Source organism: Antechinus flavipes, chromosome 3 (genome assembly GCF_016432865.1).
Source record: "Antechinus flavipes isolate AdamAnt ecotype Samford, QLD, Australia chromosome 3, AdamAnt_v2, whole genome shotgun sequence".
NCBI lineage: Eukaryota > Metazoa > Chordata > Mammalia > Dasyuromorphia > Dasyuridae > Antechinus > Antechinus flavipes.
In genome coordinates this window covers 244,945,825-245,090,003 of record NC_067400.1, presented here as the reverse complement: position 1 = coordinate 245,090,003, position 144,179 = coordinate 244,945,825, and the positions used below count along the sequence as shown (strand labels likewise).

At 33.2% G+C, this 144,179-nt stretch overlaps 3 protein-coding genes across 9 annotated transcripts in view; 2 read left to right on the top strand and 1 right to left on the bottom strand.

The window, feature by feature from the left end:
• Positions 1-45,105, top strand: part of PDE9A (phosphodiesterase 9A) — a 162,958-nt gene extending 117,853 nt beyond the window's left edge. For all 3 annotated transcript variants that reach the window (XM_051984810.1, XM_051984811.1, XM_051984813.1), the window contains 11 exons: positions 2,329-2,410; positions 6,759-6,833; positions 14,250-14,336; positions 15,574-15,678; positions 19,970-20,052; positions 21,801-21,957; positions 23,064-23,177; positions 25,095-25,199; positions 32,912-33,040; positions 33,746-33,841; positions 36,110-45,105. In XM_051984810.1, coding sequence (XP_051840770.1) covers positions 2,329-2,410; positions 6,759-6,833; positions 14,250-14,336; positions 15,574-15,678; positions 19,970-20,052; positions 21,801-21,957; positions 23,064-23,177; positions 25,095-25,199; positions 32,912-33,040; positions 33,746-33,841; positions 36,110-36,130 — 1,054 coding nt within the window. In that variant the 3' untranslated portion in view covers positions 36,131-45,105. The remainder of the gene's footprint in view (positions 1-2,328; positions 2,411-6,758; positions 6,834-14,249; positions 14,337-15,573; positions 15,679-19,969; positions 20,053-21,800; positions 21,958-23,063; positions 23,178-25,094; positions 25,200-32,911; positions 33,041-33,745; positions 33,842-36,109) is intronic.
• Positions 45,106-50,691: 5,586 nt separating this feature from the next.
• Positions 50,692-106,842, bottom strand: WDR4 (WD repeat domain 4). 2 transcript variants are annotated; one of them, XM_051984808.1, is made up of 11 exons: positions 106,734-106,842; positions 102,784-102,849; positions 101,896-102,039; positions 99,394-99,550; positions 83,644-83,756; positions 74,065-74,125; positions 69,808-69,906; positions 63,525-63,589; positions 60,310-60,493; positions 59,917-59,989; positions 50,692-51,868 (listed from the first exon to the last, which is right to left on the bottom strand). In XM_051984808.1, exons 1-11 carry the CDS (start codon positions 106,820-106,822, stop codon positions 51,735-51,737), a joined length of 1,185 nt encoding a protein of 394 aa, XP_051840768.1. In that variant the 5' UTR covers positions 106,823-106,842; the 3' UTR covers positions 50,692-51,734. The 2 variants fall into 2 exon arrangements, with proteins under 2 accessions (XP_051840768.1, XP_051840769.1); XM_051984809.1 differs by having other exon boundaries at positions 59,920-59,989.
• Positions 106,843-124,915: 18,073 nt separating this feature from the next.
• Positions 124,916-141,070, top strand: LOC127557855 (uncharacterized). 4 transcript variants are annotated; one of them, XM_051991141.1, is made up of 4 exons: positions 124,916-125,480; positions 126,445-126,565; positions 136,461-137,405; positions 140,939-141,070. In XM_051991141.1, the coding sequence occupies exons 1-3, from the start codon at positions 125,433-125,435 to the stop codon at positions 136,979-136,981; spliced, it is 690 nt and encodes a 229-aa protein (XP_051847101.1). In that variant the 5' UTR covers positions 124,916-125,432; the 3' UTR covers positions 136,982-137,405; positions 140,939-141,070. The 4 variants fall into 4 exon arrangements, 3 of the variants coding, with proteins under 3 accessions (XP_051847101.1, XP_051847100.1, XP_051847102.1); XM_051991140.1 differs by having other exon boundaries at positions 140,819-141,070; XM_051991142.1 differs by lacking the exon at positions 124,916-125,480 and adding an exon at positions 125,489-125,588 and having other exon boundaries at positions 140,819-141,070.
• The last annotated feature ends 3,109 nt before the right edge of the window (positions 141,071-144,179 follow it).

Here is a 144,179-nt window from a genome sequence, read left to right as displayed (position 1 = left end):
CTACCATTTTATCTCAGATTTAAAATTCTTTTTAGGCCTATGGAAACATAATACATATTCCTCTGTGTGATGACAGCAATAATTGATATTTGTATAGCATTTTAAGCTTTTAAAATTACTTTTCTTTACAATAGCTCTAGACTGAGAAAAAAATTACACATTTATACATTTGACTTTTAGTAAGACTTATCACTGAAGCTAGAGTTTACTTCAATTATCTACAGCACAGGGCAAAAATAGCAGATTATAATAAAAAACCTAAGGTAATGAAATTTCTATTTAAAATATTTACATATGTTGTAGACTATGCCTTGGCTGCATAATCTTTTAGGGATGTACTCCTCCTTATGTAGAACCCTATAGACAAAAATCCATTCTTACAGAAGATAAATTAAGTGATTTTCCATGTTTAAAAAATGATATGCATGTTATAAAAAATCATTGCAGTTATTTCATAATAGCTGATAATAATAGCTAATAGCTGTATATATATATATACATATATATATATGTATACATATAGTTTAATATAACCTGTGCAGTATAATACTAGACTTTTTAGCTATATTTGATTATAATAAAGCAATTTTAAAATCCCTTAAAGTTTCCTTTGAAAAAACTTCTGGATCATGTGACCAAAAAGAGGGAGTCCAAGTCCTACTAACTATAAAAAAACCCTCTCTAAATTATTAATTATGCTTTAAAGGTAGAGCAATCCAGCCTTTTCCATAGAATTATAAAATAAGAGGCTCAACAGAAGTCCAATCTTTAATATATATACTCAACATGTCTTACCAAAACTATTATCCCTGATCCATCACAGCACGAAAACCCATCCATAACTTAGTGTTTTTGGGTGTCTGATAGTGCTTCCAACCCTTATCTTTTCCTTAGCTTTTTTTTTTTACCCCAGAGAGAAAAATCTTAGTCTCTGACCAGCCATCAGTATAAGAGGAGAGATACAGGTGGGGAGCAACCATGCTTTACTTGATTTGGCCCTTAGTTTAGGACTGCAGAAACTTTCCTTAGAATACTTTGTCTCAGACCTGCCAAAAAGGACAAACAATGACTCAGCCCAGTCAGAGACCTAGAGAACAGAGAAAGACTTGGGAAAGGTCCAGTATAGATTTTTGAAAGAACTATGACTGATAACCAGCTATCCCTTTCTCCCCAAAAGCGAACTGATTTCCATGAAATGTTAATTTCCCAATGTAGGAGAAGTTGAAACAGCTTTGAGATCCAGTCCCAGAGGTAATGCACCCTCTATTTCTGTAATTTAGTCCCACAAAATATTTTGATTCACTAGTAGAGATTATTTGAGGTTTTAGATCATGGTGTTTCAGGCCTATTTATCCTCTTATTTTTCCCATTTCTCTAAATTCTGCTTTCATTTTTATCTTTTTATACTTTAAGAAAACAATTCCTTGATGGTCCCAGTTTTGTAATTTCTTGTTTTTTTAAATAGACATTTCCTTTTTTTAATTCCTTTCTTTAGATAATCTCTAAAAATGGAGAAATTTATTTTGTGCTCTCCTGGATAGCTGTACTTATTTAACTTTCTTGTATTTCTGTTATTTGCAAGTCAAATAATTTGCTCCTTTTTTTTTCAGGAATGCTTCAAATATCTTTCTTTTCATGAATATCCATTCTTTTTATTGGTAATTAGGCTTAGATTTACAAGATATGCCAATTGGTTGCATATTAAGCCCCTTTACTTTTCAGAATATATTTTTTTCCAAATCCTATTCTGGTTTCTGGTGGATGATGAATAGTCTTGATTTATTTGAATTTCCTTTCCTTTTCTTGCAGAATTCATTGTTTGTCTTTGGAATTGTTGAATTTCTCCACTACGTGTCTTGGAGTTTGAAGCATATTATTTTTTAGAGGTGATCTGTGAAATCTCCTTTCCCTTCTGCTTTCCACTGCTAGAATCTTAATCAAATTAATACTGCCATTGCCACTTGAAAAAGTGCATCACTCTACTCTTTGGCTCCTCTTTTCATCCCTTTAACTTTCTCCTTTTTTCCCTATAATTTTGTAAATTATGATAACAAACTCTGGGCTCTACTTCCTCATTTGTATTATATCCTATGAGCTCCTTGTGGGCAGGGACTGTCTTTAATTTTGTTTTTGTATTTCAGAGCTCAGCACAATACTTGGCACATAATTTAATAATGCTTTTAAAATTTATTCATTCTTGTTTAGGTATGGATTGGATTAGATAATATCTAAGGTCTTGTTCAACACTAAGATTTTACAAGTAGATTCAATAAACTTATGAATAAAAATCTGCAGAAAGAATAATAAGACATATTTTCCTATTTTTAGGACAACCTGTCCCTGTAAGTATGGTTTGTTGGATAACAACAGGAAGTTGATACCACAGAGAGATATCCCAGCCTATCCAAAGGTAAGACATAAAACTCTAGCCAAGGAAAGAATCAGCAAGTCTATTTTCATGTGGTCCTCAAGCATTCTAATGCCTTGTCATGATATAAAAGTGACCTTGTCTTCTTGAAAATTATATCAGTGGATCATAACTTCTGCCAGTTCTGCCAGGCTGTTAATTATCAAAACAATAAGCTACATTAGCTTTCTGAGGACAAGTCTAGCTATATATGGAGAGATACAGCACATGTAGGTCATGAATTCTTTGTCCACAGAAATGTGTGAAAAGAAGAAAAACACAAAATGTTCTTCAAGCACTTTGTTTCCCTTTGGTTTCTCCAGTCACATTGAAAGAATAAGAGAAAAAAAAGAGCAAAATATCCTTGCTGAAAGGTAGTTTTTTCTCCCATTTATATCCATTCATCCAACCTAATAAATGATACTCTAAATGTAAAATTCTTATTTACTGATCAATGACTGGATATACTATTAGATGAACAAAGGAATGCTCAGCACCATTTTTTTTACAATGCATGTAATGCATGGTGCATTCATAAAACTCATTTGCTGTAAACACATTAATGCATGCAACCAAATTTTATTGACTATTGAAAAATATAGACATTAACACTTCTAGGAACAAACCACGAACTTGATTCCTGTCATATGTGTCTTATACTCATGCTCAGGATGTTTCTCAGCAGGAAGCTCTATGTCTCTGAAATAGCATTCTGGCAAGTCTATCAATCGTACTACATAATTCTTAAATAAAATCAAGCTATTCAAAGCTCTAAGAGAAGTGATCACAAGATTCTGACTCCCTAGAAATGAACTGATGTTTGGAACCTCTGGTAGTTTTTTATTGTTCTGGCTCACAACCTGATATCTTCAACTCCTCATATCTCACCCCACATATTCAATTTTTTTCCAAGACCTGTCAACTTCACCTTTGTAAAATTTCTCAAATATGCTCCTTTTCTGCTCTGATATTGTCACCACTGTGTAGATTCCTTAAGCCTAAACTACTGCAACAGCCTTCTGGTTGGTCTATCTGCCACAAGTTTCTCTCCACTCCAATACATCCTCCATTCAGCTCCCAAAGTGATTCTTTTCAAGTACAGATCCACCATGTCACCCTCCTACTCAATAAACTCCAGTGGCTCCCAATATTTGTAAAATGTTCAGCACAGTATTTGATATATAATAAGTGCTACATAAATAATAATTTATCACCATCAGGATAAAATTCAAAATCCTCTATTTAGCCTTCAGTGCCTTTCATGACCTATTCCTCTCTCTTTCCTACCTTTTCAATTGGTCTGAAAACATTTTATACTTCCTACCTACACATACATTTCAATCCATTGACACCAGCTTTCTGGTTATTCCATGAATAAGATACTCCAACTCTCTGCTCTATGCATTTTCTCTGGCCCATTCCTCATACCTGAGAGATATCTTTCCTTCCTCATCTCTGCCTCATAGCTTCCTTCAAATCATGTGTGGGTATATATTGGGCAAACAATGCCGAATAGTAAATAAACTGAGTCCAAAATTCTGTCAGAGATTAAATATAAATTGAGTTACATTTGAAAACATGCTTAGGTGCTTTTAATGTGCATTTTTTTTAGCATCAGTTTTTACTACCAATATTTCTCCAAGGAGAGTAAACATGATGCAATGGATAAAGAACTTGCCTTAGAATCACAAAGATCTATGTTTATTTTCTATACTTTGAATACATATTGATTATGTAACTATGAGAAAATTACTTAACTCTTAGTATCCTCAAGCAAATCTTCCAAACTATCCACTGAAGAGAAGGTACCAATCTGAATCAGTCAAGGAAGTTTTCTCATTGAAAATTCCCTATATCTGTGAAATCACAAAACTAGTTTCCATGCATAAAATTTTCAGTCTCACCATGAAGCTCTAAAACAGTGGTCCTCAAAGTGTAGTCCAAAGAATTGTTGGGGTCTCTGAAACCCTTTCAGAGGGTCTACAAATTCAAAATTATTTTTTTTCTAATATAGTAAATAGCTATAAATATAATCCATGTGACAAAAACTCTTTGAACAGATCCTCGATAGTTTTTTAACATGAAGATACTGAGAACAAAAGTTTGAGAACCACTGCTCTAAAACATGAAATTAAAAGAATTAAATGAAGAATTAAAGTTTCAAGTAACTAAAAGGCAAATGGCAGGCTTGAATGGGACATAGTATTTTACCAATGAAGAATTCCACAGAAAAAAATAAAGTAAAATATATTATTAAAGAAATGTAGCCCTGAAAAATGAAATGGACTAGTCATATAGCCCACTGGTATCAATTTAGTAGCAAGCAATCTAGAGGAAGATCCCCCCAAAATTGAAAATATCTTATATGGAGAATTTCTAGGAGTAACCATATATAGGCACATAAACATGTGTGTATGTGTGTGTGTGTGTATGTGTATAAAAAAATTGCACAGGATGGTAAGATTGCATCATTATGACATGCACTCTTATTAGTGTGAGACCCTGTGCAAGTCACTTAACACTATTTGCCTCAGTTTCCTCCTCTCTAAAATGAGTTGGAAAAGGAAATGGCAAACCACTCCAATAACTTTGCCAAGAAACCCCCAAATAGGGTCACAGAGTCAGACACAACTGAAAAATGTCTGAACCAAACAGAAGAGGACACTGAGTTACAGGGAGAATAAGTGACGCATTTTTAGTCACACTGAGAGAGCCTATATCTTGGTCTTCCGATTCAATATATTTTCCAGTATGCTATACATTATATAATGGACTGGATATTCAAATCAAATCTCTCCTATCATTTTTTACATTACATTGCACTGTCATCATGTGTGATACAGAGAAAGAATAGAGGACTAACTTTCAGTCAGAAGACCTAGGTGTTAATCCTGGCTCTTCCATTTACTGATTGTGTGACTAAGAACAAATAGCTTAATTTCTCTGTGACTTGTTGTCCTCATCTATAAAGAAAATTTCAAAATCAGATCTCTGCTTTAAAAAATAACTTTGAAACCTCTGTGGAGGATGAATTAGGGTAAGGGGAGAGTTAGTACATGGAGACCAATTAGTAAGCAATTGTAATGATTTGTGTAGGAAGGAGGTAATGAGGGCCTGAACTAGGAGCTTGTGGTTATGTGAAGAAAGAGAAGGTGTCAGAGCAAGAAATATGGTACAGGTCACAATAGCAAGATTTATTAATTAATTCGATTTTGTAGGATGAAGATGAATAAGAATCAAGGTATACCTTGGTATACCAAGGTAATAAACCTGGTTTACTAATTTAATGATAGTACCTTTAACAAAAACAAAGAAGTTTGGAAGAGTGATAGGTATGGGAGAAAAAATAATAAGTTCTGAGTTCTGTTTTAGACGTGTTGAGTTTGAGACATCTATGGGATTGTTTAAAATGTTTGATAGAAAGTTAGTGATGGTGGGTACATCCACTTACCTAAAAAACTATATGCATGTGCATATATGTGTGTGTACATATATACATATATATATACACAATATATGGTTATATATGTATATATTTGTATGCATATGTACATATATACTTATACATATATTCACACATATATATTTGAATGTGTTTTGTGAGTCATATGATAATTAAAATCATAAGGGTTGACAAGGTCACTAAAAGTGAAAAAACACTCCAACTTGATGTAATCAAACATTACCTTTTTTTATTATTATTTTCTCCTCTATGATCATCTCTCTGCCTTGTTTGGTTATGAACTCTCTCACTGTCATATGTGTGCTAGTTCTTTTCTTAGTTTTTGTGGTATGAATTTAATATTCTGATTGCATATTGATGTAGAACATTTTTTGGTAAGATGTTGGCTAAAGCCTAATTTCTGTCAAACTGGTTTCCAATTTTCCCAATAGTTCTTATCGAATAGGGATCATTTCCAAGATTATATATGTTCTCGTGTTTATAAAAAACTGTTTTGTTAAACTGGCTTTGATTCATCCTTACCTAGTCTGTTCCACTAATCAAATATCTATTTCTTGATCATTACATAATAGTTTTGTACTACTGCTTTGTAATATAATTTGACATCTGGAAGTATTATTTCTCCTTTATTCTTTTTCCCTTGAGATTCTAGATCTTTTCCTAAGTACCTCTTTGCTTTTTGAATTACATAGCAATTAATATATAAATTTATTTAAGCAGTATTGTCATTTTTACTATATTAATATGTATGACCCAAGCAAGAACATAACAGTCTCTACAGTTACTTTATCAATTCTTTATTCTTCTAAAGTGTATTGTAATTAACTCTATATGGCTTGAATGGGAGTGCAATCACAAATAATACTGAATCTTCTTCTTCTTCTTCAGTACATGCTTTCTCAAGAGACTATAGAAGCTCTCAAGAAGCCTACATTTGATGTCTGGCTCTGGGAGCCCAATGAGGTGAGTGGACAATCAATGTACTTAATATCTTCAATTAGTCACTTGAAAACAATCCTAAGCAAAACTTATTTCCTCATCTAATCCTATGGCTCTAATGAAGATTACAAAAGAGATAGTTCTATTTAAGGTTAAGTTTAACTCGACCTTCCTCAGCCTCCTCTTTTATTTTTAATATCCAGGCTGCTAGTTTAAATTATATATTTCATAGCTAAGTGATAGTGAATCAAAGATAAGCATATATAATCTTATGCAGTCCAAAAAAGGATTTGTATAGCATCATCAGGCAGCTATGTGGTATAATTGATAGTGTTGGGCCTGGAATCAGAAAGATTCATCTCCCTGAGTTCAAATCTGTCTTTGGATCCTAAGTAGCTGTGTGGCAAGCCACTTAACCCTATTTGCTTCAATTTCGTCATCTGTAAAATGAGCTAGAAAAAAAAAAAGGGCAAACCACTCCAATGTCTTTGCCAAGAAAACCCCAAATGGAGTCCTGGGGAGTAGAACATGACTAAAAATGACTGGACAAAGACAACATAGCATCATTACTTTAATCACGCAAAAAGTAGGACCTTGAAACTAAGGAATTTAGTAATAATGCTAGCACTACACAATACCTTTCCCCCCAACTTTTCTTATATATAATTTGTGTATAATTATATATGTATATGTTATATCTGCCAATAAAATATAAGCTAGTTGAAAGCAGGGCCTTTCATCTGTCTTTCTATCTCTATCTCTTCTGTGCAGAGGTTGGGGCTAAGAAGAACCACAGGAGGATCAATGTTAGAATAGAAAATTATGTCAATCATCTATTTATTACATATTTATGTATTTATATGTAAATACATGTATGTATGCATGTGCATGCATACTCACAGATGTACATACATGACAGAATCAGTAGTGACATCAAATTTTTATTTATGTATGTGTGCATGTATATATATATATATATATATATATATATATATATATATATATACACATACACATGTGTCGATGTGCAAATGTATAAGCAATTTACTATCACTCCTGGTCCAAACTGAGATTAGATTTGTTGGCAAAAATAAGCCAAGTTAAAAAAAAAAAAAAAGAATTTGCATATGAAACCTCTTGCTTCAAGGAAAACTTGCTTTAAATACTCTACATTCTTTTCAAGTTAAAGGGAGCTTATACCCAAAATACGAGCTCTAGCATCCAACCCTGTTCCTATATGCCACTGCTGTCATCAGGATTATTGGTGGGACATCCTTAAAAGGAAATATACTTCCTACCAACTTCCCTATGTATTCCTTACATAGGGAAGCCTCTTAATGCAGTATTACATTTTTATAGTGATTATCGTATGTTTTATTGATATTTTTCTAGTTATTTAATGACTATGATTTTCCCCCTGCAAACAAAAATCACCTAAAAATGAAAACTAAGTACAGTTTTTCTTCTTTTCTTAACTATATGAAATCCCAAGAAAAATTTGATCAAGTATAAATTAGGAGTTGAGCCAGTAGGTAATATATGTCTAGCTCATGAAAATGTAAGAAAATTGCTACAAATTCGTAAGTACCTGATCAAAACTCTTTCTTATTGGACAGTTCCAAAGTTGGTGGCAATGATATTGAAAGATAAGTAGAGGGCAAGTCTAAAAAGGAAATTTCAAGATCTTCAGTTCTTGATCACCTTCTATTTTCTGTTTTTTTTTTCCTGATGACAAATCAGAAACCAGATTTATCTAAGAATGTACTTGCTATATCCCAGACATGAGAGTAGTCAAGACATTAAAAAGAATCCCCAAAGAAACACATGGCAGAACTAGATATGTTCACACATGACCTGCTTGTAGATATCCCTGCTTTCACAAGGACTGAAGGGAGATACATGAAAATTGGGTTTTTTCAGCTCTCAGAAGCACTTTTTGGGTAATCTCAAAATCAAGAGTTACCCAATCTAATAATTCCTGAATTCAAGTGTTTGGGCACTGACGGTCTTGAGAGCTAGCCTTTATGAACTTTTCATGGAAAGAGAAGAAAAGTCTACAAAGCCCAGAGGGAAATAATATGAAGAATTCAATTTCATGAGCAAAGCTAGTAAGTTACTTAGATGATATAGGTCTGAGTTAAAGAAAGGTCTCCAATAGCCCAAATAGGTTTACTTCTCAAGTAGAGTTTAATGGATTTTAATTTTATATATTTGATCATAGATTGCTATGAGTCCTTAGCACTTTATCAGTTTTCCATGGTAACAAAAATAAACAGTGTCTTTGAGGAAGACAGGATCTTGTTACCCACATTTGGAGAAACTGACCAATGCTTATTTTATTTTAGAGATTTATGGAATAGAAACAATAGAGTGTCAGGAAACTGAAACTCTAAACCTAGGATCAAATCCCTAGCAACATCAATTAAACATAAGGATGCTTGAACCAAAAGTCTTTGGGGAAACCACGAACCATAAGTTATAATGGAAATGAAACAAAGAAAAATAAAAGAGAACTAAGTCCTTAAAGACCAATTTTGTGCTTCAACAATGATAATGATAGTGGCAGAATGGAAGTCAAAGTGCTAAAAATAAACACTTATTTAATTGCTAAATGTCAGATCTTTATCACACTTTGTTAACTCATATCCCAGTGCTTATAATGAATATTTGTTCAAGGATTCCAAGAAATTAATTGCAATTTTTATTCTAACTACTCTTACAAAGGATATGGCAATAGAGAAATTCTATAAAGAGTAAGAAAATAACTTCAAAATTAAATCAGTTTAATATTCAGTAATTTCAATGAAAAGGTTGGTGGAGAATTACTAGAAAAAAAAATGCCAGATAAATTTGCCTCAGGAGTAAAGTACAAAGATATATGCACTACATAGAAACCTAACACCTATATTTTATAAATTCTTTCTTTAAAAAAAAGAGTAGGACACTAGACCCAGGATCAGATAGAAGTATGGTTATATAAGGGAGGAGGGAAAAACATAAAAACAATCATGCTGCATTATGGAACAACAGTTTACATATATTTTTCATAAAATTCATAATATCAAGGACATGGGAAACTTTCCCTCTATCTCTAGCTTTAACTCCAGCTCAGGTCAGTATTTGAAAACTAAACAGTTATTTCCCTCATTAATATACAAAGATCACAGAAAAATCAAATCACTCTTTGGCAATAAAGACCACTAACCACCAAATTTAGAAAATAATCAGGGTACAACGTGAAAGACAAAAGGCATTAAGGTTTCTAAAAGACAAAAGCCATTCCTCATAAACTCTCAAGATAGGATATTATCAAAATTATTTAACAGATTATATACAATATAATTTATATAATTCTTAAACTTATAGGAGCTTCCCTTATTCAATGGGCTTCAGTAGATGACTACTATCAATGTAAATCTATGTAGATCCAACAAAGACAAGGCAAGGCAGGATTCTTCATTATTCATTTTTTTTTCTGCTGGAGGGAAAACTTCTCGTTTCATAAATCCAATCCTTTGCCTGAATTCTAAAGAAATCATAAAAAAGGGGAAAGTATCCTATATATGCAAAAATGTAGAACTCCCATTTGTAGTGGCAAGGAACTGGAACTTAAATGGATGCCCATCAATTGGAGAATGGCTGAATAAGTTATGTTATATGAATGCTATGGAATATTATTGTTCTTTAAGAAATGATCAGCAGGAGGAGTTCAGAAAGGCATGGAGAGACTTACATGAATTGATGTTAAGTGAAGTGAGTAGAAACAGGAGATCATTGTACACAGCAATAACAAGATTATGTAATGATCAATTTTGATGGACTGAGCTCTTTTCAACAATGGGGTGATTCAGGCCAATTCCAAATAGAATTGTAATGGAGAGAGCTATCTGTACCCAGAGAAATGACTGTGGGATCACAACATAACATTTTCACCTTTTTTGTTGTTGTTTGCTTGCTTTTTGTTTTTTTTCTCATTTTTCCCCTTATTGATCTGATTTTTCTTGTGTAGCATAATAAATGTTTCCACATTTATATGTATATGTATACATATACATATTTATATGCTTATGTATAGAAAAATTGAATATACTTAACATATATTGGATTAATTGCTTCTAAGAGAGTAGGTAGAGTGAAGGGAAGAAGAAAAAATTTGGAACACAAGATTTTTGCAAAATTGAATGTTGAAAACTACCTATGCATATATTTTGAAAATAAAAAGCTAAAAAAAAACCCAATCCTTCCCAGCTGTTTTGAACATAAATTAAGTTCAGAGAGAGTCTCCTAGTACAACTTGAAAATTAGAAATTAGTAAAAATTAGAAAGCCCAAGGTCAACACAGCTGATGAATCTGAAGATAATTATCATACCTCTCCATTTTAAAATATGCAAATTCAATGCATAATATTTCTGTGGTTCCCTTCAGGGTATAATTATTGATGAAACTGAAGATAAACATAGTTTTGAAATACTAGTTACTGAAAGGTCAGACAGTTTATTGTCCCTCAGGGATTATGGGACAAACCTTACGTAAAAGGCCACTCTACATTGGAACTACCAGAAGAATCATCAAAGCACAGAGGTCACCTAAGGCTCATTCTAAAAACTGTCAATTGTTATCACATGCCATGGACCGAGTCTAACTCAGGCTAGTCCTCCTGTATTTTGGGTCTGAAATTAGAATGAAAAGAGAAACTCATAATTCAACTAACAAATTAACAAAGAAAGTTTTGCTTAGTCCTTCAGAGGAAGGATATTCAGAGCAGGGACTAGATATTCAATCAGGATATAGTTTTGATTCAGCTGAGCTAATCTTCTAAATCAGCATTAAATTATCCTGCTAGTCTTCAGTTAGAAACCTAACAGAAAAGGAATAGCCCCTTAAATCCTGGCTATGTAAGACCAGAAAGCTATTTCTAATTTTACCAAGGCCCTATCATTTTTCTAATCTTCCAGGTTCATAATCTCAATTTTATCCTTGACTTCTCACTCTCCCTTATCCCACATAATCAATCAATTAACAAATCTTACCATTTCTAGATATACACATGTATGCACATATAGATATACATTTTACCCATTCCTCTTGCATGTGAATCCTTACCTCACCTAATCTTACCTTACCTCTTACCTTAGTTTAAGTTATCCTCACTTCGTGTCTAGAGGAACTCTTAATTGGTCTCCTTGACTCAAGGTTCTCTCCATTCCAGTCCATCCTACAGATTGCTGTCAAAGTGATTTTCTTTAAACAATTTTCTTCAAATCAAGTGATTCCCCTATTCAATTAATTACAGTAACTCCTTGCTCCATCTGTATCAAATATAAATTCCTTAATTTAGCTTTTTTTTTCTTTTTTTGGCTAGATAATTGGAATTAAATGACTTGCTCAGAGGCATGAAGCTAGTAAGTGTTTAATATCTGAAATCAAATTTGAACTCAAGTTCTCTTGACTCCAGGGCCAGAGTTTTAGCCATTGTGCTATCTAGCTGTCCCCATTTAGCTTTTTTAAAGCTCTTCTCAATCTGAACTCAACCTTCTTTATGACCTCTTAGCACTCACCTTTTTGTCTTCTGCAATCCAGCCATACTTGCCTTCTCTCTACTTTTCACACACAACATTCCATCCTCTACCTTCATGACATTTCACTAGCCATCCCAAGTGGCTGGATTATACTCTCTCCTTACTCACTAAGTCCCTTTCTTCCTTTAGGAAACGTCTTCCTTTTCTGATCTATTGCTCTCCCTACCAAATTATCTTATATTTAATTACTTTGGCAGTTAGAGATGCAGTGAATAAGAGTTCTAGGACTGGAACTAGTAAAACTTGTCTTCCTGAATTCAAATCTGGCCCCAGATTTGTCTATTACTAGTCATTACATTATTTGTCATTATTAGTTAGGTAACCCTAGGCAAGTCACTTAACTCTATTTGTATAAGTTTCCTTATCTGTAAAACAAGCTGGAAAAAGAGCAAACTACTGCAATATCTTTGCCAAGAAAAAAAATCCCAAATGGGATCAAGAAGAATGAGACATTACTGAAGTTAACAAAGTTTATTTTTATTTACTTTATATTTATGCTTTATATATTTATGTGTACCTTTAATACCTTCTGAATTATACCTTTTATAAGAGAAACGAACTTGGATTTTGTTTTCAATATTTTTATACTGGAGTCTTGAGCTAGCTTTTTAGTTAAAGAGATGGTTTTTCTTTCTTTTTAAAAATTTCTCAGTTACATGTAAAAACACTTTTTTTTTTAACATTTATTCTTGGAGTTAGTAATCTTAACCGTGAATGTGAATGGAATGAACTCTCCTATGAAACAGAAGCAGATAGCAGAGTGGATTAAAAGCATTTGTTTTTAAACTTCTGAATTCCATGTTTTTCTCTTCCTCCCTCCCTACCCATTCACATTGAGAATACAAGCAATTCAAAATAGGCTTTACATGTGTAATGATGCAATTTTTTAAAATAATAGTCATGCTACAAAAGAAAACATAGACCATAAAAAGAGAAAGAAAGAAAGAAATCCTTCAAAAAAAAAGTAAAAAAAAAAGTATGCATTGATGTGCATTCAAAATACCATCAGTTCTTTCTGTGGGTATGGATACCATTTTTCACCTTAAGTCCTTCCATTGTCTTTGATCATTGTATTGCTAAGAACAGTTATGCCATTCACAGTTGATCATCTTATGATATTGTTACCTTTTACCCAATACATATCCCTTTGCATCAGCTCATAAAGTCTTTCCAGATTTTTCCTGAGAGCACCTAGCTCATCATTTCTTATAGCATAATAGAATTCCATCATAATCACATATCACAATTTATTCAGCCATTCCCTAATGAGATATTTTTCTAAATACCCAGAAAAAATAAACGTAAGCTTGAGATGGCCATTTGCCATCCCATCTCCATTTTTCCCATTTGTTTACCCCTCCTCCTTTCATAGAATTCCTCTTGACTTCTGAAATAAAGAATTCTTTATGCTGTCACCAGATTTATATTAGTAAGGCTTTAAACTACCCATCTCTTTGACACCTTAAATACGTAGACAATGCAAGGGAAATTTATACCAAATTCAAAGCAGGAGGCTGTTGAAGAAATTAGTACACAAATGTTTGAAATATTGCCAAGAAAGAGGGTTTAGACTTTTCCTGTTTAGTCTCAGAAGGTAGAACTAAGCTAGATGAAAGTTTTAGAGCCAGATTTTGCCTTGATGTCAGGAAAAACTTGCTAACAATTAGAACTACCCAAAAGTGAAATGAGAAGTTTCAGGTAGAAGCAAGATGACCACTTTCAGTGATTTGTAGCACGGATATTTGGTCAGGAACAATTGTTCTGGAAGTCTTAGATATCCTCTAAGGTCCCTCTCCAATCTTGGATTCTATAATGAGTCAGTATGTTTTAGTAACAATTCCTTTCTCAATTTCCTTACAGATGCTAAGCTGTTTAGAACACATGTACCATGATCTTGGTCTAGTCAAAGATTTTAATATCAACCCTATCACGCTGAAGAAGTGGCTGGTAACTATTAAGCATATAATTTGTCTCTTGTTTGGAATTACAAATGTTTTGATTGCCCAGATACTTCTCCTACAAAACTGGGCTTCCTAAAATTGAAGGGTGGTCTCAGGAGCTCTGTTAGAAACTTGATTTCCTGTTAAAAGATTTTTAACTCTCTACCAACCTGAAATAACATATATAAGCTATTATTAATCATATTATATGAAATGGCAAGTTATTCATATTTTATGAAGTATATTCATATTATATGAAACAAGAAAAATTAGATGAAATTATATATAAGCATATTATATGAAATAGCTTATAGTATATAATGAGAATAAAAATTGATATAGTTGCAAATCCAACTTGAAAATTTTTTTCTGATGTGATGGCCTGAAAAATTCAAGATCTAAGGAAAATGTTAGCAACCAGAAGCTCAAGAAAAGTCTTGGGTCCATAGAGATGAGACAAGTATGTGTGTGTGTGTGTGTGTGTGTGTGTGTGTGTGTGTGTGTGTGTGTGATGTTTCTAATTCTGAGTTGGTTAAAAAAATGAATTACTTTATAGCTTCTATTCAAGACCACTTCTGAGACTACAAATTTCAAAGAATGGTTGGTCATCATTGGTACAATGAGTTTCCTCATCAGGAATTCTCTTCTTCACTGAAATTACAGTTTTAGACAAAAAATAAAAACAAAGGACAACTGAATTGATTGGTGGCACAACTCCTAAAGCCTGTTTTTACTATAAATAAACAATATACCTTGCATCTTAAACTCTATCTTTGAAGAGTTTGAAGAAAATGAGAATCAAAGAAAAAATGTAGAAACTAACATAAGTAAAGGGATATGATGTGTTTTAATGGGTCTTGCTTAGAAGATCCAAGTTCTATTCTCTGCTTTATTGCTGATTTCATACATGTCTCATGGAAGCAATTTCACTTTATGGGAACCAACTTTCTCATGTGTTACAAAGGTAATCTTAATTGCTTCAGGTGGAATCTATCAAGTCATTTCAGTATCTTCAGAGATAGGCACCTGATACTAATAAAAAACCATTGTTATTACTTTAAAAAGATTTGATTGAGGGAAGATGGGAAGGAAAAAGAACAACAAAGTCTGAAGTTAGTGTCAGAAATGGAGAGGGAAGATGGATAGTCTTCCTTAAGTTAGAAAAGCATAAGTGTCAGAAATTCAGCTCGTGTGTGTGTGTGTGTGTGTGTGTATTTTTATTTTATTTTATTTTATTTTGGCAGCTTTGCATCCATGATAACTATAGAAACAACCCTTTTCATAACTTTCGACACTGCTTCTGTGTGACCCAGATGATGTATTGCATGATATCTCTCTGCTTTCTCCAGGTGGGTCCTTGTTCTGCCTCCTCTAGGAATATAAATCTTCCTTTCAGTCTGCGCTCTCATCACAGTTTCATAATGCTGAAAAAGGAATAAAAACAAGATCCAGATTTTATCTGGGAAAAAAGGTGTCCTTTCTTGGGCAGAAGAAAAGGGGAATACTTTATTAGCAGCCTTTGGTTGACAGACATCTACCTCCAAATTTGCCCCAGCCTAAAATTAAAATTAAGAGTTTCCAAAAAAAAAAAAAAGAGTTTCCAAGCCATTAATGTTATATTCTGTTGTTTTCTTGTCCTCCTATACATTGACTGTCAGTGGAATATACAAGACCCTCCCATGTCTACTATTCATATCTAAATCATTATGTCCCAGAGAGCCCTGGCACAGCAGTATCACAATTCCTAGTCCCTGAAAATAAGATCTACCCATTCATCTCACTGTAGCTTGCAGATTCTGTTGGCTATGGTCCTTGCTATAGAACCTGCACAGGAGACAAGCTCCCCCTATTTGCCCTCTGTCATCATATCACCAGTTTCCTAGCTTCCTTCAGGGCCACCTTCAAAGCAGAACTTAATCGGGGACCACAAAACCAGGGCTAGGTGGTTTCTATGGCCTCCTAGATATCCTACAGCTTTAGAAAAAGAGCTCTTCTTTCATTTACACACACACACACACACACACACACACACACACACACACACACACACACACACACAAGTACCACTGCATCCTGAATCTTTCCTACTGGATTGTAGCTTTCCTGTGGCCTCACTGCATTTAGCATCACCACCTGCTGCAAGGTTCACCTCAAGGAAGGACTTCAAATAGTTTTTATGTCCTGTCTCCTTCAAGGCAGGACTTTTCTCTCACAAAATTCACTCTCGCTGGACAAACTTCTCAATATTTAGCACATTCCAGCTTCCCATCTCAGGAATTCAGAATGCTCACCTACTGATGTACAAACATCAGTCTCTAAAACCAGCTGTCCACTTCCTTACTCCCATTTATCTTAATCCTACTCATTAACGTTCCACTTTTGATCTGGCTGCCCACTTTGTCCTCTGATATATCTGCTCCAAAATGAACAAACTTCTTTTAATCTTAAACTTTTTCCTTTGTCATTCCTTCCATTTTTTTTCAAATTTAACTCTTTGGTGAATTAGCCCAACACTACACTATTTTTTAACCTTATATCCTTTGCTCTCTTCTCCTATTGCAAATAATGCTTTACTAAACTCTAACCCTAAATTATTTCCATAATCTGCCTCTTTCTCCATTATTCACATCCTTCTAAACAAAGAAGCCAGGAATTTAATATCAAATTGATGGGAACGGGATGGCAAAGTGGTTTGTCCCAGTCCCCTCTTGGCAGAAAAACAGTAAGAGTTGTATTCTCTGAATGGTCCACAGTCCTAGTGAGAAGGTGATTGATTTTTCCCAGTCTGGAATCCCTAAGGAAGAAGCAGGAAGTGGTTTGTCCTTATCTGAAAACCTAATGAAGAAAAGTTTGTACCAGTTTCTCCTTATTAACTTCAAACAGTGTCTGCCCATGTTGTGAGGTTCACAAGACTGGTATAAAATGGGAAGTACACCAAGTATGTAGCTACATAGTAGCTACACCAGGCCTGGAATCAGGAAGACCTGAGTTCAAATGTGGCCTCAGACACTTATTAGATATGTGATTCACCTTTTTTGCCTCAGTGTCCTCATCTGTAAAATGAAAATAATAGTAGCACATCTCTCTGGGTTGTTGTGAGAATCAAATAAGATAATAATTATAAAATACTTGACATATAGTAATAGCTATTTAATTATTATGATTATCCTTATTACTTTCCATTAACAATCAATTTAGTAGACATAGTATTAGCTGTTAGCAAAAACATTTACTAATAATTACAAAATATTCCCACTTCACCTCCACCATAACACTTCCCTGCTACCCTTACCATAACTCTGAGGGTACATTCTCTTGAAAGTACATACAGCATCCATGGAAAGAATAAGCATAAACTTGTACAATGATAATGAGACACACATAGAGAGAACACAGTTGGCTAAGGTTATTTCCTTGTTTAGTTCTTCCAGGTGTCAAAGTCATATCTTTCTTGGGCTGATCTCTCAATATTTGGGCCTACCTTTCTCATGAACCCAAAGTGAGTGTTTTTAATAGATTGACCTTTGTCCCCATGTTGCCCTTTCCGACTTAGAAATAAATGTTAATATTTCATAAATAAACAAATGTCAGAGCCTTTTTACTGCATCAATACTTCATCACATGATAAATTCTGATGGATGTGGCTCTTCTCAACAATGAGATGATTCAGGCCAATTCCAATGATTTTATGACAATGAGAGCTATCTACACCCAGAGAGAGGACTGTGGTTACTGAGTATGGATCACAACATAGCATTTTCACTTCTTGTGTTGTTTGCTTTGAATTTTATTTTCTTTCTCATTTTTCTTCCTTTTTGATCAGTTTTTCTTGTGCAGCAAGATAATTGTATAAATATGTATACTTATTAAAAATATAATATTTTATCACATGTGACTGTATTCCATAAATCAATTATATCACTAAATCAAATCTACTTTCTCCAAAGCAAACATAAAAATAAAACAAACCTCAAAGGTCATTTGCCAAGAAACTCCCTTTTTTCTTACTCTGCTCATTTCATATCACTCAAATGTCTTCCTCCCACCCTAAACTCTTCTTTTCAGTTTCAGATGGAAAAAAAAAAAAAAAAAAGGTGATTCTTCTCCTTGTCAGGGTCAAACCCAGTGAATGGCCTCAATTGTTCTGGTGAACTATGAGGCAAAGTCCTCAGCAGAGAGGGTAGTAGGAAGCAAAATTATAGGAAGTTTGATAAGAGAGAGGAAGATTTGTAACAGATGCTTATGAGTCTGTTAGAGAATCTATTAGGAGATATACACTGGGGAAATGCAGTATGTATACATAATCAAGATTACAGAAGGTCTGAGGGCCATCATACACCCTTGTTGGCCATTTCTAAAGTCTGCTACTTAACTTATTCCTATATTTAATATCACTCTGAATTCTAAAGTAATCTAGGGGAATGTTTGGAACTTTGTTAATTAATAAAAGTTATAATTTCTTTCTCATTAATTGTTACCTCTAATTTTCACCCCAGTTCATTAGAGGTCACTTTTGGGCTCCACATAATTTCACAATTCAGTTTACATAATGACTAAAATCTTTTTAAAAAAAAAACTTCTTTTATTATTCTTATTTTTAAATTGTATTTATTTTAATACATATTGCTTTATGAATCATGTTGGAGAGAAAATCAGAACAAAATGGAAAAACTATGTGAGAGAATAAAAAAATAAAACAGAAAAAAGAAGGAACATAACGTGTTTATTTACATTCAAGCTCCATAGTTCTTTTTCTGTATGCAGATGGCAATTTCTATCCCAAATCTACTGGGGTTGCCTTGGGTCACTAAACCCCTGAGAAGAAAAAAGTAAAACACACATCCCTTTAAAAAGCCTCTTCTCAAAGGAGTGAGAGTGATGGTAGGGGGGGAAGTTTGTGGAAGGTAGTAGTCAGAAACAAACACTTTTAAGGAGGCTGACAAAAGTCTTTTAAGATTCCCATTTACACTTTTCCTCAAGATGAGAGTTAAATTCATTTTCTCAGGGAAAAAGGCTAGTTATGATAGCCTTTCAAATTTGTCCTTTCTTCAGCCATTACAGGAAGCAGTCTTTCAGAAGATACTGTAAACTGCCCGTTCTTCATATACTTCTCCATATATAGCAGTTAAAAGTTTTCACAAGGGATAAGTTTCATCTCATTTCCTTTCTATTTTTTCCACAGTTCATGTAATAAACTTCAAAGTTAAAGTACATACCATTTCTGAATCCATGGGATGGAATGTATCATAATAAGAAATAATAAATTCACTCCCATCTGCTAGCACAAACTACCTTTTCTGCTACATTCTGTTTGGCTCTTAAAGATTCAGTAACAGTATACAGTCTCTGTAAGGGAGAGTGTTAAAAGAGGTGTGATATATAAGTAAATACAAAGAACAACCAAAACAATTTCAAGAGACAAAGAATCCTGTTGATTGTGGGCATAGGAGAAGCATTTAGAAAGTTCTTCTGCAAATAGTACTTCCTAAGTATCCCTTTGAAGGAAGTTCTAAGAAGTCAAAGTAAGAAAGGAATGTATTCTAACTATGTGAGATTGATCGTTCACTTTTATCAAATTCTTCTGTAAAGTGAGAGTAAAAAGCTGAATCACTACAATGTTGCATTTTTTTTCTATTGAAGGAAAAGTTTTCTCAAATGGATATCTTAGTTCTAATGACTGCAGCTATCTGCCATGATCTGGATCACCCAGGATACAATAATACGTATGTTCACAATTGTTTTTGTCATCTTTATTTTAAAGGATAAACTTACAAGCAAAGGAGAAGTGATTCATTGTATCAAACAATCATCTGATATTCATAACAATTCAAAGTTGTAGCTGTAAGATTAGACTTTCTCTTTTTTTTATATTTGACATAGACTTTTAATGAAAGAGTTCATGTCTCTCCCTATATATATCTTATCATCTATAATATGATTTTCCAGTATGGCAGATTTGAAAAAATAAAAGTTAAGTTCTCCTTTCTTCTAAGAAGAAGTAATGGTATTTTGGGAAGGTCATGATTTCATTTATGAGGATACTCTTTTCTTACCCTCATTTTATCCATTATAATCATGGTTTCTCACAAATAGAGAATGTACTTACTTCCTTAGAGGAAATTATAAGATTTATGTCCTTTCTTTGCAACATATGTTCTAACATAAATATAAAGCAGTCTGACAAGATAAAAACATCACTGACTATAGACTAAGAAGACCTGGGTTCAAATTTCAGCTCTGATAAGCTGTGTGAATTTAATTAAATCACCAATATTTCCTCAGTTTCTCTGATGCTCCTGAGTTCTAATTTTTATTTAATTGGTCATGCAAAGAAATTGAGAGGATTGTGCTAAACGGCTTTTAAAATTTCTTTTAGGTTGATGATCCTATGAAATAGGAAATAAATTAAAAACTGTTTGACTTGAAAATATATTTTGATTTTATTTAGTAAGTAATTGCTTTTAATTTGTTGAAAAATGTTAACATTTTTGTAAGACCTTGTAATGGAATCCATTTTTCTCAAAATTCAGTATCAAAAAATCTATGAACAATCCCTAACTACACACACACACACACACACACACACACACACACACACAATTTGTCACAGACATATTTATACATGTGTAGATGGGGGAGAGGTAGATACATTGTGAAAGCTAAAGCAAGTTCATAAATATATAATAACATAAAGTAATGAAATTAGTTTCAGAAACCACTCATAGCCATAAATTTCTTAGCTTTATGATCAAACTTGACACATACAATTGGTCTCTAATTTTTCCCCCTATTAGATTTAAGTTCTTCAAGAGTAACTATATGGTTTTCATCTTTGTATTGTCATTGCCTAGTACAGTGCTTTGTATGTAGAAGGTGTTAGAAAAAAGTTTGTAATATACTGGATTTAACATATATTTCTACCATGTTTAATATATATTGGACTATTTGCCATCTAGAGGAGGGCATGAGGGAAGGGGAGCAAATTGGATCACAAGGTTTTGCAAGGGCTAATATTTAAGAATTGCCCATGCATATGTTTTGAAAAATAAGAAAACTTTAATAAAAAAGTAACACTTTAAAAAAAACTTTGCTAAATTAAATTGAATTGAATGTGTAAAAAATTCTACTCCAAAGAAAATAATTACAAGGCTTCAGTGTTTTATATATTGAAATTCTTACCTTACATGTGGGATATAGTCCAAAATACAATCTATTTAGTCAATAGGTCTGAATTTGAGTTACATCTCTCCCATGTAATACTCATGACTTTCTCTGAGTTATAATATCTTCGTTTCTAGAATAAGGATAGTAAAATAGGGAAACTATTTACTTAACAGTGTTGTTATATGGGTAAAATAAAATTAAATAATACATATATATTTAAGATAGCATAGATTTTTATCACAATATATATAGCATCTGTATAAAATGTATGTGGTACTTACATTTCTCACTCTCTTCTTGATATCAGTTACCAGATTAATGCACGCACAGAGCTTGCAATACGTTACAATGATATTTCACCTCTGGAGAACCATCACTGTGCAGTGGCTTTCCAGATCATTTCCCAGCCTGAATGCAATATTTTCTCCAATGTAACACCAGAAGATTTCAAAAAGATAAGGCAGGTTTGTAAATAGGGACCAAATAGCTACTATGTCTAGCTGTGGGAGCAGAGGATACTTTTCTGTGACATTTTCTTTTTGTTATTGCAGTTAATTTTTATAACTTTATTTTTTCTTTTTATATTTCATTTTTCTTTCATTTCTCTTTCCAATTTTTCCTCTACTTACCTTACTTGATTTTTAAATTTTATTATTATTATTATTGCTGAGGCAATTGGGGTAAATGACTTGCCCAGAGTCACACAGCTAAGAAGTATTAAGTGTCTGAGACCAGATTTGAATTGAGGTCCTCCTGACTTTAGGGCTGGTGTTCTATCCACTGTACCACCTAGCTGCCCCCATTACTTGATTGAAAAAAATTGAGCTCTTCCACAGCTTCAGACCAATTCGTATTTTTATTTAAAGTTCAGAATGTAGCAGTTTTGATTTTGTTGTCTTCTGAGTTTGTATTCTGAGCTTCCCTGTCACTATAATAGTTTTCTATAGTCAGGAACATTTTTTAGTCTACTTGACTATTAGAGCTCTGCTAAAGTGGGGCTCTGCTTCTGAAGTAGAAGGGGCACTGTCCCAAGCTTTAGGGGTTTTGTGCAGATATAATTCTGGAGACCTGTAAATTTTCAGTTCTTCCAAAGTGGTATGATCTAGGAAGAGGGATGTTTCTACTCTTCTGGCCTATGCATTGGTCTGTGTGTACAAGCACTTTTCTGCCCTGAAATCACAACCAGAATCCCAGATCCCTTGTTGCAACAAGCTCTAATGTACTAAGATTCCTCCTAATCCTGGGACTAAGACCCAGGAATATAACCCAGATCCAAAAAGAGACAATACAAAAGAATTCTGCCCCTGGTACCAATAAAGGGACCCATGTAGTCTCTTTCTGACCAATTGTTTGATCCCATTAATGTCTGTGAACTGAGAGATCCAGAAACCAACTCTGCCACTACTGATTCAATACTTTGCCCTCCTCCCAAATCCTACTGCTGGTTGACTGTAAGATATAATCCCAGAGAAAATGTTTAATGGGAATATAAATATTTTATATTTATAAATGTACTTATAAATATTTTGATAGATTATTTGATTCATGCATTTTCATTTCAATTGTTTAGGGGATAATTACATTAATCCTGGCCACTGACATGGCAAGACATGCAGAAATTTTGGATTCTTTTAAGGAAAAAATGGAAAATTTTGACTATACAAATGAGGAACATATGATTTATGTAAGTAGGCTTCTGGTATTTCATTCTTCCAGTTACCACAATCCAATAAGGTCTTTTGTTTATATTATCATATTTATGTGCAGGATGCAATGCTTACCACCTTGCAAAGTCATAATTTTCCTTGTGAACTTATAACTGTTAAGTGGATATCAGAATTTTGTTCATTGTCAATTCTGTGAAATGCCCTTTGTGCCCCAAATATGACAGAATCCATAACAAATATACATTGATAAAATAAAAGATGAAAAATCACAGAATTAAAGTGTCCTGCTATTAATATATCACCGTGTACCTACCTCCCAAGAAAACTAACCTAGAAGACAATAATGTAAAATTTGCTTTTGAAAGATTATGTGACTATTAGTAAACAATACTGATTTATGAAATCCCAGTTGATTTCTAAGCACTGAGATTGTCCTATTACTGAGCAGCCTTGAAATATAATACATTCTCCAGTTTCTATTATGTGATCTGTTTTGGAAATGGAGGAAATTAATTAATTTTGTTCTGCATTCTTGTTACTATAATGAACTCTCTACATCTGGCACTTTATTAGATTGAAATTTATTTAAAACAGGAACATTTGCACATGCACAGTAAAGAGAAAAAACTCTTCAAGACTGCAAGAACTTCAAATAGATCATCAGAAAAAGATTAATCTATGTTCCTAAACTCTTTGATTTGAAATGGGTTATGAGCTATATAATTCAAATAGATTAGGATTCAGAAAAAACTAAGCTCATGTCCTGGCTTTGCCAGTAATATAAACTGCATGGTTTTGTGCAAGTCAATTAATTTCTCTGTCAGTTTTTTAATTTATAAAGTGGACATCATAATATGAATACACCTAGTTCATAGGATTAATGCAAAGTACCCCTAGAACAATGAAAGGCACATATAATAGACTTGCTCCAAGAATGTGACCATAGAATATTCATTATACTGAAATCATCTTTTTAATACAAATGTATACTTGGCAATATGATTTGGTTGTGAATCTTGGATTTCCATCATCTCCAAGGAATCTAAGCTATTTGGATTACCACAATCTTCCAAAGGACATAAGTTACAGGAGACATAAAAGAGATGGAGAAATCCATGGTGGATATAAACTGCAATATTTTCTCAGTAATGACCCATGTGTGAGGAGTGATGTAAAGAATATTCAAAAGGAAATTGATGATTTAGAAAAGAAAATGTACTGATCCTATGGTACTAGCAAGGAATAACAACTGGACCGACCAAGTTTTCCACTATTACCCATAAAGTAAAAATATCTAAAGATGATCTTCAATGTGTGGATTCTTTACAAAGGATATATGGAAGAATATTAAAAAGATCATAAAAAATAAGAAGCCTATAGATGGACTGTGGTATGTACTGATGGAGAGAGAACTTTCATTGATAAGATTTCAGGTCCACTGAAGTATTTGAATGGACTTATAAATAATGAAACTAAGGATGAGTAGTTATGACTTACATAAAGGAACACAATCAAAACACATTCTCTCTTGACTTCAAGTTGAGTATTATTTCCAGTAAACCATAGCAAAGACTAATGGATAAGAAGATAAACTCTCCTAATCAGTCAATCCACTTGCTATTATCTGCTTTCTAGAAAATAAAAAGTATGTAAAAAGTCTACCAATCAACCAGTGAAAAAGAGAAGACAAAAAGGAATGGGAAATAAATATTTTATTTCATTGGTGTAAGGAACTCTTGGGTAAGAAAACTATACAACAAGACAAGGTTAACACTTTTTCTGAAATTTAGTCTTCAATAAGTTGCCTAGATCATTGAGAGATTAAGTGACTTACCTGGAAATTCTAATTATTGTAAATGTCAGAAATTAACTTGTAAATCCACATGTCTATGGACATTTATCAAAACTCTTGATAATAAAATATCTTCTTTCAGCTAAAGATGATATTGATAAAATGCTGTGATATATCCAATGAAGTCAGACCAATGGAAGTAGCAGAACCCTGGGTTGACTGTTTATTAGAAGAATATTTTATGCAGGTAAGAATGTTGCAAAGTTAAACTTTATATCATGGCATTTAGTCATGTTTTTTTCAATGGTCAGTAGTTGAAAGATATATATAAGGTGTAATGAAACATTACATATCTCCACAGATGAAAAGAAGCAAATTTGATAAAACTAGGGGTGATTGTTGCTTGCCTATATTAAATAAAATTGGGACAATTTTTGAAATCAAAGACAATGACAACCCACAAATGCTAATATAGTTGGATCACTACACTACCAATGAATGCTCCCCTGATCTAATTGGTAAAAAAAAAAAAAAAAACAACTGCATGGGAGTCAAAATACAATGTCAAAAATGTTTAAAATGCTTAAAGCTCCTACTGTGTGCTAAGCCCTGTGCTAAGCATTGGGGAAATTTTTTTAAAAAATAGAATCTTGGAAAGAGTTAAGGAAGATTATGCATGCATTCACACGCACCCACATATACATTATGTAGATACTGATAGCTAAATAGGTAGACAGACAAACATCAGATAGCTGGATGGATGGATGAACAAAATAAATGCCAAATAACAGGGGAGAAGACACTAGTATCTGCAGTTATCCCTTCAAGGAAACTAGGGATTCTATAAGGCTGAGGGGAAAAGGAATTCCTCTTGGAGATACGAAATAGCCAATGGGAAGACATAATATCAGAAGACACTGTGTCATATATTGAAAAAAAAATAAGAAGGCTAATTTAACTGGAGAATAAATAGATGAAATAATATGAAATAGATGACAAATAGAAGAATTTGCAATAACTGGATAGTGAGTTCCTTGGAAAAAGGGTCTTTCTTCTTTTATTTTTATTGCTTAGTATAATATTTGGCAATGTTTGGTAAGTGTAGGCAGGTTGAGTCCACATTCTGAAAAGTTTCACATGCTAAGCAGAAGAATTAATATTTGATCTAAGACGTAATAAAAAGTCACTGGGAGGCTACTGAGTAAAGAAGTCATCTGGTTAGGATCATCTCTTAGGAAAATCATATTGGTGGCTCTAAAGAGAAAGAGTTGGAGCAGAAAGAGACTTGAAGCAGGGTGGCCCATTAAGAAGCAATTATAACAGTCGAGATGAAAATTGCTAAATACCTCAACTATGATGGTGTGAGTAGAGAGAAGAGAAAGAATGAGAGAGAAGTTATGAAAGTAGAAATAACAAAATGTAGCAACTGATTGAACATGTGGATTGAGTGAAAAGTGAGTATTCAAAGATGACATCAATGTTGCAAACCTTTGATTAAAAGTACATCTTTGATAGTAATAAGAAAGTTCGAGAGATATATGGATTTGAATCAAAAATAATTAAATTTTAGACCTGTTAAGTTAGAAATGAATGAATGAATGAAATGAATGAAAAAAAAGAGATTTATTAAGTGCTTTCTGGGTGCAAAGGATTGTGTTAAATACTGAGGATGAAAACAGAAAAGCAAAACAGTCCCTCCTCTCAAGGAACGTATGCTCTAATGGTAAAATAACAAATATGGAAGGTTTGAGAAAGCAAAATGGAAAGTTTTTATGATCCTTGTTTTTCAGTCATTTCAGTCACATCCAATTGTTCATGATTACATTTGGAGTTTTCTTGGCAAAGATACTGGAGTGATTTGTCACTTCCTTCTTCAGTGGTCCTTAAGATGCAAAGATAAAGCACATAGTTATGCAATTTTAATATAATTTCCACTGATGAAATCATGTAAGCTTCTGATTTTGGAACAATTTATATGGAACTCAGCTCAATAGAAAGTAGAGCTGGCTACATAGATCTGAAAGTCATCTGTACAGAGATAATAATTGAACCTATGGGAGCTGATAAGATGACTGAGAAGCGTAGAGAAAGAAGAGTTGAGTATCTGGAACAAAAACATATTAAAAGTGATATCTTCATAGCTACTCTCTCTTGCTTCCTTTTCTTATCTAACAACTCTTTCTTAGTACCCTTTCCTGGCACTTTATCCAAATCATGTCCATTAGCTGTGGATGTCCAACAAAGCTCTATTCTGGTTTCTATTGTCTTTTTCATTCATAGCATTTTACTTAGTGCTCTAATCAACTCTCTATAGTGGTGATGCTAATTTTTCTCCTGACCTCCAATTTTGCATCTCAAACTGCCTATTGGATATCTAAAATCAGATGTTATGCAGACATTTTTAACTAAACATGTTGAAAATTGAATTCACTATTTTTCCCCAAAAACTTCTCCTAAATTCCCATTTTTATTGAGAGTGCCACCATCCAGTCACCCAGGCTTACACACTAGATGTCACTCTCAAGTCTTCACTCTTTGTCATCACTATCCCTATATCCAACCTATTGACAAGTCCTATTGATTTTCCCTTTGTGACATCCCTCACATATGTTCTTTTTTTTCTTCTGATACTCCCACTACTCTGGTACAGATCCTCATGACCTCATACCTGGACAATTGAAAAGTCTACTATGTGGTTTCCGTGCCTCAAATCTTTCTGCACTACATTTCATTCTCTTCTCAGCTGTCAAATTAATCTTCCTAACCCACAAATTTGACCATGTCACCCTCACACCTTCCACTCAGTAATGCCCTATAACCTCCAGATTCAAATTAAATCTTCTCTTTGGTATTTAAAGTCATTCATAACCTAACCTTCCCCTACTTCTTCTGTCTTCTTATGTCTTACATCTTTCTCATATAACGTACTCTGTGATCCAATGACAATGGCTTCCTTGATATTCCTTGCACAAAGATACTCCATTATATGGGCATTTTTATTGGCTATTTCCCATTCCTGGACTAGTCTTCCACATCTCTACACCCTGATTTCTCTGGCTTCCTTCAATCCTAGCTAAAAATCCTACATTCTACATTCTACAAGATTCTGTGGTTGATTCTATGGTCTTCTATTCTCTTCTAATTCTATGGCTTTTACTCTGTTAATTATCTCCAACTTATCCTAAATATAGCTTTTTTGTACATAGTGATTTGCATGTTGCCTTCCTGATTAGACTATGAACTCCATGAAATTGTTTTTTGCTTTTCTTTGTATCTTCAGCTCTTAGTGTGCTATCTGACACATAGAAGGTACTTATTAAATGTTTTTGAGTGACTGCATAGTAGAGGAATTGGATTGGTACTATGTTCTCTCCAGAAAGGAGTAATGTTTTATACACACACACACACACACACACACACACACACACACACACACACACATACACACACACACACACATACAACAGAGAGAGTGTACAAGAGGTGGTCAAAAACGTCAGATAATACAAAGATAGATTAAGAAGGAAGATTGAGAAAACCCACTAGATTTGTGCCCTAGGAGATAATTCTGGATAGAGGAGTTTCAGCTGAGCAATGAAGTGGAAAGAGAACAGGTACCAAGTTTATCAAGTATCCCATCCATTACCATCTCCATTTGAGAAATGAGGAAGGTGATACCAAATCACTTGTTCAAAATCACAGTTATCTAGTTAAGAAACAATCTTATTTTTCTAGGACTTTAACTAAGAAAGAGAGAAGAGATAAAGGATAATAGTTTGAGGCAAAGGTGGATATAGTGGAGGATTTTTTTAGAATGGAGGAAACTCGAGAAGCATAAAAAGGTAAACAAGAAAGAGCAATCACAAGAGATCCAATAAGGTTAAATTATGTATATTCCTACCTGAAAAGACAATACATATAACTCATAAGAACTTTCTCATTATTAGGGCATTTACAAGGAGTATATATAGAGACACAGAGTGACTTGAATATGATGGAATATCTAAAAAAATAAATTTAATGAGTGAGAAAGAAAAATGAACTGGGAGAAAGAGAAAGGTAGAGGTAGGATGGGGAGGAGGTGGGGAATGCTTGAACCTTCTCTCCTTGGAATTGATTCAGAGAAGGAATAACATACACACTCAGTAGGGTATAGAAATCTATCTTACACTGCAGGAAAGTAGGAGAGAAAGGGGAAGAGAGAAGGGAGTACTCACAGAAGGGAGGATAGAATGGGGAAAAGAAGCAAAATACTTTTGAGAAGGGATAGGTTAAAAGGAGAGAAAAATAGAATAAACAGGGGAAATAGTATGGAAGGAAATACAGTTAGCAATCATTACCATGGAAAAAAAATTTGAAGCAAGTTTCTCTGATAAAGACCTCATTTCTAAAATACATAGAGAACTGAGTCAAATTTATAAAAATAAGAGCCATTCCTCAAATGACAAATGATCAAAAGAATGAATCATTTTCTGGTGAAGAATATGAAACATCTGTAGCTCTAAATAACTATTGATTGGAAAATACAATTAAAATAATTCTGAGGTATTACCTTACACCTATTAAAGTGGCTAATAAAACAGAAAGGAAAATAACAAATACTAGAGGGGATGTGGGAAAACTAAGACATTCGTGCACTATTACTAAAGTTGCAAACTGATTCAACCATTTTGTAAAGTGATTTGAAACTATGCCCAAATATATATAGCAGCTCTTTTCTGGAGGCAAATAATTGGACATTGAGGGAATGCCCATAAACTAAGGAATGGCTAGACAATTTGTGGTATATGATTATGATAGAATACGGTTGTACTGTAAGAAATGATGAGTTACATGCTTTCAGAAAAACCTGGAGACACTGGAGGATACTGGTTATGAGTATTCTTTACACAATTCCACAACTGTATCAAATAACTCAGTTTTTATGTAGCTTTGGTAGTTAGAAATCTTATAACAAACATTTAGGCTTTATAGACATGGAAGGTCTAGGGAACCCTTTAATTGTATCAATGAAGAATGAAAGCATCTTTGATAACATCCTAATTCCTGGGAACATGCTAACTTACAAATCTTCTTTATTCAAAATTCATTATGTATAAAATCACATAAAATTTAATTTGTCTTCAATCCCATTCATTATCATCTTTATTTGAGAAATGAGGAAGATGATACCAAAAGAGATTAAATCACTTGTTCAAAATCACAGCTATTTGGTTAAGAAACAATCTTATTGATTCTTTTTTCTGGTACTCTTTCCACCTTACAACCAAGAGATTTACAAACAGTACCTATTAAAACATAATCTATCAAATGGAGATGTTAATAGCAATATATAAACTTTTTTTATTTAGGGAGAGTAATTTGTTTTTAAACAAGAAATAACAATTTATGTTGATGAAGTTTATTATAATCTATTTGACTAGGTAAACTTTAGGAAGTTTTTAGGTGATTGTTCAGATGGTTAAATTGCAAGATATATAAAAATCAGTGACACATTTATTCATGACTATGTGTTAATAGTCCTGTATGGGAGAAAAAAAGATCTGCATGGGAAAAAAAAACAGTTTCCTTTTGTTAATCAAAGTACAGTTGCAATTAGAATATAAGTTTAAGAATTATAGTATGTTCTATAGAGCACCAGCCCTGAAGTCAGGAGGACCTGAGTTCAAATCCGACCTCAGACATTTAATACTTCCTAGCTGTGTGACCCTGGGTAAGTCACTTAATCCCAATTGCCTCAGCAAAAAAAAAAAAAAAAAAAGAATTATAGTATGTAAGAACTCAAAACAGCATATTGTCCTCAAGAATATTCATAGTTCAGCTACCTAGAAAATAAAGCATTTCAGAATTGTTAAAAAAAAAAAAAAACTGGAGATTTACAAGAACTGACGCAAGATGAAATGAATAGGACCAGGAGAACATTGTATACAGTAACAGCAATATTGTAAGATGATCAGCTGTGAATGACTTAGCTATTCTCAACATTACAATGATCAAAAACAACTGAAGATTTATGGTGAAAAATGTTATCCAACTCTAGAGAAAGAACTGATGGAGTCTGAATCTGTATACAAGCATATTCTTTAAAAAAAAATGTTAAACATGTCAAATTCTTTTAAACATATCTCATATTTGTCATGTTGTACAAGAAGTTAGACCAAAAGGAAAAATACCATGAGAAAGAAAAAGCAAATAAACAAACAAAAAGAGGTGAAAATACCATGATTCAATCCACATTCAGTCTCCACAGTTCTCTCTCTGGATGCAGAAGGCAAGTTTATCCCAAGTCTATTGAAATCATCTTGAATCAGCCAAGCATATTCTTTATTTTATTTTCTTGGGTTTTTATTGCAGTCTGTGTTTTTTAATAGTATTATTTATATGGAAATATGTTTTGCATGACTACCCCCATATCAAATTGCTTCTCAATAAGGGTGGGAAAGAATTTGGAACTCAATTTTTTAAAAAGAATGTTGGAAATTGTTTTTTCATGTAATTGGGAAAATAAAATACTATATTAAAAAATAATGAACTAGATGGAGATATGTTTGTAGGCAACAGAGAATGAACTAGTAGATAGAAGAAGGCATTATTAGGAAGAGAAGGGAAAAATTGAAGAGACAATCTATAAGAAAAGATTCAAGGGAGTGAAAGGAAAGAGAATAGATAAAAGCCACTTCATTAGAAAGTGAAGTAAGCGGGAAGTAAAGAGAACGAAGAATAAAGAAGTAATGAGATGTAGAGAAGTGGGGGGAAGGATGTTATATAGAATAGCCTTGTTTTTCTCAGCAAAATGTGATATGATGTTCTTAGCAGTAAGGTTGAGAGGAGAGCTTTATGGGACACTTAAGGAGAAAAAAGAGAGTTTCAAAAAATCTGGATGATAAATGAAATAAAAAATCAATTACGGTAAAATGAAAGCATTGCCTTATAAACATCCATATGAGATTAAATAACACACATTTATTGTGGACTTAGCATAGTACTATAACTTCAGCTCTATTCAACAACAGATTTGTAGTGGATGAGGTATGTGGAGGTGATATTTCAGAGTTAAAAGATTGGCAAAGTGCAAATAAAAGATGTAGGAGTTTAATCCAAAAGTTTTGAAAGTGGAAAATAGGATAGAGCTTAAATTGCTAAATATAGGATCAAGGGAAAGGTAAGGAATAGGAAACCAGAAAAAAGAATGATGGCCTGATAAAATAATGAGTAAATAGATTATAGGTCACAATGAGAATGAAGAATAAGTTTAATAAAGTAAGATCTAGGGACAAATGAAATGATAGAAGTCTATGATCAAGAAGAGTTCATCATGTGAATAAAAGCCCATAAATTGATTTTAATTTATATCAAAAGGAAGCACTCAACCTATGATCCCAAATGACCATGACAGAAAATAAATTGAAGGGCTTAGACTAGATGATTGGATCTATAATGGCCAAATCTTGATCTATAAGTCTATGCTCCAGATGAATGGCTAGAGGGAATATGAGTTATAGTTTGAATGGCCCAGTCTAGGACTAGCTATAATAAGCTATGTGAATTGATGACCTCTCATTCATTAATCACTGACAGCTTCAATAACAGAATATTTATAATTACTTAATATTGAGTACATAAATAGAATGATTTCAATCCTTTCAAATTTCCAAGAAATTTAACAGTTTTATACTTATAAATGCTTTATGCATTAGCTGAACTGCTATCTAATGATATATTGGACCAAGCATGCCAATTGATGCAATAATTTTAAAATAATTTTCTACCATCTTATCATGATTTACTATAATTTCTCTTCTATGCAAATTTTCCTTAAATACAAATAAGTACAAGTAAGTATTACAATTTTACTTTAAAATAAAAATCTCCATCTCTAGAATGTATAAATGCACTGTGATCTTCTGAGATAGTCTTAAACTCTAGTCTTTAATACACTGCTTCTTGCATTTACCTTAGAGTGACAGAGAAAAATCTGAAGGACTTCCAGTGGCACCTTTCATGGACCGAGATAAAGTGACCAAACCTACAGCCCAAATTGGATTCATCAAGTTTGTTTTGATCCCAATGTTTGAAACAGTTACCAAGGTAAATAACTGGAATTGGAATACTTATCTACCTACCTACATACATACATCTATATATATATAATGATTCTCACTGTGTATATATATATGCATACATATATACACACATATACAAATATATTAAGTATATATGTGTGTATATATATATATGCATATATATACATATATATATTAAATATATACATATATATATATATATATATATATATCCTTTTCAAGGCAATCTAAGCCTTGAAAATGATTTCCCCTACAATATATTTAACAAGTGGTCAACTATCCTTGCCTTAAAGCCTCTGGTCGGAGGAGACCCACTACTTATTCAAATGACATAATCTACTTTTAGATAGCTCTGATTATTAGAAAGAAAATTTTTTGTTAAGCCTAAATTTGCTTCTTTGTAACTACTATCCATTGCTACTCATTCTACCTTCTGGGCCCAAGCAGAAAAGTAAAATCTTTCATTCAAATAACAAACTTTTCATAACTACTCTGAGCCTTTCTTCAACGAATCTTCCTGGTATGAATTTGAAGGTCATCTATGCCTTCACCTAGAAACCTATCAATGTCTATTTAAACTAGAATTCCAGATGTCGTCTGCTTAGCTCCTTTTAAAAAGAGGAGTAAGATACATTTATTCTTGATTACTTTTCATTGTTTTGGGAATAATGAATAATGAAATATTTAAATGTATATTTATTTCTTCTAGCTTTTTCCTATGGTTGAAGAATTGATGCTTCAGCCTCTTTGGGAATCTAAAAATCGTTATGAGGAATTAAAAAAAATAGATGATGCCAAGAAAAAGGTAAAGTATTTTAACACCTTACTGATGACACCTAAGTGCTAGCTATTTTTCTTCACCACATATTGAAAAACTTTTAAAATGATCATAATAACTGAAAATAATGACACTAACATACTCTATATAAGAATAAGTAAAATAACATTTCAATTTTCCTGAAAAGCAATATGTTAATAGATAACTCTCTTAAGTATAGGAAGAGTCCTCCAAATTCATATTCATGCTGTAGATCTTTTTTTCCCCAAAAAGAAAAATAGTGCAATATGGCAAATCCAAAGGCTATTCTCATCATATCAAGCATTATGGTTATAGCAATGGTAAGTGTGATTATTCAGTCATTCTTATTTGCCCCCACTTACCCTACTCTTTTTTTTAGTTTTAAGTCCCCTGCCAGAGATAGCATTTTGGCAATAACTACCAGTATTAGATTTCTCTCTCTTTCTTGGATGATGTTCCCCACTCAATTGCCTCCTCTCAACTATATGTCTAACAAATAAATCCACACTAGCAAACATCTGTGGTAAACATCACAGTGAAAACAAAGTACATATTTAAAACAAATAAAGTAAAAAAAAAACTTTCCCCATACCCAAAGGGAATTGTTTCAAGTTTCTGCAAGTGAGCCCAATTGACAAAAGCATTGTTAATTACTGTTAATAATGATAACTAGCATTAATATGTTTACAAAACACTATACATGTTAGTTCATTTGATCCTCACATTAACCCTGTGAAAGAAGTGTTATTATTATTCTCATTTTGCAAATGAAAAAAATGAAGGCTATATAAGTTATTTGTCCTGAGAAATGAATAGGCAAAAATACTGATGTAAAAAAATTGATACTATTTGCTTTTCTATGTAACATGAGCTATACGTAGCATGTACATATATTCTCTACCTATCCCTGGCCAAGGAGTTACAGTATGTGATTTGGTACTTCATCACAGGAGATGACACATTTCCTAGATGTTTCAGTCATATTATGACTCAAAACTGAAAATACTTATTTCTGAGACCTGAATAATCTCTTGGTCCTCCTCTTTGATAATACTAGAAAAGTGAGGATTCTGTCAACTAAAAGGAGAAACTACTTAATTAGATTCTTTCTTTTCCTTCCACCTTCCTAGGGGAATCATACAACATAAAATGCATATAAGAAAGACGTGTTTCCAAAGACATGTAGTTAGACAGTTGTGACTAAAGGTGGTGTTTTTTGGCAAGGTGTGGAGATTCCAGTAGAAATTGAAAGCAATAAGAGACTGATTCTTCTTTTCTTCTAGGCCTTCAGAATTTAGGGACACAGTCACTTTTTCTAGACTTTCTTTCTGCCATTAGATGACCTTCCTTTAGATGGATCTCCATTCCAAATTTCACTGAGAATGTTGGATTACCTAATCAACCAGAATCTTGATTACTCATGAATTATCCTGAGTTATCGCTACTCTTCAGGAATTTATAAGAATTATGGATAAATCAAAATGGTACAATTCTTTTAGTTGGCTCATTACCAATAAAAACTGGAGAGCTTGAGAAGGGGAAAGAAGAGCTAGCATTTATTAAATGCCTTTTATGAGTTAGACACCGTGCTAAGAACTTTGCAAATATTTCATTTGATCCTCATTATAACTCTAGGAGGTAAAACTATTATTACCCTCATTTTACAGATAAGGACACAAACAGATTAAGTGATTTACCCAGTGCCATACAAATATTAAGTGTCTGAATCCATATTTTCTCTCCAGTTTTCTTGACTCCAGGTCCAGGACTCTATCCACTGCTACCTAGCTGCTTAGGTTGGGGAAGGAAAGAATTTTTTTTCCTTTCCACTTCCTTTTTGTGAAGACTAAAGTATAGTAGTTTTAAAGATCACTCCCAAAGTTATAGATGCTTGAAAAGAGTTCTCTTACTTAAATTTTCTAAGTATGCTCTTCCTATTCTTAATATGCCTCATGCATTCAGTCTTCTCTGAAACATAACATTAAAGCATCCAGATCTTTTCATAATCCAAATTAGTGAAGGTCAGATGAGCTCCACCTATGTCAATCGTGCTATTAGAATATTTGTATAAAGCATTTCCAAGCAAAGAACACTTTAAGGCTTTGCTTCTCATACCCTTGAAGGACCATTTACTGGGCTCTCCACGTATGCCACAGATCCAAGATGTAATCCTATGGATTTTAGTGTTGATTTGGAATTTTGAACACATACACACACACACACACACACACACACACACACATCACTGAAAATATTTTGCTTTTCCTTTTCCAGGCCATTTATGAGGAAGATTAGAAGACTGTTTAACTCAGTTATGGACTGGTCTATTATCTATCTCGGGATTCTTTAGCACAGAACAAAGATGATACTTCCTGAAGTCTTACCGGACCCTATTTTCTAAGAACTGAATTATTATTAATGGAAAAATTAAAAGAAGAGGGAAGGAAGATGGCAAAGGAAAGGAGAACTGAATTCATCATAGTCAATAGAATTTTATTTTTAAACTGTCTTTTAAATAACATATTCTTATACAGAAAGAGGTACTGTTCTTACTTTGTACATTTGTGTGTAAAATAACTACTTTTGTTTCAAAATAAACAGTTGTTGAATAAACGTTTAATGGAAAACAGGAAGCATTTCTACTATTCACATATGAAGAAAAGGAAATTTATACTTTTTTCTAGAACATATTTTAGAACAATTGATAGGTATGATGAGATATATATATATGAAACCTAGTTATAATATTAAGACTTGGAATGGTATATATGTACAAGCAAATAGAATGCGCTTCTGAAATGTTCATGCAGTAAGACTGAGATCCATTTATGTGTATCATGTGGACATATACGATATAATGTCAGCCTAAACAATATAAATTGTGTGTGAATTGATTCAGTATCCTATGAGTATATGTAAACATGTAAAATGATTGTGAATGAAAACAAAAATATACCCATTTCCAGTGAAATGATGATTTAAATGTTTGCTTTAAAGATTAGGGAGGGCAACAATTTCAAGAAATTTTGCATTTGGGGAGGACAAAACTATGGTTTTTGACTAGCTTCTTATCAAAATTATCTGATAAACTATCACTTTAAATGTTCTAGAAATGTTTTGTATAACAAGATACCCATAGAAGTTGAGGACAAAGCCTATAATTGTTTACATTTCTGCTTTAATTCTTTCTGGAAAAGAATTAGACATATACTAAGCCATATGTTTTCCAACTTCAAGACTTTTTTTTAAAATCTAGATCTTTTTTTTAATAATAGTCAACAATATCTTCTATGTGAAGTGAAATTTGTCTCTATGTAGTGAGGTTTTCCTTTCAAGAGGATTCATAAAACAGGAGTTGGAATGATTGAAAAACATTTCTTTTTTTAAAATAAATTTTTATTGATCTTTTGGGATTTTTTTTATATCACCACAATTTTTTCCCAATATCTCTCCCACTTTCCCTTCCATAGAGTTATCCCATATATAACATACTATTTTTTAAAAGCCAAAAAAGAAGAAAAAGATGAAAAATCTGCATAACTGATCATTACATTTTTAAAGTCTGAAAATATGTACAATCTGCAATGCCTGTGAACCTTCCAACTTTGCAAAGGAGTAGAGTGGGAATATCTTCTTATATCCCTTTGTTCCAGTTATGCTTGTTCTTTCTAATTTTGCAACATGCCCTTTTTGTGTTTATGGTTATTTCTTTTTTTTAATGTATATCAATATAAAATATTTTACCTTATTTTTATTGTTTTTTCTGGTTATACATGTATATTAATTTTTAATACACATATCTTTATGAATCCTGTTGAGAGAGAAAAATCAGAACAAAAGGGGAAAACCATGAGATTAAAAAAAAAAAACAGAAGGGAAAAAAATGAAGACACCATATGTTAATTTACATTCAGTCTCCATAGTTCTCTCTCTGCATGCAGATGGCATTTTCTATCCAAAGTTTATTGGGATTGGCTTGGATCACTGAACTGCTTAGAAGAACCAAGTCTTTCATGGTTGATCATCTCACAATCTTGCTATTATTACTGCTAATGTATTCCTAGTTCTGTTTGTTTTGTTCAGCATCAGTTCTTGTAAATCTTTCCAGGTCTTTCTAAAATTAGCTTGTTCATCATTTTTTATAAAACAATAATGTTCCATTACTTTCATATACTATAACTTATTTAGCCATTCCCCTATTGAGGGCTGTCTACTCATTTTTTCATTCTTTTCCAGTTTGTGGTCATCATGTATATGGTTTTCTTGGGTCTGCTTACTTCATTTTCCATAGTGTATATAGATCATTCTATGCTTTTCTACATTCACCAAATTTATCATTTCATAGAAAACTAATATTCCATTATATTTATGCACCACAATTTGTTTAGCCATTCTTCAACTAATGGGTATTTATTTTGTTTCCAATTCCTTGCTATTACAAAAAATGAAGCCATAAATATTTTGGACATTTTTTTAAATCAATGACGTCTTCAGGGAAGAAATTCCAACACTGGAACCAATGGATATGGACATTTCAGTAGCTTTATTTGCTTAATTTCTAATGATTTCAAAAATGGCTATACTGATTCATAGCTCCATCAACAATGAACTAATGTGCATATCTTTCCACAAATTCTCCAAGATTGACTATTCCCATCTTTTGTCATTTTTGTTAGCTTGTAATGTTTGAAGTGAATTTTTGGATTGTTTTGATTTACATTTCTCTTATTAGATGTGTTTATTAATAGCCTGCAATTCTTTTGAGAAATGTTTGTTCATAGACTACTTATTTATAGGGGAATAGGTAAAAAAGTATTTAAGTACTTAGTACTAAGAACTATGTCTTCATCATGTGTTAAGTGCTGATGACACAAATAGAAAATCGAAACAATTCCTGATCTCATGAAGCTCACATTCCAATTAGGAAAGACAATACAAAAGGATTCTACTGCAGATCTGACAGAATGCACTGGTGATAAACTTTAAGAGATTTAGAGTCTGGGAAACTACCCAGATAGTCTGGAGAGTTCAGAGATCATTTAGAGTAATTTCCAGATGAACCACAACTTCCCCTTGAGTCCTCTTTGAGAACAAAGGATGAATAGCAACAAAGGATCATTCTTCCTATATGTGACATCACCACAGATGAAGAACTCAATTCATCCTGTTGCAGCCCATTCCATTTTAAATGTAGTTCAACAAAAATTTGTTCCACTTTTGGATTGTTCTAATAATTACCTAGTCTTTTTTCCTCATATTTTCCCTTATATATAGTCTTAGTTTTACTCTCTACAAAACAAAAAAAAGATCTATTCCCACTTCTCTAAAACTTATAGTGAACTTCCAGAAAATCTCAACATTGAAAACAGTTTAACATTTATCTATATTATAACAAGCTTTGATAAACATTCATTTTTCTTGTTTACTATTTTCCAGTGAGTGAACATATATTTCCTCATGGTACATATTATAGTGTTGCTGCTGCTTCTCATTTTGAACTAGAAAATTGTTCATCATTTCTTTAATCCTTTTCTATCTCAGTCTTCTTATCTTCCCCACTAATGTCAAAACAAACAGCAGAATTGAAACCAGGCTTATTGCAGTTATTGACATTTTTCAACCTTTTGCTCCCTCCTCTATGACAGCTCATATGTCTCTCTGAGTAGGTCAAAGGGTACTTCATAAAGTATGTGGAAATTCAGATGCTTCTAATTCCTGCCCTAACAGGTTCAAAATTCTGATTTATTGCACATACTTCCCCCTCACACACGCACTCACACACATACACTAATATCCTGTTTTCTACCCCATTTTCCTCTATTCCTCATTGTAGCTAGTAGGCGTTGTCACACTATAGTTCTAAAAAGAGCAAGCATCTGGCTTTTGGCTTTTCCTGATACAGGGAGGGAAGGGGTAGAGTTGAATTCTTTTGCAAGCCCTTTGTTCTTCTTGGGCAACCCTACAAGAATAATATGTGTGGTGACGTGCTGAGTGAGCAAAAAAGGGATCAGCTTTTTCTGCTGTCAATCAGGTTGATACCTTATTAGGGTTCTTGATTTCTTATCTATAATTCTTACATATAATTCCTATTTCAGAGATGCTTAAGGAGTGGAGAATGTGTCTAGCTCAAATGACTGCTTGTCTAACCCATAAGAATGTAAACTTCTTGCAATGATTGTTTCAATCTTTACACAGTGCTCACACACAGATACTTAATTTTAAAAAATATGTTAATTGATTGAAAGAGGCCTCCAAAGAGATGAAAATGGAGGAAGGCTGTAAATTTGGGAGTTCCCCTATCAAGGTGGGCTTCTGTTAGTTGTCTGAAGGCACTAGGTAGCTATGCCTATCAGATTAAACCAATTTGTAATAGGCTCTGGGAAAAACAACCAAAATGGCTTCTTAGAATTCCCTTTAGAGGAATTCTGGAAAGGCCCCATTTCTGATATGTGTCCATGATGTTTTCTTCTCTTCCCAGAAATTCTGGGGAAGCAAAAATTGTTTTCTCTCAACTCTGTTTAACTGCTGATTTATTGCTTTTCTCATAGGTTTAGCGGGTTACTTCTGTGGCCTTGGCTGAAGTCAAAGAAATCTTCCCAGAGATTCATTATTTAATAGTTATTAGGAGCTACATGGCAAAAAAAAAAAATTCTAATAAGTTTGATCATAGAAATAAATTCTGTTATCAATTCAATACTTCCAGACTCTAAAACTTGCTCAAGTTCAATGAACAAGGAGTTTTCATTCAGTGACATTTGTTCAGTACTTGATATTTTGGGGCATCTTGAATTTAGAATATACATGAGCAGAAAAGTATTGATGGCTAGAATAGGCCACATCATCCTGACACAACATCGGGATGTGTTGAATTGCTCAAGCATGGATAACTCTAACACTAAGGAAGTTTTTCCAAGTCAAAAGAGACCTCTCTGAAATTAATCTACTGCTTCTACTTTTTTTGTATTCATGCAGTCAAATAGGATAGGTCTAATACCTTTTCCATTAAAAAAAAAGCCCTTTAAAACACTTTAAGGCAGTTAAAATTCCTATTTCTTCTGTTTCCAGGTTCATTATTTAACCACTTCTCATATGACAAAATCAAGAGGCCCTCTGTGGTCTTTCCTAGCTACCATATTCTGGCTGATGTTTCTTTTTATCAAAATCCTTCCTAAAATGTGGTGCTACATAGTACAACAGATGTGTTGTGCATAACCATGTCTCCCATTTTGAACTTCTGAGGTTGTTGGGGTTTTTTATGTTACTCTTATTACAATTCTTCTTACAATGTTACTCTTATCTCTTATTGAATTTAATTGTGTAACTCCCCCACTCAGGAAGGCTTGAAAGTACCAAATGGACAGCCCTGTGACAATACATAGCTCTAGGGAGATGTGACTTCTGATTAGCTAAGATCTTTCTGGAAGAGAGAAACAGAAAAGGGGAGAGATGAAGTGAGGAAGGAGGCATGGAACAAAATCTAAATGGTAGACAGCTGTAGATATGAGAGGAAGAGCCAGCACTCCATTATTTCCCCTTAAAGCCTGTATCTCACAGAGTTCACATAAGAGTGAACTAGTTAGGTGAAATAATTTTCTTACCAGTTGAAATGAAATTTCATCTAACTCCTGAGTCATAGATCTAGCTTTCCTTTTTTGTATTCTATTGCCTAACCTAATCTGTACAGCTTCCCCGATTAAAGTTTTATTTGCTTGCTCAAATAAAAAAAATGTATTTTTGTTATGCATGACTCTCTTTTGTACAGGATTTGTGTAAGTCTTTCCCATTTGGTGGAAAAGAAGCTAAGGTAGTAGAGATTAAGTCAGCTGTTAGCAGAGGAATACTAGTAAATGTTGTTTAGTAACTAGGTCTCTGAAAATGCACAAGACATTTTTAAGCTTAATCTGCATTGTTAAAATTGTCTTTGTCACTTTCTTAAATCTAAACAATCCACAAAACACTAAATCAAACTCTATTATGTAAGGCTTGCCAATTTCCAAAATGTAAAAACTCTCACTGATTAACAATTAGCTCTCTTGGACATATGTAAACTTCAGTACCTAGCTTCTTTTCCCAATGATCAGGGTCTTGATGCTTTTAAAAAGGATTGTATCATTCTTCCTTCCTCTCCCACAGAAGGCTTTCTGGCTTACAGAGCCTAGTGAAGGCAAAATGAATAACCAGAGTAGTAGCTCTGGGGAAGAAAGTCCTTGTATCTGGCCCCTCAGGAGGGAAATAAAATTGTATAATATTGCAATCATGGAGTCCATGCTGAATAGATTGAAGAATGCTATTAGAAACATAACAGTTGATGTCATCAACGCAATAATGCAAAATTCAGTGAAAAAGAAGTTTGACATTAGTTGACATATAGCTACAGGTGGCAATGGGATAGTTCAGAAATTTTAAACAACAGAAAAAAGGTCAACCAAACATGAATGCTTGAGAATTTGTACAAAGCCAGTATGTGCAAGCTTAGTCAACAGTCGTGGTAACTGGGAAACAGAAGACAGTGTCTCCTGACATTAAGGATTATAAACTTTATGATGTAGAAACAATATATGGTTTGCTTCAAATTTCCAAAGAATTGCCATTTTCACATAATAGTATGAAAATGGTTCATAGAAACCTACTCTGGAAAAATATGCTGAATAAAACTGGAACTGGAAACTAATGGGCTTAATTTATATATTACCAACCAATACATCAGAAGACTGTTTCCTTGTAATAAATAGAATTCATATTTGCCATCATTATGCCTGCCAAATTCTGAATATTTGGTTCCTGAATACATATTTTCTGTGAATTGTTAGCTTTAGGAATGACTGTTTATACTATATTTAATTTTTTTTACAAAATATATCTTTGAAGTCAACAAGCAAGACATATATACACATATGTATGTATATATGTGTGTTTCAGTAGGCAATTGAATCAGCTAATTCATCTAGGATCCATTTCTCTATAAAATATACCTGAGAATTGACCAAAAGGGAAAAAAGATATAAAAGCTCACTAAAGAAAATAATTCCTTAAAAGTTAGAATTAGGCAAGTAGAAGCTGACTCCATGAGACATAAAGAAACAATAAACTAATCAAAAAAATGAAAAAAATTAAAGAAAATATGGAATGTCTCATTGGAAAAAACCATCAACCTGAGTAATAGATTTGGTGGAGACAATTTAAGAATTACTGGACTACCTAAAAATCATAATCAAAAAATAGTCCAGATATCATATTTCAAGAAATTGCAGCCCCACATAAAGAATGAGATTATAAATAAATTAGAAGAACATAGGATTGTTTACTTCTCAGGAAGTAACTTCTTGTGTTAGGAGGAGGAGGGAATTTGTGAGCAAAGAAGAACTAGAGACCATTATTAATCACAAAATAGAAAATTTTTATTATATTAAGTTAAAAGGCTTTTATACAAATAAAATTAATGCAGACAGGATTAGAAGGGAAGCAATAAACTGGGAAAACATTTTTATAGCTAAAGGTTCTGATAAAGGCTTCATCTCCAAAATATATAGAGAATTGACGCTAATTTATAAGAAATCAAGCCATTCTCCAATTGATAAATAGTCAAAGGATATGAACAGACAATTTTTGGATGAAGAAATTGAAACTATTTCTAGTCATATGAAAAGGTGTTCCAAATCATTATTGAGCAGAGAAATGCAAATTAAGACAACTCTGAGATACCACTACATACTTATCAGATTGGCTAAGATGATAGGAAAAGATAATGATGAATGTTGGAGGGGATGTGGGAAAACTGGGACACTGATGCATTGTTGATGGAGTTATGAACGGATCCAACCATTCTGGAGAACAATCTGGAACACAAAAAGTTATCAAATTGTGCATACCCTTTGATCCAGCAATGTTACTACTGGGCTTATATCCCAAAGAAATATTAAAGAAGGGAAAGGGACCCATATGTGTAAAAATGTTTGTGGCAGCCCTTTTCATAGTGGCTAGAAACTGGAAATTGAATGGATGCCTACCAATTGGAGAATAGTTGAATAAATTGTAGTATATGAATGTTATGGAATATTGATCTTCTAAGTGAAATGAGCAGAACCAGGAGATCATTATACACTTCGACAACAATACTATATGAGGATCAATTCTGATGGACATGGCTATCTTCAACAATGAGAGGATCCAAATCAGCTCCAATTGATCTGTAATGAACAGAACCAGCTACACTCAAAGAAAGAACACTGGGAAATGAGAATGGACCACAATATAACATTTCCACTCTTTCTGTTATTGTTTGCTTGCATTTTTGTTTATTCTTCCCAGGTTATTTTTTCCTTCTTTCTAAACCCAATTTTTCTTGTGCAACAAGATAACTGTATAAATATGTATACATATATTGTATTTAACATGTATGGGACTACCTGCCATCTAGAGGAGGGAGTAGAGGGAAGGAGGGGAAAAGTTGAAACAGAAGTTTTTGCAAGGGTCAAAGTTGAAAAATTATCCATGCATATGTTTTGTATATAAAAAGCTATAATAAAAAATATAATATATAATATATAAAAATAAAATATAAAATAAAATACAAAAATATAAAAAAATTTAAAAAGAAATTACAGCCCCAATATCCTAGAAACAGAAGGCAAAATAAAAATTGAAGAATAGACTGCTCTCCTCCTGAAGGAGATCTCAATATAAAAACTCCCAGGAAAAATTCTAAATAAATTCCAGAACTCCCAGAAACCAGTGCAAGAAGCTAGAAAGAAACCATTCAAATATCATGAAGTTGTAGTCAGGATCTCACAAGATTTAGAAGCTTTCCTCTGCTCTAGGAGAAAAATGCTTAGAATATAATATTCCCAAAGGCAAAGGAATCAGAATTACAACTCAGAATAATCTACTCAGCAAAACAGGAATCCTTCCTCCCAGCTTCTTCAGGGGGAAAAGCTGGATATTTAATGGGGGAAACAAGCCTTTTAAAAATTTCTGGTGAATAAAACAACAAGCACTGAATGGAAAATAGGACATTCAAATACAATACTCACGAGAAGTATAAAATGGCTTTGAGGTTATACTGATTGAGCTCTGTTCCTGGAGTAAGAAAGACAAGTTCAAAGGCAACTTCAGACACTGTGTGACTCTGGATAAATCACCTTACCTCTGCCTCTGTTTCATTAATTGTAAAATGGGAACTATAGTACTTACTTACGAGGTTGTTGTGATGATCAAATGAGATATTTGTAAAGAATCTGGCACATGCTAGGTAATAAATGCTTGATCACTTATTCCCTTGCTCTTTTGTCATTTCTTATAATGCAATAATGTTTCTTTGGTATTCATATACCACAGTATATTTAACAATTCTCCAAGAAATCTGTTTAGGTCTCAGAAATTCAAAGAATGAACCAGTCCTCTTGACAGAAATCTACTCAGTTGGTATCTTTGCTCGGGTTATCCCAGAGAATACAATTCAGTGCTACAGGAAAAACTACCTATGGTTTGCATAATAATCCTTACCTAACAAAACTTTGCAGTATACAATATGACTAATAGTAGTTTAATAGATTTAAAAGATCCTTTGGGAGTAAGGGACCTTGTTTTCATTTTGAAGAACCAATTTCATCTTTATCAAGGGTAAATGGATTTCCAATTTTTTTGTGTTTGACTAAATATCTAGTGGAACTTTCCACATGGGAAACTAAGAGGTTTAATGAAAGAAAATAAGTAAATCCATACTAATGTTGCAGTGATATGGAATACTAATAGTTGTACAAATTATAGGAGTATGTGAAGTGTTCAGGGAGAACTTTTTGCTGTTTTTCATTCTCAAAGAGGATTGAAGATATCACAGGGATGATATCTTGACTTGTTCATGAATTGGATATAAATAAGGCAGAGTTATATAAAGTCATCAGTCTTACTCTCTCCCCCAGTCATGAAAGTACAGAGGCAAGACAAAAATCAAGATGACTGATGATGATCCAGAGTAAATAGGGTGCTCTTGGGCTTTCTAAATTAAGTGCCATTAGCTGTGTGAAGTCAATTATTAGCACATAAAGAGGACCAGATTATTTGGTTTGTCCAATCGTTATGCATTTATTTAAAATAATTTTTTCTAGAAAAGCCTAAGCAAATATTATGAAATTTAACTCATCTTAGTTTTCCTTGATTCAGAATACAAAAGCATCATAAACCGTGCAAAACTGTGTAAATATGAAATGTTTTAACAGGATTTGCCTCATAAGATAATGAAATGCATTGATATGTATTACTGGGGCATGTTTGAATCATTTCACCCTGACTATATCAGACATGAAGGAACTCAAGGCTAGTTCCAGCAATGCATGTGTCAACATCATTTAGATGGGATATCCAAGGAAAATATTTTGTTAAGGTAAGTGAACTTATCCACAGTATTCAAAATTTCTCCACTTGTTAGTGAAATGGACAGACACGAGATAGACAGCTCAGACCAGATTATTTAATTTAAAGCATCCTTTATTAGCTGGCTGGCCAGTGACTGATCCCACTAGGACAGGCTAATAGAGATCAGCCCCGAACCTTTAACGAGGTATACTTTTAAGCGTGTTTGCCACATCCTGGTACAGTCTTGCGGTTACAAATTTTGGAAATCACTGACACAGTTTCTTGTTTACAATGGGGATATGTCTGGATGTGAATGAGCACACAACAGAACCTGTGGACATGTTTTGCAATGTTGTCCTGACTCTGTTAGGCATACACTTCTCAGAAAGTTTGGGACTTCAATTGCTTCTCGGAAAAACCGGGTGATGGAGCCCAATCTGAATATAACACTTCCCTTACTTTAGTTTAAGCAACATTTTCCTATAAGCCTGAGGCCCCTTGACTCAGGGATGAAGGGGCCAGTCTTTTGTTCATTTTAGCTAGAACTAATGCCTCCACATATAGATGGCATGATGCTGGCTAGCGAAGAACGTGTGTTTCTAATTGGTTTAGGCTACAATTAGCACAAACAGCTGAGAACTGATCCATACTTTGCTGCAGCTCAGCTTCTAAGGCTACACTGAAAGCACAATCATTTGCAAACAAAAAATCATGCACCAACTCTCCCTCCACATTATGTTTTGGCTTTTAGCCTTTTCAAGTTAAATAATTTACCATCAGTGCATTAGGTAATCTTGATGTCTGCTGTTTCATCCTGATTGAAGGTAATCTGAGAGCACTGCTGAAAACACCATATTAAAAAACATGGAGAAAAAAATTAAAATTAAAATAATAAATAAAAATCATGAGAGCAAGCACACACAGTCTGCTTCACTCTACTGGTAACTGGAAAAGCACATGGGCATTGTCCATTATTCAGAACCCAGACAAGAAAGTCATCATAAAAATGACATACAATACTGATGGAATTTCTCTGGGCAACTAAATTTTGACATAATTTTTAATAAGTCTTCACAACTGACAGTATCAAAGGCCTTTGATTAAAGAATATTGTGCACAAACCTGTTTTGTTCACCTGGAGTTGGACAGAAAACATCCTATCTTTCTGAAGTCACACTGGCTCTTAGATAGATCACTTTTCAGCCATTATTAAGGAGACTCAGACAAGAATTTACTAGCAGTAACTAAGAGATATGTTCCCCTCCTTTGTTCCCCCATCCCACCAATTGTCATAGGACAACCTATTTCCTTTACCTTCTATAGAGATGATAACAGAAACATTCATGAAATCCTAGGGAATAACTTCCTCTTGCCAGTTAACCTAGATGACTTTGGGCAGCTTTTGTATAAGCAGCAGACTCCCTACTTTGTGAATCTCAACTGGAATAGAATCTGCACTAGGCACTTTACCATATGAGAGGAGCTGAATGCCATTCAAAACCTCTTCTTCGATCAGAAATTTGGCTAGAGAAGAATTAACTTCAACTTCACATAAACAGTTAATGGCTTCAGCGCTGATTGTTAAAGTCTGTTGAGAACACTATGAAAGTGTTCAGCCCATCTCTCCAGGATCATGGCCTTATTACTGATGAATGTGGATTCATCAGCACTAAGTAGTTGAGATGTACCATTGATCTTGGCTCAGAAATAGTCAAGTCATCATAAATGCACTTTGAATTGTTACTATCAGAATCATAGATTAGTTGATCAGTGGAATAGGTTAAATTCACAAGACACAATAGTCAATGACTATAGTAATCTATACTTCTGGACCCCAGCTTCTGGAATAAGGATTTAGTATTTGACAAAAATTGATAGGAAAATTGGAAAATAGTGTGGCAGAAACTAGGCATTGACCAATGCTTAACATCCTATATCAAGATAAGGTTAAAATGGGTTCATGATTTAGATATAGTGATACCATAAGCAAATTAGGACAAAGGATAATCTACTTCTCAGATCTGTGAAGGAAGGAATCTATGGTCAAAGAACTAGAGTATGAAATGCAAAATGGATAATTTTGATTATATTAAATTAAAAAGTTTTTGTACAAACAAAACCAATGCAGACTAGATTAGAAGGGAAGCTGAAAACTGGGAAAAAATCTTTACACCCAAGGGTCCTGATAAAGGGTTCATTTCTAAAACATATAATTGACTCAAATTTATAAAAATACAAGCCATTCTCCAGTTGACAAATGGCCAAAACATATGGGTAATTTTCAGAAGAAGAAGAAATTAAAATCATTTCAGGTTATATGAAAAAATGCTCTAAATCACTGATTAATGCAAATTAAGACAATTCTGAGGTACCACTACATATCTCTCAGATTGGCTAAAATGACAGGAAAAGATGATAAATGTTGGAGGGGATATGGGAAAACTGGGATCCTAATACATTGCTGGGGGAGTTGTGAAAGGATCCAACCATACTGGAGAGCAATTTGGAACTGCCACTACCCGATCTGTATCCCAAAGGGATCATTTAAAAAAAAAAAAAAAAAGGACCCACATGTGCAAAAATGTTTGTGGCAGCCCTTTTTGTAGTGGCAAAAAACTGGAAACTGAGTGGATGTCCATCAGTTGGAAAATGACTGAATAAATTATGGTATATGGATATTACTGAATATGATTGTTCTATAAGAAATGTTCAGCAGGCTAATTTCAGAAAAGCCTGGACTTACATGAACTGATGCTAAGTAAAGTGAGCTGAACCAGGAGACACTGTACACAGTGGCAACAAGATTATGTGATGATCAATTCTGATGGATGTGGCTCTTTTCAACAATGAGGTGATTCAGGCCAGTTCCAATGGTCTTGTAATGGAGAGAGTCAAATACATCCAGAAGGAGAATTGTAGGAACTGAATGTGGATCTCAACATGGTATTTTTGGTTTTTTTGTTGTTTGTTAGCATTTTTTCTCATTTTTCCCTTTATTGATCTGATTTTTCTTGTGTAGCATGGTAATTGTGAAAATACATATAGAATTACACATGTTCAACATATATTAGATTACTTGCTATCTAGGGGGGGGGAAGAGAGGAAGAAAACTGTGGTTTTGCAAGGGCGAATATTGAAAACTATCTCTGCATATATTTTGAAAATAAAAAGCTATTATTTAAAAAAAAATTTAAAAAATTAAAATAAAACTGAATTTCATTCTGCCTTTTTACTAAGCCATAAATCCTGCATCCCTCTAAGTTTTACTTGCAGTTTACTTCTGATGAAGTTAAATGTGGCCTTCTTAGAGAAAGATGAATATACTGCTGGTTAACTCTGTGGACTTCTTACTTTCCATTTAACAACTTCCAAATTTCCCCATCATTTTCATCAAACCAATCTTAATGTTTGTGAAGGACATGGCCTAGCTGAGTAAATGTGGTGCTGTATACCAAACCTCTGAAAGCTGTTCACTCCTTTTCTGCTCCATTGTTGCCAACTGTGTGCTGGTTCAACTTATCCAAGTTAGCAACACACTGTTCCCTCTAGAGAAGTGCTCTAATCTATTAAGTCTTCTGTTAATCATCTTGCATGGGGGCTGCCACTTTTACCAAATGTGAATATTTAGCTGGAAAGGTTAAGTCTATGACCAGTCCAGATTCTGTGCTACACATAGCCTTGGTCACTCTCATAGTCTGTTTACTGTAAGGGTGCATCCCATCAAGTTTTATTGCATTTAGGTAAATGATTGGTGATATCATGAGAAGCATTTCTTCAGCAGTAAATGACTATTATTGTTGATGATTCCAACTCCATTCCTTCCAAGGACTTCCAATCATGTCTGGTAATCTTTGCCTACTATTATACTAAAATTATCCAGAATTATAAGCTTGTCCTCTTTTAGCACATTGATGATGACAGCTTCTAGATCTTCACCAAATCAGGGTTCATTATGGAGCAATTGCATTGCCATGAGTCTGTCATTCACTCTTTTTGGTAAGTATACAAGCTTGCTGATTAGATTAATTTTAATGACAAAACCTATGCCATCTTCACAGCATTTCTTTATTGCGGTTACTCCAGAAAAACATGTATCCGGCTCTGACTTTCATAAGTAGTTTCATTTGCCAGTTTTGTTTCACACAGGGCTTTGATGAGGATAAATTCAGTAGGAATCTTACACTAAGATTCAAGAAACCAATTTTATGATTTCATAGGGAACTTCCTAGCGCAAGTGAAATATATTCCTTGCTGAATACCTTTTTTTTTATGTTAGTTCTTCATATACATGTTTAAAAAAATAATTTCTATCATTCTTCAAATTTCTACTACATTTGATGAAGACAATTTTACACATTATCAGGCATGAATGGATTTGTTTTGCTTAGCCATGTATATTTATTATAAAGTTTTTTTTTTAATAGACATTTTTTGGAGACTTTTTTCCTAGAAAAAGAAAAAAATGCATAAAAGAGAACTAGAGAAAATTAGGAACCACAACAGCATTGAAACTAATGTTGCATTTATTATATATATATTTTAAAGAAAACAGCATATAATGGCAATATGCAGTTTTGCAGGCAACCTTTTTTTTTATTAAAACATCTATATTTGTTCATATTTGTCAAGTTTAGAGAAAAAGATCAGTTTATCCCTATTTTTCACCACTCTATAAAGATCCCTTCAGACATATAAAATAAATTATCAATATTTAAAATAATATTTAATATGAAGGTGATGGGTCATATTAAACTTTCTAATAAACAAATTAGGAATAGGTTAAAAATATATTTTGAAATTAAGAAATGAAGATTTCATTCAATTCCTGATTAGATACCTTACTATTGTTTTCATTTTATGACTCTGCTTTGAAATTCATGCGTCTTACATAGTCTGGCTCAGAGATATACTGGTGAGTGTCAGAAGGCTGAGGTTTTAAATAGCTGATGACCCAAAATAACACATCTAACCTGGTGAGAAACAAGAGGTTCCAGATTACTACCTTCAAAAAAGAAGGTTACAGGCCTTGTATTCCTTACTACAATTATTTATAACATCTTTAGTTAAACGTACAAACTTTATTTCTTCCCTCAAATGGAGGATAAAGCATATATACAATAAAGGACCATAGGTACAATATCATTTCCTCTTAACAAAGGATAATGCCATTTTATCTCAAACAGCTTGATGTAAGTGCCTAGCTCTAAATAGCACTAACCATCACCAAGTTTAGGAGATATAAACAATTTACACCATTTCTTTTTTCAAATATAATGGAAAGACAAGTAAGTCAATGAAAAAATGATTTTTTTACCCTCATGAATTTTTACCAAGTACTGGATTTGGAGTTATAGAACTAATATTTAATTGTCACTGTCAACCTGTGTGAATTTAGACAAGTCAAAACTTCTCTGAACCTATTTTCTGATGTATAAAATAAAGATGGAAAAACTTTTAAAACTATGATCCTATGACCTTCAAAACAATTAGGGAATAACTGTCACATGGGTGTTTTTCATTTCTTTTTTGTTTGCCTCCTAAAACTGAGTCAAGGATTTTTCCTTCTCTTCTTTTTTTCCAATTGCTGCTGTACTCTTTCTTCTTTTTTCTTTAAGTAATTAGTCATGTTATCAAATGTGGTCTTGTAAAGACTGCTAAAACTGTCATCCATGCCAGGGGATCCTGTAATGGGAAAAAAAATAATAATAGGGACTCTTTAATAGGAGGATGTTGCTATACCACCAAAATATAACTAAACTTTTTCAAAGCCCCATTATAAAGTTAATAAACACATACACTACATTTTTTAAGAAAAATGGATTGCCCTTATATCAAACTGATGAAAGGTCAGCCTTAGGAATTAGAAAACAGCTAGAAGATGATGTATAGAAAATTACAATCAAGAAATCTAGTTTATACTTTTGATTTCCAATAAGGAGACGGCTGAAACTGGACTAATCAAATGAAATGCTAGGGCTCAGATTTCTTACTGTTAAAACTAGATTAGATCATTCAGTTCTAAAATTTTAAGATTTGTGATTACAATGACTCATCAAGCATTTAAGCCAATGGTTTTTTTAATTTAAAAAATGGAAATGTTTTATTCAAAACTTAACCAAACATAATGAAAAGATTTTCAGAGTAATTATAATTAATCTCATTGTCAGTAGTAACACTTTTTCTTTGTATTTTCCCCTTTAAACTCTTACCCATCAGTAATTATTCTCATATTCATAGCATATACTCCACTCTTCCAGCTGTGCTTTTTTTTCATATTATACATTTTTTCATAAACATCTTTCCAAATTTCCTTATATTCCTCCTACTTTTTGGTCTTAATCATATCAAAGTAAATCTTTAAACTAATGAGCTTACTATGGGGCATAAAATGCTGCTCTAAAAATCTTTGAATAGGTAATTCAGCACTACTGTCCTTTCTTTTTGGGAGCTGGGATGGTGAAATATAATCCCTTCAGGTACATCTCAAATCAAGGAATTGCTAAGGCAAACAGTATAACCACATTGTGAGTTTTACTACATTTGGAAATGATTGAAAACTCCAATTAAGTATATCTTTCTTTTGGCTAATAATGATTTTCATTTTTTTTAAATTAAGTTTTTCACTATCTTTTATCACAAAAATTTCTGCAAGTATCTCTCCTCTCCAGATTCCCTGAAAGCCATTTTATATAACAAATATTTATGGGGGAAAAAACATTTACCATTTCTCAAGTTTTTTAGTGTTTGTAGTTTTATAGTTATTGACAATAGAGATTCTCTGTATTTCTAGGTACATTAAATGTCAAACATTCAATGATTTTTGTCATTCTATATAGATTTTTTTGCCTCCCCAAAAAATATATTTATTTGTTAACATTTTTTAAATTTTGATTTTCAAATTCTCTTTTTTCCTCCAGACTCTTCCTCAGTCATCGACAAAGCAAGCAGTATTATCAATTATATGTAAGAAATAATGCAAACTACATCTCCATATTAGCTGTGTTGCAAAAAAGAAAGCAAGAAAAAGAAGTTGAAAATTTTTATTTCAATTTGCCCTCAGAATTGATCAGTTCTCCATCTGAAGATAGATAGCATTTTCCATCATAAGTCCTTTAGAATTGTCTTGGCTAATTGCATTGATCAGAGTAGCTAAGTTTTTCATAGCTGGTCCTCACTACAATATTGCTGTTACTATGTACCATGTTCTGATCCCTTTACTTTGCATCAGTTCATATGCCAGATTGTTCTGAAATCATCCTTCTTATCATTTCTTATCACACAATAATATTTCATTGCATTCATGTAAAGGGCTGAAACTATTGAGTCGAAGCACTGAGGTCAGGACTGTGGAGCACTTGAGGCTAACTACCGATTGGACAATCAATACTCTATGGGCATATGCTTGGAAAATGGTCCTTTTCACTCTCCTGTGCTGGCTCAATGATTGGTGTATACAGAGAATTGTAGGAGGGACTAGGGGATGGAGTAAGACTAGCCATAGTCACACTTTGACGGGGAGAAGGCGATTGGGGAGATTCTGCTTCCATCCTGTTCAATCCTGCATCTAAGACCAAGAATAAAGACTGAGGACATTTGCTTATCCTGACTCCAGCTGATTCTGAGGTATCTGGGGTGTTAGCACAGTTGTTACACATTCATATACCACAACTTTTTCAGCCACTTTCCCATTGATGGGCATCCCCTCAACTTCCAGTTCTTTGTCACTACCATAAAGAGTTGCTATAAATATATTTGTACATATAAATCTTTCCACCCTTTTCTTTGATCTCTTTGGGATACAGACTTAATAGTGGTATTGCTGTGTCAAAAGGCACACAGCCTGACAGCCTTTTGGGCTATAATTCTCAATTGTTCTCCAGAATGGTTGGACCAGTTTACAGTTCCAACAACAGTACATTAGTGTTATTCTTCCATATGCTCTCCAGCATTTGTCATTTTCCTTATCTGTTATTTTAGCCTGATAAGTGTGAAGCATTACCTCAGAGTTGTTTGAATTTTCATTTCTCTAATCAGTAGTGATTTTGAGGGTTTTTTAAAAATATGATTATAGAAAGCTTTGATTTTCTTCTTCTGAAAATTGCCTCTTCATAACTTATGACCATTTATCAATTGGACAAGGGTTCTTATTTTTATGAATTTGGTTCAGTTCCCCATTATATTTAAGAATTGGGTTTTTATCAGAAAAACTTGCTATAAATCTCCCCTCAGTTTCCTGTTATCCTAATTTTGGCTGCATTGATTTGTATAAATCCTTTTTAATTTATGTATCAAAATTATCCATTTTACTTCCCATGTTTCTCTTTAGCGCTTGTCTGGTCATAAATTCTTCCCTAGTCCAAAGATCTGACAGATCAAATTTTCTATGTCTCTAATTTGCATATGATATCACCCTTTATTTATATCTAAATCAGTGGTCCTCAAAGTGTTGTCCAAAGAATTGTTGGGGTTCCTGAAACCCTTTCAGAGGGTCTACAAATTCAAATTTATTTTTTATTTCTAATATAGCAAATAGCTATAAATATAACCCATGTGAACAAAAACTTTTTGAACAGATCCTCGATAGTTTTTTAACAACATGAAGATACTGAGAACAAAGGTTTGAGAACCATTGCTCTAAATCATCTACACATTTTGATTTTTCTCTTGGTATATGGTGTAAAATGTTGATCTTTGTCTAATTTTTGCCAAAATGCTTTTTAGTCATCCCAGCAATTTTTGTCAACAATGAGGTCTTGACCTAAAGATGTGGATGTAAGTTTATCAAACACTATATTCATATTTTTTAAAATTGTTTATTAATTTTACTTGTAAATAAGAAATGCAGACTTTTGTATGGATTATTCTATAACCATTAGTTCTTTAGTTAAGGAGTTCTTTAGTTGAGGAAGTTGAACTTTTTTGAATTACACTTACAATCCAAATGTTCTAGCTCATTATTTAAAAATGCTAACATCCTGACCTCTTATCTTCAGTGTGAACCTCTTACTATCTGCTATATCAAATAACTCAATATTATATTTCAAATAACAGCAGTTTAGGTAGGTATTCGTGCTTTATATATGTTTTTGTGTGAAAGCTTTTACTGTTTTTCCATTACATACTAATGACTTACTTTTATTATTTGACTTTTTATTGTGTTATGTTGAGGAAAAGTTTTTCTATACTTACTGTTTAGTGTTTTTATGTCATTGGATCTTATCAAAGATATTTTATTAATCTACTGATATTATATTAGACTTCTTTGAAGATTTTTTCAGTTATGTTTCCATTGAATCATAGTTTTAGAACTCAAAGAGACTTCACTGGCCATCTAGTACAATCTAAACTCAAAAAAAAAAAAAAATACTATTACAATGTGTACCTGAACAAAAAGGATATAACCTAAGCTTTAACTGAATATCTCTAAGAAAGGAGAAAATACTATCTTCCAAAGAAGCCAATTCCAATTATTAATAATGGAAATTATTAAGGAAATGTTTCTGTCATAAATTCTGAATTGACTCTTGTGCAATTTCTATTTATTGTTCTTGGTTGTGAATTCTGGGGACAAACAGAATAAGTCTAATTCCTCTTCCAAGTGACAATTCTTCAAAAAGGTTAAGATACCATTCACCCTTGAGTCCTCTCTTCTTCAGGCTAAACATCATTCCCAGTCCATCAACTGATCTTTATATGGCAATTACTGAAGATCTTTTAGAATTCTAGCTGCCCTCAATTGTTGACTCTTTGATTTATCAATGAAATTCTTAAACAGCAGTTCATAAAACCCAGAATTCTAAATATGCTATGATCAGGACAGACCACTGCCATCTTGCTTCTAGCTCCTACAAGCTATAGTTTTTTCAATGCAGAACAGATAAAATTAATTTAGTTTGTTTTTTGTTGTTTTTTAGCAGTCATATCACATTGTTGTTCAGTTCTTCAGTCATATCTGATTCTTTGACCCCCTGGATCATACAGTCCATGGAGTTTTCTTGGCAAAGATACTGGAGTGGCTTGCCATTTAGGTAAACAGGTTAAGTGACTTGTCCAGGATCACACAGCTAATAAGTGTCTGGAATCAAATCTGAACTGAGGTCTTCCTAACTTCAGTTACAATTCACATCTCATTACTGACTCATATTGAGTTTGTAATTCACTAAAAACCCCAAATCTTTTCCAAATTGCTATCCAATTATGCTTCTACCATCTCATATTTGCAAAATAACTTTTGAATTGAAATATTTTCATTTATATTTATCCCTATTAAATTTCAATTTGTTAAATTAAGCCCAATGTTCTAGCCAGTCAAGATTTTTTTGATTTCTTAATCCCACCTCACTTTGTCTCATCTGCAACTCTGATAACTATGATTTTTATTCAAGTTCTTTACAAATATGTTAAATAGTATACAGACAAGTATAAATCCCGGTGGCTCCTCACTGGAAACCTTTGTCAATGCAACAATGAACCATTAAAGAATACTCTGAGTCCAAACATTCAACCAGTTATAAATCCATCTAAATGAATGCTATCTGGCCTACATTTTTCCTTACTTTATACAAGAATAGCTCTTCTAAATAAACTGTAGTACTCCATGAATAACCTATATCAGATTACTTGATGTCTTGCAGGAAGGGGGTAGAAAAGGAAAAAAAAAAAAGTTTGGAACTCAAACTCTTTTAAAAGTGAATGTTGAAAACTAAATCTTAGCTAATATTGGATCTATATTCAAAAGCAAAAATGGACTATAACTTTATTAGTATTACTTTTTCAAGTTTTAAAATCAATTCCATATTTGTATGCTTCAAGTAAATGAGTAACAGCCAATCTTTTCTGATATTTCTGAATAATCTTTGTAATGCAAGTATCACCTGTTCTTGAAAAATCTGAAGCATATTACCTCTGAGGAAATTTAGTGCAACCCCTTCATTTTAAAGATGAGTAAGAAGCCAAATAAGTGAACTTCTCCAATGTCACCAATATGAACCCAGGTCCCTGACTTTCAATCCACTGCTCTTTCCATTGCATTATGCTGTTGGCCATGGTGAGTATATTTTCTACTAAGTATTAGTATCCATTATGAATTTAACATGTTTCATGCCTAAAGAGAACAGTTTTATTTTTTATCTTTTTTTTATCCTTATGTGAAGTCTACTTTATTAAAAAAAATTTTGAATATCCAATAGAATGACCCATCTTAAATTAAATAGAAGTAAATATTTCTGGTCAGTATGTTTCCTAAAAGCAACAAAGTGATGTGTCTTACCTGTTTCTAAAACTTCTTTTAAAGAGAAAAATTAGACTATTCACATGTATTTTATATAGAACAAATATAACTGATCCAATATTTTCCTCTTATTCTTGAAGTTGTCTAGAAGTTAAATTAATCTTAACATTATATATCTATTTTAGCTAAAGCAAGTATTAAATATTTTATAGTTTAGTTTATTAACGTATTAAGTCCTAAATTTCCCTGATATTTTGACTCCTTGCATCCTTATTACAGAAGACTGTCTTTGAAATTGCCAATTCCTTTTCCTCTTCTTCCCTTTCATTTGCATTAAAACTTTTTATTACTAAATGAAAATATCACAATGTTCTTTAATCCTGTATCATTTATAATTTATTATTTGAAATATATTTTTAATCAAAACTTTGATTGTTATTTCTATTATAGATAGAAGAGATAATATACCTTACCCATATACATATGTTAACACCCATTGACAAATTTTAACAGGCAATGTAAATTACTACTCTTCTTAAATACTTAGCCAATTTGGTTTTAATGTTTGTGAAGAGCTCTATAGTTGTAAATTTTTGTTGATAATTTCTACTCAAAAAAAGTAATGTCACTAGATCACTGAGTACATGGAGGAAATACAGTATAAGAGGAGTGAAAAGGTGGGAAGGGTTCAGGTTATAAACAGCATTAAAAGTCAAATAGAATTTTAAATTTGATCCTACAGATAATAGGAAAGTTACCAGAAGAAAAGTAAAGGCACCCACTATAGGTGTTTTTCTCAAGGAATTTAGCCACAGAAGGAATGATATAAAATGAAAGCTTTTTAAGATGATTAAGCGAGGGATTTTTGAGAATAGAGAAAAAGGAATATAGAGGTATATAGAGGAATAGAAATATACAGAGAGATTTGCCTTGACATGAAGAGCCACCTTTTAATGTGAATAAGATCATGGATGCTGCTACATGAGGAGAAAGAAAGAAAAGCTCTTATTGAATGACCTCAGCTTTTCTCAATGAAATATAAGGCAAGATTCTCAGTTGAGAGGGTCAAGAGCAATGAAGATTAAAAGAAGGACGAAAAGGCGTGGAAGAGCTTCTACAGAGACTGGAATAATGAATCAACTAAAAGGCATAAAAAGATTACTTTGCCATAATAAAGCCTAGTTGAAATTATGTAACAAATTTGTAGTGGACACAGCACAATGGAAAAATAGGGTAGTGGCAATTTATGTCTTTGTGATTGCCCTTTTTAGTATTAATATGAAAAATGTGGATATTAAATTAATAACCAGTCTTGAATGCAGTGCAGTTACTCCTGGGTCATACTGCCGGGCCAGTGGGTTCTTAAGAACAGAAATAATTTTTTATTATTAGCCTAAATAAAGCATAATTTAGAGAGCAAATCTGCATGTAAAAATAAAACTTATCACCTTCACATCACAAAAAACAAATGAAAATGATGTCAATCGTTTATACACCCTAATGCTTCTTTATTAACAAGAATAATTAGACTAACTGCAAAATTAAAATTTAAAACATTCATCATGACTAGGTGAAGAGTTTCATATAATGAAAATTTTATGAAATATTTAAGAGTTTTGAGCTAAATATATAAAAGTTTAGAAATATAGGACAATTAGATTCATACTTTTCACTCAGCAGAAAGGGGAAAACTATGCAGATAAAACAGCTAAAATGGGGAAATGAATTCCTAAATACTTCCATTAAGTGCAGTTCAACTTTGCTGATCCAGATAGATAGGAAGACTCAGCACTTGACAAGGAAGTTAATGAAAATCTTCCTGTGCCTTCCTTAAAATAAAAAGTCCACTTGATTCACATGTAACTCCAAAATCCCAAAAAGTTAGATCAAATAATTGCAGGTTTCCTGAATTTGATTAGCACATTGCTAAAATATCTTTTACCCACAAAAATTAAAGACTTTTATTCTTCTCTGACCAAATACAAACAACAAATTAAATCTGCCATGAGATTACTTGGAATGAGCTTGAGATAACTATCTTTACATATATGCACTTTAGAAGGATGAACTTAATAGAAAACTCAGAATTACACAGGATTCTAGGAATCAATTAACTTAGCTCTATTTTTTGTAAAGGTTGAGGTCAAGAAGAGTGAAGTGACCTATTAAGAGTCACTGAGTTAAGTGGCAGATCTAAGATTTAAATATAGAAGCTAACTCTAGGCAAGTCACTTGATCTCTAAGACTATGTTCAAGAACAACTGCTAATCTGCTTTGGTCAAAAGAATTATTAACACCAAATGAAATCATAGATGCAGAATCCTTTTCCTCAAAATAGCCATGACATGTAATGGTAAAGGTACTTCTAGAACTTTTCATTTGTAGACTGAGGTAGAAAGGAAATGCTAAAAATGGTCAGTAGAGCTCTATGGAATAAAAATGCCTCATCAGAGATCCTAGAAATGATTTCAAACATTACATTAACAAGTAAATATCTCACCACCTTCCACCATGGTCCAGTTTTCACGTAGATTATTCGAGATTTTCTTTAACACTTCATTTTTGGAAACAGGCTGAGAAAGACAAAAAATGGAAACAATTATCAGAACTAAAATGCAATGCACATGGAGCTCTCACCATAAAGAACAAAAAATGAAGCTAAAATAATGTTATGACACAATTAAACAACTAACAAACTCGTAGAACGAGGACTAGAATCCAAGCCATCACTATTCTAATCTGGTACTCAACTACATTGTAATGCTTCTTCCTAATTTAAAAAAAAAAAATCTGGAATACAGTCATACAAAACTTTCAAGAAAAACTAAAAATATGTTGCACAGAACCAGTATAAAAATGTGAATAATTATTACTTAAAAAGCACGTTTCTTACCTGCCACTGTCCATTCTCAAGGTGATAAAGCAAAACTGGCATTTCTCTACATTCTTGTAAAATCCAAAGCCCCTGTGTTTCCTCAAAGGCAATGTCCCACACTCTGTAATTAAAGGTAAGTTGTTGTTTGTAAATCAGCTGTTTCTTGGTGTCATCAAGTTGGAAGATGTAGATTACAGGAATGCTTTTAAGGAAGGAAAAGAAAGATTAGAAAAAATAACTAAATTCACCTGGAAATATAAGACCAATGAGCCTACATTATGACATAGTTGGGGGAGGGGATTTGCTATTTGTTTTTATCATAAAGTTCTTTGATATTGAGAATATGATGGTTGTATCATCAGAAAACAAATCTCTAATTGTATTTCTTCAAAGCTATTATGATATTCAAAGATCCTTGTATATACATTTACAAACTTACCAATCACATGCACAGCTTTATATAAACACCAAGTTTTTTAAAAAGCCTCACCCTTTTAATTCAAAGGTTAGATAGAATTAACTTCATTCCAGTGACCCATCATACTTATTATTAGCAATACTTACTGTCAAATCAACATCAATGGCTTATATTGTTTTTATTGGGGGCAATGTGACCAATATTCACAGTAAGACAGTTAATGAGGATTAAGATAACACTAACAGTTTTGATTCACTCTTTGCAGACATCTCTTATAATGAACAGATACTACGCTTACATATACTTTGTATACTAGACTCACTATAAATATACAAATATTCATTAACTGACTACTAGTGCTAAGCATTGTATTAGACAAAAGCAATACAGAGACAAAAGCAAAATTTAAGTACTAGGATCCTATATTAACTTGATTACTAAAAGAAAGACTGCTTTCGCAGAATAAGTTACTAAACAGTTGTAAAATACCAAATGCTTACTATTAGACAAAAGTAGTCTTTTAAAAGGATATGAAATTCTCTCCTCTTTTGTTTGTAGCAGAGCCCTTTAGAGTTCCCTAAATCATCCCAGACTATTTGATAAATATAACTATATAACTCCAAAAAAGTTACTATAATGGGAATAGAAACAAAGAAGTGGAAAAAAATATGAATAATAAACACATTTGTCAATTTCTACTGAAATAAAAAAACTCAGCATGCCAAAAATCCATACTACTCTATGATTGCCCCAACTATCTTTGCTGAAATATGCCCATGAAGAAATTAATCTGAAACCCTTCCACATTTTAATATAAGTTATATACAAAAAAGATAAAGTGAAAAGATAACTGCAAGTATTTTAGAAACTGCAAAGTCATTTTTGTCAATCCCATGCTCCTCCTTTAAACATTAGCCCAATCTTTTTCTCCTTTAAAATTAGATATGTTTTGTTTTAGCAAATACTCAAAGAAAACAATTACAAAGTATACTCCCCAAAATAGTGGGTTAATAAACATTTCTTTGATTAACACCAGTTCTCCCAAAGATGTTATATGGCTATGAAATACAGAACACCACAAAGTCTTCATTCAAAGAATGAAACTTGCTGGCAATGAAAGGGCACTGAAAAGAGAAGAAAAGATAATATCTAAGAAATATAAAATCAGAAAAGGGGCTTGATTGAAAACTTAGTAAAAAATAAAGGATGGGCAGAACAAGAATTGATATAGATGATGATCAATTCTGATAGATGTGGCTCTTTTCAACAATGAGATGATTCAGGCCAGTTCCAATGGTCTTTTGATGAAGAGAGCCATCTACACCCAGAGAGAAGACTGTGGGAACTCAGTGTGGACTACAACATAACATTTGCACTCTTTTTGTTGTTGTTTTCTTGCATTTTATTTTCGTTCTCATTTTTTTTTCCTTTTGGATTTGATTTTTCTTGCACAGCAAGATAATTGTATAAATATGTGTGCATATATTGGATGTAACATATTTTTACCATGATTAACATATATATTGGATTACTTGGCATCTAGGGGAGGGGGCAAAACACAAGATGTTGCAAGGGTTAATGTTAAAAAATTATCCATGTATATGTTGTGAAAATAAAAAGCTTTAATAAAAAATAAAATAAAATAAAATTGAAAACACTAGAGGCAGATCCCAAGCCCAGTAAATGAATTCTTTATGAAAAATTAATGGGAGGACATGAACAAATTACACAGGATGAGAAACTCAATTATGATCTATATCAAATGGAAAGAATACCCATACTGAAAGAGATCACATGTCCACCAAAGAGCTGAATTACAATTATATTAATAAAGCAGATAGCGTAAGCATATATATATTTTCATGTAATAGCCCAAATTCACTGGAGGGAGGAATCCTGACAATGAAGCGGTTATTAAGATTTCTCAAATTGAAATCTAGTTTAATAATTACATAGCACCCAGATTAGAGGGAAAAGGTCTAATGAAATAAGTACCTTTTCTCCTTTTTTTGACATATTTAAATTCTTAAACAGATGTAAGATTTTATTTATGTAAATATTCCCTCTAACTATTAATCTATGACCATCCAACCCCTAGGATCTCTTTCCTAGGTCCTGCCACAGCAAAGACCTAAAAGTTATTGGAGAGATGGAAGGGGAGGAAGAGAAGTTTTAAATGATTTTCTTTATTTTCCCTTGACACTGCTGGATCACAGTTTTCTCTTGACATTACAAGAATACAAGTGGCACATATGTGCCATACAACAGTTATCCCTCAACTCTTGCCAAATAAACACATATCAACCATCTAATCTCTTGAATAACATCCTTCATTTGGGTTCTTCATGGTAGCCTACTCATATTCATGTGTACCTCTTCAGTGCCTACTATGTGGTATTGAAAATTTTAAACTAGCCAAGAAAGAGCAAAAAAACTTTAGAATATTTATTGCTTGGAACATAATATGAAAGTAGATTTTGAATCTATGGAGCTCATCTATCAATGTATGTAATATGTGTCTATGTGGGGAGAGGGATATGTCTATGTATGTATGTATGTGTGTATGTTTCTGTGTATATATGCATATCTTAACTAAATAACGCAAACAAATAGGGAATTGTGAAGAGATTTAAACAGAACAGCTCTTTTAATGATTCCAAAGATCTCCCTGCCTCAAAAAGGAAAGGTCATTTTTAATGATAATATTCCACTAACACATTATATTATCTAAAAGTCATGGTACATTATAGTGTCCAGTGAAATAAGATTTATGGTATGTGAAAAGGAAAACAATTACAATAATTTGGTAGCTTACCAGTCACATAAAATGGCAATGTAGTTTTCCCTGCAACAGTAAGTTATCCTTGACACTGCAAATATCTAGAGGAAAAAAAAGAAGAAAGGATAACAGCTTATACTTTTGTACCTCAGTTCTTTCAAATGATTCTCATACAGCAGGCCACAATGAGGGCTGCCACTTATAAATTAGTGGTATCAGAGAAGAATGAGGAAAGAAAACACGATCTCTATAAAAGGAAAACATTGATGTTGAGGACAGGATTCATAGACAATTTAAGCATTACAAGTCTGCGAGAAGAACACAAATTAAAAATTCCAAATACCATAATATAAGCAATAATATAAGAAAACTGCCCCAGCACACTGAAGTCAGGAGTTCAAATCTGGTCTCAGTCAATGAATACTTCCTAGCTGTGGGACCCCTGCAAGTCACTTAACCTTATTTGCCTCACAGAGAAAAAAAAAAAAAACTGCCTCAAACTGTTAACACAAAAATAAAAAGCCGATCAAAAGACTCTATGGAAAAATTATCAGGATTCATAGCAGTTAAACTGAACAACTCCTATGACAAACAAGTTATGTAAAGTGATCAGTAGGAAAGAGATTCAATAACACAATCCATCTCTGCACCCCTAAAAAATTTTTGTACCCCCAAGAAATTACATTGTGTTCTGAAAAGCAAAGGCATTCAAGATGTAACTAAAGTGATGAGCCCTGAAAACTAGAGCCTAATCATTAATGAAAATTATGTACATTCAATTTTTTAAAAGATAACCAGACTTGAAAAAAATTATTTCTTTTCAAAATGCCACACAATAGAAAGAGAAGGGGAAACAAATAAAATAACCAAAAACAACAATGATATAACAACAGAGAGATCGTTATGAGATCTTTATTCTAAAAGTACCTAAGGATGGCAATAGAAGTGACAATGGAGAAAAATAAGATGGAGTCTATTGTTTAAAATAAACTAATAGAAACAAGTGTAATAATAATGATCTCAGACAATGCAACAACAAAAACAGCAGTTATTAAAAGATGAAAAAGCAGATTATATTACATTAATAAAAAGTACTACACTTAATACCAGTGATTTTTTTTCAGTAATGTCCAACTCTTTGTTACCCTAGTTTCAGCAAAGATACTGAAGTGTTTGCCATTTCCTTTTCTATTTCATTTTACAAAGGAGGAAACTGAGGTACACAGGGTTAAGTGACTTGTCCAAGATCACACAGCTAGTGTCTCAAGTCCAATTTGAATTCAGCTCTTCCTGACTACAGGCAGTGACTCATTGTGTTGCTGTCAATATTATAACTTATTATTATATATGTATCAAATGGAATAGAACCTAAATACTGACAAGTTAAAGGGACAAATGCACTACAAAGCTATAATAATTGGGAAACTCTTAGAATTTGACAAACGTAACAAAAATATAAAGAAAAAAATTTGAGAGACTAGAATATACTTTTATAATAATAAATTATATGTAACAGATTTTTTAGCAATTGGAAAGAGGTATAAACACACACACAAAAGTATAAAAACCTCAGAAACAAAAGGAGAAATAGGAAATATGTTCTTTACTAACTATAACACAATAAAAATTCTATTCTAGTAAGAAATTTTGAATATAACATAAAATGAATCAAAATAAGTAATTTAATCTCAAGGGAGATAACACCACCAATCACAAAAGAAAATGAGACAAATCTCAAAATGATAAGGATGCAATCAGTCGTCCTTATGGGAATTTTTTGTTTCATTCACTAAACAATTTCACTAAAAGAAATAAAAGATCAAGAAATTGTTCACAAAAGTAAGAAAGAAGAAAAGGGAAAAAACAACCACCAAATATCAAAACAGGAATCCTAAAAATGAAAGAGATTAACACAACTAAAAGCAAAAAATCATTGAATGTGATAAATAATAAAGCTAGAAGTTGGTTTTAAAAAGCAAATAAGATAAACCATTAGCTATTCTGATTTTAAAGAAAAAGAAATGGATAAAATTATCAGCATTAAAAAAAGTATATAAAAAAACAACAAATGAAAAATAAAGAAAACTAGGAGAAAGTATGTTGTCCAATTCTATGCCAATAAAATAGACAACATGAAATCAAAAGAATATCTGCAAAAACATGAATTGCCCAGTTGATTTAGAGGACTTAAATAATTATATGTATTATAGATTCAGTTACAGACAAACAAATTTGGACTCTGAAAAACACTGAAATTAGATGAATTTATAAGCAAAATCTGTCCCAACATTTCAAAGAATATTATACAAACTATTTACAAAAATTGAAAAGGAAAAATCAGATTTGTTCTATGGTAAATATTGAGCCTTGGTTCCTAAACCAATAAGAAATAAAACATTAAAGGCAACTTATAAACCAATATTCTAAAATATGTTATACCATAATTCTAAATAAAATATTAAGAGATTACAAAAAAGAAATAAAGATTAAACACTAGGACAAGGTAGGATTTATATCAGAATTTAGAGACTGATTCAATATAAGAAAAACCATAAAAAGAATATAAACCATTAAAAGCAGAAAATCATATTAATATATGCAAAACCCATTTAAAACACTGAAATGCATGGTAACTGGATCTTTCTTTAATAAGGAAAACGTGACCTACTTAAAACCAAGAGGCAATATTATATGGAGAGGTCTTTCAAATCAGATCCAGGATATAGCAAGGATATTCATTATCACCAATATTTTTGATAATCATAGAAATGATTGTATTATTGTATATAGCAAGAATACAAGTAAAATACAGTGAATCTAAGAATGAGTTAAAAACAAAACAGAATCATGATCTTTTTTACATAAGGCCTACTAGTAAACCCTAGAGAATATTTTAAAATTAAGTGAAAAAAAAAAATGGTAGCAAAATGGCACTATATATAAATTAAACCTACACAACTAATCAAATTTTCTAATATAACAAACAAAATCCAAGATGAAATCCCACTCAAAATATCTACAAAATGTATAAAATAATTGAAATAAAATAGCCACCTACCAATCAAGGCACATACAAAAACTATATGAATAATACTACAAAAGTTTTTTACACAAATAAGAATAGATGGGGCTAATTGGAGATATATTATTTGTTGTGAAAGAGACATAGTAATGTAACAAAAAGGAAAATTTTAACTAAATAAATGTACTTATACAATGCACATACCAATCAAAAAGGATTATTTTACATATCTAAAAAACCATAAATATAATTGGGGAAAACAAAAAGTCAAAAATTTCAAGGGAAATAATGGGGGTGGGGGGTGGAGAAAGTAGGAAATGAGGACCTAGCAATATCAGTTACATTACAAAACAATATTAACTGAAACTATTTCATGGTGACTAAAGAATACAGAAGTTGATCTGTAAAAGGAATTAGGTACCCTTTCATAGGCTACGCTTTTCTCTCTTCCCTACCTTGATGCTTGTATGATTAAAATAGGTTCAGAATTCCCATTCAGCAGGCATTGATTTAAAGAGGGTGGGTACAAGTATATTACTGCTCGAATCTTGATTTAAATAAGACGTAAGAGAAGAGGAAACTCACAGTGCAAAAGTAATACACAGCTAACAAACACAGTGGCCACATTAAAGACACTGTAACAAACAAACCACATACAACATACATCACCACTACTCCGAGGAAGCACCAACATCTGAGAGCTCCAAGTAGGAGCAGCTGCTAGTCAAGCTGTGCAATGCTTCCCAGTCCGAACCCTCAAAATCCCTTTCCACTAAGGGATTTCTATAGGCTGAGAACAAAGAAGGCACTCCACTAAGTATTCTCATTTGATACATGACTTTTGACATGTAGCAGCCCCCCAGGTACAGGATGCTCCATCACAAGAGGCCCACCAAGGAGAATATTTGTTCATTCCTTTAGGAAGATTATGTTTACTGCAGGAACTGGCCAAGTTTCTGGGGTAAATATAGGCCTGCAATAGAGAATATTCATTAATTAAGGCACCAAAAGGATGGCTGACACTTCTTGTGTACTTCCTTGGCATTCCATGAGATAACTGCAAACACATTTTCATGTTCTCAGCAAAAAAAAAAGTTACACAAAAGACATGGCCAACACTAACTTAAGATTCCTTTCTCACTAGGATTCCTTATAATGCCTACCATCTTCTTTCAAGTTCCTTATCTTTTTATCCCAATGTCAATCAAGCCTAAATCCTGGATTATTCCCAATAACCATTGCCTTCACTCCTTTTAAAGGGCTGCTGAATAAAAGTAGAGAAAAATCATGTTATCAGGCTGATAGAGTTCAGTACAAATTTATGTTACAACATCTGAAACAGGTCTTTGATTCTCTGTCCCACTCAACACAATGGCTTAAAGCCATATATTCACACAAAAGTCCAATTATTCCATTTATGAGCTCTGAGATAGTTCACCATGACTGTTACTATCATATTTTTAAAAATACAAAAAGACCTGAAAATATTTTTGATATTAAATATGCTTGGCAACCATAGATATATGGTACATGAACAATGAGAATCCACAAGAAATAAACAAGATATAACAGAACAATCACATAATGGTAATTGAAGAAAAAATGATTTCAGTTTAAAAAAGAAAAAAAAATCTGAAATTTGTTATGCTAGCTAAAATGTCCAAGGAAGATCATCTAGGAAAATGTATGATCACTAAACTGACTCCTTTTTAGTGAATAACCTAAATTCTAAGATTTATATACATTAAAATCACTGTTCAAAAAATAAATAAATGGTTATTATGTAATACTACCTCAAGGGATTTGGACGAGGAATTCTCATGTCAAATCTAGTGTTTTATTCATTATACTCTACTTGATTTGAGACCATTAGAAAAGAGTTTTGTTGAGATAAAATTCTGACTGGAAAAATCATTGTATGGCCTATCAGTTGTTCATGAATTCTAAGATTTCACTTGTGTCCTTGCCCATTGGGCAAATCTCTTAATCTCATATCTCTAAGATCTGTCATCAGAGAGATTTTGAAATGTGTAAGAAATAATAAAGACCTTAAAGCCTTTAGTGTAGGGAAATAATGAAAAGAGAAATGGCCAATCAAAAAGCAAAAAAAGGAGGGGAAAGATGGACACATAAAATTAATTGGTTTCCATAAGTGAAGCTCAAAAACTATAAATAAATTAGTAGGAAATAAAGTTCTGAGCTGGAAAATATCTATAAATTTATCCATAAAGATCCCAGTGACCTTTCCTCATATTGTTTAATGATGTCAAAATCAAAATTCAGAAGGTGACTTAAAAGTCTAAATAAATCAAAGGTCCTTATTCTTTTTTGAGCCATGGAACTCTGGCAGTCTAATGAAGCTTATGGACGCCTCCTCAAAATGACATTTTAAGATACATAAAACAAAACACATATGATTACAAAAAAAAATAGCAATTATACAGCTAACAATATCTATTTTTAAAAAATTTACTTTTTCAAGGTTAAGAATTTCTGTTGGTCTAAACATTAATTATAGATAAAGAAACATCTAAAGGCTAAGTTAAAATGGTTTATCCATGATCATATAGCTAGGAAGAGGACTAGAAGTCAGGACTTCTGACTCCCAAGCAATTGTTCTTTACATCATGTGATTCAGGTGGCACAGCTGCCCCACTTACTCTGCTTCAGTTTCACCAACCATAAAACTCAGTGACTATCACAAAGCAATATAGCTACAAAATATACCTTTAAAATAAATTGGAAAATTTTTTTAATGACAGTACCAAATTCATTACTACAATACTAATTGCTTTTGAAATCCCATTCTTTACTAATTTCAAAGACATTTCTATACAAGATTTTTAAAATATTTCTAATTGAGCCTGACAACTAGGAACAATTCCTTAGAAAGATGAGATACATGTGAATAAAAAAAAATTTTTAATGGCAACCTAGAAAAGAGGTGGGGAATGTCCAGCCCAAGGGTTATATAATGCCTGTGTTATCATTTGCTAAAGCCACCAATCACAGGTGATGATGAGCTGAAAGCTAGATATTGAAAACCCCCCACTGCTTGAGTTCTACTAAGTTGATAATTGTGTATAGCCAGCAAATAATGTTAAAAATATCCCAATGGCTCTTGTCAGGAAAAATGATGACTGTTTCCACTATTTTTAACATTAAATTAACCCTGCCAGAAGTCTAGTACAGCTACTAAACATTTTTAGCTTACCTTTTTGCTTTGTAGACTCAGTGCAACTCAATAAAAGATTACAAATATGTTAACAAAAATAAGATTAAAATCACAAATCCCACCTTTTCACATTGCGTTGTTTCAGGATTTCTCAGTTTGTTAAGATGACAGCACTGTAATTCTTTTCCGATTTTGTATTCCCAGAGTCTTAGAGTACAATCCTACATAAAGTCAAAAAAGAGAATAAAATTCATTTCGATAAGATTCTGTCCTTTGCATACCAACCAAATAAAATTAAATCTTTTATATATATATATATATATATGATGGAACAAATCCTTAAAAAGTTAAGGTTTGCACTGATCAGAAGACATCCATTGTTTAGTTTTGATTTTTTTGTAAACAGTATTTGATTTTTTCCAATTACAAGTAAAGATAGTTTTCAACATTCATATTTATAAGATTTTTACTAATTATTAGAAAAATGAAAATTAAGGCAATTACTATTTCACCCATCTCAGATTGTTTAAAATGACAGGAAAAAATAATGATAAATGTTGAAGGGGATATGGAAAAACTGAGACGCTAATGCATTGTTGGTGTTGTTGTGAACTGATCCAACCATTCTGGAAATCAATTTGAAACTATGCCCAAAGAGCTATAAAACTATGCATACCCTTTGATCTAGCAGTGTCTCTACTGGGTCGATCATAAAAGAGAAAAAAAGGACCCATAGCTGCAAAAATTTTTTGTAAAAGCTCTTTTGTAGTATCAAGGAACTGGAAATTGAGTGGATGACTATAAGTTGAGGATGGCTAAATAAATTATGATATGTAAATGTAATGGAATATTATTATTCTATAAGAAATGAAAAGCAGGCTGATTTCAGAAAAACCTGGAAATACTTACATGAACTGATGATGAATGAAGTGAGCAAGACTGTGTGATGATCACCTGTAATGGACTTGGCTCTTTTCAATAATGCGATAATTCAAGATAATTCCAATAGACTTGGGATGGAAAATGCCATCCACATCCAGAGGACTAGAGAAACTGAATGTGGAACAAAGAATATTTTCACCTTTTTTGTTGTTGTATGCTTGCTTTTTTTCTGTTTTTTTCTTTTGATCTAATTTTTCTTAGACAATGTGACAAATAAGGAAATATGCTTAAAAGAATTGCATATATTTAGTCTATATCAGATTGCTTTCTATCTTGAGTAGAGGAGGAGGGAGAAAAATTTGGAACTCAAAATTTTACAAAAATCAGTGTCAAAAACTCTCTCTACATATATTTAGAAAAATAAAATACTATCAAAAAACAAAAAGAAAAAAAAAACACTTTTATATAAGATTTTGAATTCCAAATTTTTCTCCTTCCTTCCCCCTCTCAAAAATAGCAATCTGATATGTGTGTGTGTGTGTGTGTGTGTGTGTGTGTGTGTGTGTGCGTGCGCGCTCAATCATGAAAACATATCTCCACATTAGTCATATGGTAAAAACAAAAAGGAAAAGTCATACACACACACACATAAAGTGAAAATAGTATGCTTCAATCTACATCCAGATGCTGTAGTTCTTTCTCTGGGTGGGGATAGAATTTTCTAGTCCAAATCTATTGGAAGTATCTTAGATAAATGTATTGCTGAGAAGATCTAAATCTATCATACTTTATCATCCCACAATCTTGCTGCTTTTATGTATAATGTTTTCCTGGTTCTGCTCACTTCACTCAGCATCAGTTCATATAAGTCTTTACAATCTACCTAGTCAATATTTCTTATAGAACAGTAATATTCTATTACATTCACATACCACAACTTGTTCAGCCATTACCCAAATGATGGGCATCCCTTTGATTTCCAATTCTTTGCCACTATAAAGAGAACTGCTATAAACATTTTATATATGTGGGTTCTTTCCCCTTTTTTATGATCTCTTTGGGATACAGAGCCAGTAGAGACACTGCTGGATCACAGTTTTATAGCTCTTTGGGCATAGTTCCAAATTGTTCTCCAGAATGGCTAAATCAGTTCATGATTCCACCAACAATGCATTAGTGCCCCAATTTTCCCACATCTCCTCTAACATCTACCATTTTCCTTTTCTGTTATATTAGTCAATCTTGGAGGTGTGAAGTGGTACTTAAAGAATTGCATTTAGGGCTAAGGTAATTGCATTTTTCTAATCAATAATGATTTAGAGCATTTTTTTCATGATTATAGCTTCCTTTAATTTTTTTCTTCTGAAAATTCCCTACTACTTTTTCCCCTCATTTATCAAATGGAGAATTACTTGCATTTTTATAAATTTGACTTAATTCTCTATATATTTTAGAAATGCCTTCATAATAGTTAGAAACACTAGCTAAAAAATCATTACCCAACTTTCTGCTTCCTTTCTAATCTTGCTTGCTTGGTTGTTTGTGCAAAAACAAAGTATTTTCAAATAGAAGAAATTTCCTGTAAGTTTTACAAAGGCCATTGACACAGTCAGCACGCTGGTTTGAATGGACACAAAAGGCAACTCTCTTTTTTTGCCCTTACCTAAGAATATTTCAATGTGGTTTTTTTTCCCCTCTTGTAGAAAAAAATATAAGAGTATATTAATATAGTAATGATAATTCACATTTCTATGTCACAAGAAGCTTGTCATGGCACTTTCCTCCCGACAACTATGTGAATTTTGTTATCTCCATTCAACAGAAGAGAAATCTGAAGACCAGAGAAGTTAAAGTCCTTGCCTGAGTTCACCCAGGTAACACCTTTTGGAGCGCACTCAAATCCAAATGTAATGACTCAGAGAGCAGCACTTAAGACAAATGAGACAATAGCACACCTGGACAAAGAAGATTTTGTTTCTGAAGAGCCATTCTCTCCATGTTTAAAGAAATAAGAATTCAGAGGTGGGAGAGAAGGTCTAGAAAATCTGTCAAAGGACCCCATAATAAACAATCTCTCTTCCGATTTTGAGGAATTGTAAGAAATATTATTTGTAAAACCTTTTAGGTTAGGGGCACAGGGGACTAAAAAAAATCACATGACTTCCAAGAGATTAAGTGGTTGTTCTATCTGGAAATAGTGATTTTGCCCTTTTAGTTCAAAACCAATGCCACTTGTATTATCCATGCCTATTGCAAGAATTCTATAAATAATAAGCAACTTGTTAAACATTTACTGAATTGAAAGACCTGCATAATAAAATTTCCACTGTTCATAGAAAAATTCAAAGACAATTTTAAGATCCTAGGGAAGGTTTTAGCAAAGTAAAAGAAAAGTAAAAACTCAATAAACCTAGAGATTGATAAAAATCAACAAGAAAAAACACTAGAAAATAGATTATCAAAGACAAAAAAGACATGAAAGACAAAAACAGGAATCTGGGTACATAAAAAAAAATCTAAAAACTAAAACAAGGAAAAAGGTTTATGGGCAAAAGGAAGACCTCTGAAGAAAATGAAACTATTTTCAAAAGCTTGCTTAATGACTGAGAATTTTAACAAAACTTCAATTTAATGATTTCTTAAGATTAATCCCTTTGTGAAAAATAATCAACTTAATTTCTTTTCATTTGGCAGTTAGGTTTTAGATACTATTTTTAAGACAAAAGTTATTTATTAATAACTTTTTAAAAAATACAATGATGACAAATTTAGAATCTCAATACTTCAAAAAGCTATAATTTCATTAGTATGAAGTCTGCCTTTAAGTAAACTAGATCACAATTTCCTATGAAAAACGAATGAGCTTTGTGAGTATCATGGCTGAAAATGATATCACCTAATGATAAATATCTCCAAAATTACAAGATTGGACTTTGAGGAACAATTCATTATGAAGCCAGAATGTTAGGAACTACATAAGTTTGCTTTCTGGTATCAAAGTAAAACTCTGTGTAATCTTATATGACATGATAAAGAAAGCATCTACTGGAGTAGATACTAGAAGACTAAATCTTAGTATCTTACTTAGGTAAGAGATTTGCATTCTATATAGCCTTACATTTTATACTTCTGTAGAATCTAAATGTCCCAGAGATTCAAAAAGTCTCTCTTCTCATCTCCCGCACCTGAGATAATGAAGACATTTTTAGAGCTAATGACGGTAATCAACTTAGATTAAGTCCATGTCAGGATCAATTAAAAGGACAATGAAATTAATGTTTTCTGTCTAATAAATTGCTGGAAATAAGAATTACAATTACCTCTTTATCTTGGGGGAAAGAGAAGGAAAATAACATCTAGGATAACTGAACAAAAATAAAATAAAAAACAAACAAAACCCTATCTCTAAAAGAATCTCCAGTTGTAGCAACAAACCGCATATATATCTTGTCCAAATCAAAAAAAAAAAGAAGAAGAGAAATGATGAAAATACCTACCCCTGAGGTAGATAATAACAGATCAGGATGATTTGGAACTACAAATATTCTGCTCACAAACCTAAGGATAAAAAAATTGACATAAAGATGTTAAAACTTTTATCAACCATGCTATCTTTGCCAAACAAGATCATCAGTTACATATCTAAATAAAGGCAATTATCTCAGAAAATTACCTTCTCTCATCTAATAATTATCTCTTCCCCAAAAAAATAAATTGGAGTAAAAGGTGAATTATTTATCAACTTCATGACAGATTATATATACAGAATTAGTATCATAAGCTTTAGGACTATAAGAGACTATAGAGATAAGCTTCATTTTACCTTTAAAGAGGTCCAGAAAGCTTAAATCTTATACAAGGTCAAATCTCATCAACAGAACCAGAATTTGAACTCAAGGCCCTTAAGTCCGAATGCAGAGCTCTTTCCTCCATACTATGCTGCCTCTCATTGTATGTTATTTTTGATGATCCCAAATAACACAACACTTTAGAGTTCTACAAGAGATGGTATATGCAGACCTCAGGATACCATTTTATATTCCACAACTGTTAATTCTCTAAAATAATGATTCTCAAGCTGTGGTCTTTGCAGGCCCCTGGGAGTCCTCAAGACTCTTTTGTAGAGTCCACAAAGTCAAAATTATTTTCATAATACAACTAAAACATTATTTCCCAATTAAAATATTCCCCTACTTTTCTAACTACATATTTATATGCTGCCAGATTTTCTTCATATACTTCAACCAAATCAATATATGGCAATGGTCCAAAAGGCAGAAACAGATGCGAGAAACCAGTTTTCTTTTTTTAAGTCCATACAATGAAGAAATTTGCAAAAATAAGTGAAACAATGTCACTCATTTATATTTTTTTAAAGTTATTTTCATTAAAAATAGTATTTATGTTAGTATTTATAAAAACAGTTTATGTATAACAAACATATTTATGTTAAAAACATGGAGTTGTTTTATTATTTTTAATTAATAAATAATTTTTCACAATTTTACAAATATCAAGAGATAACTCATATAAATAAAAGATCTTTGTAAGCCTCAATAATTTTTAAAAGCATAAAAGGATTTTGAGGCAAAAAAGTTCAAGAACTACTACTACAGAATACCTAACTAGTGATGGCATCATCTTGCCTATTTCAGATTCACAATCTTAGCAGTATTAAAACAATTTTTCCCACATCTCTCCTCATAGATCTAAGAAAACTTCTCCAAAGGTCTAAAATTATCTGAATGAATATAAGACTTTTAAAGATATAGCATGCTTTATGGCAGTACCAAAAAGAGTGTGTGACATAATAATTTAGCTAATTTTCACATATTCTTAAAGAAACAATTTGGAAATAATCAGCAGTCTTAGAAACAAGAAGTCGTCAAGACTGAAGAATGAGATGAAGCACTTCTATCCAACTCACCCAGCATATTCTCTCCACCACATAGAAAACATACCAGATAAATGTCTGATTTGGCAAGCCAAGAAAAGTCTCAGTGAGTCACTCTTTCAACCCAAGGCAATTCATGGAGACCAAGAGAGAAGTCTATGAACACTGAGCATAGGCATTGGTCAGGAACATGTAAGCAGAAAGCTTTTGAAGAATGAGGAACCAAAAGGAAGCTAAGACAGAATCCCAGGGCATGTAGTAGCAGAGCAGAACCTAAGGGGATCACGGAATTAGCTTAGGATATAGGTCAGGTGCTCACAGATAAAAGGCAGAAAAAAATAACTGAAAGTAAGCCTGGGCCCTGAATGAGTACTAGGCAAGAAACAAGATCTTGAAACCTAAGTATATGCCTTTGAGGAGTAGAGACACAACTCAGTTCCAACCATCAGCCTCACAGCAAAATAACCAAGGTAGCAATGCCAAATCAGAAGGGAGTCAGTAATTCTCTCTCTGAACTTACAGAATCTCCCAATGAACTGACAGTAATTAAGTCCAGAAGAAGTCTACTAAAATTAACAATCCACAAGCCAACAGAACCTAAATTGAGTCATTAATGTGCAGAGCTCAGAGATTACTAAGGCAATGAACAGATCTCTTCCCAAATCACAACACTTTAGTAAAACTAAAAATGTGCAGGCCACATTGAACCATGAAAGCAGTAGAAGGATGTAAAAAGATTAACTCCATAACAGACATCAATCCAATAATTGTACAGAGCCCAGGACTAACTTAAAAATCCAAAGTGAAGAAGTAATAGAAGAATGAAAAAGCAAAATATGAATTAAACCATAAATAGCAACTGTGGTGACAGGAAATTTAAGATAAAAATAGAGAAGAGAATGATCTGAAAACATCTCCAAGTAAAGAAAGGCAGACTGAACACAAACTCAAAAAGAATTCTTTTTTAAATAATTTGAGTTTTTTTTAAAAAGAGCAAAAAAAAAAAAAAAAAAAAAGATTTTAAAAATCCAAATGAGAATAGTAATGGAAAAAATGTTAAATGTATAAAACAGAAGAAACAGTTGGTATTGGAGTAACTGGGTAATACTTTAACTTCTATTTCATTCGAACTGGTTAAAAGGAGGAAAGAATAAGTATATATATACATAGTTGATTCAGAACTATATCTTACCCAAAAGGAAAATAAGACAGTAAGGGGGCAAAAGGAGAACAAGGAGGAAAAAAATAAGGGCGCTATTAGACTGAAATAAGACAGACCTATAAAGAAGGAGAAGGAAGAAAGGACAAGGAAAATCATGAGAATAAGATGGATGGAAACAGAGTTAGCAATCACAATTGTAAGTCAACATGTATTTATTGAATTAAAATTATTTAATATTAAATTATTATCAATATATTAAATATTATTAAAACATTACACCCTCACTAAATAATTAATTAAATAATTATTTGTTATTAAATTATTTATTAAATAAATATTTGTTATTATTTATTAAATAAATTTTATTATTTATTAAATAATTAAATATTATTATTATTGAATAATTATTTATTAAATAAATATTTAAATATTACTACCATGTGCCAGGTATTGTGCTAAATGCTAAATTCCTATTCTCAAGAATCTTACAATATGAGGGAGACAAGAAGCAAACAAATATGTAAAACCAAGCTATATACAAAATAAAAAAGAAACTATTAAAAGGGAGAAGGCACTAAAATTAAGAGGGGTTAAGTAGGGAAGGCCATGTGCAGAAGCCAGATTTAGCTGGGACTTAAAAGGAAGCCAGGAAAGTCAATAGATAAAGGTAAAAAAGGACAGCATTCCTAGTATGGAGAATGCAAGAAAAATCAGGTCTAAAGGGAAAAAAAAAAATGGGAGGAAAAAACACAAACAAAAAACAACACCCAAAAAAGGTGAGAATACTATTTGTTTTGATCCACATTCAGTCTCCATACTTCTCTCTTTGGATGCCAATGGTACTTTCCATCTCAAGTGCATTGCAACTGCCTTGAATCATCTCATTATTGAAAAGAGCCAAGTCATTCAAACCAGTTCCAATTGTTCACTGATGAAGAGAACCATCTACACCCAGAGAAAGGACCGTGGCAACTAAGTGTGTACCACAACATAGCATTCTCACTCTTTCTGTTGTTTGCTTGCATTTTTTTTTTTATTTAAGCTTTTTATTCACAAAACATATGCATGGGTAATTTTTCAACACTGTTCCTTGCAAAACCTTCTGTTCCAAATTATCCCCTCCTTCCTTCCACCCCTTTCTCTAGATGGCAGGTAGTCCAATACATGTTAAATATGTTAAAATATATGTTAAATCCAATACATGTATACATATTTATACAGTTATCTTGTTGCACAAGAAAAATTGGATCAAGAAGGAAAAAAAAAGTTGAGGAAAAAAAAACAAAATGCCAAGAGAAAATGTCCAAAGTTGACAGGTGGAATTTATGTTTTGGAGAGTAAAGTTTCAGAAAACTGAAAATGTAGGTGCTTATAAGTGTAGGTGCTAAGTTATAAAGTCCTTTGAATGCCACCAAACAGAATTTTATATTTAATCCTGGGGGCAAGAGTACCTGGAAAACTTGCACTTTTTTTGTTTCATTTTCTCTTTCTCCTTTCAGTTTCTAGGATGGAATATCAGTTCTTTTCATAGTTTTATCACCAAATTATTTTCTTCCCTTTTCATTTCAGTAGTCATCATCTGTGTGGATGCTATTTAAAAGCAGGTTGAGAAGGAGAAAGGTTTTTATAGAAAGCATCTAAATGCTTTTTCCATATAGGTGGAAAAGTTATTGTCACCATTACATTTTAGAAACTGAGATGTTGTGATGTTGTGACTTGTTTTTATCACACCATTAACAAATATCACAGCTAGGGCTTTTTAAACTGGCATTCCATGAAACCACTTTGCCTCTTAGTAATAAGTGCCATGGTCTGAAAAGAAATATTGACCTGCTCGTTTAACTAGAGAACTTCATTTTATAGGTAAGCCACACCCTCTTTCTACCCCTATTTCCACTAACTTTTTGGGGATGAACACTGTCACAAAATTCATCAGTTTATATACAAAGTGTCAATATGATGTCACTAAAAATAAGTGTTTCCGCTCTACCTCCACACTTTATAGTCCCAGAGAGAAAATGACATTATTTTTGTGGATCAGAGCTAAGTGTTTTTTCCTAAGGGAATTTTAGTCTTGAAACTTCCCTTAGGACTTCCTCTTACCTTGCAACATAGTTGTGTTCCGAATGGCAGTGGTAAATGAAGTTTACTCCATTTATCGCTACAATTTGTAAGGTATACGGTTATACCATAAAGCTTTATTTTATTTTATTTTATTTTAGGAAGAGAGGGAGAGAAATTTGGCATACAAAGTTTTGCAAAGATGAATGTTGAAAATTATCTTTGCATGTATTTGGAAAAATAAAATATATAAAAAAAGTTTTAAAAAAAAAAAAGGATTCAGCTAGAAGATAACCTTCAATGAGCCTACTTCGAGAAAGAGAGAAATTAATTTTATGAACCTCAAAGCAGGAGAAGCTATTGAATGGCAGAGGTAGGGAGAAAACCTAGAAGTGACTAGTGGAAAACATGGAGTATTCCAACTCCCCAATCTTGACTAGTGAATTGAAGGGAGTAGCCAATGCTATAAAAGGTGGACAGGTGTCAGTAAGCTAAAATATAGGAGTGGGGAAAATGATTTAAGTTGAAGGGAGATCTGTTGCCTATGAAGCAGGCATTACAGAGAGCAGAGTGTAAAAAATGGATTATATTTAATTGGAACTTAAGAGTAGAACAACGTATGGGAAGGAATGGGAACAAGTAATCAGGCAGTAGGAAATGGGGTATGGATGAAAATCCAGAGGGATACAGAATGGCTAGGACATGTAGGATCTGATTAGGTGAGAGAATATTCATAAAAGTTCAAGTGCCACTCCTCTTCTTAGAACAGACTAAAGATCAGGTTGGATATGAGTAGAATACAAAGTAAAAGAAAGATGGTCACTTGGGAAGCTCCATTTCATTACTCTTCTTCTGGAGATTAGGGAAGAAATTGCAGAAGGAGATAGATGTGGACTGTAAAAGAAGTTAATCCCACTACCTACTTAACTTTCTCTCCTTCTATTCCCTCACAGTACAATGCAGCAGGAGATGAAATGTCTTTGCACCAAAGGTTCTTCACAACAAGATAAGTATGGCTTTAAGAAGGACAAGTTGCCTTCTGGGGACAAAAGTAGCAAGAGATGGAAACTTTTCTCATTTCTCACTTGAGACTGTAAATATGACTGGTGAATCCAGCCATAAGAATGGCAAAATGGATTAGAAATCAGGACTCAACAATATATTGTTTAAAAGAAACATAGTTGAAACAAAAGATTCACATGAAAGTTTTTTAAAAGGAACAGAAAAGAGTATTATCTATAGCATCAAAATTCTTATAGGAAAAGCTGCAGAAGAAAGTGGTAAAACTCTAATATTGGAAAAACCTCAAATAACTCATCTTAGGACTAAATAAATCTAACCAAAAAAGAAAAAAGTAAAGAACCTGAACAGATTTTTGGAAAAGTCAGGTATAACAAACGTCTGGAAAATAGTGAATAGAAACAGATAGGAATATGCCCATTTCTAAGCACCTTCACAAAAACTGATTATGCATTAAAAATCTCATAACAAATGCCAAAAGAAACAGAAATAATAAATGCATCACTTTCTGATCATAATGTAACAAAAATTATATTCAACAAAGAATATCTGAAATAAAGATTAAAAATTTATTAGAAAGAAAATAACAGGAACAAATCTGAGAAACCATCAATAATTTAATTAAAAATAACAATTCCAAAATCTGTGAAATGCAGCCAAAATAAATCCTCAGAACATCTTTGATTCTCTTCATTAGTGATATGTTCACCTTTTTCATTTTTATCCTAAGGATTTGGTTTTCTTCTTTTTTCTTTCTATATATTGAATATAATTTTCATTGCATTGTGATCTAAAAAAAATACCTTTAATATTGCTGTTGTTCTGCTGAACTATAAAATTATTATGCCCTAATGTATGGTCAATTTTTGTAAAAATACCACTTACTACTGAGATAAGGTCCTTTCTATTCCCATTTAATTCTCTACAAATATCTAACTTATTTGAGATTCTGTTCGCCTCCTTCATAATTATTTATTTTTCAGTTAGGTCTAATTCTAATCTAATTCTAAAATCTAATCTAAATTCTAATTCTAAAAGGTGAAGATTACTGACTCCCCACTATTATCATAATACTATTTATTTCCACCTGTAATTCATTTAATTTTTCCTTGAACAATTCAGATGCTATAGCATTTGGTACACATAAGTTTAGAATTGATATTAACATGTTCTAGCTGTGTGATCCTGGGCATGTCACTTAACCCCAATTGCCTCAGAAAAAAAAAAAAAGAAAGAAAGAAAAAGCATTGCTATTAACCTGTTTTATTTTCATTAGGTTTTTTTAAAAAATAAAATCAATTTCTATTTTTATCTATTAATTCAATGATTTTCACCAAAATCATTATATTAATAAATAAAACTTACATCAATTTTATTAATTTCACCTATAATTTTTAGGATTTCCAATGTGATATTTAATTGGGGATTTTTTCGTTTGATACCTAACCCAAAAAGAGTCAAAACAAAGACAATTATAGTCTAATTTCATTAATGAATATGAAGGCATAAATTCTAAATAAAATACTAGTCAGGAGACTACAACAAAATATTACGAAGGTTATACATTATGACCAAGTGGTAATTATATCAAGAATACAAGAATGATATAACATAGAACTATAAACATAACTAATAATATTCTATGATTTGTTCTTTAACCTACTCATTCCATTTAGTCATCAAGAAGTTTTTAATCTGTATTTTCACAGGAACAATAATTAAAGAGAATAACATTAAGACATTAAAGAGAATAACAATAAGACAATATATCAAAACCTGTATGATTCAGCAAAAACAATAGAAGAAAAAGTTTATCTCTAAATGCTTATATCAGTAAAATAAAGAGCAGATCAATGAACTAGGTGTGCAATTATCAGTAAAAAAAGCAACAAAAAGTCATATAATTATATAGTCGCAAAAAAAGGCTGTTCACAAAATATAATACTCATTTCTGTTGAAAACATAGGAATAAATGGATCTTTTTCTGAAAAATGGTAAGAAGCATTACCTAAAACCATTAACAAGCATTATTTTTAATGGGAATAAACTAGAAATTGTTCCAGTAAGCTCAGAAGTCAAACAAGGAAGCTCACTGTCACCAATATTATACAATATTGTATTAGAAAATGCTAGTAATAAAAATAGAAAAGAAAAATGAAGGAATCAGAATAGGCAACAAGGTAATAAAATTCTTTTTGTGGAAGATATAATGATATATTTGGAAAATCCCAAATATTCATCTAAAAAGTTAGTTGAAACAATAATTTTAGTGCCATCTATCTTTACTCTTTTCTTCTCACACTATCTGTCCTCTTAAGTCCCACAATTAGAGACCTCTGATAAAATGTTGGATGGTCTTTGATCTAAAAGAATGGCCAAATTACTATCCTTTTATTAATAACCTTCTGGCTTTATTTTAAAAATGATTAAATTACCCACCTCCAAAAAAAGAAAAGAAAAATAATAATTTTAGTAAAGTAGCAGTATATAAAATAAACCCATATAAATCATCACACTTTTATATATCATCAACAAAACCTCACAAGAAGAAATGGTAAGAGATACCCCATTTAAAATAACTCTAGACAGTACAAAATATCTGGGAGTATACTTGCCAAGACACCCCAAGAACTATATGAATATAATTATAAATACTTTTTATACAAATAAAATCAGATTTAATTGAGAGAGATACATTTAAGAAAGCAACTTAATTCCAATTGATTTTATGACAAACCACTATTGCAGAAGACCAATGAGGATTAATATTACCCAGTTCCTGACAGAAAAGTAATGAAAACAACATGTAGAATAATTCATGCATTTCTTCCCCCTCAAAAAAAAACTAATGTGAAAGGCAACTAAGTGGCACAGTATGTAGAGCCCAGATCCTAGAATCAGGAGACCTGAGTTTAAATCTAACCTCAGACACTTATTACCTATGTGATCCTAGGCAAGTCAATCCCAGATGTCTTCCTTGAAAAAAAAAAGGGGGGGCAGAGGAGGAGGAGAGGTGGCATTTTGAGAACTTGTTTTGCTTGGCCAAGCATGCTTACTGCAAAATGTTTGTTTTTCTTTTTTATTCTTTCAACAAGGGAGGATATGAGGCAAAAGAAACTAAATGTTTGTTAAGTGAAAAAGAATAAAATTAAGCACAATGAAATTTAAAAATAAAAAAGCAACTTGTTAGTTCAGAAAATCAATTCTTAAATGTTAAAAATGTTAAGCTATATGTTTCTTGCTGCCTGCACACCTGTCCATGATATAAGGAAATTTCTATACCTACAAATTATGTGGCCAGCCTCCTGAAACAAAAACTTCATCAAAAATAAGTTTTAAACTGCTAACTAAATCAATAGAATGTCTACCCAATAGACTCCTTTAAAAATCACTCTGCTAATAAACTGTACTTTGTCTTATGTAAAAAGTTACTGGATTTTGTTCTAAAAGAAAATTATTGAAATAAATAAACTCTCTTTAAAAAAAAAATGATTAATTAACATAAACAATTAGCAAGTACCACTAATTCCAGAAGAAACTCTAAAGCAATACTGAATGCCCATTGATACATGTACTGGAAGACTAAGTTTCAATGCAGAGAAGCTAATAACGATTAAACAAAACTAGTAAATTGGCTCACAGCATCAATTAAACAATAAAAGTAATGATTCATTCATGAATTCATAAATGAATTTTGATCAAACAAAAGCAGTAAGTGTTTGCCTTGCAGTAAAAAATCTGTGTTCAATTCTCAGCTTTACTGCTTACTAGATGTGCAACCTTATACAGATCACCTAATTCCTTTATGAGTAAACTAAGAATAAAACTAATTATATTATTTACTTCACAGAATTGTGTTGAAAGCCCTTTACAAACCATAAAATATTATATCAACATGAATGATTGACTATTACCAAAAGTGATGGACAATTTACTTACTCCGTATGCCCCAAGCAGAAAGATTCTATGTTGTGTGGTGCTGCAAACAAACTAACACGAATTTTCTCATCTCTGTCAGCTGTGAGAATATAACGGTCATCAGGACTCATAGCCTCCATGAAAAGAAAAAAAATTCATTTCACATAAATTCATTTTACAAAATTCTTACTTCTTACCAAGCAAAAGAGTAACAGTTTAAAATAGTAAGTTGGCTTTTCTTTCTAAAAAAGAGGTCACCCCAAAAATCTGTCCATCCATCTCCTGTAAATGTCTATACTCTTTCCCTAAATGATTCCATTTATCCTAGAGCCTTCCATTATCTTTCATATGTGGAAAACTCCCAAAACTATAACCAACAACTCAGAATTTTTTTTGGCAAGTGCCTGGCACTGTGTTCAGAACTGGAATTACAAAGACAAAATTAAATCAGTTCCTGCCCACAAAGAACAATCTTTATTCTCTTTTCTAATCCCACTACTGTAAAAGGGAGTGGAAAGAAACAAATAAAAACATCTATCAATCAAACAAAACAAATTCCCACACTGGTCATGTCAAAAAATATCCAGATCATATTCTCTTATCCCGAGTACTCCACAGAATTTTCTTTTGTGTCTCCTTTCATTCTCCTTCTATATACTACTTCACTTGATGATCAGTTGATGACAACTTCCATGGATTTAATTCTTGTCACTATACCGATGAATTTCAAATCCACCTATCCTACCACAAACTGTCTATCAACTTCCAATTTCACAACTGTCTTTCAGACATCTTAAACTGTATAATGAGCAGACATTTGAAACTAAGTATGTCCTTCAAATCCTCCCCTAAAGACTCTATTACTATAGAGGACACTACCAAGCTCCGAGTCCCTCAGGCTCGCAATCTAAGAGTTATTCTCAACCCCTCACTATCTTTCGCCTCCTATAACCAAGCTGTTGCCAAGGTCTACCCATTTCACCTCTGCAAATCTTCTTTCCTCTGACCCTACAACAGACACATTAGTATAGGTCCTCATTACTTCCCACCTAGACAAATGCAAAAGTATGCTGGTGAGTCAGCCTGCCCCAAGTCTTTCCCCACTCCAATCTATCCTCCATTCAGCCACCAAAGTGATTTTCCTAAAACAGACACAATTGTCACCATCCTACTAGACGCTAGTGGCTCCCTGTCACTTCCACGATCAAATACAAAATCTTTAATTTGGCCTTCAATACCTTTCAAAATATAGGTACTTTTCCAGTTTTGTTTTGTTTTGTTTTTTTACAGTTTATATGCTCCAGATTATACTTTATATACTTTTAAAAATAAAGAAATATAAATCAAAACAACTCTAAGATTTAATCTCACATTCTGCAAATAGTCAAAAATAACAGAAAAGTATAATACTCAATTTCAGAGGATTTATGGAATGATAAGCAATACTGATTATTCTTGGTGGAGCTATAAACTGAAATAATAATTTTGAAAAACAATTTTAAATTATACAAATTTTTTCATATAAAATTTATACTGATTTTTCTTGTGCAGCATGATGAATATGGAAATATGTTTAGAAGAACTGCATGTTTAACCTATATTAGATTGCTTATTGTCTAAGGGAGAGGGGAAGGAGGAAGAAGGGAGAAAAAAATTGGAATATAATGTTTTACAAAGATAAATGTTGAAAACTATGCACATATTTAGGGAAAAAACCTGTATTAAAAAAAGTTTTTAAAATAAATTACAAAGATCAAGTTACTAAAATGTCCACATTCTTTGAATCAAAGACTCTATTACTGGATTATACTCCAAGGAATCCACCAAGAAGAAAAAAGTCCCCATACTCTTCAAAATATTTATAGCTGCATTTTTGTGATAGCAAAAAAATTAAATAAAATAGATGCTCATTGAGGAATGGCCAGATAAATTATGATACATGAATATAATGAAATATTAATTGTGCTATAAAAACAATATATGAGATGATTACAAAGAATCAAGACTCACAGAAATTGATGAAGAATGAAGTAAAGACAAAAATAAAATGTACACAGTAACTACAACAATGTAAATAAAAGACCAAACCAAAAAATTTAAAAGGTGATATAACAAAATTATAAGAGATCAAGCATGATTAGAATGAAGAGATCTAAAGACAAACCCTTTTTGGAGGTTTGAATGTTTTTCACATTAGTATTACATGTTTTGCATGTTTTAGATCTGTTCAAAGCATTGATCAGTTTGTACTTATTTTTTCCGTTTAAAAAAAAAAAAATTTGGCTTTAGGAAACACTTTGTTATAGGGATAACTGAGAGAGAAAGAAAAGGAATACTGGAGTCAACTATGATGATATTAAAAACAAAAAATAATACTAGAAACATATTTTTTTAAAAAAGGAAACAATAAAGGGAAATGTACAATTAATAATCATAATTGTGAATATAACTGGAATAAACTCATTCATAAAATAAAGACAGATGATTGGGTTGATTAGAAATAAGAATCCATTAACATGTTGTTTGCAAGAAAAGCATGTGAACACAGATTCAAAAAGACAAAGTATGGGAGCAAAATTTATTTTGCTAGTTGAAGTCAAAAAGGAGGGGGAGAAAAATCAAGAAAAGATTTAATTAAGAGATAAAATGGGAAACTACAATTTGCTCAAAAGTAACCAAAGCAATGAATGCATATAAACAGTAAACATAATTACAATGAAACCACATCTAAATACTTAAAACAAAAGAGTTCAAGGGAGAAATACAAAGTAAAACTCCAAAAATAGGGAGCCTAAATTTACCTCAATTTTTGAATCCAGAGAAAACTAACAAGGAAAAAAAGAAAAAAAAAAGAAAAAGAAAGAAAGGAAATGAAGAATCAGAACAGAATTACAGAAAAATTTGATATGACAGGCCTCCAGAGATCATAAAATAGAAGTGGAAAAGATTACACATATTTCTCATATGTGCAAGGTACTCTTTTAGTAGTTACTGTGTATATTTAAAAAAAAAACAAAACCTAAATGAGCACATAAAAACCTCTATAACAAAAGTAGAGGATGAATGTTATGGAATATTATTGTTCTATAAGAAATGATAAGCAGGATGATTTCAGAGAGGCCTGGAGAGACTTACATGAACTGATGCTAAGTGAAATGAGCAAAACCAAGAGATAATGTACAAGGCAACAAGATTAAATGATGATCAATTCTAATGGACGTGGTTCTTTTCAACAACAGATGATTCAGACCAGTTCCAATGATCGTGTGATGAAAAGAGCTATCTACACCCAGAAAAAAGACTACAGGAACTGAGTGTGGTGCACAACATAGCATTTTCACTCTTTCTGTTGTTGTTTGCTTGGCATTTTATTTTCTTTCTCATTTCTTTTTCTTGTTTGGTTTTACTTTTCTTGTGCAACAAGATAACTGAATAACTATGTATGCATATATTGGATTTAACATATATTTCTACCATATTTAACATATATTAGACTACTTGCCATCCAAAAGAGGGAGTAGGGGAAAAGGGGGAAAAATTGGAACACAAGGTTTTGCAAGGGTTAATGTTGAAGAATTTTGAAAAATAAAAAGTTTTAATAAAGAAAAAAATTTAAAAGTTTAAAATAATTTAAAATTTTAAAATTAAAAAATGTAAAGGAACAGAAATATCAAAACAATCTAACAAGAACCTCTTCATCCTTTAAGATCACTTCAGTCCATGAAGTCACTCATCATCAATATCTTCTATTCCTGGGGTTCCTCCCAGAACTTTCATGTAAGGAAAACCTGAATATTCTCTCTGCCTCCTCCTTTTAGTTTCATTTTTGTGTTATCTTCCCTCATTGTATTATAAGTGCTTTGCAGGAAAGGACTGTTTTTCATATCTGTAATTCTCAGGTATTTGTATACTAAGCACTAAGCATACTAAGCATTCACACTGTATGCTAAAAAATTAGCCTCTTGATAATTTTTGCTGACTGATCTCTTTTAATATATTCAAAAAGTCACTATAGAAACAATTAAAATTAATTTAATCCTAAAAACAGATGAAACAAAGAATGAAACAAAATGAAATGAAAAATGAGTGAATCACAGAAACAACAAATTTCATTAAAAATGGTGAAAACAATGACACAACATGTCAAAATTTATGGAATTCAGCTAAAGAAGTTCTTAAAAGAAAACATACTGGGGCAGCTGGGTGGGACAGTGCATAGAGCACCAGCTCTGAAGTCAAGAGGACTTGAGTTCAAATCTGGTCTCAGACACTTAACACTCCCTGGCTATGTGACCCTGGGCAAGTCACTTAACCCCAATTGCCTTAGCAAAAAAAAAAAAGAAAAGAAAAGAAAACATACCAAATATTTTCATCAATAAAACAGAAAGAGCTGGTAAAGAAAATTCCATGCAACTAAAAAAAAGTAGAAAACTAACAAATTAAAAGCCTTCAATTCTACAGTGATACCTCGGCACTCATCTGCTTCAGTATCTGATGCATTTCAACAAGGAAAAAAAAAAATTTGATGGAGAAGCCATCATGCTCAGCAGGAAGATAAATGACAGGAGCCCAGGCAAAGACAGTGGCAGGAAGGACCTAGGACTCCAGGGAGCAGCCAAAGTCCTGGGCAGCAGGCAAGGGACCATAGCTTCTGCTTCTACTCCAGGCTCCCTTCCTTCAAGGAAACTTGTAGAGAATGGAGTAGGGTGAAAGTATAAAGATCAAGGCTCCTCTCAGAAAATGAGCTGGATCAAGAAGAGAGGAGTCAGGCTGGGCTGAGCTGGCTCATTTCTCTGTAACTGGATGTCCAACTTGCCCTTTTGGAGAATTGGGTGGGGAGGGATGGTTTGGCTGCTGAGTCATTTTTGTCACTTGTAATGTCTTCTAGAACCAATTAATGATGAGAGTACCAAGGCACCACTGTACATCAAAAAAAAAAAAAAAAAAAATGCTGAAGATCAAAAATAAGATTAAGACTGAAAGAAAAACCATGGAATTAACAAAATCTAGGAATTGGTATTTTAAAAAAAACCAATAAAATGAGGGGCAGCTAGGTGGCATAGTGGATAGAGCACCAACCCTGAAGTCAGGAGGACATGAGTTCAAATCTGGCCTTAGACACAACACTTCCTAGCTGTGTGACCCTGGGCAAGTCACTTAACCCCAATCGCCTCAGCAAAAAAAAAAAAAAAAAAAGAAATTCAAATTACTAGCATCAAAATGAAAAAAGGTGAAGAAACAAAAGAAGTTGTCAAAGTATTTCACCCAATTAAATGTCAATATATTGACAATCTCAAGGAAATGGAAGAGTTCTTACAAAAATATAAAATACCCAGATTAACAGAAATAGAAATTGAGGATTTAAGCAATCCAATCTCAGAAAAAAGAAATTGAACACGTCATAAAGAAACTCCCAAAAAAATAAAAACTTAGAACCAGATAGGTTTACAAACAAATTCTACCAAACATGTAAAGAACACAATTCCAATAACTAGATAAGCTTTGAAAAAACAGAGCAAGAAGTCCGTCCAAATTCCTTCTACAATATAAATACAGTTTTAATGTCTAAAACAGGAAGAAAAACAGCAAAAGAAAACTATATGATAATTTCCTTAATGAACACTGTTGCAAAAACTTTAAATAAAACACTGTCAGAGATTCCAATATTAAACACAAAGATTATGATTAGACTGGATTTACCAAGAAAGCAAGATTGGTTCAATATTAGGAAAACTATAAACATAAGTGACCATATCAATAACAAAAGCAACAAAAATCATATAATTATTCCAATAAATATAGAAAAAGCTTTTGACAAAATATAATTCACTACTGTTAAAAACACTAGAAAGCAAAAAAAAAAAAAAAGCTTTTTTAAAACTGATAAATAGTATCCATCTAAAACTAAGAATAAGCATTATATATTAAAAATGGGGATTAAACTAGATTAAACTAGAAGTTTTTCCAGTAAAATCAATAATAGAGCAAGGATATTCATTATAACCATTATTATTCAATACTGTACTAAAAATATGTACTAAAAATGTTAACAAATTGAAGGAATAGGCATATAGGCAAAGAGGAAATAAAATTATCACTTTTTTGCAGATGATATATGTTACCTAGAAAACCCTAGAGTCACCTGAAAACCTAGTGAAAACAATTAACAATCTGGACAAAGGTACAAAATATAAAATAATTCACACAAATCATCAGCATTTCTCTATATTACCAACAAAATTCAAGAGGAAGAGAAAGAAAAAAATTTGATTTAAAATAATTGCAGACAAAATAAAATACTTGGGAGTCTACTTGCCAGAATGCACACAGAAATTATATACACAAAATTACAAATTATTCTTCATATAAAGGGAGATATAAATAACTGGAAAAATATTAACTGCTCATAAGTAATGGGAAGGCTGCACTAATATAATAAAAATGACAATATTGCCTAACTTTATTCAGGATCACACCAATCACACTATCAAACTTCACAAAGCAAAAAAATAAATAAATAATCTTCACCTGGAGGAACAAAAGGTCTACAATATCAAGGAAATCATTGGTGAAAAAAGGGGAGGGGGGGAGGAGGGTAGAAAGCAAACCTACCAGCACCTTATCTCAAACTATACTACAAAGTTATAATCATAAAACCATTTGATAGTAAGAAATAAAGATTTTGGTCACTAGAACAAAGAAGGTCCACAAGATTATCACCTCCATTACACAGATGAGAAAACTGAGGTAAACCAAGGTTAAATGACTTACCCAGGGCCACACAGCTAGTACTGGTTTTGAACTCCAGCACCAATATTCTAGTCATCTGTTCCTAAATGTCCTATTATTGTCACGGACATGAATATCTTCCTAGTCAATTATGCCAAAAAGGCTATTAAATTGTGCATATCCTTTGATCCAGCAGTATCTCTACTATATCCCTGTATCCCAAAGAGATCATAAAAAAGGGAAAAGGACCCCCATGTGCAAAAATGTTTGTAGCAGCCCTTTTTGTAGTGGCTAAAAATTGAGTGGATGCCCATCAGTTAGAGAATGAATGAATAAGTTGTGATGTAAGAATGTAATGGAATATTATTATTCTATAAGAAATGATGAACAGGCTGATTTCAGAAAAGCCTGAAAATACTTACATGAGCTGATGCTGAATAAAGTAAGCAGAATCAGGAGAACATAGTACACAGTAAGAATAAGATTGTGTGATGATTAAACTATAATAGAAAATATAATATAATCTCTGCAATACAGAGATAGATCTAAGACAGTTCCAATAGACTTGGGATGGAAAATGCCACACGTATCCCAAGAGAGAATTAGGGAAAGTGAATGAGGGTCAAAGCACAATATTTTCATCTTTTTTTTTTTTTTTTGGGGGGGGAAGGTACTTTTTCTTTTTTTGGTTCTTCCATTTTGTTCTGGTTTTTCTTTCAAACATGAGTAATATGGAAATATATTTAAAACGATTGTACATGTAAAACCTATTTCAAATTGCTTACTGTCTTGAGGGAGGGAGTAAGAAGAGAGGAAAAAATTTGGAACACAAAATCTTACAAAAACAAAGGTTAAAAACATATATGTAATTAGGAAAATAAAATAACACTGAAATTTTAAAATATATATATTCCCAGTCAACCAGACTTACATTCTATGTGCCATCCTTGATTACTCACTGTTTTTAACTTTCTAAAGCCAACAGAAACCTATACAAGATCTTAGTTTAAAAAGGCTGAGATCTCCCACAACATCCAGAGCCATCTCTAGTAGTCCTGATCTATCTCTGGCCACTAAACCCAGACAGCTCAAAAGGAGAAAGGCAGGTGACCTTGCACAACCCTCCCTCACTTAAATCCAATCCCTCATGTCAGGGTCCTCTTCAAGAATGAAGGACAAACAACATACTTTAATCCTCTCCACATACTCTATAATCTAATGACATCAGTGTGACTGGTTTGTAGAAGCCAGCTTTCTTGCTATTCCCTACATAAGACTCCATTTAAAAATAGCTCACAGACTTCTCAATTCATTCTTCATTTTCTACACTCCTGGAAATGGATTACAATTACTCCACATCATGCAATCTTTTCATCAGGAATTGCATCATCTTGAGAAATGGCATCATCTTTGGTACTTAGACATCTTTAATATTAATACTCTCAGGTCCCTCTACTCTTCTGATTGAAGGACTGGAGGGCAGAGTAAAGAACACCTCTCAAAATTTCCATTTGAAGAGAGCTCACAGCTAAAATGACAGGAAAAGATAATGATAAATGTTGGAAGGGGTGTGGGAAAACTGGGACACTAATGCATTGTTGGTGGAGTTGGAACTGATCCAATCATTCTGGAGAGCAATTTGGAACTATGTCCAAAGGGCTACAAAACTGCACACCCTTTAACTCAACAATGCTGCTATTTTATCTATATCCCAAGAAAATAATAAAGGAGGGGAAAGGACCCAAAGTGCAAAAATGTAGCAGCTCTTTTTGTGATGGCAAAGAATTGGAAAAGGAGTAGATTCTCATCAACTGGGAAATGGCTGAATAAGTTATAGTATATTAAAGCTAATTTTAGAAAGGCCTAGAAAGATTTACATGAATTGATAATGAGCCAAACAAGCAGAGCCAGGAATACATTATACACAGCAAGAATGTGTGATGATCAACTATGAAATGCTTGGTTCTTCTCAGCAGTTCAGTGATCCAAGGCAATCTCAATAAATTTTGGTTAGAAAATGCCATCTGCATCCAGAAAGAAAACTACGGAGATTGAATATAAATCAATCATGCTATGCTCACTTTTTTTCCCTTTTTTTCTCTTGTGGTTTTTCCCTTTTGTTCAGATTTTTCTCTCCTACCATGATTCATAAAGTAATGTGTATTTAAAAAATTAATGAACATGTATAATCAGAAAAAAAAATTAAAATCAGAAAACAATTAAAATCATCAGCTCCTCTCCCTAGACATTATGCCCTGTGCTGCAACTTCTCCCTCACCTTTCTCCCAATTTTCAGCTTTCTTTTTGCTTTCTCTTATTAGACTGAAAGCTCTTTAAAAGTTCATTTGTATCCCTAGTATTTAACACAGCAACTGTAATATAGTTGAGTGCTAAATACATGTTTGTTTATTCATCCATTCATTCATTCATTACATCTTCCAATACTTCCACTGGTTGTTAGCCTGCCTCGACATGATTTCATTCCCTATCTCTACCTCCTGGCCTTCTTCAACTATGCTAAAATCTTACCTTTTACAAGAATAGTTTCCCTGTCTCCATTAATGATAGGTAATGCCTTAATGATAATCAGTGTCTTTCCTCTGAGAGATTAACTCAAGTTAAATGTGAGCTCTTTCTGGGCAGGAAAAATTTTTTTTACCTTTTTTTTTAATCTGTAGTACTTAACATGGTACCTGGCACATAAAAAGTGTTTAAATGCTTACTAATTGCTAGAAATTAGTGAAGTAGTGATGAGTTATGAACTAGAACTTGCAAACAGTGCTAGATAGATTATCTACTTAGTACCTTACTATCCTGGAACCTGCTATAAGTTTCGGAAGCACCTATGTCACTAAATCTCTCACAAAACCATATTTTAACCTTCCAGTATAATAAAATACCATCTAGATGGTGAGCACAACTGATAATGAGGCATCTGGCCTCTAATCAACTCGATTATTTACAACACAAATCCTGTTCCCATTTTAGGAATTAGTGCTGAGAAAATTTTACGCCAGAAAGTAGTACCACTTATCCTGTCCTGAAAAAAGAAAATAAACCTCCCCTAAGCACTAGCACTTTAATAGATGGGGACTATGTAGCTGAAGGTAAGTTTCCACAAATCATTACTATCTCATAAGAAAAATAATAAAATCAAAATCTCATGAACCAGATCTCTAAGATAGGGGCACTAAGGGCTGGTACTTATTTCTAGGCATTTACTATGGCACTCACTCAGCACTGGAGTACTGGATCCCAGTCAGTTAAACTAGTCTGTCTATCCCAGAAGCTAATGCTAGATTTGTAAGAACTATATACTCCACCTCAATTCTGCCATCAGAAAACCAAAAATACATGAACTAGGACCACACAGCCATTATGCACCCAGAAAGTAAGCTAGTAGGCTTTCTCACTTGGCTAGAAGTCAAGGACAAACTACATCTGCAAGCTATCTCTTAGGCATATCCCACTATCCATTTTAAGGTGAGGCAAAAATAGTCAAGTTAGTTAAAAGTTAAGCAAGGCTAATGAGGATCTAATGGACAGATATTTACCCAAAATATCACCCCACTAGAAACAGGGAATATGTATACTCCACATCAGGATGACCTAGGTTCAAGAATACAGTTGAATATTGTGAATACCAGCTAATAATAGCTAACCAGCTAATAATATGTAACCTTTATATATTATTTATTATGAGCAAGGCACTGTACAATTATTTTTCAGGGAGACAGATGCTATTTTTCCAGGATAATTCACTTATGAATTTAATATTCTAGCCAATTGAGACTATAAATCTCGACTGAATAAGTTATCACATATGAATGTAGTAAAATATTATTGTTCTATAAGAAATGATAAACAGGCTGATTTCAGAAAAGTCTGGAAAAAATGAGTGAATGATGAGTGAAGCAAGCAAAACCAAGAGAACATTGTACACAGTAACAAAATTACATGAAGATCAATTGTAATAGACTTGGTTCTTTTCAACAATGAGATGATTCAAGATAATTCTAACAGATTTGGGATTGAAAATGCTATCCATATCAGAGACAGAACTATGGAAACTAACTATGAATCAAAGCATATTTATTTTCACCTTTTTTTTCCCTACAGAGTTTTTTCCCTGTGGGTCTTTTTTTTTTAAACAACATAACAAATATGGAAATACATTTAAAAGAATTTCACAGGCATGGACCCACACTTAACACCATATACCAAGATAAGATCAAAATGGGTCCGTGACCTACGCATAAAGAACGAGATTATAAATAAATTAGAGGAACAAAGGATAGTTTATCTCTCAGACTTGTGGAGGAGAAAGAAATTTGTGACCAAAGATGAACTAGAGACCATTATTGATCACAAAATAGAAAATTTTGATTACATCAAATTAAAAAGCCTTTGTACAAATAAAACTAATGCAAACAAGATTAGAAGGGAAGCAACAAACTGGGAAAACATCTTCACAGTTAAAGGTTCTGATAAAGGCCTCATTTCCAAAATATATAGAGAACTGACTCAAATTTATAAGAAATCAAACCATTCTGCAATTGATAAATGGTCAAAGGATATGAACAGAAAATTTTCAGAGGATGAAATTGAAACTATTACCACTCACATGAAAGAGTGTTCCAAATCATTATTGATCAGAGAAATGCAAATTAAGACAACTATGAGATACTACTACACACCTGTCAGATTGGCTAAGATGACAGGAAAAAATAATGATGAATGTTGGAGGGGATGCGGGAAAACTGGGACACTAATGCATTGTTGGTGGAGTTGTGAACGAATTCAACCATTCTGGAGAGCAATCTGGAATTATGCCCAAAAAGTTATCAAATTGTGCATACCCTTTGATCCAGCAGTGTTTCTATTGGGCTTATATCCCAAAGAAATACTAAAGAAGGGAAAGGGATCTGTATGTGCCAAAATGTTTGTAGCAGCCCTGTTTGTAGTGGCTAGAAACTGGAAATTGAATGGATGCCCATCAATTGGAGAATGGCTGGGTAAATTGTGGTATATGAATGTTATGGAATATTATTGTTCTGTAAGAAATGACCAGCAGGATAAATACAGAAAGGACTGGCGAGACTTACATGAACTGATGCTAAGTGAAATGAGCAGAACCAGGAGATCATTATACACTTCGACAACGATATTGTATGAGGACATATTTTGATGGAAGTGGATTTCTTTGACAAAGAGACCTAACTGAGTTTCAATTGATAAATGACGGACAGAAGCAGCTACACCCAAAAAAAGAACACTGGGAAACGAATGTGAACTATCTGCAATTTTGTTTTTCTTCCCAGGTTATTTATACCTTCTTAATCCAATTCTCCTGTGCAACAAGAGAACTGTTCGGTTCTGCAAACATATATTGTATCTAGGATATACTGCAACATATCTAACATATATAGGACAGCTTGCCATCTAGGGGAGGGGGTGGAGGGAGGGAGGGGAAAAATCGGAACAGAAACGAGTGCAAGGGATAATGTAAAAAAAATTACTCTGGCATGGATTCTGTCAATGTAAAGTAATTATTAAATAAAAATTAAAAAAAAAAAAAAGAATTTCACATATTTAACCTATATCAGATTACTTGCTATCAAGAGGAGAAAAAGGTAGAAGGGAAAAAATTTAGAACACAAAGTCTTACAAAAATTAATGTTAAAAACTATTTTTACATGTATTTGAAAAATAAAATACTATTAAAAATAGGGTAAAAAATATAAACAAACAAACAATAAATAAATAAGACCTTGAATCTCAGAGAAAGTGCCAAAGGAAAGTGCCACTTAGGAACTTCATAAATTAATGAAATGAGAGTACCAATCCCTATCCCCATCTTTTATATAGATTAATTTTTTTCTTCTCTAAATCATACTATCTTCTATGATCACATTATAAGGCAGAAGCCCTGGTGAATACTGGTAGTATCTGAAAATATATGATGGCTAACTCCCTTTTCCTCTTCTCTTAATCTGTCATTTGGAGACACTGCTATTCTAGGCAAACTTTTCTTTGCCTAATACATTCTCATTCCCAAACAACTCACTTATTATCATTCTTCCTCTATTTCTATCCTATCCCTCCTTCTATAATAGTGAAATGAAATTACCCTTCTACTGACAAGCAATTTCACTTCATGTTTAGACTTCTTCCTTTCATATTCATTCTTTATGTATTAACAGAAACATCTGGAACCTCTCTACAGATGACTTTGCATCTGTGCTCCATACTCTATAACTGATTGCTACTTCTTTCACATTATCCAACACAAAAAGCTAAAACAAATTGACATCTTCAGTTTTCTCTGCCCTAAAACTATTTACTCTCATACACAGACCTGAATATAAACTTTGATGATCAAACACTCTGCCCCTGCACTATTCATCAACTTCCCCAACTCATGCTAGTGTAGTACAAGTTTAAGAGCAGAATGAAATGGGATACCTGCAATACACATAAAGTTATCAAAAAGGTACTTGGTTAGTTAAAGCAGGGAAAGGATATTCAGCAACAATATAGCTTAGATTAAATTAGGTACGATTTCCTGCCTCTTTGTTGTCCATGTTGGTTATAAAAGGCTGCTTGTGCCATGGCTTTATACCTAACTTATCACAAAGTAAAAAGCCATGTCTTTAGATGTAGACAATGAGTATTGAGGATAACTTCAGTACTTTTTAAGGAAAAATTTAATCTTCCTGGAGTAAGGCTAAGGCCTTATATATATCTTCATTACATTAACCACAATTGGTCATAACTAAACCAAAACTGTTCTCTTCAAGGCTATCAATGATCTTTACCTACAAAATTCACTGGTTTCTTCTGTTCTCATCCAATTTATTAATGTGAGCTCTCTGTTTAACCACTTCTCTATACTATCTCCTTCCCTGGCTTAACTAACATTAGTCTCTCTTGATTCTCTTACATTCCTGACCATTTTTTCTTAATTTCCTTTATATGTTTATGACCCTCATTTTATCCCAATTGTGGGTCTCCTATAAAATTTTATCCTGAATCTGCTTTATCGCCATTCATGGTTTTAATTACCATCTCTATATAGATGATATATCCAAAACTCAATCAATGAATAAACATTTATTAAACACCTATTATGTGCCATGCACTATCTTAAGCACTGAAGATGCAAACTGAAGCAAAAAATGGTCTCAAAGCCCTCAAGGAATTTTCAGTCTAATTGGAGAGACAATATGCAAACAAACATATACAAATCAAGATATCCATGAGATCAATAAGAAATAATTAAATTAAAAGAGAAAAGACACTATAGTTAAGGGAGGATAAAGAAGGCTTACAGTTCTTCCACATGGAATTTTAATTGGGACTTAAAGGAAGTCAATAGTAGAAGTAGTGTTCCAAGTATGGAAAACAGCCAGAAAAAATAAACGAAGCAAAAAGATGGTATGTTTTGTTCATGGAAGACTCAGGAAGCCAATGTTATTAGGCTGAAGAATATGCATTGGGGACTAAAGTGTAAGAAGTCTGGTAAGATAGGAGGGAATAAAGTTATATAGGACTTTGAATATCAAAGAAAATATTTTGTATTTGATTCTATAGGCAACAAGGAGCCACAGAACTGAATTCTTTCTTTTCTCACACTCTTGCTCTTGCAAGTTTGCCTATGTTTGCTGTTACTCAAATTTTTAATCTGAGTTATTCCTGATTCTTTCTTGCTCATATCATAACAGAAGCTCCATGAAGGCAGGTACCATTTAACTTTTGTTTTTTAACAAACCCTTGATCTGAATTGTTCAAATCATGCTAACTACCTCCACAACATTTTCCTTATTTCTTCCCTTAACTCAACACTAGTTCAAGACCACAAACTTCTACATGAATTATGGATACCACACAGTGTATCTAATAGTCTCCTAATTGCTCTGTTTCTAATGTCTCACTTCTCCAAATGATCTTTCTACACAGCTGCCAAAACAATTTTCCCACAACAATGATCTAACCATTTTACTCCTTTGGTCAGAAACCACTTCAAAATTTAGCTCCAAACTTCCTTTCCAGATCTATTCCATACTTCTGTCCTTCACATGCTCTAAATATTAGCCAACCTGGCATGCCAACTGTTCCCCAAACTCAACATTACATCATTCTGTGGGCAGAAATGCTTTCATTTTAATTTTTATATTCCTCCAAATATAAATCACTGACAGAACTTAGTTCTAAACTCTGAGTCAAAAAATTTCACAGGTCAATGTATAGGGAAAAAAATAAGAGGTGAATTTTAAATTAGGGATTTGTCTTTAATTTTTCCTAACTCTCCCAATTCAATGGGAAAATGTAAATTATTCCACTTGAAATAAGCTGGAAAGATTTTATAAGCCTGGTGAAAGATCCTATGCAGGCTATAAGAAAGCTAATTTAATTAAATTTGAGAAGCTTATTGTCTAATTCCTTCAAAGGGGTAAATTTTTCAACATAGCTACTTCAGAAAACTATCTATGAGTAATATGGAATTTATAATCCACAATACTGGAGGAGGTATATCCATCCCTACAAAGTTACATATCTTTGAAGAACTGAACCAAGAAAATAACAACAATACTTTGTTTTCTCCTAGGACTAATAGGTACCATATACAGATAACCTTCTTAATTTATCTTCACATGATTAAAAAAAAATTGGAGAGAAAACATCATTAAACTCAATGTAGAAGTAATTATAAGTTACTGACTATTTTTTTAAAGATCAAATGACCAAGCTTAAGATAAAGTTAGAGCTGGGAATGACAGCACATAGTTGTAATCCCTACTACCAGGGAAATTGAGGCTGATGGCTTTCTTGAGCTCAGTTCTAAGCTGTAGTGTGCTTTGCCAATCACCAGCTTGCTTAAGAAGGGAAAAATCAGGCAAGGTTGGAAATAGAGCAGGTCAAAGCTCCCATGATAAGCAGTAAGACTAAATCTACAAATAACCCCAATACTTTCAGTGTAGATGAGATGGAGAGACTTAGTCTTTAAAGAAAAAGGGAAAAAAGAGTTGGTCAGCTACATACCACATCCAACAACATAGACAGGTGTCCAAGTTCAAGTTTTCCACCCTGAAATGGTGCCAATACTGAAAATGAATATACATCTCCAGACTTGTCTGCCACCAAAATCTTCTCATCTGTAGCTGTAAATGTCAGAGCAGTACATCTTCTCACCACTGTCCTGGAAGTCAAAAAACATTAAGGATTGATTAATAAAAATAGTAAAGAAAAATATAATATATCCTTATAATGTTATCACTGAATATGAAGAATGAAAGAAATCTTAGACACTAACTAATCCACCTCCTTCATCTTACAAAAAAGGAAACAGTGACATTATTCAATTCAATTCACTAAACATGTAGCAAAAACTGTATTAAAGGCTAAGGAATCAGATGCAAAAATAAAGAGGTCTTGCCCTTATATAACTGACATTTTATTGGAAAGATATAAGTTGAACATATATAAAAACATAAATGTAAATTAGGGGAGAGGTAAGAAAGGCTTCATAGAGGTGGTACCTAAATTGAACTTTGAATGAAAATAAGTTACTAATCCAGACACATAAGGGTAAAGATAGAATATATATCAGTAATTTTGGAGAGAGCAGGAATGATGAGGAACCTAAACTTTAGATAGGTCAGCGCCTTATTCATTGTCACATCAGTGAGAAGTAGCTAAGATAGACTTCAAACTATTTCTATTAGTTTTTCAAAGAGCTGTTGGTTTGGAGAAAGACTGAATCTTCTCTTTTTAAACATTGTACCTGACATACAATTTAATAAATGCTTATTGCCCTTCCTCTACTGAACCCTTCCTTAAGGAGGTAGAATGACCTGAAATTCAGTAAATTATAGCAAAAAGTAAGTGAGTTGGTTGATACCAACAAATGGAGTTAATTTCAAATAAGAGGATGCTGAGGCAAAATGGAAGAGAAAAGCTCTCTCTCTGTTGCCTAAAAAAGTTTAATTGCCAAATCATATAGTCTTTTCTCAATTTTCATTCTCCTACCTCCTCTGCAGCCTCTGACTTTATCTATCACCTTCACCCCTTGATTGTCACTTCTCTCTCTGGGTTCTTAGAACATCACTCTCCCCTATTTCTCCTCTTATTTATCTGACCTCTCCTTCTCTATCCCCAACAGTCTCCCTGGCTGAATCCTCATTTAACCTACACCTTCTAATCACATACATCCCTCAGGCATCTATCCAGGGCCCTCTTCTCTTTCCCTATCATACTACTTCATTTGATGATTTTATCAGATTCCATGGATTTAATTACCACCTCTATGCTAATGATTCTCAAATCTATTCACCCTTTCCTTAACTCTTTGGTGATTTCCAATCTCAAATCTCCCAAAATTTTTCAGACATCTCAAACTTATCATAAGTAAAGATCTTAAATTCAACATGTCCAAAACAAAACTCATTATCTTTGTACCCTAAACCATCCCCACTCCAACTCTAACCTTTTACTTCAGAGAGTAACACTGTCCTGCCAGTCCTTCAGGCTCACAACCTTGTTTCACCCTAAAATTCCCTGCTATCTCTCACTCTCTACATCCAGTGGCCATGACCTGTTGATATCACCTTTGCAACATCTCTCCAATATGCTCATTTTCTCTTTGACAGTGCTGCCGTTCTAGGGGATCACTTCATGCCTAGATTATTGCAATAGCCTACTGGGGGATCTGTCAGCATCAAGACTTTCCACTCTAACCCATCCTTCATTTAATTACCAAGGTTAATTTCCTAAACTGCAGGTTCAACCATGTCATCCCTCCCATATTCCACCATTGAATGAACTCCAGTAGCTTCCTATTTTCCCCAAGAACAGATAAAAAATGTTCAGTTTGGTATTCAAAACCCCTCATAAATTAGCCCTGTCCTACACTTGTAGTTTTCTTACACCTTATTCCCCTACATATACTCTTCAATGCAGTGAAAATGGTCTCATGACTGTCACTGGATTGAAGAGTACAAGAAACTCCATCTGTTAGCTTCAGGTATTTTCTCTGACTTTCTTCCCTAGCTGGAATGCTCTCCCTCCTCTGTTCCAACTACTGATCTCCCTAGCTTTCTTTAAGTCCCAACTAAAATCCTATTTTCTACAAGAAGCCTTTCCTGACTCCTCTTAATTCTAGTCTCATCTCTCTTTTAATAATTTCCTTTTTATCCTGTATTTAGCTTGTCTGTACATTACTTGTCTCTCCCATTAGCTTATGAGCTCCTTGATAGCAGAGAGCCTCCTTAGTATCCGCAGATTTTAGTATTATAACAACACAGAACAGGTAGTTAATGAATGCACCTGACTGAAAATAAGAATAACAATAATGCAATAGCAACTAGGAAACCACTTTGCAAATCCTTAAAGCATTTAAGTACTGAAATGCTATTACTTGCCTAAATTCAACAATAGTTAAGAAAAAAAGCAAAACAAACAAAAAAAGTGCTCCCCAAGTCTTGGACGATAGGTATTATTTTATGTTTGTGATATCCTGAATGATTAAAAAGCAGAATTTCATACCTGATACTCAGACATTTCCAAGGTTTTGTACCAAAAAGAATCAGACGTTTATTGTCATCAGTCAAAGCAAAATAGTTGCCAGATCTTGAAAAGGTAGAAGCCAGGATATTATCACTTCCTTTATACAATGTCTGTCCTTCCTCTCTAAGCAGAAGAAGACAGAATAAACATCAAATAAATATCACTATCTGAATTTCATGATTGGGTATCAATACGCACATGAAAAATTAAGCTAAAACATTACAAATTAATTCATAAAATCCATCAAGTAAAAGATTTCATGTTTGAAAATGTGATTAATTATTAAAAATAAAACTAATTAGAATTGAATCAAAGAAATCCATGCTATGATACTATATATCACAAATAATTTCCCCAGACATCTCACAACTGCCTAAGATCTTCTGCCTCTCCTTCCTGAGCCACCTCCAAATCTTAGAGGTTAGCTGCTGGAAGAGCAGGTGAGAGGGAAAAGGGAAAATTGGCTGGTTATGGAGAAGAAGGTTAAAAAAAGAAAAGAGAATGTCTTTAGTGAAAAGATTGCCCAATAGAAGGGAAAAAGAAACTTCCAGCTAAAATAAGAGATGAGAGGGATGGAAATTTTTCTGGAGCAAAATCATTTTAATTCATTTAACTTAAAGGGATACTTGATTTGTTGTTGTTGTTGTTAATATTAAACACATATCTATTAATACTCCTGATCGCAATTTACTGAGTATCTATAGAAACCTCAAAAAAATTCTCAAATTCAAAATCAGAAGCTTCAATACCATTTCCTGAAGTTGCAGGAAAATTAAAAGATTCAGTTTCTAAATAACTTTCATTAGTATAATTTCAATATCTCAAAACTATTAATGAACCCTGAAATGTTCCCCACAATCATCTCACCCTTTATCTTCTTGTGGCTTCTTTTCTGCCTTGCTGCAGTCATATGTAAAGAAATTGTCATCATCACTGAAAGTAATTTTAAAAAGAATATATTACTAAAGAGGTGCTAATTTGTCAGCAGTTGTCACTATTGTGCTTGAGTAAATCAATAAAAAGAATAAGAATCTAAATTTCCTTTTTCTAATTATAAATTGTAAAAAATAAAAATTAAAAAAAGGTTAAATCCTATCTTGTTAAATAACAACAATTTTAAAGTTTAGATGTTACATATATTAGTTGATAGATAAAGCAATAGGTCTGGAGTCAGAAAGACCTGAGTTCAAATCCAACTTAGAAATTTGCTAGCTGTGTGACTCTAGGGAAATCATCTCATTTCTGTTTGCCTCAGTTTCCTTTCCTGCAAAATAGGGATAATAATAATATCTAAGGATGGTGCAAAGAATCAAATTAAATAATAATTGTAAAGTGCTTAGCATAATGCCTGATACATAGCAAGTGCTATATAAATGTCAGCTATCATCATTATCATCATCATTAGTATTACTATTACCTTATTTGATTCTCACAATGATGCTGTTTATATTCGAATTTTACAAAACTGAGAAAACTAGATTCACAAAACTAGTGTCTAGAATTGGATTTGAATCCAGGTCTTTCTCACTGAGATCAATATTCTAACTAGAAGGCCACATTCTTCCAAATTAAACATATCTTATAAGGAAAATGATCTATGAAAAATTTATCAAGTAAAACCTCTGAGTGTTGCATCTGTGCAATGACTTAAGGACTTGCCAAAGATCACAAATCAAGTAAGATTGAACTGAAATCTTGACTCTAATTCCAGGATTAATCTTGCTTATTTAGAAAAATATACCCAGAGACAGACTTAACATTAGAAAGTCACGTTTTACAAGGGATTGCATTTCATCTACTTTCTCACTTAGAAGTTAACAGAGAATCTTGTCATTAAAAATCTGTGCTTGCCACCCTTCAGATTTGCTCAAATAATTTAAAATCATCTGATGAAATTGGAGTGAATTAATAAACCTGGTGCTCACTGTTCAGCATTGTCAGTAACTGTCTAAATAAGACTAAAATATTTTTGCCACATAACAGATCTGTGGTTAAAATGTTTGGGAGGATCTAAAAATAATCTTTAAATAACCACCAGGTACATAAAATATAATACACAGTTATACAATGAGTTTAATCAAATTAATTTTTGTTTAGAGCCTAGATGAGAAATTATTGCAATCATTCTTACACAAAATTTCATCTGCTTCTCCAATAAGTTACATATCCTTATTTACCCTACTTGGGAATTAGTGAGGTCTGAACTTGTTTTCTTGAGTTGCCATATTTTCAAGAAGTCTGAGTCAAGGATGAAGCCTCTCCTAATTAAACTGGCTTGATTTGTTTATTTGTTACTTTCAATGTTGATTAAACTCTCAGAGAGCCCTTGGGAGTCAGAGCAGCTACAGTCAGCATCAAGCTGATTAACTGTTGGGACAGTTAAAACTTGGTGAATAAGTAAACCCTTCCACCATCATGGGTTAGCATTTCCCATGGAGAAAGAATGGCCCCACTCTTGCTGTCCCTTCCCCTGGGGTGAGGACTTTTCCACTACTCCTCCCCATGACTTCCCATTTTCCCTGTAACTTAAATGCCCAAAGCTTTCCCTGAATCACAGGATTCCTGCCTTGTGTCTCACATTCTTTTTCTTTTTCTTGTAATAAATTCAAGTTACTACCCATACATAGCTTGGAGTGTCAAAACTTTTGCAAGTCTGAAATCACAGACAATACATACATACTCTCTAAAGTCCTAAAACTCTTTAAAAATCTGTTTTAATAAGATAATACAATAAATATTTGCAAAGTTACCCAAATTCATTTTCCTTGGGCAAAATTCAGGAGAAATCAAGAGCCTAATAAATAAATGTAAGTCACTCTTCAAAAATACATCACTTCTATGTTATTACCACAAAAATCAATCCATCAACATCAAATTAAGAACTTTACATTTGAATTCCCAAAATAATAGAAAATCATTGAAGGATACTGAGAAGAGGGATTGACAGTTAAACCTATGCTTTAAGAAAAAGTTTGGAAACTCAGTAAAGAGAGGCAAGATGGGGAAACCAATTAAAAACCTACAGCAATAGTCAAAAAATGTGATAAAGGTTTGAAAAGGCAGTAGCAATGTTAGCAGGGAGAACAGAAGTTATGTTAGACTCAGGAGGGAGAGAGAAACGAACTATGGGGAAAAAAGTCATGGAAATTGACAGTAGAAAGTGTCCAGGAAAAAAGTAGTCAAAAAGGATCCAGATAATGAAAATGTCATTAGATTTAACAATTAAGAAACTACTTGTAGGGTGCCCATCAATTAAAGAATTACTAAATACAACATGGTATTTGAATATACTACTATTGTGCTGAAATAAATGGTCTGCTTCAGAGAACATGAATTGATATAGAGTAAAATGAGAATCAAATCTATACAATAAATTATGTTAATGTTGTTAAAAAAAAAATTCTGGAACATAATTCCAAAGGGCCAGTGATGAAGAATGCTATCCTCATCAAGTCAGAGAGGTGACAGAAAGAGTTGTTTCTAAGCATGGACAGCATGGGAATTAGTTTTAATTAAGGATTTTATTTTTCCTTTTTTTCAAGTGGAGTGGAGGGACTTAATAGGTATTAAAAACAAGTTTCATAATTGGAGAAAAAAAGAGATCACTGGTAATGTTTGGAGAAAGCCGTTTTAGTTGAATGCTAATAAAGTAGGAAGATGATATAGACTGCAGTGGTTCTCAAAGTATGGTCTAGAGAATCCTGGGGATCTCTGAAACCCTTTTAGAGGGTTTACAAATTCAAAAATAGTTTTTATTTCCAATATGGTAAATGTCTATAAATATAACTCAGATAAACAAAAACGGTTTGGAGAAATCCTCAATAATTTTTAATAAGATAAAGATACTGAAAACAAAAGTTTGAGAACCACTGGGATAGAAAGTGAAATCACAGTAGCTAGGAAGGGAAGGAAAGGCATAAATAAAGATAGCTATGGTATGTGATCGGATCTAGTGAGTTTTTTAAGGATGAAGAAGATTTGGGTGCTATTTATAGGGAGCATAGAAGCCAGTAAAAAGGGAGAGATTGAAAATTAGCATGGGGAAGTTGATGCAGACAACATACGGATAGCAGGGTTCCAGAATTTCCAAACACATAAAAGTCGGGGACAAATTTAGTAAAGATGTAAGACTCAGAGAAGAGATAAATGGTAGCAATTAGGGGAGAGCGGGGTGAAGTTATGAGCTAAGGCCCTTTGCAAGAGAGTATTAAAAAAGATTCCTGTGAGATGAAAAGTTTTTTTTAACAGCTACTGTGTCAAGCAGAAAGAGGAATCAATTACAAAATAGCACTCTGCCACATGGTAAGTAAGGGTCCTAGCTCGAACAGGGTCTTTTGCTTTGCATCTGGTCTCTGACTGGCAGACAGGAAGCATTTTTTAAAATGTTTGCTGATTGTTCTGAGGTCAGCTCTCTAATGATTAAGACATAATTTTGTGAAAACATCAGGGCAGCCGTGCACAAATGATTTAGCAAGAATCTGGGAAGAGTTGTAAACTATGAGCACATGTGAAAGAGTATGTCAGGTAAAAAAAAAATCAAGAAGTTAAGAAGCACGAGGGAGTTTCGACCTATTTCATGACGCTGTATCTTATGTGTTATGTGAGATACATATTAAAATATTATTTTGCAAATTTATTGCACACAACTCTTAACTTTCTCGGCATGCAGCAATCCAAGAGGTTCAGGGAGAGGAAAAACACCAGACGCCCGCAACAATCTCACTGGCCCCAAAGCAGAAATCCGTGGGGAAGTCGGGAACTAGTTAACATCCTGGTACTCTCCGGCTCCGCGGCTCCTAGGCCCTGACCCCACTAACCTGCAGTCTGTACCTGTCGCCAGAAATCGGCTGCCACCTCTCACCACCAGCCCATTTCGGGACACATCCAGAGAAGCAGAGCCCGCCATGAGACCCTGGGGCGAACCAACGCGCGCAGGCTTCAACGCGCGCCGCGTGCTGACGTCATGAGCTCGCTTGGAACCGGAGATGGGACTATCGGGAAGGCGGATTCCATAGGAGTAAAGGGCATGCGCAGAGACGACTCGCACAAACCTGCATTCCCTGACACATTTGGCAATTGAATTAACTCTAAACTCTATTAAATGTGTTACATACATGTCACCTCAGTAGGTTTGCAGGTAGTATCATCTATATTTTACAGACAAATAAAGGATTTTTTGAAAGGAAAGGTACAAAGAATTTAACATGTTCGTCTTGTAAACCCCAACTTCTTAAACTGGGTTCCATGACCCTATTTGGTGTCTGGTAACTGAATTTGGGGTCGCAAATTATGTTTGATTATCAGCAAATGTTATATACCTGTAGTCTCGTAAAAATTTTTCAGGCAAAAAACAGATCAGGAGTGGAAAAATTTTAATAAGCCTTACCACATAGTATTGAGTAATTTTTAGAGATTTTGCAACAAAAGAGATTTTTCACATTGTCTTTCCATTCACTCAAGCTCCATACTTCTTCAGATTCTTCTTACTTCTCACTTAGAAAATTACTAATCAGAGTCACTATCTCAAGTGTCTTGATAAATACATTCTCCTTACACTTGAGATAGGAATTCTCCTAAAGCTCTCCACAACCTGGTCAACCAATTTTTGCAATCTAGGCAAATAAGCCTTATCATTCTTCACACTGCTACAAAACATGACAATATTCAAACAGGATTATGTCATTAGAGTCCCAAGGGACTTTATTCAGGAGAGATCAGGACAGAATTGGGAGAGTCCTGCTGGTCTTTTGAGTCCTTTTCTCTCTTCAGGTTATCTCTTCAGGTTCTTTTCATTTTAAGCACTTCTTTTTCCAGGCTCAAGAGTGAAAATGGATAGACCAATTCCATTTCAGGTTGTCGAAGCTTTGAAAAAATACCAAAATCAGAGGAAATGACTATCTTTATATGCTGATCCCCAGCTTGCTGTATACTTGCTACACTACCTTACTCTGTATCAATGCATAAGGCCGCTAGAGGGCACCATAGTACGGAATGCTGGGCCTTCAGTCGGGAAGACATCTTCCTGAGTTCAAATGTGGCCTCAGAAACCTACTAGCTGTGGGACCCTGGACAAGTCACTTAACCCTGTTTACCTCAGTTTTCTCATCTGTAAGAAGGAAATAGCAAACCACTCCAGTGTCTTTGCCAAGAAAATCCCAAATAGGGTCACAAAAAGTTGCAAATGATTGAAACAAATGACCAATATCAGTTCATAAGAGTCTAAGTGTAATGAGGCTTATTATATAGACTTAACACTTAAGCTTATTATATAAATATAAAGCTAAGAATATTGCCTCCATTAAATAATATAACATGGGGAAATTTGGAGAATTAGGTTTGCCCCATGTCCTGCATGTACACATCTTGTCCAGATCAGTATCCTTAGAAGGAATTTATATTAATTCCATGACTAGCCTCAATGGGTAAAGTAAATATTAATGAAGGATACCAGTAGGTAAGAGTAGTCTCTTATCCTATAAATATCCTTAATCAAAATGGAAAATAGAGAAAGTCCCAAGTAAGAACCAGATGATTACTCTAGGAAATCTCTTTATTCCCTCTTTGTCTCTGATAGCCTGTCAAAAATCATAAAATGCACAATGGATGAAGGCAGAAGAGAGACATAATAGAATTTTGTTAAGAGAAAAAAAATTAATTATTTAAATTTAATGTCAACTCCAGAAAATATAATATCTAATAATGAAATAGATAATAAATATAACACTAATACCTCAAGTGATTCTCAAAAAGGAAATGAGTATGCTTAAACCAGAATTTCAAAAACTATTTTTTTAATTTAACAACATGAATCCAACTAACACTTCAATTATAATAAAATAGAGTCATCACTAGTCATCTTGACTCTTCCTGTCACTGGACAGTAATACCTCTGGAAGATAGAGTGAGCATAATGACTTCATACAACTCTGCCTCTCTTAAATCCAATTTATGCAGGAATGAAAAGACATCCCCATACCATTTTTTACTATTTCTACCCATCTCTACAAATCAGCAGGTGCCCACACAATGGGAACTGTAGTCACAACCCTGAACACAGGTGGCACAAGCCATAGGATTATCTTCTCAATGGAACCAGCAGTGAGATTCAGCAACCATCTAGACATCTGAGTAGCATTTTAAGGATTGAACTGCTCACTTCTAGCTGTGAGGAAGAGAATAGAAAAAGTGCCCTAAAAATTGTCTGCTTACCCAATTCTGGCCTGATTATCCTGGTAGGCAGGAATCCTACCCTGTGATCAAACCACTAAAAAATGTACAAAAACTTCTACAACACCGATTCCACTCGCCATCAGTACCTGGAATGTGTACACACTTACAACACAAAATCCAATAGTCCTGAAAGACAAGCATCTCTTGTTGCAAGAGAACTCAATGGACATTACACTCAAAAAGCAGCCCTGAGTGAAACAAGATTATCAGATGAAGGCCAATTTGCTGAAATTGGAGCTGGATACACATTTTTCTAGAGAGTCCACAGTGAAGCAGAGTGCCATGAAATTGGTGTAGGCTTATTTAGTAAACATGTCTGTATGTTTTGAAAAAGGAGAGACTGATAGGCTCATGACAATCTCATCACCACTTGCAAGAAAATACTAGGCCACCATCATCAGTGCATATGTTCTCATCATGACAAGGCTAATGAAGTCAAACAAAAATTTTATGAAGGTCTGGAGACCTCTATCATCAAGTGCCAAAAGTTTATAATTCTGGGTGATTTAATGCAAGAGTGGGCTCAGACTACTAGATGTGGCAGGGAGTCCTTGGGAGGAATAGAATTCAAAACAGCAATACCAATGGTCAATTAATAACGAAGGTTTGTGCATCTCATGACCTCATCACCAGCACTATCTTCCATTTACCTAGAAACAATAAAACTTCATGGAAAGATCCTCACAACAAAACATAGACATTTAACAGACTAATAACCTAGTCTATTAACTACAAGAAAAGAGAGAAACAAGATGTGAGCATGACCAAGGCAATGTGTGGTGCAGAATGCTGGACTGATTACAGATTTATCCTCTCCAAGCTGAATATTCACAATAAACAAAACCAGTGGCTCCAATGCAAAAAGACAATCAGAAGAATTAATGTCAATAGATTAGAACACTTCTCTGAGAGGGAACTGCTTTTTGCTAATTTGGAGGGTAAATTGAGCTAACATACAGTTGGCAGCAATGTATCAGAGGAGGAGTGGGCAGCTTTCAGAGATTTGATGTACAGCACTGTATTTACTCATCTGGGCCAGAACACTTATGAGCTAGACTATTTTGACAAAAAATGATGAAGAAATTCAGAAACTGCTAAATGATAAATAAAAAACCCAACAAGGTGTACCAGCAGGATACTTCATCTCTAAGTATTCAATTCCATCAAAAGTGTAGTTGAGACTTAGAGGGATGCAGGATTCTTAGCTCAGTAAAAAGGCAGATAAAATTCAATTTTATGCTTATAGTAACAATCCAAAGAACCTTTATGATGCACTAAAGGCAATTTATAGGCCAAAGATCTATGGTGCATCTGAACTACTCAATGCTGATGAAGCCACATTGATTAGTGATAAGGACATGATTCTAGGGAGCTGGGCTGAACATCTCCATAGAGTTCTCAACAAATGTCATCAATCAATGCTGAATTGACTGTATACCTCAAGTTGAAATCAATCACTCCCTAAATGAAGTTCCAACTGAAGAAGAGGTTTTGAATGCCATTAGGCTACTTTCAGGTAGTAAAGCAGCTGGTTTTGATTCTATTCCTGCTAAAATTTACAAAGTGAAGGGTCACAAAAGCTAAATAAAATTTTCCAGATTATATGGCAAGAGGAGATTATGCCCTGGGAGTTCAAGGAAGCCTCCACTGTCCATCTTTAGAGTGTTCTATGAGAATAACAGAGGTGTATCTCATTTAGTCATTTCTGATAATACTTTTGCCAGAATCCTCGTAAATAGGCTAATCCTATACTTGGAAGAAAGTCATCTACTTGAGAGCCAGTGTGGCTTCAGAAGGGGCCAAGAAACAGTCAATATGGTGTTTGCTGCCTGACAACTACAGAATAAATGCCAGGAGCAAAACAGAAAGTATAATCAATACCTGTAGATCTGACCAAGACTTGTGATACTGTCAGTTTTGACAGCTTATGAAAAATTATGTCAAAATGTGGTTGCCCAGAGAAGTTCATCAGTAGTACACTAATTTCATGATGGCAAGCTTCTCTGGATTCAGGACAATGGACAATGCTCTTGAGCTTTCCTAGTCAACAATGGTGTGAAACAAGGCCTTGTGCTTACTCCCATGCTTTTTAGCATGATGTTTTCAGTCATGTTATCAAATGCCTTCAATGAGGACAAACATAGCATCAGAATCAGCTACCACACTGATAGTAAATTCTTCAATTTGAAAAGACCAGAAAGAAAAAAAAACTGGATGCAATGCCCCTATGTTTTTTAGCTCCTGTTTTTGTTTTTTGCTTTTTAATAGCATTTAATTTTTCAAAATACATGCAAAAATAGTTTTCAACATTTACCATTGCAAAATCATGTGTTTCAAATTTTTCTCCCTTTATTCCCCCCTCCCATTACCCAATACAGCAAGAAATCCAATATAAGTTAAACATGTACAATTCTTCTAAATATATGACCATATCTGTCATAGCATGATGTTTTCAGGAAGTTGTCGAATGTCTTTAATGAGTTACAAGCATGACAACAAAGTTACTGCACTGATGGTAAATTCTTCAACTTGAAAAGGCTACAAGCCAAAACTAAAGTGAAGGAAGTGTTGGTACATGATTTTTTGTTTGCAGATAATTGTGCACTCAATGAAGCCTCCAAAACTGAAATGACACAAAGTAGAGATTGATTCTCTGATGCTTGTGCTAATTTTGGCCTAACAAATTAACAACAAGAAAACAGTTCTTCCATCAGCCAACTCCATACCATCAGTTATAGCAAATTAAGAAGTTCTGAATGCTGTGGATAAGTTCACTTATTCTGGCAGTATACTTTCCAGGGATGGCCACATTAATAATGATGCTAACCAAGATCATTGCCAGAGCTAGCACAATGTTTGGGAGACTCCAAATGAAAGTGTGGGAGAGCAAAAGTATTAAACTGACTACCAAATTGAAGGTCTATAGAGCTGTTGTACTGACTTCATTGTTGAATGCCTGTGAAATCTGGACAGAATACCAGTGCCATTCCAGGAAAAGAATTGCTTCCATTTGAATTGTTTTAGGATGATTCTGAAGCTCACTTAGCAGGATAGGATACCAGACACTGAGGTCCTTTCTCAAAATAAATAGCAATCATTCAAGCTCTACTGCAGAGAAAGCACAATTCCATTGGTGACATCATTCATATGTCAAATGTATACTTGCCAAAAAGACTATTTTATGGAGAACTCATATAGGGCAAGCACTCACAAGGTAGTCAGAAAAAAGTGAAACAAGGACAGTCTCAAGGTTCTAAGTCTCAAAATCTTAATAATTTTAGAATTGATTGTATGATATGGAAGATACTGACACAAGACTGTCTCACGTGGAATGTCCTTATTAGACAAAGTGTATTTTTTATAAGCAAAGCAGAAACTAATTAGCTCAGAAGAAATGTGAGATGAACAAAATTAGAGAATCTACCCCAAATGTTCTTAGTGACGATTTGTGTGTAACCTATGGGAGAGCATTCCCATATTTTGGACATGCTAATTTGACTCTAACATTGTAATGTCATTTCAGTCCTCTTTGAAAATTAAGAATAAAAAGAAAGCATCAATATAGGCTTCAGGGAACTGACACTTGGGTGAGAGCTTTCTTGGATAAGCTTTATTTTTTAATCTTAATCGGCAGTCTCCCCCCAAAAAATATTTATTTATAAAGAAATGTGTGTAACCTATAGTAAATATTCAGATAATAGGAAGTGCCAAGGACCTTGAATAAAATAATATTCAGATCTTCTACCTAGGTTAACAGTACTACACAGAATCATATGTCAAAATTGCTAATTTAAGCATTTGTTTTGCTTCCAAAACATGACTTTTCTTGATACATAGCACATGGGATTTGCATAATACATACTATGCCTTAAAATTTATTAATATTTATTTACAAGAATAACTCACCAGTTAGCAAAAGTCAAGGCCATGAACACATAAGCATAGCAACAGTTACAAGAAATACTGACTGATTAAATTGTGACCACTTCAGGAAAGAAGGAAATCATGAATTAAGGTTCCCTGGAATGTTGACTAATCTTTGATTTTGAACTCTTGCTTTTCACTTGACATCATTGGATTCCTTCAATCCAATAATCGTCTCTATGTTAATTATTAACATAGAATTCAAAGGAAAATTTTCAAGCAAAAATTTTCCAGGGATCCACTGATAGACAATGTTGCCAGTCGTAACCATCAACAACACAGAGATTAAAAATTTAATTGTTATGCTCAGAGCTCAGTTTATTATGCTCTGACCAACTTTACACAAAAATCAGTAAGCTGTTAGCAGCAATTTCAGTGACCTTATATGGGTATTTGTTAAGTAAGTAGGATGGGCACAAGGGGATTTTCCAGGAAACAGAAGAGGAAGGTAATGATTTACACATCAAAAAAAATGGATGGCAAAAAAGGAAACTGTATCAGATAAAATAAGACCCTTACAAATACTACCCCAGAGTTATAGATCTCAAACTATAAAGTTTCAGTCAGATAGCTGAAACTAAACAGTTAACATTAGGACTATAATTAAAACTGTTTGTTAAAGGGGAATAGCTTTATTTTGACACCATAAAGTGAGTAGAACTCTCCACTAATAGGGAGAAATGGGAGACTTTTTATAGGAAACAAAATAACCTCAACTATTGCCATCTATACCTTGACCATCCAATTGTATACAGAAACTTTGGGTTCAAAATGATCCCGTCAATGCTGCTCCCTATGGTCCACCTAGACAAAAGGTTGTTAGCAGGAAAATGGTTTTTTTCTGTGATCTTATTTGCCCCATTACCCTGAGCTTGATATAGTAACAATCCTTTGTAACGCCCACCACCACCATGAATTCTAATGCTGATAAATCAAAAATTGTTTCACAACAGCCCCAGGTGATCCCTGGGTTCTACAGGCACATTCAGGAACTACATACTGATTATGGATTCCTGCTACAAATCAGACTTATCTCATTGTTGCTGTTATATCCTTACTACCATTGCTACAGCTCTCTGCATATTTCTTTGTCCAGTCACTATTTCAAATATCAGCCTTGTGTCTCCTTCTAGAGTAGACTCCCAGCAAGTGTCTGTTTTCTCTTCCAGCAGAATAATCTATTGCCTATAACCTCTGTAAGCTCTTTGGCTTTGTTTTATTTTATTTTTCAAAGTTAAAATTGGGATGTTATCTTTGTGAACTCTTGTATTTTCCAGAATTGTGGTTGCATGATCACTATGACTCTTTGGTCATTTATTTTCAGATTTTGACTATATATCACAGAAAGTTATATAATAATCATGAACTTTGAAATTTTAGATCCATCAAAGCATTATCAAAATAGGTCTTTACTGCTCTCCAGTGATATTTGTCCTCTCACTGCTAGAAAAAATCCCTCTCTACTAGGATTCCCCCTTCCTTCCCACCCTTCATGGAGGTTAGGCTATATTCTTGCTTTCCTCCAATCCCCAAGGAAAATCTCTAAACATCAAAGCTCTGTCCCCTAGATTTGAATGTAAGAAGTGACTAAGACTTTCAGCTCATTTTACAAATGAGAAATTGAGGCAAGAAATAAAGACCTGACATAGCTTTCTAGGGGCCTTTAATTTCTGATTACTTAAGAACATTTTTAAAAGCCCAGCCACATGCAATTGGGGTCCTTAAAAGTTGGTGAATGTCTAATGACAATTTGAGTCACTATATGCCCTACTGATTAGCCAAATATGGAGTTTAGAAGAGGATTTGAGAGAAGGCAGGGGAGCCTTCCAAAAATGATCAACCCAAGTGCTGCTGCAGATATCTTTATTTCTGTGCTAAAGGTAACTAAACCTTTAATTTTTTTAGTAATAGATTTTTATTTTCAAAATATATGCAAAAATAGTTTTCAATTTATATTCCAAATTTTTTCTCCCTCCCTTCCCCGCACCCCCTCCCCTAGATAGCAAATAATCCAAAATATGAATAAACCTTTTATTAATTGTTGTTTCCTCTTAATCCAACATCAAATGAAAAGGAAATCAGTCCTTTACATTGTCTTGAAATAAAGAACTATGAGATACCCATCAATTGGAGAATGGTTGAGTAAATAGTGGTATATGAATGTTATAGAATATTATTGTTCTGTAAGAAATGACCAGCAGGATGAATACAGAGAGTCTTGGAGAGACTTAAATTAATTGATGTTAAGTGAAATGAGCAGAACCAGGAGATCATTATACACTTCAACTTCCATCAGATATTGCTTCAACAGCAATACTATATGAGGATGTATTCTGATGGAAGTGGATATCTTCGACAGTGAGAAAATCCAATTCAGTTCCAATTGATCAGTGATGGACAGAATCAGCTATACCCAGAGAAAGAACACTGGGAAATGAATCTGGACTACTTGCATTTTTGTTTTTCTTGCCAGGTTATTTTTACCTTCTGAATCCAATTTTTCTTGTGTAACAAGAAAACTGTATAAATATGTACACATATATTGTATTTAAGATATACTTTAACATGTTTAACACGTATGAGACTACCTGCCATCTAGGGGAGGGGGTGGAGGGAAGGAAGAGAAAAGTTGGAACAGAAGTGAATGCAAGGGAAAATACTGAAAAATTACCTATGCATATGTTCTGTCAATAAAAAGCTATAATTTAAAAAAAAGAAATAAATAACCATGATTCTGAAGAAAATTGACTGTAAACATGGCAAAACGATGTATTTTGCTAAGTGTGGCTGGAATTTTTCACTGAATCACAACAGCCATGTTCTATGCATGGGACAAAAAGGACACTATTCCTTTTCATGCTCTTCCAAGAAGTTGAGATATTGGCAATGCCTAAAGAGTCTTTATGTGACTATATGTGAGGCCAATAAAACTTGTTCCCATCAAGTTTGGCAATAAATTAATTGATCCTACTTGGGTTTCATCATTCGTCTTAAACAGAAGGAACTTTTACTCCAGGAGTAAATTTTATTTATTTTTTATTAAAATTATTTATTAAATTATTTAAATTATATTTATTATATAATATATTATATTATCATATGTAATATAGTAAATGTATTATTATATATTAAATTAAATTATTTATTAAAATTGTTTTTTTTTTCTTTTGTGAGGCAACAAAGAGATTAAGTGACTTGCTCAGGATCACACAGCTAGGAAGTTTTAAGTGTCTGAAGTCAGGTTTGAACTCAAACCCTCTTGATTCCAGGGCTGGTGCACTATCCACTTGCCATTTAACTAGCCCTCCACAGGTTTCTTACACAGATAAAATCACAGATCCATATTCCCCAATTTTTTTTAAACCCATCTAAACATATGTGTTGAGTGCCATTTTGCACAATCTTAGTGTAATACTTTAGATAGATAATGATTTATATAGACTTTTGTCAACTTGCAAGCGAATCTAATACCATATGCCACATAACTCTCTGCCCTTCATATTTCAAATAGATATGCAAAGGAAATATAAAAAAGCCAGAGATAGGGTAGGGACTGGACCTGTGATTTCACTGGTATAGGAAACTCCCAGTAGGGTGAAGAGGGCCAGTACTGAATAGGTCCAAGTATAGGAAGAGTCTGGTCCAGATATTATTTGAGATTTACTCTCTGTAAGGACATGCAGTTCAAAGCATTGACTCACCATCTCCCAACAATGAATGAAAAATATGCTCGAGATAACTTTAGAATAATCTTGGTGAAGAATGCATGTAACAGGAACAAGGTATCATGAACTATACAATTTACAACTCTGTTATGATAGGTACATTGTTTTTGCTAGTTACTGCTATTTACAACTGTTAATATTACTGCAAGTTACTGCTTAAAGTTAATGTCAAACTGAAATGTCAAAGTATGATATATACATTAACCCTGGAATGTACATAGTACAGCTGGAAATATCTGGTGTTAATGCAAAATTAGCTTAATTCTGGTTTTAATCCTGGCATTATGTAACGCTAGCTTAAAGAATATATAAACTTTGGCTCTCAGATTAATAAATGGACTGCTCATTCTGATGGACCTGGCCATCTTCAGCAATGAGATGAACCAAATCAGTTCCAATGGAGCAGTAATGAACTGAACTAGCTACTCCCAGTGAAAGAACTCTGGGAGATGACTAAGAACCATTAATTGAATTCCCAATCCCTATATTTTCACCTGCCTGCATTATGGATTTCCTTCACAGGCTAATTGTATAATATTTACGAGTCCAATTCTTTTTGTACAGCAAAATAACAGTTTGGTCATGTATACTTATTGTGTATCTAATTTACACTTTAATATATTCAACATCTATTGGTCATCCTGCCATCTAGGGGAAGGGGTGGGGGGAAGGAGGAGAAAAATCGGAACAAAAGGTTCGGCAATTATCAATGCTGTAAAATTACCCATACATATAACTTGTAAATAAAAAACTATTTAAAAAATAAGTGGACTGCTCAACAGATTCCCTCTTGACTGGTACATCATCATATCCAAACTCATACAGTCATCCTATTCACTGGAGCTGGACTCCTACAGTAAGGAAACTCCACAGTTCTACCAATGAAGGTTATCACCTCCTTTGAAACTTAGAATGTTATGATCAATTCTGACAGACAATTCTGATCTAACAATGAGATGATTCAGGCCAATTTCAATGATCTTGTGATGAAGAGAGCATCTGCACCCAGAGAGAAGACAATGGGAACTGAATGTGAACCACAACATAGTATTTTTACTCTTTTTGTTATTGTTTGCTTGCATTTTGTTTTCTTTCTCATTTTTTTCCTTTTTGACCTGATTTTTCTTGTGATAGTTGTGATAATAGTTGATAGTTGTGGAAATATGTATAGAAGAATTGTACATGTTTAACATATATTAACATTTGCCATTTAGGGGAAGGAGTGGAAGGAAGGGAGGAAAAAAAATAAGGTTTTGTAACAGGGAGTATTGAAAATTATCCATATATTGAAAATAAGCAGCTTTAATTTAAAAAAAAGAAGAAAAAGAAACTTATAATCTTAATTAGCTGTTTAACTCGTAGAAAGGTTAAATTTTCCTGGGTTACATAGCCAATAGATTTTGGAATTGTAACATGAAAGCCAGAATTCTCTATTAATTAACCCATGTTGCCTCTCATAAAAGGTCATATCAGAATGATATAGGAGCATAGAAGTATGTACCTTTCTCAACTATGACTAAGAGAGAAAAGAAAGAGAGATTCCAATTTCAACTACATGAAATTAAAAACAGGCAGAACAAAATAATAGAGATCTGGTCTTGAAACCAAAACACCTAAGTTAAAGTTGATTTGCTTTGTATAACCTTGAAGTCACTTTTCTGAATGCTAGATAACTCTTTAAGATTGAACTGCATACAGAGTGAAAATTGTTGTTTAATAGTTTTCAATCTCTTTGTGACTCCATTTGGAAATTTCTTTAAAAAGATACTTGTAGTGATTTGCCATTTGCTTTTTCAGCTCATTTTAAAAATGAGAAATTGAGGCAAACAGGGTTAAATAACTTGTCTAGGTCCATATAGCTAATAAGTGTCTGAGGCCAGATTCGGCCTTAATTAAAATTAAAACTGAACTTCCTGATTCCAGGTTCTATCCACTGTGACACCTAGCTTCCCTAGGGAATTTCCTCACCTGGGAATTTCTTATATAAGTAAAATCATAGATATAATTCCCATTCTAAAATTTAAAAAGTCTATGCATATGTAATATCAGTGAAAGTAGGATAAGAAAAAAGACCATCAGTTGGGGAAAAATTTTTGTCAGCTACCTCTGATAAAGGCCTGGTATAGCCCCCAAAAAGGAAACTAACACAAAACTAATACAGGCAACCAAAGACCATTGTCTAATAGAAAAGTTGTCAAAAAATCAAAATAGTTTTCAAAAGAATTGCCAATTACCATCAAATATGTGAGGGGTATAAGAAGTTAGGTTTCCACAGATATCAAAACAGGATGAAGGGAGGAGTATCTTGTTAAAGATATCTTCAAATGATCATCCTATGAGTCAAGGAACTGGCTAAACAATAAAGTTCCTGTCAAAAGGACTCAGGCTTAAACCAACCCAAATCAGCCAGGGTCAATAAAAGGACACAAGCTCTGTCTCTCTTTGCCAGTCAGACTCCTTTCAGTCTAATAGATGGAATAGATGAATAAAAAGGATTGTAAACTGACCAATTGTAACTTTGATTTTAATTTGGATTTTAAAGCCAAACAATTGTAACTAACTCTGAGTATAAATCCAACCAATCTGAACCTTGAAGGGGAGAGCTAAGGAACCAAACTAACAATATAAAGCTTGCTCCTGATTCTATATTTGGTATGTCCCCCTTGGGAATACATCTGCTTCTCACACAAATTGAATATAAAGGATTTCTTTTTCACTCTAAAAAAGTGTTGCTTGTAACACTATTCTTGGAAAAATTGCAACCAGGGAAGCTGTGGGCAGCAGCAGCTCATTCCAGGTTTACTCCCTGATCCTGCTAAGTTCTGCCAAGGTCTTTTGATAACAACTTGAGGGTTCAACTGGGACCCCTTGAGATCCCTAGATGGCTGCCACAGGGATGACCTGGATGAGGAGCATTCCTACTAATTTTTTGCTAATCCTCTTCTGGTTCCTGAAGGGCTGCACACAGGATCCAAGACATCAGTGTTGACCTAGCAGAGTTACTGAACAAATCCAGGAAAGAAGAAACTCTCTAGCTGAACATCCAAATTGATATACAGAATAAGTATAATAAATAGGAGCAGCCAGGTGGATAGAGCACCAGCCCTGAAGTCAGGAAGACCTGAGTTCAAATCTGGTCTCAGATGCTTCCTAGTTGTGTGATCCTACACAAGTCACTTGACCCCAATTGCCTCAGGGGGAAAAAAAAAAAAAAGAAAGAAAGAAAGAAAAAAAAAAGACTAATAAATAAAATTTGTGGCAATAGTAGTTTTTGTTGGTCCAGGATCCTACCCTAAACTAGACCAGCCCTGTTAAGGACCTTAGGAGGAAGAATCTTAGGATGGGAAGGAAAACTAATAAATAAAGGCATATGGGAAAGAGGTCGGTAAGACTCCCCTCCCCAGAATTATCCAAAATAGTCCATAGGGGAAAGAATAAAAGTAGGATTGAGTAAATACTAGGTGATCTAGGATCATTAGAGTGTGGAAACATTCCTCTAATAGAAGGTAAAATAGGAAAGGAATAATTCTGTACTAGATAGAAAAAAAATTTAAAGGCAGTGTGTGTGTGTGTGTGTGTGTGTGTGTGTGTGTGTGTGTGTGTGTTGTCTTCTATTTTAAATCTCAGTCAGCTGTAATACAAATGAGAAGACATGGCCAGCTAGGTTTTTTTTTTTTTTAAAGCTTGCTTTCTCTGTTTCTGTGCTCTGTCTCTCTTTGCCAGTCAGACCCCTTTCAGTCTAAAATTTCTTTCTCTTTATGATTGAAACTAAGTTGAATTTTTTGAGAGATAAAAACAGCCTCTAAGCTTCTCTCTTTTGGAGGAATTGAGGAATGGCCAGGTCACTACTTGAGATGATATGTGTAATCCAGCCTCTCCAAAGAATGGTTGGCTCTCCAAAACCTCCACTCCATGTGCTTAGTTTCTCTCTAAATGGATTCCTGCATCCCCAAGTCCCAGAATCCTAAAATTCTTCCCATTGTAGAAGGGTATGATTTATCTGCACATGGCTAGGGGAACTCTAGGGGAATCCACTTTACATTTTGAAATCTTTCCCCCTTTTCTATAGAAGCAGTAAAATACAAGCCATCCACATAAGTTTGAGGGAGAGTACAAAGTTTGGGGGGTAACTTACCAGGGAACTTTGTTTTAATACCACACCCCCACATTTTTTTTGGCTTGAAGTCAAGTCAAATACATTTAAATTTCTAGTAGCAACACTTCAATATTAATATACACATTTCTAAAATCTTATTTCCAAGTGATCCAACTGAAAGTAATTCTAATCATATACAATTTAAACACACAGAAATTTGGGTTACATTTTGGGGAGAAAACTCATCTTTCTCCTCAAAAAATCCACTCTTTTAGACTCCCTGAAATCTTTTAAATGGAACGGAGACACAGGCTCCAGGTCTCAAATGGTTTACTGATAACAAGGTTATCAGCCCTATGGGAAAAGCTTGGTCCTAGGTATAAAATTCCCTTACACTGGTGAAATAGTTTTAAAATTTCTTCACTTTGGAATTTATGAAAATTCTTGATTAGAATTTTTGGGAGTACATCTGAAAATTAGGATTGAAAACTGTATACTAGTTATTTGTATAGTTTCATATTTTTACTTTAGATCAGTTGGCCCAGGAAGATGATGGCATAGTCCACCCTTACCCCATGGGATGTGGCTGCTCCTTAGCCCAGGTCTGAGCCCTTTTCTTGGGGAGGAAGAGAGAAGGAAAAAAAAAACTCAACTCACTCTCAAACATCCCCATCCCTGGCCCCATTGCTGATTAAGTAAAATTTCTTCCATTAAAGGGATATCATCCATCTAAAATCTGGCTGCTTATCTCAGGGATAGATTATTTCTGTAATGTTGAATATCTATTTAGATAAAATGTTGTTTTTACTGCTTAGTAATGCAAAGAACTTCTAAGAGAAGTTTGTTAAATTTCTGGCTATGCAAATTCTCTGAAAACAGTTATTTCAAAACTCATTACTTCTATCATGGTTTCCATCTGTCTTCTAAAGTATTTAATATTTATTAAATGCATCGTGTTCTCATTGTTTAATGTATATGATAACAAATGTGGAGCTGTAGCTTTCTTAAAATACCTAGGGCAGGATTTGAGCCTGATAATGTTTGTTCTTTTGCAAGTTTTCCTGCACCTGGTTTTGACTGTGTCCTAAAGGCATGTGAAAAGAAAGCATGACATGAAAATGTCTCCCATCATATCAACTTTGAGATGGTTTAGGTTAGACACAATGATTTGTAAGCGTTTTTTGTCTTTTTTAGATCTAAAGTTTCTAATGTGGGATTTGGCTAGATGAGAGAAAAATTTTTTGTGTCTATAACTAATAGTATTTCTTGTAGATTGAATCCAGGTATGAATGAGGACCAATAAATGAGAAAACCTACATCACAGATTAAAACCATAAGTTACTCAGAGGGATGCCATCTGGACAAGAACTGGGAGGACAAAGTTGACCTCTGCTTAAAGTCAGTTTCTTCTGAATAAGTTTCCCAGTGGTATTCCTTTTTATAAGAATGATTCCCATCTATTCCCAAGTCTGGCAATGGAGTGGAATTCATTTGCCATTTTCATAACTGAAGTCAAACTAAGGATGCTTTTTCCTGTCCCTGATTTTTCTCTTTTACAACAAATTTCTATACTCAGAGCAAGTGGTCAGCTTAAAAGCCATGAAAAAAAAAACATCAATTTTATTTAAACTAATGGGGAATAACATATATTTGTCCTATGTGTCCTGTGGCAAATATGTTTTCTTATAACTAACTTACTTGATATGAAAAGCTGCTGGCCAATCTATATTTGCCTCTCCTTGTACATCCTGTAACAGATTCTAGCAAAGAGGGGACAAGTTTCTTCCCCTTTGGATGGTTTTAAACATCTTCAGGCCAGCTTCTAATCCCAGAGACAAGCCAGTGGAAACTTCTCCTAAACCTACATCAGGCTACAAAGAATGCTCTTCAGTCTCTTGTGAAGCTAGGAGAAACTATTAGGTAAGATTATCAGATATACCCAAGATCTGATATTTTGTGTGCAAGTGACTCCTGAAAGTCTCATTAAACCCCCTCTTCTAAAATCTATTCAGAGGAGTGATACTTTTCTAGGAAAAAACTGGTAAGGAAACTTTACATATATGCCTCTTGTAGAAGTTTAGGTTAATTAACATCTTGCTTTTTGCCAGGGGATTTTTCTCATATCCTTGTTACAGAAAGGTTGGATGCCTCTATTAGTCTGAAGGGAACCTCTTTTCTGAAAATTACTTTTGGGTTAAACATAACCTCAGCACCACAAAGCAGTCTCCTTCATGGGAGTCTTGGCTACTCTCCTCACTTGGCACCTCACTTCTAACAAACATCCCAGGCTTACAGGGGTCTTTTTTTTCTTAAATAGGCTTTTGATGGAGGTTCCTGGAAACCCAGATCTCTGGAGATTCAACCTCATCCTCTCTTTAATTATGGCTTCTGGGTTTTATCAACTGAGTACAAAATCTCTTCTTACAGATAATGCAGTCCCTATAAAAAGAGATGATGCCTAAGTCACTATTTGTAGGATCTTTAGGGCAGATATAATCATACTTCCCAAGAATGAGGGCTCTAATTCCAAGTACTCTCTCTCTCTCCTCTCCCTTCCTTCCTTTCTCCTTTCCTCCCTCCCTCTCTCTTTCTCATTCTCTCTCCACCCCCTTTCTTTCTCTCTCACTCTCCCCCCAACCTTGTGCATATGCACACAGCCTTCCTGACGAACCTTGTGGTCTCATACAAGTGGGGAATGACTTTTTGACCAGACTACAGGCTGTATGAAGAAACTTCTTTAAATATTTCTGAAGGTTTTATCAAGAGAAATACTTCTGATTGAAGTCCTCCTCCCAAACCTGTCATCATCTTTATCCAATACCTGAGTGGTTTTGAGCACTTTGGCACACGTAACCTTGTCTACACAATCGACTTCTTTACATTTGCAATGCTACTGTTCCTAATCTCTGCTTGTTAAATATATTTTTTTCTCTTAGACTTTGGTCAATTCTAACAATTAGCATTGGACAAATGTATTGACCAGCTTCAGGGATCTAACTAAGAAATCCACTGAATGATGATTCAATCAGTTCCTGGCACACCCCTCCAAACTGTGACTCTATGGGATGGGTTTATGGGACTGAACCTATGGGATGATTTAGATCTCCCCATTATCAATAGGAAATAATTTCAGAAGATGAGATCATTGCTCCATATTCCAAAGGACTTTGGGACCCTTTGGTTTGGGGAGGAACAGGAACTGATATGTGAATGGATCCCAAACTTTTTAGAGTCTGAGTGGATTCCTAGTATGGAATCAAATTCCTGCTGCTGGGAATATAATCAAAGGACTGCCAAGACCAAATTTCATCTATATATACCAAAATGTGCATAGCAGTCAGCACTTTTTGTGATAACAAAGAATTGGAAACAAAGTGGCACATAGTGATTGAGGAATACTTAAAAAACTGTCCTGCATGAAAGCACTGGAACAATAAATGTGAGAAATTTAAAGAAATATAGATTTGTATGAACTTATATGAACTCAAAAACAAAGTAAGCAGAAGGGGGGGCAGGAAAAGGGGGGAAATGAATTCACTGTGCTGGCTAGTTTTGCTTTTTAGATAATTGTTTTTTTTAAGGGAATGATAATTAGGTTGGATATGGGCAGGGAGAGATATATTTAAAATTGGTTGTTATAGAAATTTTTTTAAGTTATCAAAATTTAAAATGTAATTAAGAATGAAATTGTAAATATTTGCAACTGTAATGTTAGTTGGTATCCATAAAATATTAAAAGAATCAGAGGAAGTCACCAAGGCACTGGAGTATATATTCAGTACATACTTTAGTCTACGCAGGTAGAAAGGAGCAGAATCAGAATTCTCCATTAGTAGAGGTAGTATTTATACTAGATGAAATCATGGAGCCATACTTCAAATGACCATAGTGAATACTCTGTAGAGGAGGAGGGGTTAGGAAAAAATGCTGCTTGATACATTATGATAAGTTAAGTAAAATCGAAAAAGTTTATTAAGTAAATGGAGTTCTTCGGGTAACTTAGTCTTGGGGGAGGGGGAGTTGGAGGAAATAAAGGCCCACACAAATCAGAAGTGACATTTATTTAGCATTTGAAGATGTTGAAAAAAAATATTAGTCATCTCACTGGAATTGACTCCCAATCACTGTAAAAGGTAGGGGTACTGCTAAAGGTATTAATTATGCTTTGGGTTTTTTTGGTTTTGGCTTGGTTTGGTTTGGTTTTGAGGATTTTTAATCATAGATTTATTGATCTGACTGTCTACATGCCACTCTTGCCCCGGCACAAACAGAACCTGGTTTAGACATCTTGTGGTCAAGATGATCTGCTAGCCTTTCACTGGGGCGGGGTCAGTGGAGGTGGGTGTCAAGTTGGGCGTAAGAGGGATGCGCATCACAAGGACTCTGAGCTGAGATGCCCTCCCCCACCCGAGAGGAAGGCAGACTCTAGCCCCGCCCCCAGTTGTGCTCACACCTAAGTGAAGTGAGCTCGAGCTAACTCTGGGGGTGTCCAGCCAACGTCGACGGGTTAACCTCACCTAGAGCCCCCCAACTCTACTGCTATGGCCTTTTCCTCAGTTCTGAGACTGGGCCGAGAAGTGGTACTGAAGGTAAGGTCAGGAAAGTTCTGTGTAGGTAGTGGGAGCCATTAGGACCTCTGAGGTGGAGAGCTCAGCATGGGATTTCTCGGCTGTGATGAGCGCAGGTCTTCTCCCCAGGTGCGTTAGGCTTGGAGGGAAAGGGGGAGGGGGAGGGGAAGAGGAGAGAGGAAAAGAGAACCTGTGCGCATGTGCTGCAATAAACGAAGGTCGTCTCTGCTGGATGTGATGTCACGTGAGTCTTGCCTTGCCAGTAACTACGCTAATTTGCCTTTGATGTTATATTTTGGTGCATTAAAAGTAGAACTTAATCCATTTAGCCAGAGCAAGAACAAAATTTCCCCATCCTATTTGACATCCCCTTCTTTAATCACAGAAGCTTTGTGAGATTTGTAAACATCTTTGTCAGCCCAATTAGTTCATAATTTAACTGATGAAAATGTCTTTTATCTTCAATTTATCGAGGGAAGAACTTGAAGTCAGATTTGGTTAAATCAGTTTACCCAAGTTAATACCAGTTTTTGGCAATGACACACCCTGTTTTACATAAGCCAGAGAGAAACTAGATTGTGTTTTGCCAAAAGAGCCTACAATAGAATGTGAATATGGGGATCAGTAAAATCTGGGTTCCTAAGCATTAGCATAAAATAGTTTGTTAATAAGGGAAAGTAATAAAATCTGAGGTGCCAAATCACACAATTTGATTTAGAGCTTATAAACTTTTACAGAACGATATTTGGGAGATTTTTTTTTTAACCATATTTACTTTCTGTAAAGCTTTGTAAAACATTTGATTTTTTAATTTGCTGAAGTTGAAAGCAAAAATAAGTGACAATATTTTGCAGATAAACCTTAGATTTTTATCAGTAAAAAGATATAATTTTTTTTCTTATCCTACAATTCAACAATAATAGCTTACATGAAATTAATTGATTGAAATTGTAATAAGAAATGCCAATACTTTTTTTTTTTTCAGACCACAGAACTAAAAGCATGGGGGCTTCGAGAATTTGCTTCAACAGTTTTCCCCTCTATAAAATCGGGAGACAGTGAAAAGGAAAAACAAAAGAAGTCTAAATTGCAACAACCACCAAAAAGTAAGATTATTATAGTAACAAAAAGAAAGTTCTACAAAGTATAAATAAAACTATGCATAGTCATTTAAAATAGCATTAAATTATGATTTTTCATTTTCTCAAGTCAGATATTAACTCTATAACTGAAATTTAGGACCATATAAGACAACAGTCTATTGTTCTACTATTCATCTTTTAGTGCTGTTCTGAATCACTTCTTTGTATTCTGTTGCTATTGTTTCAATGTTACAACATTGTATGTGTTATGCTTTCATTTCTAATGGAATTCAATATTACAATGAACCAGGTTTCTTATTACCCTGCTTTTTAAAATTTTAATCTTGAAATATTTGTGTCCTTTAAATCTCATGTGTCTTTTTTTTTTTTTCATTATTAATCACCTTTCTTTAATGTATATGCTATTCTCTGGGGGTTTTTATAGTGTAAGGATAAGATACACTTGTGATTCATTGTTTTGATGAGTCTCATTATACTATCTCCTTCTTGGTTCCTTGAGCAATTTACCTTTCCATGTAACCTTCTATGCTTTCTTCCTCTCTTTTTCTCAGTGACTTTTTTTTTCATAGAAAATCATCAACCAAAGCATGAGGACATTGGGCAGAGTCTTTTGAACTCTATTCCCTTTTCTTAACATCAGATTTTTTTTTTTAATCAGTACAATTAGCATTTACAATTAAATGTGAATTAATTTAAATGAATACAATATAACTTTTTTTCATGTTTATTACTACCCATAAACAACTTTTTCCTTTCTTTCCCTCTTATAATAAATATACAAAACAAATCAGCATAGATTGTATTTGAAAATGCATACCTAGTTATGTTCTGCTACTCTTACATCTTTCTCTTTGGGTGGAAGGTATTTTTCTTTCTCAGTCATTTGAAGTTATCATTGGATACCATTTTGGTAATTTTCTGATCTTTTACAGTTTCTCCTCCTTCCATTATTGTTTTAGTTCTCCTGATTCTATACATTTTGCTCTGCAGTATTCATAAGTCTCTGTATTTCTTTGAGTACTTCATATTTCATCATTTTAAAGATAATGTTAAAATTAGGAATCTTGGTTTTCTGTATAATGCTCAGATTAAAATCAGTAAAATTATGTTCATGTACTACAGTTTTTTTTTTTTTTTTTTAGCATTTCGCTATTTGTTGAATACCTGTTTTGTTGAATTCTTTACTAGAACAAGAATTGTTCCTACAAAACAAATGTACACACACATAATCATACATATTTTTGTGACCTTGATCAATATCATTGGGTCTGTAGATATATATAATTAGGTGATATTTTAAGTATAGTTCCATATTGTTTACCAGAATAGTTGAACCAGTTTCACAGTTCTAGTGTGTCTGACTACAATATACCTCCCTCCTTATATAACTATGTAGCTTATTTTCATTTGGGAGACAGAATGTTGTTTATGAGGAACATCTAGTAGATCTAAGAGGATGTAGAGGGGGAGGTAAATAAGAAGACAAAGGAAAGGCAATAAAGAGACCAGGTTAATAAGGGTGGTTTATTTTTGAGCTAAGAATTAGACAAGGTTAGTGACCTTATCAGACCTACATTTTTAGAAAAACTCTTTGGTGGTTGATTGGAGAAAGGATTAGAGTGGATGGAGACTTGTGGTAGGGAGACCAGCCAGATTTCCTGGCTTGAGGTGATGAGAGAGAGGGCATATATATATATGTAATTGCTATATGTTTTAACCTTAGTGAAGGTAGAAACAATACAGTGGTATTATTTAATCGGGAGTCAATTTTAGGGGGGTTTTCTTGAAGTTTTTTTCTATAGTATTTTATTTTTCCAAACACATGTAAAGATAGTTTTCAACATTCATTTCTTTTTTTAATATTTTTTCAATATTGACCTTTCCAAAACCTTCTATTCCAACTTTTCCCCTCCTCCCTTCTACTCCTTCCTCTAGATAACAGGTAGTCCAGTTTCATGTTAAATGTGTTAAAGTATATGTTAAATCCAATATATGTATACATATTTATACAGTTATCTTGCTGCACAAGAAAAATCAGATCTAGAATGAAAGGAAAAAACCTGAGAAGGAAAACATAAATGCAAGCAAACAATAACAGAAAGAGTGAAAATGCTATGTGGTGGTCCACACTCAAGTCTCACAGTCCCCTCTTTGGGTGTAGATGGCTCTCTTCATCACTGAACAAGTAGAACTGGTTTGAATTATGTCTTTGTTGAAGAGAGCCACATCCATCAGAATTGATCATTATATAATCTTATTGTTGCCATGTATAATAATCTCCTGCTTCTGCTCATTTCACTTAGCCATCAGTTCATGTAAGTCTCTCCAAGCCTCTCTATATTCATCCTGCTGATCATTTCTTTTAGAACAATATTCCATAACTTTCATATACCACAATTTATTCAGCCATTCTCTAATTGATGGGCATCCATTAAATTTCCAATTTCTAGCCACTACAAAAAAGGCTACCACAAACATTTTTGCACAAGTGAGTGCCTTTCCCTTCTTTACGATCTCTTTGGGATATAAGCCCAATAGTAATATTGCTGGGTCAAAGGATATGCAGTTTGATAACTTTTTGAGCATAGTTTCAAATTGCTCTCTAAAATGGTTGGATTCGTTCACAATTCCACCAACAATGTATCAGTGTCCCAGTTTTCCCACATCCCCTCCAACATTCGTCATTATCTTTTCCTGTCATCTTAGCCAGTCTGACAGGTGTGTAGTGGTAACTCAGAGTTGTCTTAATTTGCATTTCTTTGATCAATAATAATTTGAAGCACCTTTCCATATGACTAGAAATAGTTTCAATTTCTTCATCTGAAAATTGTCTCTTCATATCTTTTGACCATTTATCATTTGAAGAATGGCTTGAATTCTTACAAATTTGAGTCAATTCTCTATATATTTTGGAAATGAAGCCTTTATCAGAACCTTTGACTGTAAAAATGTTTTCCCATTAACATTCATTTCTATAAAATTTTGTGTTCCAAATTTTTTTCTCTTTCTTCTCCTCACCCTCTCCCCAAGACAGCAAGCAATCTGACAAATCATGCCAAATTTGGCATGTTATACAAGAAAAATCAGACAAAAAGAGGGGGGGAAAACCATGAGAAAGAAAAAGCAAACAAACACAAAGATGAAAATAGGATATTTCAATCTATTGACTCTCCATAGTTCTCTCTCTGGATGAGGATGTCATTACCATCCTAAATCTCTTGAAATTATAAATTTTAGTGGTTTGCTATGGAGGAGGAAGGGGACTAAGCCAATTTCCTCTGTTCAGAGTTATTCAGAGAATTATCTTGGTTGTTATTCAAAAGTTATTGCCTTTTCTCTTCAAAATTATCTTTTCATTGTGTCATATTTGTATTCAACTCTGTTGTTCTCTCCTTCTATATTTTTGGGGGTAGACTTAGTACTTTGCTAGTACTTTCCATACATATTTTTAAATTTTTCTAACGATGACATTATTACCTTCTCTTAACACTTTTTTTAGAAAAGAGATTATTTCTTATTGAACCATTCTAGAAATTTTTGATTTTCTTTTTTGAACCATTCTAGGAAATTCTTTGATGGTTTTATTTTTGGGGGGATTCCACAGAGTTTTGAACCACCAGATATTAGTTTGATTTTTTTATTTTGTAATACTTAATTTTTAAAATTTTGTAATTCTTTTCATGTTATTCTTATTTTAGTATCCTCTGTTAATTTGACTGCTTGTAATCCAGTTTTTAAAATATAACTTTATTGATATCTTTTGTTTTTGTATCACTTAAGTTTTCCTCATATTCCTTCAATTACTGTTGTCCTAGAGATCCATCTTTTATAGCAGTATTTTTTAAAGAAAGGGAATAAGAGAAAGATACGACTATTCTGATCAATACTTTGAAAAAAATCTAAAAATTATGCAATCTACCACACTTGTGGTCTTCTCACATCAGCCAAGAAAAGTGTGTTTTCATTTGGGGTGTAAGAGGGCCTGCCAACTCCCATTCCTCTCCTCCCCCCGCCAGCCTTGGACATCGCACAGGGCATGGTCCAGGTAATCTGAGGGTAGCCTTTTAAGGGTGAACAAGATAGTGCTGGGAAGAAGGGGGTCCCACCTAAGGAGTAACGTGGCCCAGGAGAGGCGTGCTGTACCTTAGAGGGGAGTACCTTGAATATCCTTATTAGGAAAGGAATGCACACTACATATCTACATGTAGCTTCTGGTAGAGAATCATGTATCTACTATAGGCTAGGATGTGATTACGTGTGTAGTAGTAACTAGAAACAAGCACCAAGATGATAAAAGGACCTGCAGTCTTTGTAATAAACGGATTCTCACACCACCCCTCATTACTCACAGTCTTCACCATTTCAGGTAGATAAGCAGTGCTGGTCACATAAGACCTGTTCCACTCAGGAGTTAGGGCCAAGACCCCTAACATTGGGGCATAGTTGTTCTTTGAAATTTTACAACGTTTATTTTAAATTCTACTCTTAATTGTTGTTCTTTCCATTTACATTGTTTTGTTGGTACTATTTAATCTTTGCTCTGCATCAGTTCATGGGAATCTTTTTCATCCTTCTCTATATTCATCTTATTCCTTGTTTCTTACATTATAGTAATATTCCATTATGTTCAATACCACAATTTGTTTAGTCATTCCCCAATTGATGGGCATCTATTTTGTTTCCAATTCTTTGCTACCATGAAAAGTACTGTGACAAATATGTGGGTGTTTATAGGAACTTTTCTCTTATCATTGACCATATGGATATTTTATTCCATTTAATTACAAAGTTTCTTAGCATTTTCTAAAATGATTGTCCCCAATCACAATTCCATTAACAATTTTCCAACATTAACTTTTCCTGTCCATTGCTAATTTTTGCCAATTTTCCTTTATTGGAAGTATTTTTCTTTGACTCTTAACAGTTTGCCATTCTTTTAAGAGTTATTTGTTTGCATTTGGTATTGGCTAAGGAATAGATTAATTGATCAGTGGAATAGATTAGGTTCAAAGGACAAAACAGTCAATAACTATAGCAATCTAGTGTTTGACAAACCCCAGCTTTTGGGATAAGAACTTACTGTTTGACAAAAATTGCTGGGAAAATTGGAAACTAGTATGGCAGAAACTAGGCATCGACCCGCACTTAACACCTTACACCAAGATAAGGTCAAAATGGGTTCATGACCTAAACATAAAGAATGAGATTATAAATAAATAAATAAATTAGAGGAACACAGGATAGTTTACCTCTCAGACCTGTGGAAGAGGAAGGAATTTATGACCAAAGAAAAACTAGAGATCATTACTGATCACAAAACAGAAAATTTTGATTATATCAAACTGAAAAGGTTTTGTACAAACAAAACTAATGCAGACAAGATTAGAAGGGAAGCAATAAACTAGGAAAATATTTTTACAGTCAAAGGTTCTGATAAAGGACTCATTTCCAAAATATATAGAGAATTGACTCTAATTTATAAGAAATCAAGCCATTCTCCAATTGATAAATGGTCAAAGGATATGAACAGACAATTCTCAGACGAAGAAATTGATACTATTTCTAGTCATATGAAAAGATGCTTCAAGTCATTATTAATCAGAGAAATGCAAATTAAGACAACTTTGAGATACCACTATACACCTGTCAGACTGGCTAGAATGACAGGGAAAGATAATGCAGAATGTTGGAGGGGATATGGGAAAACAGGGACACTGATACATTATTGGTGGAGTTGTGAATACATCCAACCATTCTGGAGAGCAATGTGGAACTATGCTCAAAAAGTTTTTAAACTGTGCATCCCCTTTGATCCAGCAGTATTACTACTGGGCTTATATCCCGAAGAGTTACTAAAGAAGGGAAAGGGACCTGTATGTGCCAAAATGTTTGTGGCAGCCCTCTTTGTAGTGGCCAGAAACTGGAAACTGAGTAGATGCCCATCAGTTGGAAAATGACTGAATAAATTGTGGTATATGAATATTATGGAATATTATTGTTCAGTAAGAAATGACCAACAGGATGATTTCAGAAAGGCCTGGAGAGACTTACGTGAACTGATGCTGAGTGATATGAGCAGGGCCAGGAGATCATTATATATTTCAACAACAATACTATATAATGATCAATTCTGATGGACCTGGCCATCCTCAGCAATGAAATGAACCAAATCAGTTCCAATAGAGCAGTAATGAACTGAACCAGCTACGCCCAGTGAAAGAACTCTGGGAGATAATTAAGAACCATTACATTGAATTTCCAATCCCTATATTTTTGCTTGCCTGCATTTTGGATCTCCTTCACAGGCTAATTGTACAATATTTCAGAGTCCGATTCTTTTTGTACAGCAAAATAACAGTTTGGTCATGTATATTTATTGTGTATCTAATTTATACTTTAATATATTTAACATTTACTGGTCATCCTGCCATCTGGGGGAGGAAGTGGGGGGAAGGAGGGGAAAATTTGGAACAAAAGGTTTGGCAATTGTCAATGCTGTAAATTTACCCATACATATAACTTGTAAATAAAAAGCTATTTAAAAAAAAGAGAGAGAGAGTTATTTCTTTGGGGCAACTAGGTGGCGCAGTGGATAAAGCCCCAGCCCTGAAGTCATGAGGACCTGAGTTCAAATTTGGTCTTATACACTTAACAATTCTTCGTTGTGTGACCCTGGACAAGTTAGTAAATGTCTGAGGCTGACTCAGGGAGATAAATCTTTTGACTCTAGTCCTGGCTGGTGCTTTATCCACTAAGCCAGTTAGTACCTAGCTGCCCTTTGACCACTTATCCATTCAGGAATGAATGGGCTCTCTGGGCTCTTAATTGAATTTTTTTAATAATTGAATTTTTTTAATAATTGAATTTTTTTAATTAATGGGCTCTCTGGGCTCTTAATTGAATTTTTTTCTTCAAAATCTTTGGTGGTTGTAGTCATTTTCTCCTTTATTCATCCTGTCACATTCTGACTTCTTCCCTCTTGATGCTGTGAATTCTGACTAGAGTGTAAAATCCTTAGCTTCAATGATCTACATACTGGTATTACTCACTGACTGAAAGAGTCTTAAGTAGTTTAAAAGCTGCATTCATGTATAACTTGTTCTATTTCTTTCATATTGAATTTGTTTCATATAGGTTTTTCCAAGTTTCTCTGAAACTATCTCCATCATTTTCTTTAAAAACAACAATATTCTATTTCACTCATATACCCTAATTTGTTCAGGGTCAAGAATATCAGTGGAATAAATGAAAAAAATTGTGAAAGAAGACAGCCTAGGATACCTATTTCAAATTATATTACAAAGTTATAATTGTTAAAACAATCTGAAACTGTCTAAGACATGGAGTGGTGGATCAGTGGAATAGATCAGGTACACAATACATGGTAGAAAATGACTATAATAATCTAATATTAGATAAACCCCAAAATCCAAGTGTTTGGAGTTAAGAACTAAGAATTCACAACACATACCAAGGTAATGTCAAAAAGGATATATGATTTAGATGGTAAAAAATGTTATCAATAAGCAAATTAAGGGAACATGGGAAAATATATGTCAGATCTATGAATCAGAAAAGAGTTTATAACCAAACAAGAAATAGAGAAGATTTTAGTAATAAAAATAATAAAATCAATAATAATTTATAAAAAATAATAAAAACAAAAGTAAAAGTAAAAAAGATTAAAGTAAAATAGATAATTTTGATTCCATGAAATTAAAAAATATTTTGTACAAAGACAACTAATGAAGGCATAATTAAAAGGAAATATGAAACAGGGGGAAGGGAGCTTTTTGCAGCAAATTTCTTTGATTAAAAATGTCATTTCTCAAATATATAGGAAACTGAGCCAAATTTATAAAAATTAAGAGCCATTCCCCATTTGATAATTTGATCAAAGGATAAGAACAAATATTTTTCAGAAGAAATCAAAGATATGATAGTCACACACAAAAAAATGCTTTAAATAACCAATTATTTTATTCATGGCCAGCAGACTCTTCATGATGCCATTTAGGATTTTGTTGGCAAAGATATTGGAATGAGTTGTCATTTCCTCCTCCATTTCATTGGACAGATAAGGAAAGTGAGGCAAACAAAGTAAAGTGACTTGCTCGGGTTCACAGAGCTGATTGATGTCTGAGGCTGAATTGAACTCAGGTCTTCCTGATTTTAAGGCCTGCTCTCTATCTAGCATTTTTAAATGAATTTTTAAAAATCAGTGCAAAAATTTGCTTAAGTGTAATTAGGAAGTAGTTTTTAAAAATTAAAATATATGCCTACATATATTTAAAAACCAACTAAATGAATAAACCCACACAAGTCCTATTTTTTTTGCCTTCCTCTTTGATCCTTGAAGAAATTAGTATTCTATAGAAATACTTGTCACCTCTCTCTGTCTTAGAATGTTAGCACTTCATTGTTTCATCCTTTCCAATTCCTCAAAAGGTTATTCCTTTCTTGGTTCCTTTTGTGTCTTATATTTGCATTTCAAAGACTCTACTGTGCTCTAGCCTTTTCACAGGAATATGGGAAAAGTTCACTATTTTAGTAAAAATCCATTTTTCCACCTTTAACTTTATACTTAAGTTTTTCAGATTGAATTGTTTCAATTCACAAATCAACCTTTGTGTATGATGTATTTTTTCTTTTCTGTTACCCAGGGTTTTTTGGTACTTGAAATTTGTCTTTTTGCTGGTCAGCTTTTTTTTTCTTTGACTTGGAAGTTCTTGATTTTGGCTATGGCAGTCCTGGGGTGGTTTGGGGGCTGGCGAGGAGGGGGGAGGGGAGGGGAGGGGGAAAGAAGGGATGTTTATAAATTCTTTTCCTTTTTTTCACTATTGCCCTCTGATTCTAATAGATATAGACAATTTTCATTCATAATTTCTTGAAATATGATAGCACATTGTCATAGTTCTTAGTAAGTCTTACATTTCTTTAATTATTTCTCCTTGACCTGTTTTCCAGGTCCTTTGGAACGTAGATATTATCTATATAAATATGTTAGATATCTTAAATTTTCTTCAAGTTTTCCAGTTATTTAGCCTTTTTCTGTTATTTTTATTCTTTTGGAGCCATTGAGTTTTGTTAGCTTCATTTCATTTTTCATAGTCAGTTTCTTGACTCAGATTTTCTATTTTCTGTTGTCAACTATTTTTTTCCTTTCACTTTTTTCCCCTGAGCTCTTTTTTCACTTTTGATTTCATTTCTTTATCTCAAGCTTCAATTTTTCTAGCAACTTTAAAAAGTCTTTGTATTCGGGTGATTTTTTCCCCCTGAGATTTTGCTTATTCTTTTTGTTACTTTTCTGAGTTTCATTTATGTAAAATTGCTCTTTGACCCATTAATATTTCTTCACTGTGTGTTTTCTATCTTATTCTGTCTACTAATATTTTATGGTAATAGTAGAAAATGTCTGGCTAGTTGAATCACTAATTAACTCATTAGTAATTGTTCATTGTTTCTATTACTATATATATTATACTAAACCTTTTTTTCTTTCCACTATTGAAGAAAAATATTTCAGTAAAATCTGCTATTGTGTATTATGTATTCACAGATTTTTTTCCCCTATGTTTTATGTTGAACAGCTTTACTTTGATTTTTTTTTTTTTTTGCATTATGAAGACAGTCCTTTAGATTTACTCAAATGAATATAATACGAATATTAGGTAAAAAATTTATAAGTTTTTTGATTGTTATATATGTATCCTGACCTCCAAGCAGCATAGATATTTTGATATCTGAATAAATGGTTTTTAACTGATTTTCATGCATTTAGGTGCATATTAATCCACTAAGCTGTGGTTTATTTTATAGTTTTAAAAATATTCAAAACTGCATAAGAAAATTATATTGGATAAAAAAGATTAATATTCCTTTTTATGCCATTTCCTAGATGTAGTGGCACCAAAGGAAGGGATCAAGCTATTACCAACCCCAAGAGCTGAATTTCCCCAAAAATTATCATCAACTAATTCTTGTCCATTAGCTGTGAATAAAGACAAGACCATAGTTAATATTAATTCTGATGACATCAAACAACCGATAGATGAAGAAATTGGAAAACTTTTGCCAGAAAAGACTGTAGTTGAATTTCCACAAAAAGTTTCACCTTCATTCAGAGCAAAGGATACTTATTTAGAAAATCACCAAAAGATCCAGAAACCAGCTGAAGTTGATTTAGCATCTTCTTCATCTGACTCAGATTCTGATAGAGAAGATAGTGTCTCAGAAATTGTCTTGAAACTTAAGATTACCATCAGAACTAAAAGAGAGTTTCCACAAGGAGATACTTTTGAGCAGAAGGCCCAAAGAAATTTGAGATTAACCAAGAAGACCCACTTCCAAAAAGTACGCATGGACTCTATATGTGTGGAGAAACCTCATCAATCAGAGATGAAAATCACTGTTGAATGATCCGAAGCCTATAAAGAGCTTCCCAATATCACCCAAATCAGAAGTCTTTTAGAGAACAAAGTACAAAAAGAGGCACATTTGCAGAATTCTTTATTTGAGTTGAATTAAATGACAAAAAAAAACCCCAAAATCCAAAAAACCAAAACAGTAGTTTCATCAACCCATTTAGGTATAGAAATAAAACTGTTGATAACAAAGGAAGAAAACAGGAAAGAGAAACCAACAGTTGTTGATTTTACAACAGACCATTTTAATAACAAAGACATTTTAGAGGAACAGGTACCCATCCTAAATTTGGAAGCATCTCTTCCTCAGACCAAAGAAGACATCTTAGAGGAAAATGTGCCTGCAGGAAATACTGGTACAAAGGAAGAAGTCTTTCCAAGGTTACCAATGAAGTTCAAAAATCAAGTCATCATACTGGGTACAATTTTAATTTGTCAAAGCATTGTTATGTCATTGAGAGGTTTTCATGATAAAAAGAATTATTTTTAAGTTTATAAATATACATTTTATTTAATTGCATTGTTACCAAAAAATGACGAATTTCTCTGGTTAGCAGATGTATTCATCTCTTTGCTAATTATATAATACTTCGGACAGATCTACAATATTTTTAATGTATATTTCTATTTGGAGAGGAAAGGTGACATAGTAATCTGGATTGTATAAGAAATAAAATTTTTGAACATTGACAGCTTTCTTCCTTGCTTTAACTTTTAAAAGTAGGGCATAGTCATGTATTTTCATGTCATGTCATTGTGACTAAATGATCATCTAGTTAAGCAATATCATTTAAAAACAATATGGTCTTTGGTTTCATTATAATTGTTTTTTATGCTTACTAGTTCAAAGTATATTTCACCTAAGTGTCTAAGGTATATATGAAGGGAAGGTATATAAGTTACTGAGCAAGTAACTTTTGTTTACCTTTGTTTCTCTCATTTGTAGGAAAATACTAATAGCACCTACCTCACATGTCTGTTGTGAGGGTCAAATGAAATGATATTTGTAAAACACTTTGCAAACCTTAAAATGCTATATAAATGCTATCTGTTTTAATCTCACAGCATCCCTGAGAAGAAAAAAAAGCAATCTCATTTTTAAAAGGTTGCAAGCCTAACCTTTTTTTGTGATTGCAGGCTTAACATGTTTTTGTACTCTACACTGTATTGTTTTCTCTGCTTTAACACAGAAACAGTATTGAGACTTGATATTTTTTGTTTCTAAGATTTATTTTTATAAAATAATTTTGGATAAAATATATTTTTTAAAAAGTCAAATGGTTATTAACACCTTGCTCGCTATAGTTTAAATTTTTCTTTTCTTTGAACACTAAATTGGAAAGCTTCCTATAAATTTTAAGTGTGTATGCTACTTTAAAAAAAATTCAGGGTGAGGTATTTAATACATTAATGGCTTGGATTGTGTGTTATGATGTTTTACATATGTATATATGTATATATACATATATATACATACATATATATATAGTATTGTTCTTTTGGTGTCTCTATAGTTAGATAGTTCTAAGTACTACTATTTTATACTACTCTAAAATACAATAATGTTTACTAATAAGATTATTTGCTGCTTCTCTATACAACTTAATTAAAAATCTCTTCTTGCCCACTAACTTATGTGCTATCTTTATGTTTATATTTCCTTTATAAATTGTAACGTGTTTACTAAATTTATGTATTTTCTGTGCTCTTATGTTTGTTTTTTGTTTTTTTAACTTTATTCTAACATCATGCATGTAATGCTGTTAGCTTACAAAACTTGCTCAGGATTGCAAAAATATATATATGTGTGTATATATATATATATGTGTGTGTGTGTGTGTATATATATATTTCTGTTACTTCCATTTTAAAATATCCTCTGGATTGGATAGTAATACTAGAAATTTAGAAATAAGGTTAATTATATTCTGTGAGTTCAATATCCTGTGAGTACCGTGTTTTTTCAGTTAGCAAAAATGTCTCTATTTACATGGAGAAAATTCCTTGAGGATATATGTTCTTTGTAAGATCTCTTTTCTCCCCTTCTGTTAAGTCTAAAAAAGACATGAAAATTTAAAAGGGAAAAGATATGTAAAATTGATTTTTTTTTAAAGAAATAAGATTTTTCTATAATTTTGAATCTTTTTCAAAATGACATAGCTAAATATATTCAAGCATTATTTGAGGATTTAACTATGCAACAATGAAGACATTGGATATGTTTAGTTAATTTAAATTTCTTTTAACAATATTTTGTCACATTTAATTTAATTTAAACATAGAAGGCAAAGGAACAAAGGCTGTAATATCTGGGTTGAGACAACGTGATCTAATAGAAGTGGAGCCAGAGTGAAAGTTGGTAGGAATCTAAACTCAGACCTTCTGTATGTTTCTTAGCTAGAGATGTTAAACCCAAGAATAGAATCATAAAATCCTAGAGTAGAACCTGATTAAAATGTAATTGGGGATATTTAACAAAATAAAAATAGAATACAATATAAAGAATGTTAATTTGTGGTTTTCTAAATCAATATATGGGGTTCCCTGTGGGATAGGTTCTGTTTGAGTTTAACAGTTACCTAGGAAATTCACTTAATCTTAGCTTCTCTTTTTTATTCTCTATAATGGCGTTCATAATAGCTGTTTACACCTATCTCACCATGTTGTTGAGAATCAATTGTGAGACTATATGCCAGGCACTTTGTAAACTTTAAGTGCTATAGAAAAGTCAGGTATTATTCTTGGCTTCAAGAAACAGAAACTGAAGAGATATTTTTTATGAACTCAGTCTAGAAACTGTACTTTTAAATAAAAATATATTTCTTATAACTTTTATTTTATTTTCATCTTATGCAGCATGCTCAATTTCTGGAAAGCATGTTATTTCTCAGTTTTCAACCAGCAAGAAACTTATTTAAAGGGATTAAAAAAGAATTTATTAAGTGATTACTATATATAATGCACTGTACTCTACAATGTGCATACACATTTATGCTCTACATAAATAGAAAAGTAAGATAGTCCTTGTTCTCAATAAGCTTGCTTTCTAATGGGGAAGACAGCAAGTATAAGAAGTGTTAGATTCAAAGATGAACTTCTGAATGGGTGGGTGGAATGAGGACTATTGCTTAAAATATTTTTGTCAAATTTTTCAGACATTTCACTGTGTATTTCTGTATTTTTTGAATGAGGAAATAAAATTATGTTTTCTACCATTTAAAAACAAAATTTGAAAAGCAAAAAACACAGGTAAATCCAATAGCTGTAGTGATAATACTAGTGATTTTAAAAAAATATTAAATTATCTTATCTGTTAATTTTAATTATAACCAAGAAAATATTTATTGAAAACAGTTTAGTGATGAAATTTATCTAAATGTTCTGTAGTCATTGAGATTAAGAGAAAATAATTCAGCTTTTGTTGATTTTTTAAAAATTATTCCATTATTGTTTACCTGCATTTTCAAGCTTGCTAAATGTGCTTCTGTGAATTTGTTTGGCTAGTATATAAATCATGCAGCCATATGTTATTAGAAATATGAGGATATTAATAAGCAAATTTTAATGATATGATTAGTTACTAATTTGATCTTGAAAATGTTCATATTTTTTAAATATAAGTAAGACTAATTTCATTTTGCTTTGAAAACTGTTTTTAATAAGCATTCTTTTTTTAAAAACAATTTAGCAAATTTTAATTACATTGTAATGGATTAGGTATTTGGAGAATGTTTGCATATCTAAGTAGCTCAATACTTTAAATGATTTACTTATCCAAAAAGTAATTGAGTCTTCTATTCTTCAACTTAATAGCTTTATTTTTTCTCCACAGAGACTGAAAATGCTGAGGCATTTGAAAATTCTACCTACAAGAACCTAAAGCATCATGACTTCAACACTTATACCTTCTTAGATTTTAACCTGGATCTTTTGATTTTTAATTTTTATTTAGGTTACCTCAGCAATCTTCAAGATGAGAGTCCCCTAGACAACTGAATCAAAAGAAAAATTTCAAGTTTCTCTGTGATTCGACTTGTGAGTTGCTGCATTTTCTCTTCCATAAATAAAATCAATTCAAGAGTAACTTGTGTCAAGATTTTATTTGCCTTACTTCAACTTTTAAAATTAATGGAAAAGCCTTTCCTATGATTATTAAAAGTTTTCATTTCTTTTGAAAAGTCTTCAAGAAAATTCTTTGACCACAGATTTATTCATTGGAAAATGGTTCTTGGTCTTCCATATTTGTGTGATATAACTTATGAATCTTCGATTAATACATCCCATATCAGAAAAAAATAACCTTTTCAGCTTTACTTCTTGTTCTAGGCACCATTGCTTTCATTTGTGGGAAAAGTTTATCACTTTCATATACTCTAAATGATCTGTTTTATATTTTGTTATTTACTAAATCCAGAATCTACTTGTAATTTATTATAGCATATTGAGAGGCTGGTTTTTTGTTTGTTTGTTTGTTTGTTTTGGTTTATCTCAAATTCCTTTCCCATACCTATTTTTATATTTACTTATTTCAGGATGTTTTAATCTGCATGCTAGACATTTAAGAACTGGATTCAGTCACTTTGCTGATGAACTGTGTATTTCTTGTTAAAGGAGCTGTTATATAGTATTGGTAAATAGAAAGTACTTGGTAACATTTAGCCATTAGTTTGAGGGTACAGGCCTCTCTATGCTATAGTTAGTGGATGTTCTTAAAATAACTTTGGAATAAGGATTAATACTAAGCAAAAATTGCATAATAAATAAAAGTTCGTCTTTGGCTTTGTAAACTCTATTCTTCACTATTTTCCCCCACTTTTGTTCTTTCCACAAGTGACTAGTACACTCATATTCTTTTTCCTTTTCCTCAATCAAAATTTGCCAGTAGGAAAATGGATAAAATTCTAAGGTGTTATGAAAGATGAAGTTTCTAGAGACATGGATTTTGATAGGTGTATGCATTAAAACTAAAAGAAATTTTAAAAGAAAAAAGCTCTGAATGGATGTAAAATAGGATCAGATGCTGGAGGGAATGATATTTGGGAAGCAACAAGGCCTTCCTAGAGTTCTAGAAATCATAACTTAAAGTCAGTAAAATTTGCCTATGTTTAAAACTACTTTTAATTAAATTAAATTAAAACTAGTTTTTAATTAAACAGCTCCTATATTAGAAAGATACAGACACCCTTAGATTATAGACAGGATATAGTAGGATATATGAATTCATTTTTGTACATTTTGAATTTGAGATATTTTTAGAACAGTCAATTTAGAATATCCAGTCAATAATTAAGGGTGCAGAATTGAAGCTTAAGAGAGACTTGACAGAATATTTACTATATAATCTTTGAGTCATCTCCATATAGATGATATATAAGAAGAAAGATGCTTTGGGAAAGAGAGGGCAAAATAGATCAGAGAAGAAACTGGAGAGAAGTCAAAAACTAAAAGATTAGAATTCAGAAGGGAAAAGTTAGTGGTATCAAATTCAACAGATAGAAAGGATAAAAGCTAAGAAGAGATTATCAGATTTGACAATTAAGAGGTTGTTGGTAACTTTAAAAAGAGCAGATTTAGTTTGGCTAATAGGCTAATTAAATAAGTTGAATAAGCTAGACTTCAAAAGGTTTCAAGAAAACCAGAATCTTGGGCATAAAAACATGTTATTTGACAAAAAACTGCTGGGAAAATTGGAAAATTATGGTAGAAACTAGTTAAAAACTAGCATCTCATACTATATATATATATATATATATATGTATATAAGGTCAAAATGAGTACATGATTTAGATATAGTGATTGATGCCCTAAGCAAATTAAAGTGGAATATAGAATAATTTACCTTTTGGGTAAGGGAAGAACTTGGGACCAAATAAGAGATGAGGATTATGAAATGTAAAATGGTTCAGTTTGATTATATATTAAAAGTTTTGATTATATTTAAAATGGTTCAGTTTGATTATATTTCACATACACACACACACACACACACACACACACACACACACACACCACAAATGTATCTAAAATGAGAAGGAAAGCAGAAAACTGGGGAAAAACTTTTATTGCTAGTGTCTCTGATAAAAACTTCATTTCTCAAGTATATAGAGAAGTGAGTAAAATTTATAAGAAAACAAGTTGCTCCCCAGTTGATAAATGCTCAAAGAATATAAGCAGTTTTCAGATGAGTAATCTTATGAAAAAATGCTTTAAATTGTCATTAATTAAAGGAATTCAAATTAAAACACCTGTCAAGACTGGCTAATAAGACAGAAAAGGAAAATGATAAATGTTGGAATAGATCTGGGGAAATGGGAAACTAATGCCCTATGAGAGTTGTGAACTGAACCAATTATCCTGGAGAGTAATTTGGAGCTTTGCTCAAAGAACTATAAAAGTGCATATCCTTTGATTCAGCACTTGGTCTATATCCCAAAGGAAAAAGGGGTGGGGTAAGAGATGGGAGAGGACCTGTTTGTGCAAAAATATACCAGTTCCTTCTGTGTGGGGAAGAACTGGAAATTGAGGGGATATCTATCAATTGGGAGTCTGAATAAGTTGTAGTAAATGATTGTGATGGATTAGTTTTAAGCTCTTTAAAGAAATGAGCAGGATGCTTTCCGAAAAACCTGCAAAGACTTACATGTACTGATAAAGAATAAGGTGATCAGAACCAGGAAAACATTGTGTACAATAATTGCAATACTGTATGATGACCAGCTGTGAATGACCTAGCTATACAATGATTCAAAACAACTGCAAAAGACTTATAATGAAAAATGTTATCTGGCTCCAGAGAAAGAACTGATAGTTTCTGAATAAAGACCAAAGCATACTACTTTTCACCTTTTTTTTAACTTCAGGTTTTCTTCCACAACATGACTAATTTGTAAGTTTTTTACATGAGTACAAATGTACAATCTATATCAGATTGCTTACCATCTCAAGGAAGAGGAGGCAAAGGAGGGGAGCAGAAGGAAATGAATGGAAAGAAAGGGTGAGAATTTGCAACTCATAATTTTAAAAATGCTCAATGTTTTACATGCAATTAGGGGAAAAATAACATTAAAAAATTAAGTAGATAGAATTACAAAGAAAGAAAAGAAGAAAAAGGTGGAGACAGTAGAGCCAGTCTTTAAGGAGTTTTGCTGAATAAGAGAAAAGAGAGACCCAAAATACTAACAGTAGAGTATAGT

Coding starts and splice junctions, on each gene's coding strand:
- WDR4 (XM_051984808.1), bottom strand. CDS start 106,822: ATGGCGGGCTCTGCTTCTCTGGATGTGTCCCGAAATGGGCTGGTGGTG. Junction 83,757..99,393: donor TGTCTATGTTGTTGGATGTG/GTATGTAGCTGA, acceptor CTTTTCATGGAG/GCTATGAGTCCTGATGACCG. Junction 74,126..83,643: donor TTCTGCTTGGGGCATACGGA/GTAAGTAAATTG, acceptor TTTTATCCTTAG/GTTTGTGAGCAGAATATTTG.
- LOC127557855 (XM_051991141.1), top strand. CDS start 125,433: ATGGCCTTTTCCTCAGTTCTGAGACTGGGCCGAGAAGTGGTACTGAAG. Junction 125,481..126,444: donor GCCGAGAAGTGGTACTGAAG/GTAAGGTCAGGA, acceptor TTTTTTTTTCAG/ACCACAGAACTAAAAGCATG. Junction 126,566..136,460: donor ATTGCAACAACCACCAAAAA/GTAAGATTATTA, acceptor GCCATTTCCTAG/ATGTAGTGGCACCAAAGGAA.